At 45.1% G+C, this 102,435-nt stretch overlaps 2 protein-coding genes and 1 long non-coding RNA gene across 11 annotated transcripts in view; 1 reads left to right on the top strand and 2 right to left on the bottom strand.

Moving 5' to 3' along the window:
* LOC120389278 overlaps positions 1-10,528 on the bottom strand; it is a 17,463-nt gene extending 6,935 nt beyond the window's left edge. The window contains exons 1-2 of the long non-coding RNA XR_005590852.1: positions 10,430-10,528; positions 2,455-2,737 (exon numbers count right to left, since the gene is read on the bottom strand). This is a non-coding gene — a long non-coding RNA (uncharacterized LOC120389278). The remainder of the gene's footprint in view (positions 1-2,454; positions 2,738-10,429) is intronic.
* On the top strand, positions 8,784-9,095 carry LOC120389277 (histone H4-like). The gene has a single exon (XM_039511732.1). The coding sequence runs from the start codon at positions 8,784-8,786 to the stop codon at positions 9,093-9,095; it is 312 nt and encodes a 103-aa protein (XP_039367666.1).
* A 6,861-nt stretch (positions 10,529-17,389) lies between the features above and the next one.
* LOC120389169 (lethal(3)malignant brain tumor-like protein 4) lies at positions 17,390-90,323 on the bottom strand. Of its 9 annotated transcripts, XR_005590791.1 has the most exons (24): positions 87,525-87,542; positions 83,973-84,090; positions 75,221-75,389; positions 70,439-70,601; positions 67,861-67,978; positions 66,566-66,737; positions 64,750-64,807; positions 63,526-63,614; positions 60,783-60,887; positions 58,960-59,095; positions 58,392-58,483; positions 57,058-57,209; positions 54,875-54,951; positions 53,380-53,465; positions 46,860-46,970; positions 43,164-43,278; positions 42,967-43,066; positions 41,366-41,530; positions 38,473-38,607; positions 37,991-38,052; positions 31,625-31,791; positions 30,643-30,742; positions 23,656-23,718; positions 18,949-19,014 (listed from the first exon to the last, which is right to left on the bottom strand). XR_005590791.1 is itself a non-coding variant. In XM_039511501.1 (23 exons), exons 3-23 carry the CDS (start codon positions 75,335-75,337, stop codon positions 18,886-18,888), a joined length of 2,412 nt encoding a protein of 803 aa, XP_039367435.1. In that variant the 5' UTR covers positions 75,338-75,389; positions 83,973-84,090; positions 87,525-87,542; the 3' UTR covers positions 17,390-18,885. The 9 variants fall into 9 exon arrangements, 8 of the variants coding, with proteins under 8 accessions (XP_039367435.1, XP_039367436.1, XP_039367437.1 ...); XM_039511501.1 differs by lacking the exon at positions 30,643-30,742 and having other exon boundaries at positions 17,390-19,014; XM_039511502.1 differs by lacking the exons at positions 30,643-30,742; positions 83,973-84,090; positions 87,525-87,542 and adding an exon at positions 90,270-90,323 and having other exon boundaries at positions 17,390-19,014.
* Between the last annotated feature and the right edge of the window lie 12,112 nt (positions 90,324-102,435).

Below are 102,435 nucleotides of genomic sequence, written 5' to 3'. Positions count from 1 at the left end.
CAAATTGCCCCACTTGCCCCCTCCCCGGGCGACCCTACTCATTTGAGCAGGGGTTTCGAAGTCAGGACTCCTGGGTTCTATCCCCCAGCTCTGCAAGGGCTTAATCTTGGGCAAGTCACTTGACTCCTCAGTTGCTGACACGGTGAGACTCGGGGACAGAACACCAGCTTTCTCAGGCCCTCCAGATTGTTTGGTAGAAGGTGCAGTATAAACGCAAAGGCTCATTCACCCACTGCAAACCACGCTGGACGGGATCACAGCGAGCATCCTGCAGCGTCCTCCTGGGGGTAAAGGCAACAGCCACCATGAATAACCTTAGTAATTATCAGTATGGAGAAGACTAAGCCGGGCTCAGTCCAGAAACCAAGGAGTTTTATGGAGCCCGAGCAGGAGGGGGGAAATGGCAAGGAAGAACCTGCCCATTAGAAACTGGTATGTCAAACGCAAAAGGCGATTACATTTAAGAGCCCGGGGGATGAGTTTATAGGATGGTGTCAGGCCAGTTAATGAGCCAGATTTATCCCTGGTACGACTGTAGCCTCGACACAGCTAGACCAGGGACCAGTGTGGTCCACTATGTATAATGCAGTTCCGACAAGCAGGGAGCGGAGGGTGACCTTATTCTAGCCAGTAGGGAGCAGATCTGCTCAACTGCGTGTCACAGACACTAGTAGCTAGTGAACATCCTCCTTAGACCGAGCGGTAGAGACTTGCGGTGAGATCCACAAAGGTATTTGGGCACCTAACTCCCATTGAAATCAATCGGGGTCAGGTACCTAAATACCTTTGTGAATCCCATGCCTGGAGGGTCTGAGTCCTGTCCTCTTTGGCCACTGCTGGGAAGTTCCTGGTGGCCATGATGCACGAGGAGGTCCCAGATCCATGACTGGGTGCCGCAGGGGATTAATAATGGAATAGGAAGGCAAACACCTCTAGGCCATTGGTTTGAATCCAGCCCAGTTCAGCTGAAGTCAGAGGCTGCTTTACTGTCTGATGGTGCGTCTGAAGCGTGTTGGTGGGTCACAGTCCAGTTCCTAGTGAACAGGATCTCACAAGCCACACTTTGCACTGACTTCCTCCTAGGAGACAATCTCAGCAGAGAAGCCAAGGACAGGGGGAACCGCTACCCTCTCACCTCTACAGATGGGGCAGAGGCACACGGTGGGACAGTGAATAGGGAAGCTTGCCCTGCCACCGTTGTGCTGTGACCGGATGGAGAGCTTCATTCACCAGGGCGGCCACTCTGACCCAGAGCACCAAAGTGAGAGGAAGTGAATCTCGCCTGCACCCCGCAGGGAGAGTAGCCGCAGCAGTAACCCTCTGAGAGTTGGTCCACACTGCCAGCATTGCACCAGTCAAGCTGTGCCACCGTTGTGCTTTAATGACAACGCTACAACACGGACACGGAGCGTCTCCAGTCAGTGTGGTTAACCCACCTCCGGGAGAGGCGGGAGACGCTCTCCTGTCGACGTACCACTGTCTACACCCGGGGTTAGGTCAGTATAACTGTGTCACTGGGGGTGTGTGTGTGGATATTTCCAACTCAAATCATTTGGGTGTTGGGGTGGGGGTGGAGGGAGGGGAAAATCTAGGCCCACAAGGAAAACGGGATGCTGCTCCCAGTTAACCAGACTGTCAGAGACTGGAAACAAGAGATGGAATCTAGCCTGAGCTGGGAAGAATATGGACTTGTGGGAAGAGGCTGGCAGAGGAAATGCAACTGACACCTGATCCCAATCAATGGGACACAGTCCAAGGCACCACCTCCTAAGGGACGGGAGGGAATTGTTAGCCAATGAGTTTGGCCTGGTTGAAACCCAAGAGAGGGATTGGAGGGACAGTGATGGGTTATGTTTAGAGAGCAGCTGATGTTATACCCCATGGAAGACAATAGCAGGGAGAGAGGCTAGTCCAGCTGAGGGTCTCAACCAACTTTAGAAGCATTAATTATGCCTCACAATGCACCTGTACAGTGTAGCTGTATCATTTCCCCCTTTAACAGAGAGGGGAAACTGAGGCACAGTGAGGCAGTGACTTGGCAATGGCCCACAGAGTGAATCAGTGGTGGAGCAGGGAATAGCTATGAAAGACCTCGTGGCAATGTTGGTGGTAATTTATTCCTGGGCAGAAGTAGAGGGTGGGTTATTCAGAAAGGCCTATGCAGGCAAGGTGACTAACCCCCATAGAAACCAATGGGAGTTAGGCACCCAGATACCTTGGAAGATCTGGGCCTATGTGGTTGGAGGTGGTAGCACTGGCTCAACACGAGTGAAAACAGAGGGGAGATTCAGAGCTGGAACGGGCAGGTTATAAAACAATATGAACAACAAGGCCTCGGATGATCGCTGAGTATCGGACCAAAGCTGGGCTCCCTCAGCGTATGCTGTAGCGCAGCCATGGCCTCCCCATCCTCGCTTCAATCCTGCAATCCGATCAGAGTGAGTGGATACTTACAGCCACTGGGGGATCTGTGCCATCATCTGCCTGAGGGACGTCGCCACTTAACATGCTACAGCAGCGCAGCTGCACCACTTGTGTCGACACGCCCTCCGCCAACGGGAGAGGTTCCCTCACCGCGATGAGAGGCAGTAGCGAGGTCGATGGGAGGAGTCTTCCACTGATGTACCGCTGTCCACAGCAGGGGTGAGAGTGGTGGAGCTACGTCTCTCGGGAGCATGGAGTTCACATCCCTGAGAGATGTAGATATATCGATGTAAAATCCAAGTGTAGACCAGGCCTGAGTGGGTCAGATGGCAGGATTAGAGCCCATAACAGTAATGAAAAAAATAACAATTATAACAATTATAAAAAGAAGGGTTAAAAAGCAGCAGTCGGCAATAATCCACCCGATTGGCTTGGATGCTTTCATTTAAGGAAACTGATGCTGCTTTCCATGGGCAGTTTTCAATTATATAATGGCTTACGGAAAATACTGTGATATAATTATGTTAGCATTGTAATGTTATGGAAAAAGCTGTAATGCGATTATGTATGCAGGGCATTCTTATAGAAAAGAGTGCAACAAAAATGCACACAGCCCTGCAGCTAGTCGGCCCTCCAGCCCATCTGGCTGGCTGCTGGCAGATGTTCCGATATTTGGGGTTTTTTTTTGTTCTGGCTTTTTGTTTTCCATTTTTTTCATGTTTCGGGGTAAACGTTGTGAGAGGGGAGGAAGGAGAGGCCCTGGCCAAGGAACAGCACTGCAAGTCAGGACGCTGCATGGGTTCCAGTCCCAGCTCCCTGATGGTCCTGGGTGAGCTTTGGCAAGTCACGTCTCGTCTCTGTGCCTCAGTTTCCTCATCTGTAAAATGGGGACAATGATCCTTATCCACCTCGCTGGGGGTAGATAATGAAGCTAAGTTAACTAAGGATTGCACAGTGCACTGAGACCAAGGACAGGCCTATACTACAGGATGGTAAATGAAGGGTCAGACTCTAGCTAGTGCCTGCAAGGTGGGAGGGTCCCAGACGGGGTGTCCAGACAGCAAGTGTGAAAAATCAGGATTGGGTGGGGGGTAGTAGGCACCTATATAAGACAAAGCCCAAAATATTGGGACTGTCTCTATAAAATCAGGACATCTGGTCACCCTAGTCCCAGCGCTTGGCCTGCAGCCCGAGCCCAGATGTCTACACAGCAATGAAACAGTCCCATGAGTCTGAGTCGGGCCAGTGGCAAGTGTCTAGTTGCTGTGTAGACACCCCCAGAGTCCAGGCCCTTAAGGGTTCGTCGCCACTGCAGCTGGGAGCAAGCCACCCAGCCCAGGTAGACAGACTCGCACTAGCTTGAAAAACAGCAGTGTGGACATGGCTTCTCCAGCAGTGACTGGGACTAACCCCTGAGCTAATGCCCACCCGACCCCCTAGGCTTGAGCTCAGCTGGGCCTCTGATGGGCCGTAACGTCCCCGGTGCTATTGTTAGCACCCTGGTGCGAGCCCTGCTAGCACACCTCTGTCCACCTGGGCTGGCAGACCTACCTGCAGGGTGAATTTCGTGGAACGGGGGAGTTCTTGTTTTTCAAAAAGTAGGAGACGCTCTTGTCCAGCAGGACAGGGAAACTCGGTGTGGCCAGGGAAGGACTCTGCATCTGCTGCCTGAGGTGTGCAAGGACCACAGTGAGGGCAGGGCTGCCATGCACATAACCACGAGGCCTGTGTCCTTTGGCCATACCATTGATGCTCCTCCACAATTTCTACTGTGGAGGCCTGGAAGAGCAGTGTCACCAGGACTTTCCTGGGGATTTAGGATGGGGGACTGATGCTGTCTGCCCTGCACTGCAGTCACACAGGAATCGCCAGGCCAGGTCATTCCAGCGGTCCATCTAGGTTAGCCTCCCAAGTGGGAAGTTCCTACTCCACAATGCCTCCAAATGCCCAGTCCTCTTGGCCTCATGCTTTCTGGTGGCAGTGAGTTCCACAGGCTAGCTCTACATTGTGTAAAACAGCATTTCCTTTTCTCCGTTTTAAAGTTTGCAGCCTTTCAATGTCACTGAATAAACAGAAGCCCCCCCAAACTACCTTTCTATCCCATTAGTGAGACAAGGTGGCTGAGGGACTATCTTATATTGGACCAACTACTGTTGGTGAGCGAGAGAAGCTTTCGAGCCACACAGAGCTCTTCCTTAGGTCTGGGAAATGTACTCAGGGTGTCACAGCTAAACACAAGGTGGAACAGATTGTTTAGCATAAGTAGTTAACACATATTTCAAGGGACCATTCAAGGGTGAAGTCGCCTGTTAACATCTCTCCAGTTACAGGGGGGAAAGGAAAGAAAAAGCCGAGGAGAGATTTTTAGGCTATTTCTATGCTGTGCCACTACAGCCATGCCACTAAAAGGAGTGTTGTTTAGCCGCTGTTTGTTGTCAGACGAGAGCTCTCCCGCCAACCAAAACTTCCATCCCCAAAGAGCAGCGTTAGTGTTGTCGGCAGGAGAGCGCTTCTGCCAACAAAGCGTTGTTCACGCTAGCGCCTGTTGTCGACAAAACTCTTGTCTTTTGGAGGTGTGTGTGTGTGTTTTTTAACACCTCTAAATGACAAAAGTTTTGTCTTTCACTTGCCAGCGTAGTGGGTTACAGACTGTTGTAATAAGCCATATCCCAGTCACTCTCACATACTTTTATCATGTTGCCTCTTATCCGTCTGCTCTCTAAACAGTTCCAAATTTTCCATCTCTGCCCACATGGAAATCTCTTGACGCCTCTGATCATTTTCAGATTCATAATCTCCTTTAATAATTTCCCCTAAGCTATTTATGCCTTGTTCCTTGTTGATTTCCATGTCCCTCTGAATATTGCATGTGCTACCCTTCCCTAAGGACCCACGCTTAACAGAAAGCAGATTCTTCGCAAACCTTTCTGGAACTGCTAAATGGTACCTTTCCTCTTCACTGGCATTATTATATCTGTGCAATTGCCACGGATAAGATTTTCGAGCACACTTAAGTGTTATCAACAAAGTTATTATCTGAAAACTGCCAATGATTAAATCTTGGCTGTACGTGCATCTCCGGGGCTTGCGATTAGAAAACAAAAGTGGAGTCTCTTCTTTTGAATGTGGCACATTGTCAGAGACTCGACAGATTTCCAGCGTCACAGCTCTGAGGCGGTCTGATGACATGAGCTGAGATGCATGGGATTCATTTCCATCTCCCCTCGGAACAGGGGGGGTCTATCAGGCAGAGGCATAATTTAGCCAGTGAGGAGCTCTGGAGCAAAAAACTGGCTTCAGCCCCTGGTTTGCTATGGAGAGGCGGGAAGAGATTATTATTGTTAATTTATATAGTGCCACAAACACGTATGGGGCTTCACAGTGAAGCACGGGGACAGATTGTGATCCCAGTTACAGTGTGTAGATCCAGAGCGACTCTGCTGACATCAGTGGAGTCACTCTGGATTTACCAACTGTGTAACTGAGGTCAGAATTTGGCCTGTGATCCCTGCCCCAAAGACTTTACAATGCAAGGGCCAGATTCTCACCCCACTTACACCACCGAAAATCCAGAGTGACTCCACTGACTTCAGTGGAGTAACCTTAGTGCAAATGAGATCAGAATCTGATTCTAGTCAGAGACGGTGACCAGATGAGTTATTATCACAGACCCCAAGGGGTAGCAGAGGTGATCCAAGAAGCCCCTCCCAACCCCATCAGGAGTGGTCCTGATGCCTAAACGGTAGTTCTCACGTGTGAGTGCAAGGAACAATAGACGCTCTGACAAGAAAGAAATCCAGGCAAAAAGGGGTCGCCCCCAATGTATTCTGGGGGTGTCTTTTGTCTCCTTCCTCTGCCTTGGCTAAAGATGGAACAGGGAGGGCCAGGACTCTCAGGGGGCACTGAGCATTCTCGCTCTCAGGTGCTTGGCAGCTGGTTCTTGTTCACGTGCTCAGGGTCTGACTGATCGCTCTATGTGGGGTTGGGCAGGAATTTCCCCCAGCTCAGATTGGCAGGAACCTTGGGGGGGTTCCACTTTTCTCTACAGCAGGGGTCTCAAACACACGGCCTGTGGGCTGCATGCGACCTGCAGAGTTATTTCTTGCAGCCCACCATAGGCGCCAACTCCACTGGCAGCCATGCTTCTCTCGGTGCAGGAGGTAGGGGGACCCAGGCCCACCCTACGCCAATGGGTCCCAGCCCAGGGAATCCAGCTGCAACCCGCTGACTCACACTCCGGCACTGGAACCAGGCTACAGTCTGGTCCCCCTGCTCTGCTTCCTACCAGACTCTGGGTGTACGGTCCCGTGCTCCAAAGATCCTCTGCCTCCCCCGATGGCAAGGGGTTGGTCCACCCAGGGGCTGGGCCAGACTCTTGCAGAGCCATCTGCTCCCTAGATGAGACGTCCGCTCTCTCCCGTGGCTCAGCAGCAACCGAGCTCCAGGGCTCTCCTTTTCTACTTCCTGTCCCACCCGGGTACTTCAGGTGAGGGGGCGGGGCAGATTTGGCCCCACCCACCGGGGGAGTGTAGTGGACCCCTCACACTCCAGTTCGGAGGGAGGCCACTCCGCCTCACTACAGGCACGAAATAGTCTCATCCCCTCTGGGCTGTCATACTTTGGTCTAATTTCAGTTGTTGGGTTTAGTGTGCGGGTGGGCTGTGATACACAGGTCAGACTGGATGATCTGGGGGGCCCTTTCACTTTAAAGTTTATCAGCCTAGGACTGTAAAAGCAGGTCAGAGCCAGGGCTGGATTAAAGCAGTCCAAGCCCCAATCACACCGTGACACAGGGCCCCCCACTTTGTGGTGGCAGGGGGCTCCGTGCCCTTCCTGAAAAGCAGGAGCAGCAGTGTCGGGACAGCATGAGCCCCATCTTTGCACCTTAGGAGCAGGGCTGGCTGCAGGGTCACCGCAGCCGCTGGGGTGGACCTGGGATGAGAGATCTGTGTCCACTGCAGCCTCCTCGCGCTACGCACAGAGCCCTCTGCTGGAGTGGTGTTGGCAGGGCTCCCGAGCACTGGGTGTGGAAGCGATCACCATAATGAGATGCATGGGTCAATCACACTCCTCAAAGCTCTTGTTATGGGTTCTCTGAAGACTCAGGCAGCTATCGCTGCTTTGGTTACCGTTGGGTCACAGTTTCAAGCTTTTCTTTGCAACTATCCAGGGCTAGAAACTGACTTTTGTTAAGAAAAAACGAAATCCTACAGTCTGATACAATCACGACGTCTTCAGGAGCTGGTACCCTAGGCCTGGGATTATGATGTCTGTGCTTTAATCCGCCCTTAGTCGTGCCGTCTTATTTAGAATTTAGTTCAATGTAACTTGAATTTAAATAAACAGGAACAGGCTTCAGGGCTCTAGAAAAGCTTCAGTAGGACCTTGGTTGGAGATGATCACTTTCTGCAATATTGATAGATCACGTCTGCTTTCCGCTCCCTGTCCTGGTTACATAATGTTCTCATGCAAATTTTATAAGAGAAAATATAAAATTGCCTATGCATAAAAAAATGACTCACTGGAAAACTGATCACATTGAACTTAACTATGTTTTGATCCACAGCCAAACTGCTTCATTTATTTGAAGTGTAAATTAGTCCTTTACCTAACGTCCAGTTCACGGGGAGTTCAAGGCCATTTGCTTTTAATGGGTCTCTAATCAGAAAGTTTTGCAAAGTATTGGAGGCAAGGTAGAGAAAGCATTTGGGAGGAACTTGAAATCCTCTTTTGTCAATGTATAGATGCAAGGTTTCTAATCCCCACCCCCCCACCTCGGTTCAACCACCAACTCCTCTGCCTTGCTGGAGGGCACTTCTCAGAGCTGTTTTCCCTGGTGAATTCTCTTTCAAATGTCACAATTTCAGACAAAGAATGTGAGCTGTTTAGAAACTCTCAAACCTCACATCCAGGCAGCGTTTGTCCTTATGATCCAGCCTGAAATCTTTACTGCAACGGGCAGGTCTATATTACAGTAGCACAAGACTCCCTAGGCCCCAGTGTGATGCTTCTTGGAGTATCCAGGATGGGGACTTACCTGGCTAGCCCCTGCCTCTAGACCAGTGGTCTCCAAACTTTTTTGATCGCGCACCCCCTGCTCCCAGCCGAACTGTCGAAGCAAAAAACCCCCAAACAAACAAACAAATTAGGTCACTTGGACTCCTGGCCGAACTGCCGAGGGACGGGGGGGAAAAAAAAAAAGCATTGCTGCTCTGGTGGCGCTTCTCCTGCTGTGCACCCCGAAGGATCCTCTTGCACGCACCCCACTTTGGAGACCACTGCTCTCGACAGAGGGAGTTTTGCTTGTGGTAACTGGATGTCATCTCCCTAACACCACTGCCAATCAAACTCTAGCGAATATGTCTGGTCGTGGTAAGGGAGGCAGGGGTCTCGGGAAAGGAGGTGCTAAGCGCCATAGGAAGGTGTTGAGGGATAACATCCAGGGCATTACGAAACCCACTATTCGTCGTTTGGCTCGTCGTGGGGGAGTGAAGCGTATTTCAGGGCTCATTTCCGAGGCGACTCGCGGGGTGCTGAAAGTGGTTCCGGAGAACGTGATCCGAGATGCTGTTACTTACACCCAGCATGCGAAGCGGAAGACTGTGACGGCTATGGACGTTGTTTATGCGTTGAAGCGCCAGGGTTGTACTCTGTACGGATTTGGAGGCTAAGCTGTGCCAGTAATTCTCTTCGAAAACACCTGTAACCACTGCCACTCAAGCACTCCCCTCCGGACTGTGCCAACCCTTGCTTTGCCTTGCAGGTTAACAAGAGGAGCACCCCAGACCCTGACACTGGCTACTTGGTTTCTCTTTAAAGAGAACAAAACCCAGATCAAAACTTCACAGGAGTTTGAAATCCAAACTCCCATCCAGAAGCAGGGAGTTGAGCCCAAATCCTAGGCTTGGCCCCTAATAGCTGGGAAATCCTTCCTCTCTAATGGGGGAGAGATCAAACACTGAAAAGAGCAGCCATTTTTACAGCGGCTTATGAAAGTGTGGGAATATACTGAAGGTTAGGAAGGTACTGAGAACTTTCATATCAGAGCACAAGTGTAAATTCTGTCCCCAAGTACTTCTGGGACAATAAACAGTTAAACAATGGAGATCACACACCCAGTACTCAGAAAGCAGTGCCTGAACTTAGTCTGAGGACAGGTCACGTGAGAGATACCAATGAGACCCTTTTACATAGGATATAGTCAAATCATAAACAAACTCCGGCATTTCTAAGGTGCTAATCACTGCGATTTCTAAGTGCTGTGGAATTGACTAAGTGTATTTCTCTAGGAAACAGCTGGAGATATTCCAATAATAAATGTAGCTATCTCCAAAGGGGAAAGAAAATCTCATTTACATTAACAGTGCCTGGGTGGAGATCAAATGAATACAGCCGAGAACAGAATGTTTCATGTAAAAAGTTTAAGTCAGGCTTAGACTGGACCCTTACTGTGTCCCCGGTACTAAGTATATAGGAATCAAACTGTCAGAGGATGCTACCCATGAGTATACACGGTTGTAGAAAAATTGCCTATGCTATTTCCCAAGTAACACAATGAAGTCACATTATTACACTCTTCACTCTCACCCCTTCGAGGCATTAAAAAAAGTCCAAAGATAAAAGGAAACGAAGAACTCAAAATGGAGTCAGCCATTAAGTCTAGGAGCTCGTCCTACTCTTCAAACAACTCATCCTTTGGTTGGTTGCCAAGGGTCCAGTCATCCCACCCGTTGAGAGGCTCACCCAACCAGCAAGCTGTCTCAGTCTCTCTGCTGCAATCAGGCCTCTCTCCCAGGAGAAGCAGAGCTCTGCCCTCCCTCCTCAGGTGAGCCTTCTCCACACCTGATATCTGCTGCAGGTGTAGTGGGGCGGGGCTAATGGGGTCCACAGGCCCTCAGTAACCCCTTCCCTGTCACAGTCCTGGGGGGACACCCAAGACTCACTGAACCAGAGAGTCCAAACTCCTCTTTCAAGAATGAGCCCCTCCACATCAGGCTTAATTCACCTTGGCAAAGCAGCGTGAGGAAGCTTGCACCACAGCTGTTTGGGGAGACACAGAAGAATTCACGCTCTAGGGCTGAGCGTGCAGCAATTGCCTCCAGCAGTGAATTCCCTATTAAGAGAAAAAGAGAGGGGCAGATTCTTGGCTGGCGTAAACTGACTTTAATAGAGTGATGCTGGCCCAGAGTCTTAAAACCTAGACCTCCTCCCAGAACTGAAATAAGGACTTTTGTGTAACTGAGTGCAAACAACAACTGGGTTGTCCACGGGCAGTTTTGAGATGAAACAATTCATTTGTTTTCATTATTATTTTTAAAATTATGTGCCTGCTTTCTTTTTGATCTTGCAGCAACAGATGGATTTTTGCAGGACCCTGTCCCTCAGCAATGACTAGAAAAATCAAGATGAAAGAGACCAGGACAATAGTTCCACCAGCCCCAAGAGCTCATTTTGGAAACTTTAAAGAAGAGGAACAGGGTGAGAGGATTGGATTCCACGCCATGCCCTGAATTTGCTAGCTGGAGGAATGCACCTACACATTCCCAACTAAACCAATGTTAGCTAGGCACAGCTCTTCCACTGAGACTGGTCGTAAGCAACTGCAGCCACGTCAGGCCTTTAGGGCAGAATTCTGTCAGATTCCATCTCTCTGCTGCTTCAGCTCTCAAAGGCTCAGTAAAACCATTCCCAAGTAGTGACCACAGGCTGCTGGCGCCTTAGTACAATACTTTGCACAGTCTATAGTGTCTTTCCTAGGAGGATCTCAAAGCACTTTACAAACTAGTCTCCCAGGCCCTTGTGAGGTAGGTAGGGATCCTCCTTTGTACTGATGAGGAAAGTGACACACAGAGAGGTGAAGTGACTTGCTCAAGCTTACTAAGGGAGTTAACGGCAGGGCTCGGAGCAGAAGCTAGGAAGTGTTTCCCTGTTCTAACCACTAGAGAACACTGCCCTCCTAGAAGTTGCAATACATAAGTACCAAATATGTAGATTTCTTGTGATCACTTAAGAAGCTGTAACAGGTTTACAAATCACTTTTTTAAACACCCAGGTGAGCACATAACCAGGAACCATGCAGGAAAAAAAAAAAAAAAAGAGAGAAGGGAAAAGAGAAGATTATGTTTCCACCAAGCATGGCCTGAAACTGTCCAAGAATATCCAGATGTTTAACACCTCAGGCTTTGGCTACACTGGACTTATGTCGGCAAAAAAATTTTCGTTCAGGGGTGTGAACCCCCACACCCCCGAATGACAAAAGTTTTACCAATGTAAAGCGCTGCCGTGAAAAGCGCTTTGTCAGCGTGAGAGCTCTCCTGCCGACAAAGCTGTCGCCGCTCGCTGGGGGTGGAATTTTGTGTGTGGGCGGGAGAGCTCTCTCCTGCCGACAAAGAGCAGCCAGACTGCGCATCTTTTAGCAGCACAGCTGTGTCGCTAAAAGGTGCGTAATGTAGACGTAGCCTAAGTGAGGGTAGAAAAAGGAGGATTCAACCAGCAAACCAGGCAATTCAAAGGCTGGAGCAGAGGACGGATGCAGTAACAGCTTTGCACTACTGCTACCAAGATGTGAGGCTCAGCCAGCATCATGCATCTAGGATACCTGCATATTACTCACCAATTCAGCAGGGTCCATCAAAGTCAGGCGAGGCTCCACAAAATGACACAGTCCAAGAGCGCGTGTTTCCAGTTAAGAGCAGCACCAAGCCGGCTCTTTCTGCACATAACTCCCAGCCGGAATTCTGAGTACATGAGTCATCAACTCGTGTCCCCACTCCTGGCTGTTTCAGCAGATAGAGTGTATTTCATTCGGTCTCTGGATAGGATTCCTGTAAAGAAGGACATTATCTCCAGGCCCCTGGAGATGCAGGCTAGTGGGTAGTAATCTGGGTACTATTTTCTCTCATAACCAGCCGTATCCTTCCTTTCATGCAATCTACTATTTCACAGCAGGGTCAGCTCAGGGCAGCCGAAGAGAAGCATAAATACTGCACTGCTTGGCAGAAGACTGAGGACAGGCAGAACATCTAAATTTTTTTAGTCAGAGACAGAAGGTTTGACGACCACTTAACTAGCTGTGATCTGTAAAGCGGTGAGGAAGTATGGTGCTGGACATGAAGTTCAAAAGAGCAGTAATATTATATACGAAAGGATAACTAGATGATGTCGCCATATCACCCATACTGCTGTTTTATCTTCGGCTTAAAACAAGGGGACTCCTCACACACGGGAGCTGCAATTCAAAACACTGCCAGAGAGGCATACAGAAGCCTTCCTGTAAGTAAGAATCAGGCCTAGATTGATTAGCGATCAACCAGTCCAACACAAGCTTGTTAAAATCAAACACAAAGCTTGTTTCATTTAGCAGGCACAAAATAAGTGATGTGCCTATATCTGTATAAGAAGAGATACTCAGAGTTTGAATAGGACAAAAAATTCCACGTGTGCTTGAATTGAACAGTCTGCATTTGGGTGAATGGGAGTAAAGCTTGTCTACAGCACCGGAGGCAAAGGTATTCTCAAAGATTTTGATGGAATGAGCTATATTAAGGTTACAGCACAACATATTGATACCAAGCTCATTGTGCTGACAAAAATACGTGCAGCATGTAAAATGCCAAGAGCATAGAAATACAAGAGCCCTGAGAAATAAAGCAAAAGCTCAATTTGACTGGGGGGAGGGGGTGTCAAAATGAGATGTTACTGGACAGACACCAGACACTGACTAAATGATCTAGATGCTGTAATGAAAAAAAGCCAAGGGTTAGTGCAGATCAAAATATCTGAATAAAGTTACTGAATGTGAACGCTACGACTCCTTACCCCAATAGGAACAGTTCTGGGAGTTATGTCTAGACTTCAAAATGCCAGTGTTTTTAGTTTTGGGTGCACGACAAGGGTTTCGGCAGGTCCAGCTTCAGTGAGAAAGTCAAAAGTCTGCACCTTCAACTCCCCCCTTTCGGTAGGTATAAGTTTAAATGACTTCCCTTTGGGCTTGTCTCCACACCTGAGCTACATTAAAGCATCATCTACAAGAAGTGACTATCTGGATGGGTGGAACTAATTGTTGATCTGCTAATTTGGGAAGAGAGTGACCACCACCATGCTGCATAATGTTTGCAACATATCAAAAGAAGAGAACTTTAAACTCAACAGGAATGAATGCCAGGCTGGGCTGACTGAAATCAGTTATGTGATACAGATAATAAGTGACCAGAGTCCAGCCAGACCCCAAGGAAGCAGAAACAACTGTACAAATAGAAAGACCCTCAGATGAACAGGCCTTGCACAGATTCATGCTGATGTTAACATGTCCTCTCTAATTTGTTACAAACTAGGTATTTCAATCACAGCTCTTCTTGAGGATAGTACAGAATGGCATTGGGATGAGTGGCAAGAAAAGAAACTTTAGGGGTTGTAGTTGTCACAAGAACAAAAATTCCAAAATGTTCTGAGATTAAGAGCCTAAAATCTCAGCTGATACAAGTTCCCATTTGTATGGGAGCTGACCTGTGTGACAATCGCCTGGAGCACTAATACACAACTGAACTACACTCAGATTAGAAGCAAAAATACTGGAATTTTTTTTGGCTGTAAGCAGTTTCATAGGTATGGTTATGGACACAAACAATTCCTCAAGTCAGCAGATTCTCACCTTTGTCATCCTCACTCAGTTCATATGACTGCAGGCAAGAAATGAAGCCCACTTCCTTACCAACACCCATGTGTGTCAGATCCTTATTACAGTAAACTCAGGAAGAATCAGTCACACTGAAACAAGTATTATATTAATTTTATTCACATTTCCAGAAGAAAGCATCAGTGGTAGCTCAATGTCAAACATGGGGCAACTAGCATAGCAAAGTATTAAATAGCAAACAACTTTCAAACGCTGAAATGAAAACCTCACTGTGAATTCCCCCATTTTGCTCATATTTCCAGTTCAAGTCCTAGAAGTTTGAAAATAAACTAGCTCCTCACATGATGGAGAGAATGTCAAAAAAATTAAAGCTTTCTGTGGGATCATTCCCTTAACAGGGCATAAAAGTAGCAGGCAGGAAATCTTCTACAGCGGAACAGGCTTATCCCCTGGGCTGAATTCTTTTTCTTTGGTTGTATGATTTTGCTGTCAGTGGCGCCGACTGCTTCTGTCCAACTCTAATGCGATTAATTACCCAGAGCAGAAATTTGCTACCATCAGTTTACAAGGATGTTCATTTGTGATGACAGAAATTTGAAAACAAGTCTCCCTGCTAAGAGGGATTAAAAAGAAAAGACCTGAACATTTTGGATTTCTAAAAAGGGGATAGGAATACAACATACTGTACAAATATAACAAAAATCATTTAGAACATCTACTTTCCAGTTGCCTTGCTGATCCATGTCTAATAGGTGTCATGCTTTGTATTGCTGTGTTGGTAAGTAATAGATTTATCCTTTGATTGTTTTTTTAAATGGCTCTTGTCTTTTAAGACTGAAATTCAGCCAGGCAGACAGCTGGTTTTTTTGCTTATGTTACCAGTCCGATCATGAAAACCCTCAAACCAAGTGACAAGAGCCAAATATTTTTGCTTTCTACTTTAAAGGAAATTAAAGAGCAGGTTTCAAACTAACAAACAAATATAATTCAAACATGTGCTTTCAGACCTCTTGATTAAAGACACAAATATTGACTGGCATTTACAAACGATACGTTTGCATTGCAGCTGGAAGTGTGCGTCCCAGCTTGGGCAGACAAACATGCACTAATGCCACTTGAGCTAGCGTGCTAAAAACAGCAGGGTAGCTGCGGGGTAACCTCCCAAGTTTGTACCCCAGGGTTTGGGTGGGTTTGTATTTAGGGGGCCTACCCCAAGTTGCTGTTTGTACTACCCCTGGCTACGCTGCTATTTGAAGTGTGCTAGGTTGAGCAGAGCTGGTGCATGTCCATCTACCTGAGCTGGGCGGCACGCTGAATAAAACTTTGTGTGTTATTTTTTTAGCTTTCCAATGAAATGATTGGAAATGTGATGGCAAAAAGATTTGAAACCGTGACTAGTTATTGTAAAGTTGTTTGTTTTTATTAAAAATAGCTATATATGTGGAAGGAATAGAGCTAATAACAGATGCACATGTTCTTGCTTATTCTGTGAAGAAAGTTACCAGATTAGAAAAATAGGCACAAGAAGCATATTCCTCCTCCTTCTATCCCTAAATGGTTCCCTTCCTTCTTCCTGTCTGGAAGCTACTGCTATTGTTCTGCTTGAATAAATTCCAGACAAGAACACATTCTCTTCTTTGATGCAGCTGGCTGGGAAGCCCCTAAAGATCTCACTTCTCTCTGAATAATTCCCGTGACTGCAATCCTCATGGCTTGTTTCACCAATGTTCTTTCTTTCTTTCCTTTCTTTCTTTTTTGCCAGGAGCCAATCTGCTGTTCCCACTGAGGGTCCCAACTTAGGGAAGGAAGTCAAACAGGAAACTCAGTAGGACCTGCTTATTGGGATCAGAGACATAGTGAAACACTGCACTCCCATAGCACAATTCATCAGACAATGTCAAAGCACTTTACACAGATGGGTAAGTTGTATCCTGGTTACAGAGCCTGGTGAGGCACGGGGATGAAGTGACTCACTGAAGATCACACAAGCAAGTCAGTGGAATAACCAGGACCTGTATCCAGGAGTCATGTCTCCTACTCCTCTGCTCTAATCACTAAGTAATTGTGCCTCAATTAGAATGGGAAGTGTGTCGGTGCATGAGACGTGCTACTTGTGATTCCTATTAGAGGGACCCTTTGCTTAGGGTGAAGTTTACCATCAAATGAAAAGTTTCACCATAAAAAAGGAGCCCACCATAGTCTAAGTCACCCCACAGCATTTCTTTATATAGTACCAGTATGTTTAGACTATGATAATGAAATTGCGCTCTTTGGTGATTATCCCGTTATCACATTGGAAATGTACTTATTTTATAAAGTGCATATCTGACCCAGCACCATAAAGCTGCATTAAATTACTAAACCCTACTGCAGTGGTGTATGCAGCGCACCAGCTGTTATTTAATATTTCAGATTAATCATAGCGACTCCCTCCCACCGCTCACTTTCAGTAACTCTTCGGTGTGGAAGGCTTAAACTCCTTAACTCCTTATACAAAAATAGAAAGCTGAGAGACATATTGCTCCACAAATTAATCCTACACTGAACAGATTCAGCAGCCTGGATTCTGCTCTATTTACAATTTTAAAGGACTTTTTACTGGACGAAGGTTACGGAGACCTCGCTATCAGAAGCTGAAAGGTAAAGCTGGAACGTGGGTGTGGCGATGGTGTAGCTGGAAGACCAACAATTGCTCTTATGTTTGTGTCATACAGTTGTGTACGAAGTGTTTAAAGAGAGGCTGGTAGTTCATAACTTAGCTCTTGCGGTAGGTGTGGGACTAGAACAAAGGCAGCGACACTGGTGATATAGACTCCAAGAACAATAGCTGGAGGTTTTTGGCGGTGTCTGAGGGCGGTTCATATCTTCCCACGGTACAGTCCCCTGGGAAATTCATCCAGCATTGGTCTTGACTGATGGCAAGCATGAGCCACGTAACATCAGCATGGCTACAGCATCCAGAAGTGCTCTCTCTCTCTCTCACATACACCGTGGCTTGAGTGGTGGGATTCTATGAAGACAGATAGTGTCCAAGCTCCTGAGGATCCCTCTGAACACTCCCTTCTCCCACATGCACACAAAATCCCCAAGCGGATTTCCAATATACAACTATCCAGTGAACAGGCTGGCCAGGGATGAAGCCATGATGCTCCCCAGGGCATGGGAGGTCACAGAACAGAGCTCTTGGGGATGGAAGAAGTGATCACTTTCCCCAGGTTTTACTATATTGAAAGGAGTTTTCAGTGTATTAATAATTGTGTGTAATTGTCACATATTGGGCATCTCACAAGGGGCCTTCTGCCTGTAAAAATGACACTGTGACTTTTGGAAGAGCAGGAAATATTGCCAGTACTTTATTGGTACCAAAGTGTGTGGATTGTTATGTATTGCACAAGGACATAGCTACACACTTTGTCTCTCCCGATACAATTGCTACCTGTCTCATTCTGGACAAACTAGTTCCCTTATTTGAACCTCTGCCTTCCCCAAATACGCTCAGAAAGCGTGGGAATGTCTGGTGCCATTGGCAAATTGGGGGTAGGGAATTTTAACTAGAGATGGCTGCCTCGCTCTCTTCCCATTCTCTTGGCAGAAGCTTCATCTCATCCCTGCATGCAAAAGGCACTTTTCCCTTTCCATTCAAATCCTCAGCCTCATCCAAGGAGCCTTCTCTGCCAATTCTGCCTGCAGTGATGCTGGAATGCTCCGAGGAACTCTGACATGACAGTGTCATGACAAGCTTTAGTCATTCAACACAGTGCCTGCTGTTTAAAAACTAAAGCAAATATTGTTAGGGGGTCCTGTTCACAATGGGAGGAGAACTATGCTAGCTACAACTGGGTTTAAACGTGATTGTTTAAACATGGTTCTGCTCTTAAAGTGGTGAGGGTCTTAGTGAGGCCATCAAATTCATGAATGTTCTTTACCATGTCATTTCTCAGTAAGATCTCCATGGTATAGAGATGACAATAGTCCAAAAACTTTCCCTCGTGGGAATGCATGAGCTAGGATAATTTTTCTAAACAGCTTTAGCGTATCCACTCCTTCAGTGGAGATCTCTGCCCAACCACTGCCTGTCTTAAAACAGAACTTCTTCCAATCACAGGCCTATCTTAGAGCTCTCTCCAAAAATAACATAACCTCTCTCTTTGATGGAGTCATTTTGACCCCCCAATGCTGCGGTTCTGTTGGTCTGCAGGCATCTCATTAGCTGAGAGTATTTGGCAGCCAAGAGCAAGAAGATGAACTGTGGGATTTAAAAACCAGTCTAGAAAGGGTCAGTAGTTGATTCCTAGTGGTGAGAAATTCAAGTGCATTGCTTTGAAGTGCAACCCGCCCCCCTTTGTTCTCCTACTGTCCCCCTCAAGTTTTAAACATATAGAATATATTGAACACGCTGGTGATCATTCAGACTCTTTCAGGCACTATCGTCAGACAGAACAGTCATTTTGCTCAGAGGGTTTTGCTTGAGATAGCAGCTCCTCTAATAATATCACCCTGGATTCCCCTTATAACGGGAGGTTTCTTCTAGATCCTAAAAAGAGATCAATATACCAAAACCAAATTCAATTAGAAAATATAATCATCTCCTCTTCCTGGAAGTGATACCACCCCCCATCCCAGGCTGGGGCAGGATTTTTACATCTTCGATATCCTTTCAACAGGTTTCACGTTTAGTCAGTCTGAAACGTGATCAGGCCCCTGCTTACAGAAGTTCCAGTCAGTCTGTTCAGCACTGTGTAAAGCAGGCACTAAGCACTCGGTTGCTGATGCGTTCCCCCTGTTCCTCTTTGTCCCCTCCTGGCCTGCATCAAAGAGGGATCTCCTCAGTCTTCTTCTGCGGATTTGAACATGAGGATGGCATTGTAGATTTTCAGTGCAGGACCCAGCTTAATGCTCAGTATTTTAACTATGTCCGCCTGGTTCAGGAGGAGGAAGGCTTCACCATCTATCTGCTGTATGATGGAGAAACAGTACAAAATGAAGATTACTGCCAGGAAACTTCCATGGTTCCCTCCCCAGCTCCCGGCTTTCAATGAACATAAAACTAACGTATTAGGTGCTGATGAAAGAAAGCAGAGTGACAGGCCTTGAGCCTTGAACTCCTGTATCTATCCACAGATAGACATGCATAAGGTAAGCTTCCCGCACATGCTGCCCTTTTCAACCTGACTCAATCTTCATGCAGAGGGACCATCTCTGGAAGTGAAAGTGCCTATGCTGAGACTACTGATAAGGGTGCAGTTAGTGGCTGTTGTGATGGTCGGTTATGTCCATTAGGAACTATATTGTGGCCTAAGGATTACTTCTATTTTAAAATTCAGATGCAATCAAGGATCCTATAAACTAGTCAGAAAGTAAAATCATACACTCGACTCTAAAAAATCCTGAAAAATCATGGAAAGCAAATCTCTAGTAGGGTGTTATTCAGAAACCACACCAATCATGGGCTGGAGTAATACAACACTCTGCTACTTTATATAGAGCTTCTCAGAGTCCCATTAAAACTGCCCAGGGCAAAACTTAAAGGTGAAGGATCTTTGACCTGCAGATTTGCATGAATGCTTTGGTCACAGATGCTGAAATCTCATAGCTGAGAAACAGTTTCCTGTAATTTAAATGTTTGATTATTTTCAGAACTACAATTCTGCCCATAAATATAGAGTCTCCACGTAAGCAGAAGACAAAATAGATTCATGAAAAATCAGTTTCAAAGGCACAAAATGAGATTTTTTTGTTTAGGAAGGAGAAACGAGAGAGGTATATAAAACAAGGCATGGTACGGTGAAGATAAAAATGTCTGCTCCTGTTTACCCTCCTTCATAATACAAGTGCAAGGGAACATCCAGTTAAACTGAAAGGAAGCACATTTAAAACTGATTACGGTAACCCTCCTCTTGTGTTTTTACGAAATACATATTTAAGCTGCGGAACTCACTGCCACTAGGTATCACTGAGACCTTAGCAATTTTTTTTTAAAAAAAGGGAATAGACATTTACATGGATTAACAAGAACAAGAATATCCTAGAAAGGATAAAGTTATAATTCCTATAGACCCCCAGAGCTTCAGGGCATAAGCCAAATATTAACTGATAGCGGCAAGGAAGGCATTTCCGTTATAGGCAAGTGTGACAAGGTGTGCTGAGTCAGGAGCTAACAACATCCCATCACTCTGATACCCACCGGTATTCTATTATTTGCTATTAACTGGGACCTAATTGGATGACAAGTAGTTGACAGAGGGTGTCAATTAACTGAGTAGAGCTACAGCTGAAGGGCTAATTGAAAGGGAAGCAGCCCTGGCAGGTGGGACTATACACAGAGACAGGAAGGAAGTGCAAGAGAGGAGGGAGTCTGAAGGAAGGCAAGACTGGCTGCAATGAAGCTGGCTATGGAATGCAAATACATGTAAATAAAACACTAAAGGCTGTGGCCTGCTGAAAGAACATAACAAAGCATGGTGGTGAAGGAAGCCTGGAGTGGTTGTGGTCTGTGATTAAGGCCTGAAAGGACTCTCTGGGGGACCACCCTGCAACAGCAAACTACTCCACAGATGTCCATTACAGGGTTCTGCAGCATCTGGCACTGGCCAATGTCAGAAATAGGGTCCTGGACTAGGCATGGCACATTTCTGATCCAGGATGACAATTCTTACATTCCTAGGATTTTTTCTAACTGGAAATCTATTGATTTTAACAATTGGCTGAATAGTGTGGGTCCGTCTAATTACACTGGACAGTCATGTGGGCAAGGCAAAGAACTGGGGGTTTTAAGGTCAGGCTTGACAAAGCCTTGGCTGGGATGATTTAGTTGGGAATTGGTCCTGCTTTGAGCAGGGGGTTGGACTAGATACCTCCTGAGCTCCCTTCCAACCCTGAGATTCTATGATTCTATGAACTGGGAGCCAGATCTTATTTCTATTCCCCCATTCATAAAAACACTGTGCGATCTTATGTGAGTCACTTAACCTCTCTGTGCCTCAGTATCTGCAACTGTAACATGGGAATGGCAGCAATGCTCCCTAACTCCTAGGGGGTCACGCAACTTAATTCAGGAATGTTTGTAAGGTGCTCTGGTACAGGACTGCTGTGATGAGATTCCTAGAAATAAACAGAGAGCTGCTTAAATAAAACCAAATGGATCTAAAAGAAAAAGTGTGCTGCAAAGCAGTCGTGTATTTCAGCATGATAGTTTGGGTCTGATACAATTATTACAGCTTCACATTGATCCTGTTACTTTCTAAGTCATTTTATTTTAAAGAAAGAGACCATTGCTGAATTAGTCCCAGACGCAAATGTAATATCAATGCCTATGGTATACTTTGCCACTTTGTTCCATCCTGCTTGGCTTCTTTCTAAAATTCTTTGCATGATTCATTCTCTTTAGTGCTAAGATAAGTGCTCAATAAGAAAATAAAGCATCAACTTCCTCTCCTCCCCAAAGCCTGCACGGGATGTATTTACTTAAACAGAATGCAGTTACAGGCCTGATTACAGCTAATGGACTATTCTAGTGGAGTTCAGAGGTTCTGTCAGTCACACCTTAATTCTTGCCAGATTCTGGCTAACACTCAGCCCATTATTAAAAAGGTTTTAATTTCGACCTGACAATTTAGTTTGAATACAAGTCTGAAAATACATGAACCCCTTCATGCCAAGGTTAGGGACTGGTGCTTAGCAGGGCTCTGGACTGCTGGAGGCAAGAGGTGAAATAGGAAGTGACTATGCTGGAAATGAAATTAACTCTAACTACACAATATCAAAAGTTTGAATGGTGGATTTATTAGTAGCTTTACCAGTAGAATCTCATTTATCTATATACTTTGTCAGGAATTGGGTTATTTCCCTGTGCTCAGTTACACTGAAAAATCCCTGATTTCTGTGGCTAAATTCCATGTCCCCCACTCTAGTTAAACAGTGTTCCACTGTAATATTACCTTCTGTACAGTACTTTTTGAAAGCCTCAAACTGTTTTACAGAATGAAAATATGTACCGATATACAGAACTATGAGCATGACTTTCATTTGCCTGTCACTGAAATGCAGCCATCTCAGGGGTGCAATCATTTATGCATTTCTGGATTTATTAAAAGTATGCCCATTACAATGAGCACTACGTACTATTATTTATTCGGAACCCAAGAAGATGCTAAATGCCTCGGAGAACATAGAGAAGATACAGTCCCTATTCTCAAGAATGTACAATTGAAATAGACAACACACTGATGGTGCAAAAGGGAAGCACGAATAAGCAAGCTGATCAAAGGAGTGTTAAGTACACCTTGAGTTGCACCTGGAAATGTAATTGAAGCCAGTAGAGTCCAGAGAGCAAAGGTATGATTCATTAGAGGAAATTTGCTAAGTAAGCAGACAGCCAGGTTCTGCAGTAGCTGAAGTTTTCGAGTGGTGTTAAAAGGCCAGGTAGAGTGCAGTGCAGTAATCCAACTTGGGAGTGACAAAGGCAGGGAAAATTGTGGCAAGATTTGCATCCAAGAGGAAAGGCTACAACTTCCTAAACAGCTGCAGCTTCAAAAAAGTCTCATCCGTTGTTGCTGCCTAGGAATCCAGGAAGAGCCAGCGATCCCTAAGAGAACCCCCAGGTTGCCAAGCTCACTAACAAAGGCAGACATAGGCTGCATGTCTATCATGGAGGTCACGGACATCACAGATTCCGTGACTTTCTGTGACCTTCATTATTTCTGCAGTGGCTGGTACAGCTGGCTCAGGGTCTGCTGAGCCGGGCAGCCCCTGGGTTAGCAGCAGCAGCAGTTTGGATGTGGGAGAGGGTAGGGGAAGCACTTACCTCGAGGAGGCTGGGGTAGTGGGAGGGTCTCCCGGAAGCAGCCGGCATATCCCTGCAGCTCCTAAGCAGAGGGGTCAGGGGGCTCTGCCCACAGCTCCCATTGGCTGTGCTTCCTGGCCAATGGGTGCTGCAGAGATGGTGCATGTGGCAGGGGCGGTGCGCAGCGTCCCCCTGGCCTTCCCTCCCCCTAGGAGCTGCAGGGACATGCCGGCTGCTTCCGGGGAGCTGCGTGGAGCCAGGCAGGGAGTCTGCCAGCCCTGTGAAACCTCCCACACCAGCAGCAGCAGGGGGCCTGGGGCCATGCACCGCCCACCTCCCCCTCAGTATCAGGGATCCTGGGACACCCCCCAGCATCCACGGTGCCTCTGGACCACCACCCCCGAGAGCAACCTTGGCCCAAGTCTTGGGTCACAGGCTGTGAATTTTTGTTTATTGCCCATGACCTGTCCATGACTTTTACTAAAAATATCCATAACTAAAATGTAGCCTGAGGCATATCACATCACTTGAAGGAGCAGATGAGATCTCCATTGCATTGTATTGCACTACATTACAGAATAGTCCAAGACAGGACCTGAAAAATAACCTATACAAGTTTAAATTCACCCTCCAGTTTTAAAGTTTTACTCATGCTGGAATTTGGCTAGGATGCTGCAGCTCCCCAGAAATGCCACATTCTCTTTCATAAGCAGAAATCATAGCTTAGCTAGGCACCATGACTCCAAATCACTAGAAATGCAAGAGCACATAGCTGGCAGTGCTACAGGATAACACTTAATCAGGCTATTCTTACCTCTTCCCTGAATACCGAAGCTTGTTCCTTACAGCCAGGTAAACGCTGGACAAAGCTAGCCACCTAAAATAAATAGTGGAAATAATGCAGTTAACACGGAGAGATTAACGGGACACCATCAACTCAAAAAACATATTTCCATCTTAATATGTTCAACCTATTATAGTTACAAATGACATCTGAAATGTCTATAGCTGAAAGTGATGATAGCAAAAGTCTCTTTTTCCGTTTGTCTCCTCTGTGCATCTGACAGCACGGTGCTCATAGTCAATTCCACGGTCTCCCATGGAGAGTCAGCCAGTTTCTCCCTTGCTGAAAAAGCCCTTACAAACACTGACATTATTTTTAAGGATTTACAAATCAATCAACCAACCAGCCAGGAAGTACAATTTAGAGGGCGCTCTGTCAGAAAATGGAACTTCTGGAAATTAAGATAATTTAAATGAGTTGACAGAGGCCCTTTAAGAGAGGCAAGATTTAGACTACTAAATATGTATGGCTTGCCTGAGGAAGGGGAACAATAGTTTACACACATGTGAAAAGTGGAAGCACTAGGGAGAGAAAGGAACTACCATTCAGTTATGGTGAAGCAAGGGAGTATAACTAGGACCAATGGGATTAAATGAGGAAAAGTGAATTTTGCGTTGAGTTGCAGGAAAAACTTTCTAACGGTGAGATGTGCTCGACTGTGGAATAGTCTCCCCAGGGATGTGGTGAAAGCCCCATGAGTTAGGTTATTTAAAACTGGACTATACAGTGCACTATATCGGGGAAGAGAGAAAAGAAGAAATAGACTTTATGTGTGTTGTTTCAGTCTCTAACTTCCATGGTTCATGGAAGATTTGTATATCAAGGCATAATCTGTTCAAACATCTCTTCCTAATTGGATGTTTCCTACAGGGAATGGCTCTGTTTCAGAAGGCATGTTCACTTGAGTTGGTATAGATGTGATATTTCTCCCACCAATACAAATGGACAAGCAGTTAAAAGGGACGCTGTCAAATACTATTTCCTCTCTCTTCTTTTTAACTCCTGATTGTCCAACCCCATCCTCTCCTTAAAAAAAAGGAATATAAAATGCCTTCTCCTACTGATTCTACTGTTTCTGAATTTAGCAAACTTTCATTCTTCTCTCTCACTCTCATGAGACTATAAAAAAACAAAGCAAACAGGGTTCCTTCTGTTTACAGAAAACTCTCATTGATTTCATTGGAACTGTAGGTGCCCAGCACCATTTAGGATCAGGCCCAGGCTTTAACTACTATTGCCAGGCCAGCAGAGAGAGCTCTGTTTCAGAGGATCCACACAAAACATGGTAACTTTATACAAAGAGGAAATTTGGGGTTTCTGAATGGTGAGATGTGAATCCAGCAGCCTAGGCTGTTTGCAGAGGTAATTTCTCCTTGGTTTCCCCTATGGAAAAGTCCTGCAGAATTTAAACAAAAATGAAGACCTTTCTATAGGTTTCTGAATTGTGCTACAAAATTTAATAGAAAAATGTATCCTACATGTTATAGTACACGTAACAGGGTGGTCTGTCTCCTTTAAAGGGCAGTGGGGCCCACAGCCAGCCAACCCTGTTCCATGATATGGGCCCTTTAAGAAAACAGATGTTTAAGGGGCTAGCAGACAAACTGGGAATGGGAGCAAAGGTTAATCAAGTGGCTACACCTGAACATAATAAAAGTCAGCTGTTAGGTGACTGTCAGGGGGCACAGGAGAACTGCAAGAGAGCAGCAACCTGGAACGGGAACCAGATGCTGGATACTGGTGGGGTAGGGAAACCTGCCTGAATCACATGCTGTGAGACCTTTTAGAATACAGTAATAGGAGGTTCAAAGGCTCTCATTGTCTAAGATCCTATGCCTGGTCATGCATTAGCACTCCATCCACATATGGAGGGGGGTCCTCCTCACACAGATCTCTCCACCTCCATGAGGAAGAAGGGCCCAGGTGCTTCATGCCAACATCCTTCCCCAACCCCTGGCCCAGCAGAGGGTGCTCTGCACTGTCCAGGGCTGTATGGCAGCAGGGAGCAGAATCAGGGAAGGCCAAGGGAAGCAATGATGTATGGCCAAGAATGAGACTGGGGGGAAGCTACAGTGCCAGGGACCCAGTGGGGGCTGTCAGTGATCAGAGCTGGTTTGGAGATAGAGGGGTTGTGCATGGATACCTCTGACCTCCTGCAGCTCTCCAGGGATCATCAGATTTGTGGGTGGGCTCTAGGGCTTTTCCTGTGGGATGGTAAACCACAACCTGCCCTTCCCACAGGGAACGCCACAGAGCCCCCCACATGCGGTGTGATCTCTGCGAGGACATGACAGAGATGCCCATGGGAAAAGTCCCCACCTGTGGCTCTTCATGCTGGGGAGGGAAACAGGAGATCTGATCCATAGGTTTTAGAGTAATTTCTTTCAAACATCCTGTGATGCTCTGTACCTCAGGGGAACAACCTGCACCCCCATGTTCATCCTTATAAAATGATTGTGTGGCATCCAATGCAGAGTTTGTCATGTTGGGTGTCTTCGGAAGGCTCATGACGCACTGAGCATTGTTGTTACAGTAATGTTATAGGTTGTAATTTCATACTGAAAATGTGTCCTCGTGGCTTAAAACAAGCCCAGACAAAACTCTCCAGGAACAGAGGGGCAGTTCACACCTCATCAGGGTATGTATGGGACAAACCCAGCCCAGCCTCACAGGAACAAAAGGACACTGGCCTAGACGGCAACAAAGGGCCTCTTGGACTCTCGAGTGAGTCACCCCCCTTCCCTTGGGGCTTGTCTACACTACCAAGTCTTGTTGACAAAACTTATGTCAACACCCAAAAGTCGACAAAACAAAAATCGCCAAAGGGTGCTCACACTTGCTCCCTCTGTCAACAGATCATGTCCACACTGGGGACACCATCATCGACAGGGTGAGCAATGCACTGTGGGTCTGTATCCCACAGTGCACTGTTGTGGGAAGAACGAGCTGATGGCTGCATGAGTTCTCCCACAACCCCCTCAGCTGCTGAGAGCAGCATCACGAGCAGCTATGTGAGCTCTCCGTGTTGAGGAATGGCAAAGCAGCACGGTAGTCTGTCCCCCTCCCCCATGACAGCAGTCTGCCTGCTGCCGAGTTCCTAGTGCCAGGCAGAACAGGAGCATTCCAATGATTTGCTCTTTGTTTGTTCCCCAAAGGGAGCCGCACACAGATACTTCCCGGAGCTTTGAAAGGGGAGAGGCGCGTGCCTGCGGGGCAGCAGAGATCAAAACACTGAGCTCTAATCGGGGGCAGGCATTGTGGGATAGCATTGTGGTGGAAGCCAGTTCTGTGGACGAAACAATCAGCAGAGTTTACACTGGCTCTTTGTCGACAATAAAGGAAGGGGAAAAACCAAAAGTCTCTTGTAGGGGTGGAAGTTTTTTGTCACCAAAACTGGGCATTTTTCGTGACAAAAGTCCCATTGTAGTGTGTACGCTTTTGCTCTTTTGTCGCCAAAAGGCAATTTTGGCAACAAAACTTACCAGTGTAGACAAGCCCTTGGTCAGTTTGGAACTACAATGAGGTAATAATGCCCACCTGACTCTGAACGGAGGGGGAGGGGGGAGGAAACACCAACAGGGAAGAAAGAACATGATAAAAGGGAGAGACGTTTGCCAGACTTTTCCCCTCTCTTCCACCTCCATCTACAGACACCACCACCAAGCGACTGAAGCGCTGATCAAAGGGGAGAGCCTGGCTGAAGGGTAACCAGCCAGCCTGTGGTGAGAAGCATCTAAGTTTATAAGGGCACTGAAAGTGTTAAAATCAGCTTAGAATGTGTTTTGCTTTTATTTCATTTGACCAAATCTGACTTGTCGTGCTTTGACTTATCACTTAAAATCTATCTTTGCAGTTAATAAATTTGTTTATTTATTCTACCTGAAGCGAGTCAGAGATTCCCCTTGGGATAACAAACCTGGTGTTTATCAATTTCTTTGTTAAATTGATGAACTCATATAGGCTTGTAGTGTCCAGCAGGCATAACTGGACACTGCAAGATGGAGGTTCCTAGGGTTGTGTCTGGGATGGGAGATATTGGTTAGCGTCATTCAGTTGCACAATCCAAGCAGTGGCTGTTCAAAAGTGCCCACTCACGTAGCTGGAAGCAGCTTATGTGCCAGAGGCTTTGCGTGAACATCCCGGGAGTGGGGGTTCTCACAGCAGAGCAGGGTAAGGCTGGCTCCCAGAGCCGAGGACTGGAGTGGCCTATCAGATCACTGGTCCAGAGGACACCAGGGGAACATCACACATCCTCAATATCATGAAATTCTATAGGGCTTCTTCCATAAGGGTTGTAATGGGGTCTTAGATTTGAGCTAGGATATTGAAGTCTCCATAATTCTGGCATCTTAAGTACTCCTGTCCTCTGATGGATACTCCCTCTTGCATAGATCTCTATTATTATACCAGGTAACAATCTTGAAGGTAGTGGGATGATGGAGTCTAAGCCAGCATGCAGCCTCCCTGTAATAACATATCAAAGTAGGAGTGACAAGACCATGTGAAAATATGCAAATAGGAGCTAGTATTAACAAGAGCTTTATAATCCACATGCAGCTTGCACAAGGACAATCTCCCACAGCCTTCTGTATTAACATCTCATGCGGGATTAACTAATGAGCAATTCAAGCTCTGTCACATATTAATATATCCCTGGGACTCGACTCTCCCAACCCTACCATCTAACTACACTTTGAAAACATGACAGGAAGCTTTCAATAAATAACAAGCCCTCATTCAAATGACAGCTCTTTTTGACTGGTTAGTATTATTGACGGCAAGCCTTTACTTGGGTGTCTCAGATTACTGCTGGTCATGCACTTCAGCTGCTCTCCGACCTTAGAGATTAAAATAAATTATTTTTCTTTAATGTGGGTTTTGTAAATTAAACAGATCTTTAGTTTCAGACTAAAGGAGAATTTTCAGAGTTCAGAGGCTCCTGGCACCAACCACTGACCAATGACTGCCTGGCAGGAAGGTGTTACAAGTCCAGGTTTCCAGAGACCAGCTCTAGTTGTGCCCACTAAAACCTAGGAAGTCCTGCTGTCTTTACCTTCTTCACAGGCCTATATTATATTGTACATCTGGTTCTCTAAGTGCTTCTTTCATGGACATCTCATTGACTCCATGGGAATTCTGCAAGATTGGATCCTTTTCCTGATACTTAGGACAAAATCTGATATGCCCTGTTGTAACAATTAAGGCCAAGTAGGCCTATTTTAATTGTTAGCCTAACTGGTGAAAAGTAGGTAAATGTTCATGAAGTGTCACAATGATCTGTTATATAAAACTGTTTAGGAAAAGATGCGAGGAGGAGGCAGACAGACGGCATTCATTTAAACAGAAAGCATCCACTGACACCACTCCAAAGACCATGTTAAGAGGAGCAGTGGATCAGAAATCAATTAACCAAAACTGGAGTGTCAGAAATGAGGCCTAATTGGCGGACAAACTAATGAGAGGATGGATTATTCCACCCACTATCTTTTTGAAGCTGTTAAAAAAGACTTTTTAGGGGGGTGCGGTGGGGTGGGGGGAAACAAAAGCAAACTTTTTTTTTTACTATCAGTGCAGTTGCAGCAGAAGGATTGTTGCCAGGACTCTAGACCTTGATACTCCAGTGGGGAGGCCTGTTCATCATTACTGCACCAGCAAGGATCCCGACCGGATACGGTGACATCCTCATCTGTCTTTCCCTCCCTTATGGGCTCCCTTTCTGCCATCTCTCTCCCTCTAAGCTTTTCACCTGATCCTGAAATGAACTGTACTGCACAGCACCCGCGCGGTGAGATGAGCCAGACCATCCAGCTCTGCTCAGCTGGAGAAGGGCCAGTGAAGGAGAGGGACCAGACCAGACCAACCAGACTTTGGCCCTGACTGGCGTGCTGAGCCAGGTCCAGAACAACAGCTGTTATGACCAACCTTCCAGCCCAAAATATCTGTCTGTGACTGACCAGGTGCCCTGTATCCTGAGAACATCAACAAAAGCTGCATTTCCCCCATCTCCACTATCCTCTCTCTTCTCTCCCTTCTGTGCCTGTCTGTTTTGTCTAAATAAGGAAAGCAACTATCATTCCCAATTCAGAATTAAACAGCAGAACTAACTTTATTTCCTCGCCAAGGAGGACTGGTTAACTGAATAAGAGACCAACCAATATTCACTATCTCCAGAAACAGACTTTGATAGGTTTTGATTAAGTTTGTTTTGCATAAATAATCAATTTCTGTTTCCGTGCTCTTTACCTCGTTTTGATTCTTTTCTTTGTGTGTGGTTCAATCAATACATTTCTAACATTTGGCATGAATTTTATAGTGTTTGCCGGGGAAGAAGCAGGCTGAGGTCTCTGAATACCAAACCCCGAACCTAGTTTAACGCTATTTAATGTTGGCGAGTGACTGGGTTATGTTAACACCTTTAACTCTTTGGGTCCATATATTCTATCAAAATGAATACAATCGCCCTTCGAAAGTCTCTGGTGTTGCTGTAACTCACCTCCTCCTCCTTCTCCTCCTCCTCCAAATCCCTGGTGGTCACTGTCATAACATGTAGCAAAGACTGTAGCACAGAAAAGCATAGTTTGGTGTATTCTGATGTTCAGTGCTCAGCATCTATACTGCCCCTGCCTCACCCCTGTCCTCGCAAAGGCTTGTTCCCCACTCTGCTCTTTTATGAAACAGTCTCAACATTTTGTCCAAAAGAAAAATAACATTCCACTTGTTCTATTTACATTAGCAGTATCAGGTGTTACAATTTTTGCCCTCCCTGGTTTTGCTGGATCATCTACTGGAAAGCTGAAGTGGAAGCTTTCTCAGCTCTGAAAAGCAGGACACAGGGATGGTGAATCTTCTACAGAGAGATTTTTCTCTTGAAAGTTAGTTGTGAATTGAATTCAAACAAGTTTTCACAAAACCAAAAGAGAACCCCTCAGTTTTAAACAATCAGACTAAGTAACCCACCCTGTCACAATTGCTCAGGTCACAGTCTCTTGTGATGTCCTAATCCCTCTAGTCTCCAGTCTTCTGACGAATCCACCAGCATAAAGAGACAAGTTGAGATCTGATTTTCATAGTGTAAAAGGCAGGAGGGAAAAAAACACTTGTTTGAAAATCTGTGAAGCCTCTCTATGAATCATAAAGAAGCAAAAAAGGTCACAAACTTTATTTTTTCTTTGCAAGACTTTTTCACTTCACAACCCACATTACCACAGATTTCCTCCTGCATGAGAAGGCCAGCCATCATGCTCCAGGAGTCAAGTCTCTGACACTTCCGAGCTGGTGGTGCAATTCTAACCAATGCCCCAGGCGTCCAAGCAAAGCGAGCTTCTCAGCACACAGCAGCAGACATGCTTTATCAGAGACCACCTAACTGCAGGGGCCACATCTTACTTACGAGCACTGCCTCTCATAAGCTAGGACTGAAAAAATATCTCTCTGACAGCACGACTGCTGCCTCTCAGAAATCACGTCTTACTGTGGCCAGTTTGGCTCTACATGTGAGACAGGCAGGGAGAGGAAGGAAGGAGGACTCCAAGCATGCACAGTACAATTTTACTGTTATCTGCAATGTAAAATGAGTCAGCAGCAGAGTCAGGGGAGGAACAGACCAGAGGAAGCCAGTGTCCACTGTCAACATTTTGTTTCAGGCCTGAGAACGAAAAGGGTCAGGACTAAGCAGTGGGAAACAGATCCATAATCAGGGAAACACCACATGGTTGGACAGTAGAGGGTTAATACAGAATTTTTTCAGGGAGTCAAGGTAAAAACTTTTGACTGAGCCAGTTATTTCCCTGCATGAGCCATCACTGCAAAGTAAACAGATAAACCACTGCCTACATAGGGGAGGAAAAAAGATGTCTTCCAATCAGCACTAGAGAAAAAAGGAGTGACCCGAGATTCCATCAAGCAGAACAAGCAGAAAAGGCAGCCGCACAGCACTCACCTCTTCCACGGTCCATTTGGCCACGCTCCTCGCAGTGAGGCCCGAAACCTCCGGCAGCAGCCTGCAGTGCTGCTCCCAGCAGAGATGGAGGCGGTGGGTCGGGCTGGAGGACAGGGAGGGCATGAAGACAGACTGATGGAGGGCCTGCTGCAGAGTGAATTCTGTGTCTGGAAACAGAAACAAGAGGAGTCAGAGTCAGTAGTCAGTCTTCAATTTGAAGCAATACCAAAAAAACACAAAAACCAGTGAGAGTGTGTGTGTGTGTATGTGTGTGTGTGTGTGTAGCGGGGAGGGGGTGGTAACACTTTGGAAGGGGAGAAAGGTGGGGCAGGAGCGCAGACTGCTATTCCATGGCACACTGCACTGTGAGCATGCCCCCAAAGAAGGGAAGGAAAAAACCAAAAGCAAGGCTGCCAGGCTGGCGACGTGATCGTTAGCTGTTTCTAGGCAAAATGACGTCCTGCTGCTAACACAGACAATGTTTGCAGCGTTTTATTGACAAGGTGGAGGAGTTCTGGTAACAGCATCTTTGGCTGGAAATAAATGGCACCATTCCAGTTCACAGCCCGTAACCAGCTTGCTAACAGTGCGACGCATGCCAGATGATGGCCTGGACCAACTCCCTCCCCGACAAGAGACTCCAAAGCCAGTAATGCTCTAGGTTACCCCCAGACACCAATATTGCTCTCCATTTGTCAAATGAAAGTGAGGCTTAAAAAAAAAAAATCAAATCACTCCCCCGCCTTCCCCCCCCACCAAATGAGCTCACTTGATAAATGCAGAGTCATGGTCCTAAAGGGATTTGTCTGGTTATACAATGGGAACTGATGCAAAGGATGGAACAACATAGAACACGTTCCTCTGGGTTATAATGGTTAATGTTTACTGGCCCCTCTCCTCCTCCCACCAATACAAAAGGGAAGCATTTCTAAACCTTGGAATACTTCATGTAAGATTATGGTCAAGGTTAATGGTGCCACCATGTGGCAACAAAGAATTATGCTTTGCTACTGTACTGGCAAAAAATAAAAGCATATAGCAAAGATACAGCTTCCTCCCTTGTCACCCCTCCAGGGCCGCTGAAAAGTGCTGGGACGGCTCTTGTGATTAAAGTCCTGCAGATTTTATCCAGAGAAGAGGTACCGCTTGCCTCGCATTGCCCTGGCAATGTGCTTCACCCTTATTCTGGTGGGCCACCCATAGAGGTGAGAAGGAACTGCAGACTCCATGGGCCATTTAGGTACAGTATTGGACTTTCTACTGAGACTACCAATTGGTGCTCATGGTGGTGGTGGTTGGTGATGTTCCTGTAGAAAACGGACTGAGGGTATGTCTACACTGCAGTCAGAGGGAAGCGTACCCAAGCTCGCTTTGATCTAGCTAGCTCCAATAACAGCAGCAGTGAAGCTGGGTAGCACCAGCACAGGCTAGCGGCTGGAGGATTATAAGAACAAGTCAGTGGGCAAAGTTTTTGGCCCAAGGGCCACATCAGGGTTTGGAAATTGTATGGCAGGGGTGAGGGCTCCAGCTGGGGGTGCGGGCTCTGGGGTGGGGCTGAGGGGCTCAGAGGGCAGGAGGGGGGATCAGGGCTAGGGCAGGGGATTGGGGCACAGGAGGTGTTCAGGGGTGCAGGCTCTGGGTGGTGCTTACCTCAAGCAGCTCCCGGAAGCAGCGGCATATGCATAAGGGCAGCCAGGGGGCTCCGTATGCTGTCCTGTCCAAATGCACCGCCCCTGCAGCTCCCATTGACTGCGGTTCCTGCCCAATGGGAGCTGCGGGGGCGGCGCTTGGGGCAAGGGCAGCGTGAAAAGCCCCCTGGATGCCCCTACCCATAGGAGCCAGCGGGGGGACATGCTGCTGCTTCTGGGAGCCACATGGAGCCACAGCATGCAGCCGGGCAAGCCCTGGCCCCTGCTCCCCGGCGGGAACTCGAGGGCTGGATTAAAACATCTGAAGGGCCGGATGTGGCCCCCGAGCCGTAGTTTGCTCACCCCAGGGTTAGATAAACTAGGGGACCAACTAGGGTTGGTCTAGGTAATTTAATCTGGCCTCACTGTGGGGGGATGGAGTAGATCAGGGATTCTCAATCTTTTTTCCCCCCTGATCCCTCCACAACATGCTATAAAAATTTCACAGCCCACTTGTGCCACAACAACTGTTTTTCAGCATCTAAAAGCCAGACCTCTTGAGGATCCTTTTAGTCCTACATTTCCACGATTCTATGAAATCCACGGGGGGAGGGGGGGAGGATAAAATCAGTAAAAGATGGAGCACTGGAAGAAAAGCTCCAATGGAAAAAAAAAAAGTTGCAAAGAAGAAAAGGCAAGTTTCCAAGACCTGCAGTATCCTCATCAGGCCATGGGAAAGCAGCACGAGAAGCAGACCTTAGAGCAGAGCATCAACGCACTCTTCATTATTAGATACAGAAATCAAAAGGGGAAACAGACAAAAATAAAGTCAGGTCAGGCAGTGATTAGAATCTCTCTCCATATATGAGAAAATAATGAAAGTAAAAAAACACCCACCACAAGAGAGAATATTCTACAGGAAGCAACCATCCCAAAATATAAAACAGGGGCTGGTTTATATCCTTTTTGGGGTGTGGGGAGAGGAAACTATAAATAGTCACAACTCCTCCTCCCTAAGGGACTGTGGGATAACATCCTAAAAGGGAGACATAGTGAAAGCACTATATTTTGGATTATTTTAAAACTAGACAGGGCAAAGCAGAGGCTATATTTAGGGAGAAATCCTGTACTGGCCACCAGGGGGAGCACCAGTAGGTTTACCCCTTCTGCCCCCACCATCTCAAACTTCCATGACTGTAAGATACATGTCATATGTCAAGCTATATATATTTTAAAAGGCATAAAATTACCTATTGAGAGTTTAAAAAACCCCTCCTCACTCAAATACTCATAAAAGATTTGGAAGTTCCTCAGATTTATTCACGTTACTCAATTTTACTGACATAATTTTCCTGTTTGGTCACTATTTCTTTCAGTGTTGTTCCATCACTGTTATTTCATGTGGCCCGTTTGGTTCCCTTCTTGTCCCTTTTCTCCTTCAGTCCCCTCCATTCCTCTAATTTGGGTGGTTTTGCCCCAGTGTTCACCAGTGTTAATCCTTCATACGATACCTTTTGTTTATCTTTGGAGCAGGGGAGGGGGTAAGGTAAATGTGTGTGTGTCAGCTAAAAAGTCTGCATATGTATGTGAGGTGTTATAAATACCACTGAGGGATGGGGTAAGAACTAGGAACAATCAGGATTAAGATTTCTGTGTTTTAAGTGAACGTTGTGGGGAACATTCCTAAATGTGGTGTAGGGAGATTATTTCACACTTGAAGAGGAAGTGGCGGAAGCCCCTTTGCTGGATGAGAAGCTGTTAATCTATGAATACTGATACACAATAATGGGATGAACATTGTAAGTGACTTGGTCAATGAGATATAACTGACATGTGATCAGACTGTCCTGGGTGAATGTAGAGATCTAACTAAGGCTTTGTCTACATTACTGCTTTTGTTGGTAAAACTCGCAGGTCAGCGGTGTGAAAAAACACCCCCCCCAACTGACATAATTTTCCCTGGCAAAAGTGCTGGTGAGGCCAGCACTGTGTCGATGAGAGAGGCTCTCCTGCCGATATATTGGGGGTGGTTTAATTATGACAGCAGGGAGAGCTCTCTCCTGCCTCTGTAAAGTCAGTAGTGCAGTCACAGCCTTAATAGGAGGCTATAGAAAGAGCAAACAGGAAAGCCACAACACAGATCTTGATAAGCAGCCTCAAGCACACACTTGGAAGACAATAGGGTGCACTATTAGCTTCAAGGACCTTGTAATCTGTCTCTAACACACAGCAAGCCTTGTTTTGGCCAAAGCTAGGAGGGTGGAGATCAAAAGAACACTAAACAGTTAAAAAAAAAAAACTTTTCAGGAGGAGAAGAGGGAGAGGTTACTTGTCAGCAGCCAAGACAGGGAGACAAGCTCACACAGGGCTGGGGTGGGGGGGAGTGCTCTGTGGAAGAGCCACAAGGGGAGCTGGTCCTCCCTGGGTCTCCATGCCATGAGGAAGATGGTTAGATAAGGTGTCAGTTAGACAGGCCTGCAGTCTGAAAGGCTTTTGTTCTAAATAAACAGTACTTTGCTTTAAGGAGGCTGGGGGAATCACTGTATTAAACCAGCAAAAAGAACAGGAGGACTTGTGGCACCTTAGAGACTAACAAATTGATTTGAGCATAAGCTTTCGTGGGCTAAAACCCACTTCATCGGATGCATGGAGTGGAAAATACAGTAGGAAGATATATACACACACAGAGAACATGAAACAATGGGTGTTACCATACACACTCTAACGAGAGTGATCTAAATCGGACAGTCTCTGTGTAAAAGAATATATGGACACAAATCAGACGTCAAGAATTATAACATTCAAAAACCAGCTGGAGAACACTTCAGTCTCCTTCGTCACTCGATTACAGACCTAAAAGTCGCAGTATTACAACAACAAAAAAATCAAAAACAGACTCCAATGAGAGACTGCTGCATTGGAATTAATTTGCAAACTGGACACCATTAAATTAGGCTTGAATAAAGACTGGGAGTGGATGGGTCATTACATAAAGTAAAACTATTTCCCCATGTTTATTTTTTCCCCCTACTGCTCCTCACACCTTCTTGTCAACTGCTGGAAATGGGCCATTTTGATTACCACTACAAAAAGATTTTTTTCTCTCCTGCTGGTAATAGCTCACCTTAACAGATCACTCTCGTTAGAGTGTGTATGGTAACACCCATTGTTTCATGTTCTCTGTGTGTGTATATATCTTCCTACTGTATTTTCCACTGCATGCATCCGATGAAGTGGGTTTTAGCCCATGAAAGCTTATGCTCAAATAAATTTGTTAGTCTCTAAGGTGTAGGGTGACCAGATGTCCTGTTTTTATAGGGACAGTCCCGGTTTTGGGGACTTTTTCTTATATAGACACCTATTACCCCCCACTCCCTGTCCTGTTTTTTCCACAGTTGCTGTCTGGTCACTCTACTAAGGTGCCACAAGGACTCCTGTTCTTTTTGCTGATACAGACTAACACGCCTGCTACTCTGAAACCTGTATGAACCAGTGTTCTGTTCCCTCAGGGAGCAATAACAACAGGGTCTGAGCTTAAGTCAGACATAATGAGATAATCATGGTTAATATACATGGCATTGTAACCCAGAGCCTGGTCTGAGAGCGACAGAACTGTGAGTCCACCTGGAGCCAAGTGATGGTTGAAGGCCCAAGAAAAGGTGCACTAGACAAGACCAGGAGGGGTTGAAGGTGCAGTTTGCCTAGTGACAGTGACAGCTCCATTGTTTTAATGTCAGACAGAACAAAGCCCTGAATAAGACACTATCAGGCACTGGTAGGTCAATGCATGACAGTAAATAACTTAATAGTGCTATCCATCTCTGTTGTCTGTGGTTCTGTCTAAGCTGAGCTTAACTGGAACAGATGGATGTCCCCTAGAAGGCCAGAGCCCCTTCTGGCTGGCAGGGGCATATACGACTGACCATAGTGACGAGCACCAGGTAAAAATAAGAAAAAGTAAGGCATCTGCCCCAGCTTGTGCCTGTTTAGCTATTTTTTACTGGGACCTTACTACAATGTTAAATCCTGCTAAAAGCTAGGTCTGCGTGGCTATCTGAACTGGCTTTTTATAGTAAATCTGTAAGTTAAACACGCAGTTTGCGGAAGTACAACCAGTAAGAACCTTTTCTTTAAAAACTGACCCACAACTTGCCAGAGGAAAAACTCCATATTCCCTCCCTTGCTCTGTTGTGGCCTCTCTCTTATTTTCTGAAAACTAGAAAATTTTTAAAAGCCTAAAAAGAAAAAAAAATTAGGAGTGATTCAAAACTGCTACCATGTGATGCCTATCTGATGGGATCCATGGGAAAGCAGACAGTGACTCTTAGTCCAGCTTCTAGTGGACACGTGTTTACCATAAAGCCATCTCAGCAGAGAGGTCAAGGAGTGAATGGGGAATGAAACCTCCCTCATCCTTAGAAACTAGTTTCTCCATAAAAGGGGTGAGGGTCCATCGTGGGACAGTGTCAGAGGTCCAGCTAACTTGCCTTCCTGCTTCCTGGGCAGTAGCTGTGAAGAAGGGTGTAACTCTAGGGCACTGAATCTGATACCTCTAAGAGTCCATAACATTTGCTTTAATACATTTGTGTGGGGAGGGGAGGGATTTGGACTGTAGTACACACTTGAGATAATTGCCTACAGCAGTCACCAGAGTGAAGTACTAAAGATTCAAAAACTGTGAAGAACCAAATGGTTTGATGGTTTCTTTACCTAAAACACACACACAAAATTAACCAACCTTTCCCTTCGTATTCCTGTTTCACTAGCTGGAGCTTTCTATAGGCATGCGAGCACCCAACCCTGAAAGCATAAATCAGTTATGTAAAGGTAACAAAACAAGCAATAGAGACAAATTGTTTTTCTGCAATGAGTGTTAATGGGAGTTTTACAAGAACCAAGAACTTTCCTCCTTAGAACTGGCAATCACACCCCCTACTCTCCCTCCACCCATCACCAGACATCTCTTGGGTAAGTGCCATGCTGCTAAATTCACAGGAGGAGACACAGATTTGGGTCCATGGCAGACAAAGGAAAGAAATCCTCCCCCAAATGTGGGGAAATTTAAACGGGACCTGACCATCTTGCTATACAAACTGCAAACCTCTGGACAAACTGGCTGCTCCACAGAGCAACTGCTTCCCTTTCCCATTTCAGGTATAGCTGCTGTTGTGGGAAACTTACCCACTAGTGCACTGCAACATGCTGCCAAGTCTCACTTACTTTTTTGGTTTCGCGATGGTATCTGCAGATGATTCCTCTTCAATCCAATGCTTCTCTTGACTGTTTTCAGACTGCTCTGACAGACTGTGGACGCTGCTTCGACCCGATCTTTCGCTATCTTGCATGGAAGATTTTCTAGAGAGACAATAATTGAAGCTAATTAACTCATACATTCCACTCCTCCAGGAATGCTGGATGTTGTTTGACTTGTACGTGAAAACAACTTCTAAGCACCACTTCATGGTTTAAACTTTACACTCCCACCCCGCACAGCACTTTTCTTCTTAGCGCTGATGCAGGGAGATGATGTGAGAGAAATCATCCCTCGCTAGCCCAGGCTCTGATCTCAGCAGCAGGAAGGGACCATGGAAGCATTAATTCTGGTGCATCAAGAGCTTTAAACCTTGATATCTTTGGATAATATTTAAATAAGTTTTCACAGCTAAGTTTGGTGCATAAACTGAGCTGCAGCAGATGTGCAAGGCAAGGGAGAAGCAGTGGGGCACTGTAAGATTTGTGCTAGGAAACCCAAACCTCCCACTAGCAGGAAATGAATTGTTTAAAACAACAGTATATTACATTTCTATCCTGCCTGTTTTCCCACAAGGGTCCCACAGCTCCGTACAATCTTTCTATGTACAGCACCACTGAAACGCCGCCACCTTGGGAATGAGGCTGGCAACAGGGGACACAGAACGGTGCTGGGAGGGGAAGAGACATTTGGCCAAATACATTGCACTGGAGGCAAACCCTCTTCCTACTAAATATGTCCAGGGATTTTTAACCTCCACGCAAAGCAAACAGAATGTTAACATTTAATCAAAAAGACAACAGCCCCCCGCCTCCCCACACACACAACAAATAGCACAACTGAAACAAACTGCGGAGATCTGCAGTTCTGGCTCTACAGGAATCTAGGGGCATGTCTACACTACAAAGTTAAGTTGATGTAAGGCAGCTTAAGTTGACCTAACTATGTAAGTGTACACACTACAGCAGGGGTCGGCAACCTTTCAGAAGTGGTGTGCCAAGTCTTCATTTATTCACGGTAATTTAAGGTTTTGCGTGCCAGTCATACATTTTACATTTACAGGGGCCGGCGGCTGGGACCCCAGGCTGGCAGTGGGCTGAGCGGCTCAGCCCACTGCTGGTCTGGGATTCTGTCTGCTGGCCCCTGCCAGGTGGGGTCCCGGCTGCCGGCCCTGCTCAGCCCGTGGCCGGCCCGGGGTTCCGCCCATCCAGGCCAGCAGCGGGCTGAGTGGGGCCGACGGCCGGGACCCCAAGCTGGCAGCAGCGTGCCGCAGTATATTAGCTCACGTGCTGCCTTTGGCACACATGCCGTAGGTTGCCAACCCCTGCACTAGAGCGTTCCTCCTGCCACTGTAACTTGCCCCTTATGCCGATCCAGTAAATCCACCTTGATGAGAGGCGTAAAGCTTAGGTTGACATAGTTTGGGTGATGCAGTGTCTGTATAGTCACTGTGGTACTTGCATCACCTGTTGGCTGTCAGGGGGGCTGACAGTCGGAGCCGTGAATGTCGAGAATGTTCACTGTTGGTAGGGTCCCTGTTCTGAAACTGAGTGGAGTGGAGTGGAGTGGGCTCTCAGCCCCCCACTCTATCTCTTTTAAGTCAGTGCAAGTGCTCCTGGTGAGGATGCACACTACTGACAGAAGGAGGGCTGCGTGGACAGGAAAAACAGCAGTAATTACTGCAGGTCCACTACTAACATAGGTCGACTTAATTCTGTAGCGTAGACATGGCCTAGGCAATTAATCCCTTAGTTCCCAGCTCTTACCAGTAATACGTTTCAGTTGCCTCTTGCAGCCACGGGGCTGATACACCGATTTTCCTAAATGATACTCAACTCCCACAGCAACTGCATTCATAAAGCACTGTCATAAAGGCTCCCAAAGCACTTCATGATGATAAGAAATCATTTCTCCTGCACCTGAAATGCAGCCACCTCCAGGGTGGAATGCTGCAGTGGTTTAACAGCACATAGCAGCCCTGCTTGAGAGTTTCAGGACAAGAAGTAAAGAAAAAGCCTCTATCCAGTTGAAAGGGCAAGGGAAATATTTATGGCAATAGAATAGAATGTAATTTCCTTGCTGGAATTTGACCAGGGCAACAGGATAAAGGAGGGAAGAAACCTATTTAGAGCGTGTATAGAGTGTACAAGTGCAGTGTCCCATATTGGGATTGTGCAAGGCAAGGGTGAATGGTACTGTGGCAAGACTCCTGCTTCACCTTGCAGAGCTCAGCATTCCCCCCTCTGGTGGTGGAGGCCTGGAGTAAACCAGTCCGGCTCCAGAGAGCTTTTACTCTTCAGTATTTACAAGGTGGGCTTGACACCTCAGGGTAGGCCCCAGGAGTGCTTTTCAGCCAAACAAAAAGAAACAAATTCATAACACAAAAGAGGAATTTCTCTCCCTGCCTCCTCTTGGGGGTGCTGCCTTGTTATGTTAGCCTCTGGGTGCCAGCCCTTCCCCAAACAGTCCATTAGGGGGGTTGCTTCCCCTGCAGGGAGGAGAGGAGCCTTCCATCCAGGAGAAGCCTTTTCTCATTGCTGCAGCTTGTCTCCCATCTCTCCTCAACCTCTCACCAGAAAAGAGGTTTTTTAAAGGTCCATCAGCAGCCCTCAGGTGTCCCTAGTTGACCTGAGGTAACCTCATTTCAGCTCATGGGGAAAAGGGCCTTTACCATTCTAGGGCTGATACATCTGACTTCCACACCGCTGCCTGGTGGCTCCTGCTCTTTGTCACAGATATAAAGAGGAGAGATGAATCCAGTGCTTTAACTGCTATCCTGTTAACTCCCGGCTTTCAGTCTTGTGAGATAATGCAGACACTGGGTAGCAGCAGAGCTCTGGTCAACAATAAAGCCAGCCTCACCTGGACTGTGGAGAGTCCTCCTGTGGGTCTATGAATGGAGCAGGAGTCTCTGGTCTCTTGGGCTTCAGGACACTGTTGCTGGGTGAAGGCCTCTCCCCACTGAGGCGATCCTGTAATGAGCTTTCTCTGTTGAGGTTAACTTCGGAATACGGGCAGCCAACTAACCTGTGTTGAAAACAAAGACATTCTACTACAGCCTCATCTAGCCCTCCCATGCCCACCCTGCCCAAATCAGGGATGCATGCACCAACGAGCCCAGGAGAGTGCAGCCGTTTGGGGGAATAGAGCAAGGGAAAGCAGGTGGGCAGAAGACCCCTGAGGAGCAGCAGCCTGTTTAGTAGCTGCATGCCAGACATGTGCAATTGGCAGTATGGGCGTGCTAGGGGGCATGGATAAGGGAAGGCAGACCAGAGGAGGACCTGCCAAGGAGGTTCTGCTCTGAGTTGCACAGGTGACTTCAACGGGCTGACACCAATGTAAATGAGAGCAGAATCTGGCCCAGAGCAGAGGTCAGTGATGGACAACTAGACAAAAGGAGAGTTTTGAGGAAGGATTTGAAAGAGGAGAGTCAGGCTGCCTGGTGCACAGGGTTAAGAGAGGGTGTTTCAGGCACAGAGCAGCACAAACCCAGGCACCAGATCTCTTGTGGGAGGAGGAGACAAAGGGAGCATCAAGGTGAGCTGATCTGACAAGCAAAGTGAAACTGCAAAGTACAAAAGAGTGAGTCTCCTAACAAGAAAAGTGAAAGTCCAGGGTAAGCCCTCCATTGGCAGTCCCTCTCCACTATGGTGTATGCCCACTCTACTGCTCTGTCGGGAACAGCTTTACAAATAATAATAAATTAAGGCTCAAAACTTCTCTGGGATCTAGGTATTATTAGCCCAATTTTAGAGATAGAGAAACTAAGCTACAGAGTGCCAGTGACAGAGCCAAGATTAGAAACCAAGATCACATGATTCAGAGTGCCGGGCTCTAGCTACTAGACAGCACCGACTGCTTAACAATAGCTAGTCTCCATTAGCCTCCTGGCTTGTGCAGAAATTCACGCAATGTTTTGCACCTCTATTGCCCATTCTATCTGAGAATTTTAGAGCACTTTATACCACATAAAAGCTAGGTATTATTATTATAGACAATAGGTATCTAATCCTTGCAACCCTTACGTGAGGTAGGCAAGTATGATCCCATTTTATAGAGGAAGAAAATTAAGACAACAGAGAGTTTGATTCCTCCAAGCTCCCCCAGGAAATCAGTTGCAGAGCAAAACACTAACAACTACACCATGCTCCTTCTCCCTTAAATCTTGTGTGCTGCTTTCAGGTATGTTATTTTATAAAAAGGAACAACATTAATGGCAGTGGGTGGTAGAAATCATCGTCCCACTGAAATACAATCTAGTTTCCAAAACCAATAGTGCAAGCTGAACTGATAGTCAAGCAGTCCATTTAGACACAAGAGGGAGCTGCAACCAAAGATATGACAGTATCTACAGAATAACAAGGGGATATAGTTGTACTGTTCCCATGGACAATAAGAGTCAGGCAGCTAAAACACCTGTGTCAAGCTTTGAAAATTATCCCTTATAGCCCAGGTGCACGTACGTATAATGTGTTCCATATCGGGGTCCCCTGACATGACCAATACCCTGGCAGCCGGGGGTAGGACACCCCTGCCCTGCTACTCCCATCATATCAGCAGCACCTAGTAATGAAAATAGTTAAACAATATATTTTTTGCACTTGAAGATTAGGCAAGAGAAGAAAAATGTAACGCAATGGCATGAGATCATCCCCCTCACCTAGCGGGAGCTGCAGGGTGTGTCCGGTTTTTGCACACCAGCCCACAGGGTGAATGTCAGGGCTGTCTGCGTCGACCCAGAAATCATAGCTGTGGTCCCAACCATCAAAATGTATCTAAAAGGGAAGCCAAACAAGTACAGACCACACCAGCAGTGAGGGCGAGCGTTAAGGTTACGACTCAGCTTTCATTTTAGCCCTTCCCCCAGCTGTTTTAACTTGCTCAATTTTTCATAAAAATTTCCTTTGGGGTGGCAACTTTCCATGCTGTATGTCACACAATCCTGTCTCTGACCTGATCAATGTAACTACTGTTTTCCTGAGCCATGCATCTGTAGTTACAAAGAACAAAGATTCTGGTAACACAGTCAAACCTTAGGGCCCTCAACAAAGCACAGGACACGTGGCTATTTAGTCACATCTTATCTTCGGGCTTAATATTTGCAAGCTCAATTGCTTATTTAATTGGTTTGCATTCTAGGAATCCAAAAATGTTGTTATGGAAAATGAGTTAGTACAGCTTTTGCACGGACTAACTAGAACTTTCTGTTTGCAGCGTTGGTGTAGCCATGTTGGTCTCAGGATATTAGAGAGACAAGATGGTTTAGGTAATATCTTTTACTGGGCCAGCTCTTCTCCAGATCTGGGAAAGGTACCCAGAGAGCTTGCCTACACTTACAGCATTGCAGTGGTACAGCTGTACCAGTGGAGCTGCGCTGCAGTAGGGCTCAGTGAAGATGCTACCTGTGCTGACGAGAGGCAGTAGCTATGTCAATAGGAAAAGTCCTCCCATCAACATAGTGTTGTCTATACTGCGGATTAGTCGGTATAGCTACATTGCTCAGGGGTGTGGAAAATCTACACCCTTGAGTGATGTAGTTATACCGACATAAATTGATAGTGTAGACTAAGCCAGAGCGGCACAGCTAAATACATATTATAAGAGACCATTCAAGGTGAAGTGGCCCATTAAAACCTCTTCAGTCATAGGACCAAAAAAAAAGAGCGAGCAAGAGAGAGAGAGAGAGGGTTAGTGGGTTACAGATTGTTGGGATCTAGGATGCTAGTTTTCTGTGATACTCCCTGCCCTCCCCCCAATATTCTCCAATAAGAAACCATAAAAATCCATGTTTTTCCATGATTAAAATGAAATGCTGAACTGTAGTTTCCCTAGACACAATGTATGTAGGCTGGACACGATATATTTACAATTTTTAAGCTGACAGCCCAAGCCCCACCACCCAGGACTGACAGCCGGAGCCCCGCCCATTCTCTGATTATCTGAATTTTTAATTATGCAATCTGGCTCCAGTCCCAGTTTGACCAGATAACAGGGGTTCCTGTATATGTTTTTATTTTTTCACAAAATGTAAAAACTAAAGATTCTCTGTAAAAACACAAATTCAACATTTTTCTGTGGCAAACGGATTTCTAGCATCCCTGGTAACAAGCCACAAATCTAGTGTCTTTATAAGATTGTGATTTTTAGTTTCTAGCAACATTTCAAATTTAAGTTCCCAGGCTTGTCTTCTGAAGGTGTTGTGCAAGTTTCCTTTGGGGACTGATCATCATAGCAGTGGAGCGATATCAGCAGGTTTTGCATCTATTGTTATGGCAGGGTCTGGTGCCACTCTAGCTGGTGTGTGCTGGTCTGTGGGGAGCTTCCTTCTGACGAACTTGGCGAGGTTGGGGAGTTGTTTGAAGGCCAGAAGAGGGGATTCAGGAAAGATTTCTTTCAGCAAGTTGTCCCCATCAAGTATGGGTTGTAATCTACTTCTCATAGAATGCGCCACCCAAATATCCCACAAAAACCTGCTTCAAGACCAAAAAAAATAAACTCAAACCCAAAAAACCCCTCTGAATGCACCTTCCTAGTTGTTACTTGGGAACCCGTACACTGTATCACCAAACAATTACAACCCAGACTTGATGAGGACAACACTGAAAGAAATCTTTCCTGAACCCCCTTTTCTGACCTTCAAACAACTGCCTGCCAAGCTCATCAGAAGCCGGCTTCCCACAGATCAGCACGCACCAAGTCAAAGCAGCACCAGACACTGCCACAACAACAAATGCAAAACCTGCAGCCATAGCTCCACTTCCACAATGATTAACAACCCCACACAAGACACCTTTCGAGATCCATGGGTCCTACACACGCCTATCACAACATGTGGGGTACCCCATCCAGTGCACTAAGTGCCCCAATAACGACTATTTGGATGAAACCAGACAATGAACTCAATGCTCTCAAATGAACTCACATAGGAAAAGGATAAAAGACAGAAACACCACATCACCTGTGGGTGAACACTTTTCACAAAGCGATCATTCTGTATCTGACCTATCAGTCCTCTGCACAACAATTTCAAAGGATGAGCCTGGGAACTTAAATTCATAACTTTGCTAGGTACTAAAAAACAAGGATTGAAGAGAGACACTAGATTAATGGCTTACTACAATGATCCCACCAACAAACCCACTAGCAACCCCCATCCAGCTGCTTCCTGCCCCTTACATTCCCTCTATGACTGCAGGGGTGTTAACAGGCCACTTCACCTTGAGTTGTCCCTTGAAATGTGTGTTAATCAGGAGTGGCCCTAGACATTTCGCCGCCCCAAGCACGGCGGCATGCTGCGGGGGGCGCTCTGCCGGTCGCCAGGAAGGCGGCAGGCAGCTCCGGTGGACCTCCCACAGGGTTTGGTGGACCTGGCACGCCTGCAGGAGGTCCACCGGAGCCACCTGCCGCCCTCCCGGCGACCGGCAGAGCGCCCCACACGGCATGCCGCCCCAAGCACGCGCTTAGCGTGCTGGGGTCTGGAGCCACCCCTGGTGTTAATATAGTCTAAACAATCTGTTTCACCTTGTATTTAACTGTGACACTCTGGGTACCTTTCCCAGACCTGGAGAAGAGCTCTGAGTAAGCGCGAAAGCTTCTCTCTCTCACCAACAGCAGCTGGTCCGATAAAAGATGTTTCCATCTAATGGTTGTTTGATGGTTTAGACGATATGAGTTGATGTTCTTGGTCGTTTCCAATGAATTGAATGGGCCATGGATAGAACTCCACTCTCATCCGAACGGTGGTCCCTCAATGTCAGTACAGAGGCATATTGCTGAGGGAGCTCACATGGCTACTGTCCCCGTTTTGTGGGTTGACATTTGGTCTCTGTGACTGGCAAACCAGCACCTTTCACCAGCCGTATATTTACATGAAATCAAAAGGCAAATAAAAATGCATTTATGTGCCAATTACATGATAGTGAGTGGAGCCGCTCACCACATAAACCTGGGCTCATCTTGACTATGGGTTTCCCTTTTCAGTTCACTGTTAAGGGGAGCTCAGAAGTTGCCGATGAACTTCTCATTAGTAGTATATCAGTGTTGCATTCCTTCACATAGATAATGCAGAAATTGCTCGAGGGAAGGCAAAACTATTTCAGCAAATGTCATTCCGAAATAAGTTAAATTAAACTAGTATCTGACAATAGTGAGCAGTAACATGACGACTCACATGGGACAAACAAGTGAAACATCATTTTTAGATTGGACAGCTTTGCTTTCCAGATCTGTTATTTGTAAGATGTTCCTGCTTGTTGTCATTTCCATAACAAGGAGGAGCCAATCTACACACATTCTGTACCTCAAATCATCTGTATTCCTGGGCAGAAGGGCACTGTGCTTTCCTTGAAAGGCATACCTTGATACGATGGTCCTCCTTCTCAGCTATTGTTGCCACTCTTATTAACATGGGATTTCTCCTGTCCACGGCCTCTAGCTTCGTGTTAACCTGGAATCCGTGGGCTGGACGCTGTAAGAGAAGATTTCAAGTGGAACTGTGAAAAGTCCATAATTTCAAGTCGTATAGTACTAGTTATCTTTTCTGGATAAATAGGTAAGTTCTTCCACATATCACAAACATTCCTTTGTAACTTTGAGACCCATTCCTGCAAGCCACTGACTGCTTTTGAGACCAAAATCAGGATTTCCTGATGGGTTATGGTGGCAATTTGCCAGCTGCCAAAGGCCACAAATGGGACAATCTGAGCAACAGAGAGGAGCTTTTCGTACTCCATACTGGTGGCAGATTTTATTTCCCTCTTAAAGCTTAAAAAAAAATAATTTAGACTTCTCAGGATAACCTTGACACCATAGATTTAAAGACGCAGGGCTATTAACCACCCTATCTCTGCATGCAGAACTCCTACTGGGATCCAGGGTATGATCCATTCACCTCCTCAGGTATTTTAGGACATTGGACAGCTCACTACTATGTAACTGAGTTAAATGCAGCCTAGGATGGTAGTGACTGAAAGACACCATCATCTGACAGCTCTCTTCCATAATTTAGGTGATGTGATTCGGCAGATCTCCTTTCAGTCACTTGTGAACATGTGTTCACATCACATAAACCCCTGTCAAAATTGGCAACAAACGGTCCTACTGCTGGTAGTCTCAGCACAGGCCATTAATTTAATGGGCATGGAGACCCTGCTACCATTGCATCCTAGATATAGTCCCTCCATCTCAGGGCTGACGTACACTGCATGCAGCATAGGGGAAGATGGCCCTGCTGTTACCAGTGCTGTTCCTTTTCTGCAGATAAACAGAGAAAACAAGTATCCCAGGCTGTCAATCTGGCACCTTTTACCAGCAAGAAAATCACTTAACGTTTTGAAGAGTTCTTGGTAATGTAGCCTCCTTGGCTTCAGGATGCAGCAATCTCTAGTTAACCCTTTGGATACTACACAAAGTCACATCCTCTCTCCATGGCAACTGGATGCAGGGCAGATTGCTGCTCTGACTCTGGGCTCAGAACAATTTCCAAAGCTGAAAAATACTACCTGTAAGAAACATTTACAAGTGCTACTCAATTCAAACCATTTGCAGCAGAGCCAGGACACGACACCCTGGAAGAACACCCTATTCCTTTTCAAACTATTTAACAAGTAAACAAAAGTCAGAAAAATCCCTGGGCATAATAGAATCCTCTGAGGGAGGGCAGACTGACTGACATGGAGGGTCCTCGAATGAAAATTCATAGGTAAGACAGAATTTTCCCTTTCTCTGTCCTCTCTATGTCAGACAGCCTTCACAGTAGGATGTAGAAAACAGTAAATCATTCCTATGGTGGGAACTGAAAAGGAACTTAAGGGCTACAGGGGCATCCTGTCCTGTAACATCCTTCTACCAAACACTGCACCAGCAGGAGTGAGGATGTTGACTCTACAGTATCTGAGAAAGTGTTTGAGAATGACGGGCCTCCTCAGAACACGTGTGTGATCTCTTCACCCACAAAGACCGCTGCTCTTTTCACACACTGCATAGTAACAAGAGGAGTTGTACCTGAGGCTTTGAATATCTTTGCTATATTTATTCCTATATTTATTCTGTTCACATCGAACCTGCATTTCTACATCCTTAGGATGTTTGGATTCAACCAGAAGGGCAACATACCACTTTCTATTGTGCGAGGCAGACTTTCGTAACTTTGGAGATGTGGAGCTGGTTAGTTCACTGATAGACCATGTTTGACAGAGTGTGTAACTGCACTTTCATTGACAGCAAGCTCCAAAAACCCCTTAGACCAGGAGGTAGCGAACAGGCAAGATACTTTCAGTGAGAAAAGGAAGAGACCTACTAGCTATGAAGCTGAGAGGCGGCTTTATTATGACTTGTAGCCTACAGATCAAGATCATGGCAGGGAACTGCCCATTGCAGGAGGACTGGTAAGAGTAGTGGTCCTCCGATGTGTGTTATGCGACTGCGATGAGATTATCATAGGTTTCTTACAGTGCAATATGCCTGCAGTCATTGACTTGTCTTTCCAAAAAGTGCTGGTCTTGAGCCCCCCGGTAAGGTCATCTGGTAAAACCAAGAGTGTTCTTTGTTTCAGCTGACCTTGCTCTAATGTGTCCGTTGTAACCCCAACATCTAAACCTCAAGTGACACAGACATAATTAATTAATTTCCTCCAAGACAAGAGGGTGTTTATCACTTTCTTAGAATGAGTGACTATAGGTACATCATCTCACCTTCCCAGTTGATGGGCTAGGTAGCACTGGATTTTGATTCAGGATAAGTCCCTGTTGAAGAGAGAGTGTGTGTGTTTACATATATAGTTTGAGAGGAAGTTCCAGTTATGTCTAACTCAGGTTTGAGAACCAAGACCTGAAGGTGGTTATAATCACAATCTTCTTTACCATCTTTACTTTCAGTGGCTGAAGGGGGAAGGCATAAGGGAGGGTTTTTCAACACGTCTGAGATAAGAGGATGACGGCCTCTACTTTTGAGTCTCTCTTCCTCATATAGCACCTCTTTTGGTTTTCCTACTGAACTTGGATGCAAATAGGTTCCTCAACAGGCTGCCGACCTGGCCTGTGACGCACTGCAAGGCGAGCTGATCAAGACTGCATTCCCTCAGTTCTGAAAGTGTCTTGCTGAGCTGACTGACCCTGACTTTCCTTCTTGGCACTGAACCCTGAGGAAAAGAGAGCTTCTGCCCAGCACAAGAACAAGGTTACTTCTCAAAGCAGAGCTGAAGGTTTTCTGCATTCTGAGCAGTTACGTATTCACTGGATTTCTGAAGAATCATCTGCTGTAAATGGAGGAGTGTCTGACGGCCCAAAGCATGAGACAGGTTATACTCCATGACTCCTCCTTGGACCACTCCCCTCTCCCTCAAGTTGTATAGGAGTCCAGATGTGTTCCCACTACATGGGATCTAGTATCTATACTGAGGATCAGCTTCTCCAGACCCAACAGGAGGTAGCTGTTAAATATAAAGAAGTAATCGTTTTCTAGGTAAATTCAATTAATTTGAAGAAATTTGGACCATGTATCTAGATATAGTTGGATTAAAAAATGTTGAGACGGCTCGAAGAAATCAGTCCTCCATTCTTCCTAACTCCTCATCTTTTTCCTTCCCCCACCCCTTCTTCCTATTCACCTATGTTTTCTCCTGTTTTATTACTGTTACCCTTCTCCTAACATGTTGTGTCTGTGTAGTATTGCCTGGTTTTGTATTGTCTGGTCTTGCAGCCTTGACAAGTTGTAACTCTGCATAATTCTACTGGAGATCCCATAGAGCATGTGGTATTTGAAACATATACAAGCTGCAGGTCATTTACCTTTTTGTACTTTTCATTGTCTGGTTCTTTATGGAAATCAATACAGAATTAATCACACACACAAAAATGAATTCATCAAGAGATGCTAGTACTGGATCTGGACCAAGATCTTTATATACTCATTTGCTGCAATTGCTGGCTGGAAGCAAAGCAAGAATTGTGCCAGGTCTCCACACATGAGCCCAGGAGCTGAGTCAGAGATTTTAATCTCAGCAGATGTGTGCTAATGTTGGATAAATCAGACACTATCTTTTTTCCATCTCTCTTCTGAAATAAAGAATGGCTTTGACAATAACTTATATGCTAGAGTTTTATGAGGGCTGTAATTGGCCCTTCCACTTGTTTGCTCAAAGTCATGCTTCTGAAGGCTTTTGGCAATGGCTGCTAGACCCTGCATAACATAACGAGAAGGTCACTGGACAAGGGTAGACACATATTCCTTTCACTTGAAGAGAGGGATGACATTGGCATTTGTGCCTTCCTGTGTAGAAGTTACAACTCTACACTGAGATGCTTCTATTGCAGCAGGAAGCTAAAGTATCTCTGGGTGACTCGCCCTGATTGTAACTCCAGGAGGATTATTTTCATATTTCTAAACCTTTGGGAAGACAATGACGGATTTCAGTATTTCTACCTGGAATACTGATCTCCTTATGGACTTGTTGAGAGAACTGAGATATAAAAGAGGCTGGAAGCCATTGTTTCTCTTTGAATCACAAAGAATCTTGCCCTCTTTCCAAAATATCTGTCTCTCCTTGGAACTGGTTCTATCGTTCCAACATGGAGGAGATGGACTATTGCACCGTTAGTCTTCTGATGCTGTGAAGGGTCTTTAGTGTTTTATTTTAATTAACTTTGGGGAAAGCATGAACTTGACCCTGGGATAACTAGAGACTTCTATTGAGCATCCTTCCCTGATTGCCTCAAGTATCCATTTTCTGAGGGCCCATCTTGAAGTACGCCTCGTAAAAGGGGGGAGTGGTTCAGACTTGAGAAACCCAAAACCAAGAGAAGCTTTTGGGACTGGACGGTTTGGAATCCCAAACGTGGTCTTCCAACAGCAATGGCCTCTTCCTCATGTATAATCTCTATGCTAGGACCTGAAGGAGCAGTACTTCAAAGGGAACACTTGTTGGGATAAGATAGTTTGAAGTTTCTCTCACTGGAAAGAGGGAGGGATTCATTCTCTTGTCTAAAACCGCAGTGGCTACTTTGTCTCCACACTCCCCAAATAGTTTACCAATAAAATATTTCAAGTGAAGCCACAGTTACTTCTGGGACACATCTCTGGAAATTCTGAATGTACTACAAATGTAGCCAGCTGAAGCACCAATGCTGAAAAAGCCACTAGGGAAATCTAGTTTTAAGTAGATTTTATGTAGTGTTTTTTCCAGGGCTTTTTTGCCCACTCACGACTCCCCAGTTGCGCACAGACCTCCATGATAAAAAAACTTCAGCCAATACCCTCAGCGCTGAGGCTGCTGTATCCAAGTTTAGCCTGAGTGATGATCTTATTCTCTTGTCCGTGTGTTTGGCAGGAATACTCCCTCAGCTGGTATGATTATGCCCATTAATAAGGAGGCTGCAGCAGGCTTAACTTTAGGCAGAGTAATGAAGACCCTTTTAATCATTAGGTACAAGTAAGTCTTGAAAGTGAATTCCTACTCCACCTTCATCAGACCCTCATAAACCAGGTGAGGAAGAATTACACAGCTCCTGGTCAACTCTGCCAGTTTTTCTAAGGATTTTTTTTTCCTGTTTCATTTTCTAACAACACAAGCACCTGTGAAGTTAGTCCTCTATTCAGTCTTAATTCTAAAAAGCTAGCTGAAAGTCTGGGGTCTCTCGCTAGCTTTACAAATTTCTCCTCTTAGGAGGCTCTAGTGGGAAGATTCTCTTGCTGGAGGTGCTAAGACTTTGTGCTGTCCCATTAGGAGCTGATTGTGAACAATGTCCGTCAGGTCCTGGGCCAAATCCCTTTGACAAGGTGAGGGAGGGGCAGAGGCGGGGGGAGAGTGCATTACCAAGGAGACTGAAAGGCCAGTCTGTAGGCATGTATCCTGAAGGAAAATTACTAGTAGTCACTCCCTCTTGTAGGCCTCCTGGAGACTGGAAGGGGAGAGGAGATAGCTCCATCTCCCATGGAAGGGGATCGCTTCATCTGCTGCTGGCTCCAGGCTGAGTGAGCACTGACCACACAGCATGAGCAGTGAGCTGGAATCAGTGGAGACTGGCTCTGGTATCAGAAAGGTTGCAGCCGCTGACACCTTTCATGGCAGCTGAGCTCCTGTAGGCAGAACAGCTTGTAGGGAGGATGGACCTTGTCAACCATCTGAGCATGGACCTTGCTTACAGGCTGGCTGGGAGCAGGGCTTTGCTCCTCTGGGTTGTTGCTGTGGGACTTCACATTCCCCTGATATTCAGGGGACTCCAGCGAACGTTTCCTCCTTGGCAAGCCATGGGAATAGGGGTCGCATGCCTAAGAGGTGTAAGGGGAGGGGGCTTTGGAAAAAACAAAAACAAAGCTACCTTCTGATTCCATGCAAATGTTTCTAGCCTGCTCTCAGTCAATGAAGGGAGCTTTCATGTGGCCTGCCTGACAGTCTCAGCATGGACCTCTCACTCGCTGGCTGAGAGCTTCCCCTTGGTCCCAGGAGCCGCCTGATGAGTGTCCCAGGAGATTGCTGTCTGTATCTGCTATTTCTATGGGTTAGGGGAGGTGCGGCTCTTCATACCCTTCTCACAAAGCCAAAAGATTTTTTTTTTTTTTTAGTTTAGCAGTTTTGAGGAGAAAACTTCAAAGCCAATGAAGAAATAGAGACATTCAGTTAAAAATCTTTTACAAATTGTTCAAAAGCTCCTCGCCAAAGGGAGCCCAGGAGTCTGCCATGTCTGGGGCTTGGAGATAGGATTCTGGAGAGTCCTCCTGAGGGGCCATGCTAAACCCAGACTCAGCAAAGATCCGGCGTGCCTCAGTGGCGTGGAGATGGGGAATGCCCCACTGTGAAGCCTGCCTGACATGGATGGGACTGAGAATGGTACACTCTATAGTAATATTCTGACCCAGTGAGACAAAAGAACTTCACCAACCAGTTTAAATGCTCTTGCTGGGGCTGCCTGGGAACTGGTTTCTTCCAAATATTTCTCCCATGAAAAGCTTTTGGAATCCTTGTATTCTGGAAAAGATGAAGGACTATCTTAAGCGTTAAATTATAAAAAAACCCCAATCAACTACAAAACCACCACCACCACCACCACCACAGGAGCACGGCTATGTAACACGTGGCTATTCTGTGAACTGAGCTCTCACAAAAGATGGCAGATTGACATCCTTGCAGAATTAAGCCACCTGTTTATTCACACAGAAAATTTACAGTACAGGCAGTAGCAGTGCAAACTTCCAGCACACAGACAAAGCAGCAAAGAGTCTTTTGGCACCTTATAGACTAACAGACGTTTTGGAGCATGAGCTTTCGTGGGTGAATACCCACTTCGTCGGATGCATGACAATGAGCCTCAACCCACATTTGAAGAAACGAGAGTAGTTCATTTCTTTATTGCGCCACCAATTCTTGGTCTCTTAAGTAAGTTGCCAAATAAAGCCAGTCATGGGTTTTTGTGATATGAACTGAGATCACCAAATTCATTTCCTATATTGCAGGCTTCTGAACAGCTGTCAGATAGTAGAGACTTTCCACCACTTCCTACCGATCCATGGGCTGGATGCAAATTAGCAGCCTGGAGGGGAAAGGCTCCATCTCTCCCATTAACTTCCTGAGATTATGGTAAACTAATTTCCTGTATTTCAGCCACAGTGGGATCTGCTCTCCTTGGCAGCACACTGCAAACTACATTTTAAAAAAGCGTTCTACATCTTTTTTTTCTATCCCTGCTATTTATCACCATCTTAGTAGCCTGAATTTGAGAGTCTCGGTGTTGTTCCCATTAGACAGCCGTGCACATCACAAAACTACACAACTGGCAAATTGAGGAGTCAAGAATTGAACAGAGACTAGCTTTCCATTGTGAAGGAAGCTCATACTCCCACCGATGCTGCTAAACCTATTAAGCAAATAAAAGACTTCATGCTACAAGGCTGTCAATCCAGCACTAAGTGGACATGATTTTTTTTAAGCAAGAAAACAAAATCAAAACAAGAAAACCTGCTAAAGCCTGAAAACAACACAATTTCCCTGCAGATTTTATCCTTTCCATTTGCTAATATCTCAATTTCAATGCAGAAGAAACATACAGGACTCCAATCTTTCCAGGAATCTTTGAGAGCATGAGACTGATCCTCTTTTTTCCAGCTCGTCTTCAAGGAAATACTGCATCTACCTCCAAAGGCCTCCCCCCAAAAAATTCAATTCATTTCCAAATGACCAAGCCCTCTCTCAGTGGCTTGAAAGAGCAATAGAAATCAAATATAGTTGTACTTCAGTGTGCATTAATAATAACCCTGTTCAGCCAATAAAAGAAAGGGTACTGAATAGAACTCGTAACTTGCAAATTTATAATTATGCAGAAGACAGAGCTTGCAGGTCTTCTGACTGAAGCAAGAAACACAATCCTGCTTTTAACATACCAGGTGGTGTTGTCAGTGGGGTTCCAGTTTCTTGGCAGTAACCAACAGGACGAATATATGGGCTGCTAGCATCACACCTGGATCAAAAGGAAAGAATTGGCTCTAGTCAACTTTAATGTGAGAAGAAACACAGCAGATCAAATCCCATCTGATGTTTCTTTGCTGGGGCAGCAGATGCTTTTAGCATGTGTGATCATGATGTACAGCACAAGCGCTTCCTGGTTGGAATTCACAAAAGCTACATTTTCAAGAACCGACATTCAAGTTGCCCCAGCAAGACAGGTGAATACTAAAGAGCCAAAGTATGTGTTTGTGTAGCTAACGCAGACTTTCTAAAGGCTGTTCTTTGAAAAACGAGCCCACTGAATTAGTCTGGGCACAGATTTTCAAAACACACAAAACAAGCAAACAAAAAAAATGTTAAAACACATACCATAAAAAGCCTATGCAAGAAATAAAAGCTATGGCGCGGGAGGGGGATGATTTGAAGACTTGAGCTTAAAACTGTGTGCATATTTCATTAACTGAACCTGAAGCCAAGTGGAACTTGCCTGGCTTCTGATTTGGTTACAAATCCAAAACTTGGTCCAAGTACCTGAAATCCTGAGAGAACATGGCCCAAATTCTGAGAAAGCCCCTTCTTTCCCATGGGTTCTGGAGAAGGGACTGATGGTTTCATGCCAAACCAGGCAAAACAATGCAGCTTCAGCCAAATTTTGCTTTGAAGGTTTTTTTGTTTGTATCTAAGTTTGCCTTCCTGAAGTAAGAAACAACTGGGAAAAGAGTGTAACACTAAAGAAACCACCACCACACACAGAGCTGATGGGTGCAAATCGAAATGCTTTGTATTGCTTTCACAGATCAACAGCTAAGTTTTTTAGAAATTAAACTAAAGATTGGACACACTTCTATAGTGTAGATTGGGATTATATGAAATGCAGAGGAAAGGTGTTTCCTTTACAAATATTCAATATGGTCTCTTGGTTAGCTGGGACCAGGACTCAGGAGACACTCACATGGAATGCGGCATGAACATAAGAACATCAGAACATAAGAATGGCCATACTGGGTCAGATCAAAGGTCCATCTGCCCAGTAACCTGACTTCCAACAGTGGCCAATGCCAGGTGCCCCAGAGGGAATGAACAGAACAGGGAATCATCAAGTGATCCATCCCCTGTCGCCCATTCCCAGCTTCTGGCAAACAGAGGCTAGGGACACCTTCCCTGCCCATCCTGGCTAATAGTCATTGATGGACTTATCCTCCATGAACTTATCTAGTTCTTTTTTGAACCCTGTTATAGTCTTGGCCTTCACAACATCCTCTGACAAAGAGTTCCACAGGTTAACTGTGCATTGTGTACATTCCCTTTGTTTGTTTTAAACCTGCTGCCTATTAATTTCATTTGGTGACCCCCTGGTTCTTCTGTTATGAGAAGGAGTAAATGACACTTCCTTATTTACTTTCTCCACACCAGTCATGATTTTATAGACCTCAATCATATCCCCCCTTAGTCTCTTTTCCAAGCCAAAAAGTCCCAGTCTTTTTAATCTCTCCTCATACGGAAGCCGTTCCATACTCCTAATAATTTTTGTTGCTCTTTTCTGAACCTTTTCCAATTCCAATATCTTTATTTAAGATGGTGTGACCACATCTGCATGCAGTACTCCATGGTATATCCACATCTTGATTTATATAGAGGCAATATGATATTTTCTGTCTTAAATTATTAAAATTAAATATTCACCATCTACAAAAAAAGCACCCTGAGATTCTCAGATGAAAAGTGCAATAAAAGAACAGGACATAATTTTCAAAAAATGAGTAAGATCCTGATCAATTCAATGGATTTAAAAGGGAAAGACTTCCGTGGACTTCAATATATTCACAGAAGGCAGTGAGACATGGGTCTCCACCCAAGAATGGTGACAGCTGGAAGCCAGAAACCTTTAAGAGGATGGCCCTTGAAGGACCATGAAGAGAGAAATACAGGTGCAGTTACCTCAAAACTGTGACAAGGCCACTTATTTAGAAGCCTGAAAATGGATTCAGGAGCCCCAAAGCACTCACACTTTAAAATCTTAGCAGTTAAGTATTAGAGATCATGTACTTTATGGCAAAATGTTACAAGGGGAAAAATATCACAGTATTTGAGGATAAAGTTTGGAAATAGTTTTCTTTACCAATAGTCATAGCTCTTGTCCCAGTTGTCGAAATGAATTAGCAGCCGGTTATCCAACGTATCAGCGATGGTTGCCACGCACATCAAAGATGGATTCTTTTTGTCCACTGCCTCTAGTTTCATTCCCACCCGAAAACCAGATGGTGTGACAGGCTAAGGAACAGCACAGAGGGAAAAGGCATGTCGAGCTCTATGCCAGGTCATTTAAATTACTATTCCAAGCCTATTTGGTTCAGGTTATTTAAACAAAATACTGTAGTAGTAGAAAACAATATCATACTGTAACTACTTGCTTGTCAGAACATCTGTCAAGAGGGTTAAAGCCCAGATTTCCATGTGTTCTGGCAACAATGCCTATGATTTCTAACAATAGGTTGGTGCAATCTGAATAATACTTATGTTCAATTACACCAGAGCCAGGCAGTTCAGAGACAGAGGTACAGAGGGCCCTTCTGATGATGAGTACGGATACTAGCATTGCAAGCCCTACCATATTAATGGAGGAGGATAAGTCAGATGTGGCTTGTGAGAATCTCCAGGGTATACAGGTGGGTCAGTCCAAAAAGCAGAGCCAGAATTACATGCTAAGGCCCCGATCCCTCTAAAGCAAATCCTCCATCCTTTTGCAATATCAGGGTAAGAATACTTTGATTAGGCTGAATGGGAAATGGCGCTGAGCAAAGAAACCAGGAGACCATTTGACTAACTCAGGATGGGGAAAAAAAAAACCCAATGGCGGTGAAGACAGAAAAACAACAGAGATCTCGATAAGCTTGAAAGCTTGTCTCTTTCGCCAACAGAAGTTGGTCCAATAAAAGATATTACCTCACTCACCTTGTCTTTCTAATATCCTGGGCTCAACACAGCTATAACGACACTACAAACAGAGATATGTACAGGGATGAACACCTTTGTGTATGGTGCTGAATAAACAGGACTTGTGAGATTCTTAAGAGTACAGGGAAGTATCACAAACATCTAGAAGCTGAGGCCCCGAGCGAAAACGGAGTATTACAATGTATTTAATTAATGCTAATGTAAATCAGCAGAAAAGAGATCAAGGAAGAGGGCAAATATACAGTCTCTGTCTGGGAAGTTAGTGAATGTTGGGGGGGCTTGGGGTGGAGAAGTAAGAAAATTACTCTGGTTTCTCATCCTACAAATAAATTGCTGTGGGAAACTGCTCCCATATGACTCCACCAAGTTCTTTAGTGTTACAGCTTCTGTCCTGAGCATATAAAAAGGACACGTTTATATTCTGGCCAAAGTTTTAGGCAGTGCTTACTTAATATCAGTCGTATTTTAAAAGACATTATACCCGATGCCACCACTTACTGTGCTGAGGGTCTTGAAAAGGTTTTTTGGGGCTGCTTGAGCTTTGCAATTCTTCAAATACAAAACCCAATTAAATTCCCCTTCCTTGTAACCTAGAAAAAGAGATCAGAGATTGTTTTACATTGTTCCTGCTATATTCAGATTGGTTTTTCAAAAATGGAAATAACCTAGAGAAGGATTTGAACTTTGCATGATACCTGCCCTTGTACAATCTTCAGGGGTTAGGCATTTCCGTTAACACATTACTCCCTCTTTTACTGCACTGTCTAATCATTAATCTGAAACTTCAAATGTTTCTAAGAAATGGAATGCAAGAAAGAAAGCGTAAGTTGTGAACAAAGATATTCATTGATTTGCATGCTCACTTAATAAAGAGTTACTAATTACTTTGACTAACAATGCCAAACCCTGGGAATATCAGTAAGAAATTGGTTTGCTCTTCTGGCAATTATCTTCACACTTCAAATAATTCAAAGTGGGTTTGACATGAAACAAAGCATGGACACTAAGGGCAGCCAGTTCACAGCAAAATGCATTGCTTCTTGTACAGGTTTATTTCTCCACGTACCTTTCGGAGAGAGCAGCTTGTGACTTGTCTTTTCACACCAGCCAACAGGGTGGATATCTGGAGAGTCAGCATTAACCCAGAAGTCATAGTACTCAGAATAACCATCAAAATGTAACCGCATCCTGTATCCCTGCACCTACAAGCACAAGAGATTGTATTCTCTTAAAGGGACACTGACAAGTGACAAAAATACTAGTTTTAAAAGCCATTAACTCTCTTCCCTTTGGGTTTGTAAAACTGAAAGGAAATGTAAAAAACTAATTTTCTTTAGAAAATTCAGTTTTACTTTACTTTACTTTACATGCTCTTTGCTTATTTTTCCCTTTACACTCAGGGCTGGTCTACACTACCATTTAAGTCCATCTAACTTACGTCACTCAGAGGTGTGAAAAAGCCCTGCCCCCCTGAAGCGGCGCACGTTTCGCACTGTCCACACCAGCGCTATGTCAGTGTGAGACACTCTCCCGCCGACATAGCTTCCGCTTCTTGTCAAGGCGGAGTAATGATGCTGACGGCAGAGCGCTCTCCCATGGGCATAGCGTGTCTTCACCAGACATGTTACAACGGCACAGCTGCCGCGCCGATGTAGTGCTGTAGCGTAGACTTGCCCTCCGTTTGGACAATGTAAAATAAGACTTGTCAGTTTCATTTTCTTGTTCTCCTACTGTAGCCCAACACTGCAATGTTTTGGGTGGCACATGCTGCAGGGAACTGCAGAGGGTCCGGTCCAACCCAACCCAACCCAGTTTTTCAATGCTTTAAAAAGACACTGTGAAAATATTTCTATTCATATAGGTTTTACGAAGCCTTAAGTCTCGGTTTGAAATCCACTGGGATTGACTGGGGCACTGTGGAGGGGGAAGCCCTCTTGGACCACAGTCTGGGTCTCTGGCTCTCACAGAGTTCTCCCCCTGCTTGTGGTATACAAGAGTTTCTTCAAACAAAGGAAAAGGGAGGGGTCTTTCCCTCTCCCTCCCCCTCCCTGGGGACCGGGAGAATTAAAGTTTAAAAAAAAAAAAAAAGTATTCAACCTCTTAGGCAGTTTCTCCAACACCTTTCTGTGGGTCTGCTTTTTAGCATTCTTGATCAAGGCTAGGGGACATCTTTATGCCCTCACCTTTCAGTAACCCTACTCAGCACCTGGTCTATACAGTTTCAGGAGTGGCAGGGTCCCCGACTATCTTCCTCTTCACTGATCTATTCCTGTAGTCAGTTGTCTCTGAGGCATAGCAGTCATTCCCCTAATTGCCACCCCTTGCTGTAACAGATTTTCCCCTTTTCAGCCTCCTCCCCTGCCAGGCAGAGCAAACCTTGTAGGTGTGTCTGTGTTGGCTTATTTTATCCATTGTTATTGTGTCCATTGTAAATGGTTCCCTGGTTGTTCCCCCTGATTTGAGCTAGTACAGACATTCTGTTTCCAGCTTGCTGATCCATTTACTTCCCTAATCCTGTTTCCCACAAAACGAGGCCTCACCCATGTCCAATTACTCTTGTCAAACCAGGCCTGCAGTCTGGTTAGTGCTGGGTGAGTCCAGAGAAGCTCATTAGCTTCCCCTCTCTTAAGATGAGGGTGTGCCCCTTACAGGTACGCACTGGAGTCAGAATTATTTATGTAACAGCTGAAGGATATGGTCCCAAATTTAGATCATCAACTACATTCCTCTGGTTTTCAGCTCAAACTTCTCCCAACCCTTACATTACTTGGCTTGCTTTATTTTTTTTTAAACAATCTCAAAGATTATTTCTTTAACGAGTCCTCCTTAGACTTCTGATGTTGTTTTCTAATGAAAAGGAAATCAAATCCAGGAAAAACAAACAATTACCTCAGCAATGGTGAGGACACAAAATAAAGATGGGTGTCCAGGATCCAGTCCCTCTAACTTCATTCCAACTTTAAATCCATTCCTAGTTTGTGGGAAGGATTGATACTGTGGGGAAATTAACGTTGGAAGAAAAAAAAATTTATTTCACTTTTAGAGAGAGAACTTATTTCAGAATAGAATCATAGAAGATTAGGGTTGGAAGGGACCTCAGAAGGTCATCTAGTCCAACCCCCTGCTCAAAGCAGGACCAATCCCCAGACAGATTTTTGCCCCAGATCCCTAAATGGCTCCCTCAAGGATTGAACTCACAACCCTGGGTTTAGCAGGCCAATGCTCAAACCGAATAGTCACCAGAAACACTAAAGACTTCTGGTTTTCAGTTTAGCAAAAACTATCATCACTAGAAATCACTTCAGTGTTATCCTTGCATAATTTTGAATTGTTTCCCATGACCGGATGCAGGTGCCCGCAACTGTTTCCTGTTCTGTATCCCTTTTAAAATGAGAAGTGATGTCCAACGGTCAAGCACAGTTATATGGATCAAAAATAGCATCATCATGTGTCCCTAATATATCTGCAGATGACATTCTAAACACTCACTGTCAAAGTATCTGATTTTTTTAAGAACTAACTTGGAAGTCTGTTTTAATTAACTACAGGTACAAGCAAATCTTTTTAAATGTTCCAAGGCAAGTTAAATTTGTACATAAAGGACCCTTTATAGGGCCCAATCCAGAAGGCCTGCCACAGGAAAAACCTTTGGGGACTTTTGCCTGTTTCAGGATTGGCCCCGTACTACAGTCATTACCCCAACAGAGCACATTCATTCAGGACTAGCTGCTCTGGAATAACTCCATGTGTGGATGTTCCTATTCTGGAATAAGAGTGCCTTGTTCTGGTTTAGCTTAATCCACTTTAAAAAAAAAGTGTCCACACATGCAGTTATTTGGGAATAGTTTTTGCACTCTAAATTCACATCCAACCTCAATCCAAATTAACTTTCAACTATAGATAAGCCTAAAGAATAAGTTCTCTATAACTGGAACTGCAAACAGCTTACTGCAATACAGTAAACCTTAAAAGATTTTCCTTTCGCTTTATGGTGGTCTCAGGCCTACAAGTTGCTGAGTACCCTCTACTGCCAACAAAGTCGGTGGGATTTGTGGGAGCTCAGCACCCTACGGGGTCGGGGCCTATAGATAAAGTTTCATCATATCCAAGTTCTCTGTACTCTGATTTAGACACAGCAACTGGATGCTACTTCTCCCCTCACTTGTAATGATTGCCTCTTAATAAGATAATCTATAACAGTCCAAGATTCAAGGATCCCATTAATTTTAACAGTGTTTTAATTAGTAAGGCTAAAATCAGCATCACACAACCACCAGTCATGAGCAGGACATATAAAAAGATACTAAACTGCCCCTCTCCAACGTGACTGAGTGATCTGCTAATAGCTGATTTACTCATAACTAATTGAAGCAGACTAGAACATTATTTGCAGCCAAGATCTAGTGCAAGGACTATATAAAGGGAGTGTAAATGTCACCTAGTCCCACTGTTGCCTTAAAAGAAAAATAAGAGATTTAAAACAAATCAAATATTAGCCAATCATCTCGGAAATCTAGAGGATTAACTCTTCCTGCCCTGAATTAACTTCAGTCATAATATTTTGCCCCTTTAGACTATTTTTCAGAGAATCTCAAATTGTTTAACAAGCATTAACTAATTGAGCCTCACAGGTTTTCCATGGGGGAACGTACATTATTATATTTGTTTTTAGTGTGGGAAACAGTTTTCCTGTCCCACAAAGTTTTTTGAAATTTCAAAAATTTTCCCTGTCCTGAACTGGGACAAAGTCAAAATTCTCAAAACTTTTCACAAACCAAAAATCCAAAAGTATTTTTTGTTCAGGTCAAGCAAAACATTTCATTCTGATTTTGACTGCTTTTTATTTATTTATTTACTCAAATTGAATTAACTAACTTTTAAAATATGTCTGTCTGAACCAAAAATCTGCAAGTTTGTATTTGTTAAGTGTCAAAATGGAATGCTTCAACAACTTCAAAACTGTTTATCCCGCCACATTTTTTTGAACTGTAAATTTGTTGAAATCAAAGCTTTCCCGCAAAAAGTTTGTGATGATTAACTGGCATTTTTCAATGAAAAAATGTTGAGTCAAAAAACTGCTGACCAGCTTTATTCATTTTACAGGTAGGGAAACTGAGGCAGTAAGGTTGCATGACTTGTTCAATCTGCAGCTGTGGGGTTCTATTCTTGACTCGCTGCGTGTCCTTGGGAAAACCACTTAACACCTCTCTGTATCCCATTTCCCCATTTGTAAAGTGAAAGTGGGGATAACAGTGCTTGCTCCCTTTTGCAAAGGACTGTGAGATCTACAAATGAAGAGTGCTTTAGGGGCAAAATATTATTATTGCAATGCAGCAAAGTCAGCAGTACAGCTGGAAATAGAACGCAGGAGTTTTGACAAGCCCCCTCCCTCGAACCATCACAACACACAGCCTCCGTAGAAGATGCATAGCGTGGGGTTTTTTTGTTTTTTTTTTACACCACTTATGGTGCTAGAAGTCAACATTTTTATGCTACCTGCTTATAGCAACCCGAGCACTACTTGCAACTAGTGGTGTCAGGGAAGTCCCCAGTTCTGGCACCAAGGGGTTAATAATTTGGTGATGCTGCATTAGAACTATCAAAGCAGAAAAAGCATCCAAGGGCTGCCAACCTCTTTGAACAGTTTTAGGGGAGCAGCTGGCATCCGTTCCTCTTCCAAGTAAGAAACCCAGTTCCACACCATCTTCTTTCCAGGAACAACTGAATAATCAAAAACAGAAAGAGAGAACATTTATCTCATGGAGGACAGAATGCTGAATGGAGAGCTGCCATCTCCTCCCTTTCCTTCCCACTCACTGAACGGCCACTACCACCATCTGGAGCAGATCCAAATGCCAGCCCAGCCTTCCTTGAATGCTTAAAGAGCAGGTAACAAGAGCCTCAGAGGAGCTCAAAGCTCAGTCTGGGGGCCAAACATCTGGTGACTGCTATCCCCATCACTTTTAATTGCTGGTGAACTACACTAAGCAGCTACCCATCTTGAAGAAAATACAAACCCCAGGCAATAGTTTGACTGTATCTATTTTTCATTAGAAAAAATTATGTTAAATTATATGCCAATTAGTTGTGGCACACAGGCTGCTGGCAAGTTGCCACTGGAGTGTTGGTGCTGCAAAGCTGGGACAGCACTAGAACGGGAACTTCAAAAGGAGGAAAAGAATTTCTCCACCCAATATCTCGAAGCACGAATAAGGGTGGGGTTAAAACTAAAAACAGCACAGGAAAGGCACATAGCAGCTGAAAACAAACTCAAAATCAATCAAATGAAAAACCAAACAAACTTTTGTTTAGCAAATATATTAGTACATGGATAATGAATACAATCACAAAGCAGGTGTCTGGATTCAGGCTAGTAGAACCACACTAACAAAGAAGAAAAAGTTACATTTTAAATGGATATTAAAAATTACCCCAAATTATCTATGACTATCTCCCTTCAAGTATATAATAAATCTCAAACCCATCACCTTCAAAATCTGTAAACAATTCCCTATTTATTTACATTACAACTTCTATTCAGAATTTGCTGCGTACAGGTGTGAGCCAAAGCTCATTGAAATCAATGGGAAAAGACTCCTACTGACTTCACTGGGCTTTGGATCAGGCCCACGCTTTTGAGGTTCTTATCCTGTGCCAAACACAATGTAATATTCCACCTGATGCACTGCAGAAGGTTGATGTACAAAAAGCGGAATAGGTGCCTAACAAAGGTAACTATTACTCTGAAAGGGGAATGGGCTCCACTGACCTTGTTTTTTCTGTTTACAATGATCCATTTTGTAACAGCTGGTAAAGTTTGCAACCAATGAGAAAAGAGACCATGAGCTCAGCTCACCTTGTTTTAGAGGTTTAGTATTTCTGCGACTTTTCATATTATTTGATTTATTCTTCTCCTAGACACAGATTTAAAAAAAAAAAAAAAAAAAAAGTTTAGCCACATTGTTGTCTCTCCCCGAGTGCTCATTTCACAATGTAGGTATGATAAAGATGTAACATGTTACTAACAGAAATATTCTTCTTAAATCAAACCTGTGAGTGCATTACAGTAATAGCAGGATCTTACATATACAGCTACTTTTACCCTAAAGAATCACAAGGTGCTTTACAAATTGTTTCCACCAAAGATCATTTAAATAAGTCACGTGGTATAGTAAAGACTGAACTCTCTATTGTAGTGGATTGGATTCATTGTCTGCACTGAAGGATTTGTAGCAATAAGCAACCTTATTACTATGCTACACATTAGATTCACACAAATTTGTGTCCATCTGTGCTAGTGCGTGGATACACAGAAAGGATATTCACCAGCCACTGAAGGAAATAGAAGTTCCAAGTAACTGCTGTCACAAAGACACCTCTAGAAACTGCATTTTGTCTTTAAACATCACAGATTATGTCCGATAACTTGTAAACTACAAAAAAGAAATACTAACATCACGTTAGTTCACCCAGGGTTGTCACTTCTTGAAGCAAAAAGCAAGAAAGGCAAAAATTGAAAATCAGAGCCAAAATATGTCCCATGCCCTTTAAAAGTTTTTTTTATAAATTGGGGAGGGGAAGAGAAAAGGAGAGATGGAAGAAGGAAAGTAGTTTTGGCGTTTTGCATACAATCCCTCAAATAACAGCTGAACTATGGGATAAATTAAACTGTACGCACCATTAGAAACTTCAGCTGGTTCACCAGTAACTGCTCCAGCTGAGCTCAGTGTTACAAAACAAGCAAAACACATGAATACAAATAAAAATACTCTGACATGGCAGCCTGCATATCAAGTAGCAGAGTATGGACCTTTCAAACAGAGGAGTTCTAGTTTTATGAACACTAATCTTGTGAACGGCTTCTTTCCCTTGATCAACAAGGCACGCATGAGTATATACTTGAACAGCAAGCAGAGGTCACAAGCACTCAGAGGATGGGTGTATCAACCTTTCCTTGCTCTGGTGAAAGTGCCTTCGTAACGGACAAGTCATGTCTCAGAAACTGTTTTGCAGTGTTTTGAAGGACAAGAAGAAAACCATGCAGTGCAACTCCTAAGTTTGAAAAGACTGAGGGAATTGGTGGCAAAGAGATGCAATTTTCTCAAACAAAAAATATCAGCGATTTATTTCACCTGTGACTTCAGGCACATTACAGTTTTTCCAACACTGCTGGGATATTTTTGTTTTCCCACTATTAGTCTCTAGATATTTTAATGTACAGAAAGGTCTGCAGATAGCACATCTAATGCATGTGTAACATTGAACTGAAGTTCCACTGTCTGTTTCAAATGTTGATAGTACAGTTTTCTGTAATGTGGCTTTAGATTGTACTCTTAGGTACAGGGACCTTGCCGTGCATTTATTTTTACTACTGTAAAGGACTCTGTACCCCTCTGGCACTAGATATGTAAATTATAGGTGTGGACAAATTATAGTCTAAAAACTCAATTGTGACCTCTTGTCGTTTTTTCACCAGCATAACTCCACTGATTTCAATGGAGATATTCCCAATTTTCACCAGTGTAATGAGGTCAGGCTCAAGTCTGAAAGATTCACGGAGCCCACCGGTGTACACAGAATACACCCTTTGATTTGATTGTCTTTGTATATTGACAAGTAACCTCGTTTGTTACAATTCCATTCAAACAAAAGTGCATGTCAATCTCGTTTACCTCATCATCATCTACATTTTCGTCCTCATCCTCAGAATCCAGAAGAAGTTTCCTCTTCCTTCGGAGTCGCTTGAGGGGTCTGTCAGCCTCATTAACCTGGCAGCCAATGCTGACATTAAGGTTTTTGCTGCTTATTCTGTTTCTGCAATCAGCTGGGATATCTTTAGAGTCACTGCAAACAGCCACAATTTAAAATAAAAAACCTCTTCTATAATCAGTGAATGGATTGTATGTGGGGCTTGGCTGGCAAATAAGAAGCGAATTTAATATTTGTGGGAAGAGACAGATTTTCTATCTATCTTAGATATTTATATAGGCATGGCAAGATTAGATTTTTATCAGTACATGTGTGTAAATATTGATTTCACTGTACACATACAAATCAACTAAAAGATTTTTCATCAATAATAATATAAATTTGCAGCTAGGCAAAGAAAGAAAAATGATGCCTGAAACCTTATTAGAGTTTGCTTGAAGGATATTTACTATATTTATTTTGATATAGGATGTTGACTGTGTTTTAACAGTTACAAAGCTTTAGCTTTTTAAATCTCAGCATCTACTGTCATAAAAATATTATGTGACACCGCTCTATAATTTTGCGGAACTGTGAAAATTTAAATAGATAAAAAAACTAATAAAATGCTTAAAAATAAACATTGATATTACCTGTTGAAATTATAAAAATAAAATTCTGACAATTCTACTTATATGTCCCTGTTACCCCAGTATCTGATCGCCTCACAATCTTTAATGTATTTACCCTCACAACGTCTCTGTAAGGTAGGAAAGTGCTGTTATCTCGGTCTTACAGCTGGAGCACTGAGGCACAGAAGGACTAAATGATTTGCTCTAGGTCACACAGGAATTCTGTAGCATAGCAGGGAGATGACCTGGGTCTCCCAAGTCCCAGCCTAATGCCCTAACCAACGGACCATCCTTCTTCATGGGAAATGTCAGATTGACAGGCTGGGAGGCTTAAATCCTGCATTTATCTCCTGAGCAGGTACAGCACACAGAGTGGCAATGCAGCCAGACTTGAGCAGTTGGCACTAATTGACCTCTTTGCTGGCAATCTTGGCAGAGAGGCCAAAGACTGAGGTCCTGGAGAGCGAACTCTCTTCTCTTCTTTATAGACGGCACCTTCAGAACAGGACTAGGGTGATCAGTAGGCTTTGCACTGCTGCTGCCAGTGCTGTGCCGATACCTGCTCTGTTGATTTATTGCTGTCACTGCAACACCTTCCACAGATACAAAATTCTCATTTAATGGAAAAATGCTGTGAGGTTTCTTACTTGTCTTTATGCTGCTGAGAGCAGGTTCGAGTACAAAACTTCCCATTCTCCAAGCAGTCCATCTGCCCACAGTTTTCACAGGCTGAGATGTCAGAACTAGGCACGTTGTCTTTGGGCCCTGCAGAAGAGGACAATGATTAAAGAAAAAGCTGTAAAGTTTTTAAATTTATCACTTCTCAGTCTCATCCAAGGAGCTCTCCCAACACCCTTTATAAACTTTCATTAACTAAGCCTCCCACCCCCTTTAAGGGAGGTAATTATTATCTCTGACAAGTGCAACTTTTGTTTGAAATTGGGTCAAAAGTGACTAAATTTTTGGGGGGTGCTTGTAACATGCAAATGTGTTTTAAAAGTCAGTACTTGCATATATTTTTCATATTTCTTGAAAACCTCTATTAAGAGGCCCTGGAAAAGCCTCATTATAGGCATCCTATTAAAAGTGTCTGAAAATCTCTCTATATAAATGGCTGCATGCTTCAAGGAAAACACATGAGTTGAATACAACAAAACTGACTTAAATGATCCCAGTATAACAATTTTACAGCCTGCCCTGATTTAGGTTCTTCCTAATGTAAATTAAATCCTGATCTAATATCACATTATAAAACACAAAGTCCATATTTCCAAAACTTAGCATCAAAGTAATGCATGTTTTGTTCATCTATAACCAAGTAATTCTGTGCACAAATTATGCACTTGGGCACACGTGTGAGCTGGGTGCAATCTACTATACCTAACATAAGCGTAGCTGCATATTTTGGGCTCATAATTGACTGTTTTGACACAGTTTGCTAAAACGTGGCCTCAGATGCTAAAAAAACTAATTGTTGAGTAATCTGTATTATTTCAATTCTTCCCTGGCCCTCACTCACCAAGGCTTGTAATATCCTGCTGGAAGACTGAAAAATATGGTTTATATTTGATGCCTCAGATGGGCCAATACAGACGTTGGATGGATTTCGTTGGAGTTCAGCAGAGACTGAACTCATTTGTACTACATCCTAAGCCCTTTCCATCTGCCCTTGAGGACTTGCTGATTCAAGACATGGGGAAGGCAGGTAAGGGAGAACACTTATATAAAAGGCTATGCCTGCAGAGCTCTGCTCTGTAGAAAGACCCACTGTCGGGGGGATGTTCTTGGGTTAAAGCGGAGCAAGGCTGTCTTAGTGCTGAGTCATCATCCAAGACCAGATTCTTAGCCTGATGGAAAAACACCTTCTAGTCTCTCTGTGACAGGGAGGAGATGCACCCCCAATAAAGCGGGGATGGGTATATCTGAATGTATGGTCTTCCATCTCTCCTGAGCTTACTAGGCATTTTGCTACCAGAAGTGCTGGTAGAAGAACATGTCAGAGTTTCCCTGCAGTGCTGCAGACAGTATGTCTTGAAAACCACGCTGCTCCTACATGCTCCAAGGCAGTGACATGCCCTGAACTGCTCCAAGGTGCTAGTGCAAAAGCTGCTCCCTAGCACCAAGGGAGGCTGATACACCAGGGGCTCCATAGCACCAAGCTGGGACACATTTTACACACGATCCTGTGACGCAGGGCCTGCCACAGGACTTCGTGCCAGGAGCCCTAATCCCCAGCCTTCAGCCTCCCAAGGCATGACCAGGAAGCGACTCAATGTGGTGACCAAGTCTCAAACTGCCTCTAAACAATAAGAACCAAAGGAATATCCGCTACTGGACTGAGCAAGTTCAATGCACGAGGCGGCCCATACCCCGGTTGGGGTGACGGGCATGAATGATGATGATGACCTGGGGCTGAGGACAAGACACAAGCCTAGACCCAAAAGAGCTACGGCAGCTGCATTGGTTGGAACTGCTGGGCAGCAGCTCCTGGGGGAGGAGCAGGTCTGAAAGGAACTGCCTGAAACGTTCCTGGTGCCTGAGGTACCTTTTGCTCACTAGGGCAGTTCCCTTGAGTTGGATTATTGTAGCCTCAGGGATCCAAAATTCTTAGAGCTAAGGGTTGTTTCCACATGATTCATGCCAGAGGCACAAGTTTCCAGAGTGAGTATCCTGCACAGATAATGGGCGAGATCCTGGCCCTGCTTTCCAAGACAGAATTAGCACAAGCAAACACAAAGCCAGCTCAGCTGGCTACCTGAGGATTCCAACTGCATAGGGAATCCCTGGCTGGCACAGTGTTATGATATCCACTCCTGCTCCAACCCAACATCAGGTGTGTGTCCAAGGCAAAGGAATCACCAGGCACTCCAGTGATCCCCGTCTGCAAGAACGAACTCTTGGTGGCTCTAGCAACTGAGCCATGCTTTGAGTGGGTGCTTGACAAAGATCTAGCCCAGTGTCTTACCCGCCTTTATAAAGTGCTTTGAGATCTTCAGATGAAGGATGCTAGATAAGCACTAAATGGTATTATGATTATATGGGAACTAAATTGATTCACAATAGGTATATATATTCAAAAACATACAGTGATTCACTACAATAACCACCACCACACAGCTCATGCAAGCAAGCACTGTATTGCTACAGGAAGCGCTTCTTAAAACATGAGGTTCCAGCGTCCTATCAAGCTGTGTATTTGGTCCCTCGGCAGTGCACAAAGCTCACCTGTTGAATCAGCGCCAGAGGCAGCAGTGGTGTTGGTAGCAGCCGGAGTGGAAGCACCAAGGTTAAGGCCAGCTATGCTGGCATTTATTGCTGGAGCCAAGAGAGTTTTTATGGCTTCTGCTTCAGTAATGATTTCTAATGCTCCAAACTCACTTAAACGGAACTGCAGGTAACAAAAGAAAGAAAGCGGCTAAAGAAAACAAGCAAACTAAACAGCAGCAGACAGGCTTCAAAGGAGGAATGATAGTGCATGAGATTCAATATGTAAGCAGAGCTAGGACAAAAAGCGCCATTGGCAAGAGAAACTGCTTTCCATACAACACCGTGTCACAAAAAAATCCTATTTTACCAGGAAATGCCTGTTCAGTGGTGGTCTCATAAAAAAAGCTATTGATCTGCTTCAGTGTTAATACAGAAAAGCTACGTTTATTCTTGTATGCTTCAGATTTTTTCCCTTTATGTAATTCAAACCTACAGCATTTCTAGGAAACAAATGGAGCGACTTGTCTGCCCTCTGAAAGAGATCAGCAACTTAGCCAAAATCCCTGTTGTGAGTTTTCAGGATTAGCCTATGATGAATAAATAGACAACAGTAGCAACCCACCTAAAAATCTTTTAGCAAGTAGGGACTGTTAAGAAAGAGGTCACTTACCAGTAACTGAAGTTCTTGGGGAGTACCACACACACCTGTAGGATGAGCTGCCTCTTCCCCACATACAACCAACCCCCCGCCTTTCCCCTTCCACTCCCCTACCATGTCTTTGAGCTTTGGGAACCTTCCATAAATGCAGCATCAGCAGGGATTGCACATATGGTTCTTCACAGCACTAAGTATTTGGAGTTAGAGTTATAAGGGGCCATGCAGTTCTCAATCCCATCAGTTCCTTCTACTAAACTCAAGAGTCCTATGGCAAATGAACTTCACAGGAAGATGGAAGGAATGTGGGAATATACGGAAGCAACATTATTGAAGAACTACAGTTACTGGGTGGTAACTTCTTTCTTCAGGATAGCCTCTGCAAAATCCTACTTGTAGAAGTCTAACAAATAGGAAAGTTCAGAGAGTCTAGCTCACAGGGCCGCCTCCTCAGGACAGACTGGAGACTGTCTTTTCAAGCTCAAGGTATAAAGATCTGGCAGGCAGAACAACAGTTCAGGGATCAGCTCCCCCTGAGGAACAGATAACAGCAGGTATGGGCTTATAACTCTCGGAAGCTGGAAGAAAACAACGCATACTACGGTACTTAAACACAATCTCTCCGGGCCTTTAAACTCTGGATTGGATACAAACCCAGACCAAAATTGAGTCATTCTGGAAATCCAAACTGTATCACTGGTTAAAATCTGTCTAAACTATCTACACGATCAATAACTATAACAAGCTATCAGGAGATTTGGGTAAAAAAAGAACAAACAAGAAAATCCTTCCAGACACAGAGCAAAGGTGTCTATACTCACAGCTAGCCATGGAAAAGGAAAGAGCTGAGGCAGCTGGGAACCGCATGGATTCTTACAACCTGGGCTTCAAATATCTGGGTTGCTAGTGGGGTGCTTGCTTGGTCCGAGCAGACACTGCTCTTCTAGCAGGTTCCTGCACAGTGCCAGTAAGCACAGTCTACAAGTGGGTATATGCAAAGGTCACCACAAGGAAGAAGGACTTTCTTATCATCTTGGAATTAATTGTACAACAAAAACTAACTGCTAGCCCCTCGATCTCAGTATCCTCTGCAGTATAGAGATGGCTACCCAACAACAAGAGAAATAAACTACCAGAAGTCACTCACGCTAGCAGACTCTGTGGTAGAGTTTTCATTCACACTAGCACAGGGATCGGCAACCTTTGGCCCGCGGCCCGCCATGGTAAGCCCCCTGGCAGGCTGGGCCAGTTTGTTTACCTGTCACGTCCACAGGTTCGGCCGATCGCGGCTCCCTCGTCCCGTGCTGCTTCCCGCAGCCCACATTGGCCTGGAGCGGGGAACTGTGGCCAGTGGGAGCCACGATCGGCCAAACCTGCGGATGTGGCAGGTAAACAAGCAGGCCCGGCCCGCCAGGGTGCTTACTCTGGCGGGTCGCGTGCCAAAGGTTGCCGATCCCTGCACTAGCATATAGGTTGCATAAAACTCCTTAAAAATCATAACCAATCTCCACCGCACCAAACCAGGTTCACAAAAGCACTAGCCCTGACCTCTCAGGCCCACTGACAGAAGCATCGTCCTCCTCCTCTCCTTCACCCTCACTGTTCACAACATCGCTAACTCAATTCCACCCATAGCTTATAAAAGCTCTCCCCAAAACCCTCTCCCCACTCATCTGAGCTGCGGCCTGTATTCCTCACAGCTTCAAAGATGCTGCACCAGAAGAAACATATTTCTGCCCCTGAATCCCAAAGTAACCAAGAGTATTATTTTTATTTAATTGAGAGCAAAGATAATCCACCCCAAACAAATGGTAATTATATACATAGGATTCTGATGGGCTTTTCTATAGGAGTCTTTACATCAGTTTAATGAGAGCACTACCTCCTTCTTGAAATGGTGGAAGCACAGTAGTGGAATGGATGGAAGATATGACAGGTTGAGGGTTCCTCAGAAACGCATATAATAGTAACAGACCGGTACTGTGAACAAAAGGTCAGAATGGGGAGCCGCACCAGAGCTCTGATGTCCCATTAAGCAGCAGAGTTAACTACTGAAGGAAGCAAGGCTATTAAAGCAGTCTTGTATTAAGGGACTAGATTCTTGAGGATAATGAGACATATAGAGCCTTTTAGATATAAAATCATCAACTTGAATCCAGCCCAAGCCAGTAGCGACAGAAGGTTGTTACCAGCTGATGGCTCACCTGAGAGCACATGCGTTGGTGGGGCTCAGTTCACTTTCCAGCGGACAAGCACTCGTATCAGAAAAACCACCACCACAACTGGTGGGTTTGATAGAAGTCTCTGAAGACTGAATGAGCCATGGAGTTGAACTCTACTCTCGCTCCTACAGGTTCCCTCTGATCAAGGACAAGGCACATTAGCATATGGAGTGGCTGATTCTGCTACTGCCTGCACTGTCCCTGCTCTCTAGTTAAACAGAGGATTTCAATCTGCAGAGCTGCCAGTACAGCATATTCACTAACTCTAAAGTCACATGAATTTTTTTTAAAACATTCTCCTTAATAAGAGACAAAAGAAGCAGAAATTACAAAAAATGTAACTGTGCTGTTTTCCCCTCCATATGCAAGAATTCTGACATACATGAGGGAGAAAAAAAGAGGCAAAAAATAAAAGGGAACTGGACAGTGAAAACAAAACAAAACCCTGTTATTGGATCATACTACTGAGACGCACACCTGCGAGGCTAGTTAATAATGAACAACCTGGACATTTGTACCGCGCTCAGTCACTGTGGTACCTGAGGCCTCATCTTTGTATTTGATAATCTTGTATTTATATTGTTCTGAATAAATCCCATCATGCTTTGTAGACACTACATACACTGTTATTCCAGAATCAAAATGCAGCCATCTCTGGGGAGGAATAGAACTGCTATTTAAGAGAACACAGCAATGTTTCTCAAGAGGTTTTCTTTTAGGAAGTGAAGAATAATGTCTCCAAATGAAAATACAGGGGAATACAGGAGACAAGTTAGCCATTAGAAAGTAATTATCCAAACTGCAATTTGAACAAAACCCCAGGACTCCTAGGAATTCCATGAACTTGATTCTGTATTACTCAGGTTTTATGTCAGTATAATTCTCATTGATTTCAGGTCCCATATGTTGATCAAAACACTTCAGACACACAGGGTCATGCATGCACTTATTCTTTTCACTTCTGTGGAGATACAGCATGGAAGAATTTGCTTCAGAGACTGAAGTAAGCTTTGAATGGACCGAGTTGCCGATTTTTCAAAGAAAAGGGGAGGGGGAAAAGTGAAAGAAAAAGACCAATGTTTTCCAGCGAGGCCACTGATTTTGAAATGGATACCTAATTCGAGACGTGTTGAGCCTGATTTTCAGAGGCTCTGAGTACCCACCGCTCCAATTCACTTCAGTTGGAGCTGTAAATGTTCAGCACCTTTAAAAAAAAAAATAGGCTCAAGGTATCACGTTAGACATCCAAAAAATCAATGAAAGTGTGGCCTGAATATTTAATTTTAAAAGTACAACTGAAATAAGTCTGTCAGGTAACTTGGAAAACACAATCAACTGATGGGGTCATTTTCTGTCTACCATATTTGTGAGCAACCTCCTCTAAAATCTCAGCTGCGATTTACGTAAGTTACACGATAGCCACTACCAATAAGAAAGGTGGAGATAGACAATAGCTGAGAAAATAATCACAGACACACTAAAGCAACCAATGGGCACAGTTCTACAAATATTCACTTGTGAGAATAGCCTTTGTTCATTATGGGCTGAATTTAACAGGATTTCTTGCCTGAATAAGATATACCCACACAACTGAGAAATGGCAAGTTTGGGCCTTAAATGTCTGAGCAGCAATGAATGAAGGCTCTTAAATACCTCCTTGCAGCTATATTTACACACTCTAAATTAACTGAACAAGAGTCAAGGGGGGGGGGGGGGAGGGAAATCAACAAGCTACCAGAAATCTCACTAGGAATTCACTACTTGTTTGGTGACTCCAACTCTGTTTTGTCACAGTAGCAGCTGACAGGGGATAATCATTTTAAAGCAAGTCTTTTTTTTTAAACCAAAGAAAAGAACATGTGCTAACTTCAGTGCGTTACTAAAGGCACGGTCATTTCTTTACCCTGTTCCTTGGTTTCTTACTTGTATGTTGCTACCTGGCAAGGTAGCAATGCCGTCTTTCCAGTCTAAGGCACCCATTACATCGAAGTCTGCAGTCGGGGTGATGGTGGGTTTTCTCTCCGAGACACTCTGTTCCATCTTTCAGCTTAGCCTTTGGGTTTGTTTGTTTTTTAATTTTTAAGAAAGAAAACTAGGGGTTGAAAACAAAACAAAAGAGAGGCACAGAATCAACAGGCCTGTCACTTACATTTCATGAAGGATTTTAAGAGTGACGCTGCTTATGCTTCATATAGTTAATGGCTTTCAAAAGATGGAAAAAGATGTCAACTTGCAATTTGCCCAAGGCACTTATTTAAAAAAAAAAAAAAGTGGGGCGGGAGTGAAACAAATGTGCAGTTTCAGGACAAAATTACAAAACAGAAAGCTGTGACACTCAACTGGGTTTGCATAAATATTGTCCATTTTACAGGTTATGGGCAAAGCCACGGTCTCTCTCAAGTCCATGGGAGCTTTGCCATTGATTTTAAATGGGACTAGGATTTGGGCCTGTCAACACCAACACACACATGCGCAGATACCCCAACATTGCTGGGGTGCGTTAAACAACTTTAAAGAGCAATATTATCTTAGCAGCACTGGCAGATTGTACTATTATTGGTTCTCATCTCCTACAGTGTTTACACTCTAAGGCCTGAGCTACACTAGTGGTGGTGGGGGGGTTCGAACTAAGATATGCAGCTGAAGTCGAAGTATCTTAGTTCGACTTACCTGGCAGTCCTCATGGCGGTGAGTCGACTGCCACGGCTCCCCCATCGACTCCGCTTACTCCTCCTGCCAAGGTGGAGTATGGGCGTCGATAAGCAGATCGATTTATCGCGTCCAGACGAGATGCGATAAACTGATCCCCAATACATCGAACACTACCCGCCGATCCAGCGGGTAGTATAGACGTACCCTAAGACTGCTTTGCAGCCATATAAAAGTTAAGTATAAGTATCCAGCAGGAGAATCAACTAAAAGCTATATTGCTATGTGGACTAAGTGTAGCTGATGGCAGCAACAATAATACAAATATAGCATTTTACATGGAATAATCAATTATCAATAAATTGTACTTCATTGCCTGGTATATATAATTTGAATAATATGAATACTGAAAAAACCTGGCTGCTTAAAAAAAGGAAATTCACTTCTCATTCTTGAACTGGAAGTTTTATTATGTTTCCTTTCTGACCACATAACCTACGTTACCTTAGTAAAAATAGGCCATACCAGTGACAAATTCAATTTAATCCTTGTCCTGCAGAAACAGGCTTCAACTGCCGTGGGGAAATCATACCACCATTTGATGTCAAAGTCTCTTACACATCAGATCATCAGCATGTTCCAAGGCAGAACTTCATTTTACTGGAGGTCAAAAGCTCACCTCGGAGGTAGGACAAGTCCCACTGTCCAAGCAATCATGTATCTCCAATTCAAGCAGCTTAGAGAGTGTTGTATGTTTAACTTGATTAACTCATTTGTGGGATGGACATTTGCAAACAGTACTTCTAGGCACCTCTGAACAAAACTAAGTCTACTGCCGTCAACTAGTAGGCATCACAATCTGATTATTTCCCTTGGGGCAGGTTTATTTTCTCTACGTTTTTTAATTTAAAAATCAAACAAGGACAATTGCTTTTGCACCCCAAGAGACTGGCAGAGATACAAGCACCATATACTGTGATCATGATGAGTCAGGCTGATGAAACTGGGAATCTGTTAGCTACATTTATGGCCCAATTCTTGAAGGTGCTCAAGATCTTCAGCTCCCACTGACTTCAATAGGAGATACAGAATCTTACCATCAGGCTCTTAGTACTACTAGCTAATGGATGAGCAAACAAAGATTCCACTCAGGGCGGCTCCAGGCACCAGCGCAGCAAGTGCGTGCCTGAGGCGGCAAGCCGGGGGTGTGCTGTTCGCTGTGAGACTGGCAGTCAGGCAGCCTTCGGCGGCGTTTCTGCAGGAGGTCCGCCGGTCCCGCGGCTTCGGCGGCAATTCAGCGGCGGGTACGCCAAAGGCACGGGATCGGGAGATCACCCGCAGAACCACCACTGAAGGCCGCCTGACTCCCGTGCTTGGGGTGGCAAAAAACATAGAGCCGTCCCTGATTCCACTAAGTTAATACAGAGATCACATGATAGCATTACACTCTTTTACCAAGACACATTGGTACAGTTACTCAGGTCATCCTTCATCTAAGGCCTGGTCCACACTAGGACTTTAATTCGAATTTAGCAGCGTTAATTCGAATTAACTGTGAACCCGTCCACACCATGAAGCTATTTAATTCGACATAGAGGGCTCTTTAGTTCGACTTCTGTACTCCTCCCCGACGAGGGGAGTAGCGCTAAATTCGACATGGCCATGTCGAATTAGGCTAGGTGTGGACGGAAATCGACCTTAGTAGCTCCGGGAGCTATCCCACACTGCACCACTCTGTTGACGCTCTGGACAGCAGTCTGAGCTTGGATGTTCTGATCAGGCACACAGGAAAAGCCCCGGGAAAATTTGAATTCCTTTTCCTGTCTGGCCAGTTTGAATCTCATTTCCTGGTTGGACATCGGGGCGAACTCAGCAGCACCGGCAACGATGCAGAGCTCTCCAGCAGAGGAGTCCATGCAATCTCTGAATAGAAAGAGGGCCCCAGCGTGGACTGACCGGGAAGTCTTGGATCTGATCGGTGTGTGGGGCGAGGAGTCTGTGCTTTCGGAGCTGCGCTCCAAAAAACGGAATGCAAAGACCTACGAGAAGGTCTCCAAAGCCATGAGAGACAGAGGATACAGCCGGGATGCAACTGTCCAGTTAATTATTAAAAATACTTTGCTGTTAATTACTGTTTCCGTCATGTTTTTTCACAGAAGACTGTGTTTGAAGGGGGGTGGGGTGGGAAAGGGGGTTGGTAATTGCATAGGACGGTCACCTTTACCAGGGTACAGACACGGGGGCAGGATCAGCAGCAGGTCACACACACAGTGCAGTCAGTAGGCACCCTGGTCGGTATGGGAGGTGGTTTCCAGGTTCTGTGTGGGTGGGGGGGACGTGACTTTGTAGCGGGGGAGGGCGGTTACAGATCTTATGCAGCGGTCCTTGTCCTGGACCGCAGAGTCACGCAGCAGAGGAATCTGTATCCGTCCTCCTCCGCCACAAGGTCACATAGCCCCCGCATACAGAATCCCAAAAAGGAGGGATGGCAGGCTCCGTTGAAACAACCAGTCCGGCACTGCGGACCGCTCTAGGAGCAGGAGCCTGTCATTCCTCGAGTTTAGAGGCGGTCTTTACATCACCGCACACCCTACCCAGCACAGTCTGCGTCCCAGTTTCAACCCTTTAACGCAAAGTCATTAATAAAGAAACCTTTGTTAAGTAACAATGGAACATGTATTTTATTTTTACACATGTGTTGGAAGTGGGGGAAACGGGGTGAACAGGGTATGTAACTGCAGAGGATAGTCAACAGTAACTGGGTAAAGAAACAGGGGCAGGTTCAGCTTCTCTGTAAAGAAACTGAACAGTCACAGGTCACGCTGCTCGCTGGTACTTGAAGAGTTCCTTGTCGCTGTCCAAGGCGCCTGTATAGGGCTTCATGAGCCAGGGCATTAGCGGGTAGGCTGGGTCCCCGAGGATCACTATAGGCATCTGCACATCCCCAACAGTTATTTTGTGGTCCGGGAAGAAACTACCTTCCTGCAGGTGTCTAAACAGACCACAGTTCCTGAAAACACGCGCGTCATGAACCTTGCCTGGCCACCCGACGTTGATGTTGGTAAAACGTCCCCTATGCTCCACCAGTGCTTGCAGCACCATTGAAAAGTAGTCCGATTTCTCAGCAGCTGACTGTGGAAGAGGTGGACGATAAGGTGCGAGGAGGTGAAAACGGCCATAACTGCAGCGGGCTCCATGATCACAGTGCTGTGGCGTCCGCGCTGTCACTGACCAGAAAAGTGCACGAACAGATTGCCCGCAGGCGCTTTCGGGGAGGGAGGTAGGGCGTGATTGACGGTTCAATGATGACAGTTACCCAAAACCACCCTCGACACATTTTTCCCCCCAGCAGGCATTGGGGGCTCTACCCAGCATTCCAATGGGCAGCGGGGACTGCGGGAACTGTGGGATAGCTTCCCACAGTGCACCGCTTCCAAAGTCGACGCTGGCCCCGTTAGTGTGGACTCACAAAGTCGAATTAGTGTCCTTAGTGTGGATACACAAATTCGACTTCGTAAGGTCGATTCCACAAATTCGAATTAAGTTGAATCGAACTACTCTTGTAGTGTAGACATACCCTAAGTCGTTTTCATCCAGTTCCAACCCAATACATTAATATTTTGATACAGACTTGTAAAGCTGTAAAAGCCTATTTGTAGTCTACAGTTTGGTGCCATGTCCTGCAAAGATACAATGTACCACAGGATTTGTCATTCCTCCAATTCACCTTCTATTTTAAAAGATCTTTAACTTCAGCAAAATACCCTCAAGCCCACACCAGGTCAGAGTTTACATTTGATGCATTCTTACTGATGGCACCAGAGTAGTATTATTGCAGTACTGGAAAGAATGGTTCCTAATAAATAGGTGGAGCAAGAGATGGAGGACTGAATCCCTGGGTTCTCACTGTGTCACCTTCACCCTTTCGTGCTTGAGCTTGTCCCCTTGTAAAACAAGGGTTAATAATACAGACCTACTTCACCAGAGGATTAATGAACATTTGTACAGATCTTTGGGCACAAGAAGCACTAGGCAAATGCTCAGCACTGTTTCCCACCACACTCGCAAGGGGCCCAGTGCTGCAAGGTGCGGAGCGCTCTCAATTCCCACTGCACTCAATGGGACATGGGGGAATTAGCAGAAAGCACTTGGCACTGAGCAGGATTGGTTCCCGAGTCAGTAAGAACATTTGCAGAGGTCTCACTGGAGCCGGAGACTTTGAGGCCACTCAGATAGAACAGCTTGGAAAACGTTAGTTTAAACCAGTGGTTCTCAACATTTCCAGACTACTGTACCCCTTTCAGGAGTCTGATTTGCCTTGCATACCCCAAGTTTCAGCTCACTTAAAAACTCTCTGGCAGCCCAGCTCGGAAGGCAGTGCCACCACCAGCAGTAGCACAGAAGTAAAGGTGGCAAGCCACTCTTTGTGGCTTGGGAGTACTATTTTTAAAATCCCACTCCCGCCCCACCTGCAATATCTGCTCCCATGTTGTTTGTTGAATTTTTATCCCTCTGCCACTGTTATGGCAGTGGGACCCACAAAATCCCAGACCCGCTGCAGGGCTCTAGAGTCTGTTGTACTAGGCCCACAGGATGAGTTGACATACCCCCGAGAAGACCTCTGTGTACCTCCAGGGATACACATATCCCGGTTGAGAACCTCTGGTTTAAACTATCTGAGTTATTTAAAACCAGACCAAGAAAAGCATTAGAAAACACAATGTATGGAATAAGCTCGTATTGGCCAGAGCAGGACTAGCTAAAATAGGTCTTTTTCACCTCTATCTTTCATAAATTTAATTAAAAAAACTAGAAACATATTATAAGAAATAAATTACTTTTCTTATAATGCTCATTTTATAATCCACTACCAGTAAAATCTACATTACAATAAAACCAATAAAGAGAAACAAAATGTTCAATTAAAAGAGACGGCAGAAACCAGCTTGAAACATTAGAAAAAGCTTTAGTCATGCAAGAACTTTTCCCTTTTGCCCCAGTATCTGATTGTTTTTCTTTTAACTTTCAAAAAGACCCAGAAAACATTACTGTGCCAGAAGACTGGATGTCCTGTAACTGTAATTTAAAATATGGCAAATTAGAATGGAAATTTCAGCTCTAAACAGCAAATTCTGATTCATAAATGATGCAAGCATCCTGGGAGAGATAATAATTTACAATTAATTCATCATAGATCAGGTTTGGACATAGTTCATAGCGCACTTTGCTTTTCAAAGGCAGGAGATAGGTGCACAGAAAGTGGGAGCCAGGAATGCCACAGTTTTAATCTTGTCTCTGGCACCAAATCACCTTGTGGCTTGGGGCAAATCACACTTAGGACAGACAGCTTGAATCTTCAGAGGTGCTGAGCACCCACAACTTCCATCGTCTTCAGTAATGGCAGTTGTGGGTGCTTATCACCCATGAAAATCAGTCACCTTTTATTTAGGTGTCTGAATTTGGGGTTAGGTGACTAACTTTACACACCCATATTTGAAAATGTGGCCATTAACATCTGTCTCACCCTATTTGTAAAGTGCAGATAAATAATGCAGACATCTCCAGCAAAAGTGTTAGGGTTAGTTATATTTGTAAATAGCTTTCAAAATATAAAACAATACAAAAGATCTAAATATTATTAGACTTTCAGGGAAAGGACCTGTTTTCAAGAAGAGTTCTACTTCACATGCAATCAGCCTGAATCCCTACTACGCAGGGAGTTCAATGTAGCTACAGCAATGTAAAACTGGAGCAACGCAGAGCTGAATTAAGATCAAAGACTTTTAAAAATCAAGTAACTACAATTTCAAGCTTTCAACCCTTCTGACTATGCCTTTACACAAGGAGAAGCAGAATCCCAACTGAAAAATACTTGGGAGTCAAGAAAACCACCTGATTTTCTGCTGTTCTGAGAATGACTGGAATTATACATTTCCTTTTTGCCCAGAAACAGAACTGGGAACCTATCAGAGCTGGACATTTCATTCAGTAGAATAAATCTACTAAGAAACAAACAAAAGTTCTGTAAGCATCTTTGCCTTGCATGAGTGATTGTTTCAAAGCTCCATATTACCTCACTTATTTAGGTGTATTTAACAAATATCTAGCGCATAATGTCTGTAAATGACTATTTCTCTGCTGATTATAACCAGAAATGAAGAGACTCGGGCCTTTTCCTAGGATACAACTAATCTAACCTCAAAAAACTGCCCTGAAAATGTATCAACCAGACACACAATTGTTTGCCTGCTCTTTACTACGATGATGACGACTGACAATACTTTACTCGTCCATCAAAAACAATTACTCACTCTAGGCAAGGAATATTTTGCAAGGCTTAACAAGAAAGCCAGCTTACCACTGGCATCCCGTCAGTCTAGCCAGAAACACAATGGATGATCAAAACCAGCAGTGGAACTAGAGTTGCACCATAATTTCAATATAAATTACAAGCAGCCACAGCAGGCACTTAGTACATCAATAAGATACAGTTGCTCATACTGTCCTCTGTCTCAACCTAGAAAACACATCATGGAACATACTCAAACAAAATGCTAACCGCCTTCATTCATTATGCTTTCTATTTGCTTCTCCCGTTCTTAGTACGTACATGTGATCGCAGTAGGTGAGAGAAAAGAGTTAAGTTATGACTACAAAAGCAACCCAAATTCGATTAGACTGAAAGACTAGAGAAGGATGGTGTAGAGAAGGGAGGATGCCCTTTTGGTTCAGACACTGAGCTGAGACTCAGGAGAGCCAAGGTCTTTTCCCAGTGCTGCCACAGACTCTCGATGGGCAAGCCACTTTACTTCTTGGTGCTTCAGTTGTTCATGTGTAAAATGCTTATTGCCCAAAGATGTTGTGAGGATGAATTTATTACATCTGTGTGGTATTCTATCATGATGTTGGGAGATAGATAAAAATGGCACTAGAGTCTATCCAACCCTTATTAATGTACAAGATCAGGCAGCAATACTATATGGGTACACTTCTAAACCCAATCCTTACTCTTGCAGTAAATCCAGACTAGCACCATAGTCTACAGAACGTCTTTCTCTTACAAGCCACTGGTCAAATATTCACATATGCCATCTGACAGAAGCGAAGATCCAATATAACACAATTACTAGACCAGCATTTATGTAGTTTAAGAATTTCTGTCCCTCTCTCATACTCTCACACCCCATCCTCCAACCACCAGCCACTGTACATTACAGCAAAGTTTCAGTAGGAAACATAGTGAAAAGAAATCATACGTCAAGTCAGGTGCAGCAAATGCAATTCCAAGGGTCAGTGCTTCAATTCACACATTTCCCCCCCGATTCACAGGTTTTCCATTCAGTTTTTCCATTCAGTTCTTCAAGTCTCCTCCAGTTAAGTTTCCTTCAGCGTGCGATCATACTTGCTTTGCTACCCTTCTCTTCACATTGTATAACATCTTGAAGTTAACTAGAAAGCAGTCTTTTCCCTGTCTTTTTTCATTACAGAAACTCAATGAGGCATTCAATGCTATGCTGGAAAAAAATATTTCAGTCTATTCCCAGAAGAGGAGAATGGAAGCAGAAGGAGGTACAAAACATACTTGTGTGTCCACAAAGTTAACAGTTTGTGTTCAATTATTCTAAGTGACCAATAGCACCACCCAATACATTAACTTGTTTTTGTGGCTTGCATTAAACTGTTAACCTGCTGGGGCTTTTTCCTCCCCTCTAATCCCCTATTTTGAAGATTTGGGTGATTTTTTTAATGCTCGCTGACAGTCCTCCTCTAGATAGCCAATGAACAAGTACAGTACAAGCAGTGGCAATACAACCTTGCCCCACCAATGTGCATGAAGAGGGGAAAGTGGGGAATTCAGGTTACTTGGCTCATCCAGTCCCAGCCTCTCTACTGTCAGCGACCAAAGGGGCCACTTGTACACAAAAAAAGTACACACATTTTACGAGTTTAAGCCAACGCAGCACGGACCTGACAAGACACACATATGGAAACAGGTTTTTCAGAATTTCCTGTAAAAACACTTTACCTGAAACATCCATCATCTGGATGCTTTAATCTGTATTGTTCCCAAATGAATGAATTTACCACAGGAAGGTACAGCCATTTCTCTACCAGTTTTGATTTGAATGATTTTCATTCGAGACCTAATGACCCAAAGATAAACAATAAAATTTTGGATTCTGAATTACATCAATCTGGTGACATCATTGAAAGAGTCACAATTCTGAAAAAAACATCATAATGGTTCTTCCAAGGGGAAACTAAAATGTAAAGTAATGTGCTGAAGTTTACCTGAGACACAAACCAGGAATGTCGCTATGAAATACATCCATTACATGTTCAGAAAATTAAAGTGAATAATGAAAATAATTAGTTGACCCTTCCTACCAAAGGAAAATGTCATTCTCCATAATATTTTGTTGTCCTTAAAAATTTCTCTTGAAGTTTAAGACAATAGCTGGATATGGGTTCCCAAATAGAAAGGTTAAAGGAATTGTAAAGCTGCATTTAGTTCTCCTTAAATAACCTTTTGGTAATGTGAGCAAAAAGAGGTCAGAATGCACCTATCTGATTGATCACCTACAAGGTGAGGTTAAGGAGAATCATAGAATCATAGAATCACAGGGTTGGAAGGGACCTCAGGAGGTCATCTAGTCCAACCCCCTGCTCAAAGCAGGACCAAACCCAACTAAATCATCCCAGCGAGGGCTTTGTCAAGCCTGACCTTAAAAACCTCTAAGGAAGGAGATTCCACCACCTCCCTAGGTAACCCCTTCCAGTTCTTCACCACCCTACTAGTGAAAAAGTTTTTCCTAATATCCAACCTAAACCTCCCCCTCTGCAACTTGAGACCATTCATTACTCCCTGTTCTGTCATCTTCTACCACTGAGAACAGTCTAGATCCAACCTCTTTGGAACCCCCTTTCAGGTAGTTGAAAGCAGCTATCAAATCCCCCCTCATTCTTCTCTTCTGCAGGCTAAACAATCCCAGTCCCCTCAGCCTCTCCTCATAAGTCATGTGCTCCAGCCCCCTAATCATTTTTGTTGCCCTCCGCTGGACTCTCTCCAATTTTTCCACATCCTTCTTGTAGTGTGGGGCCCAAAACTGGACACAGTACTCCAAATGAGGCCTCACCAGTGCTGAGTAGAGGGGAATGATCATATCCCTCGATCTGCTGGAAATGCCCCTACTTATTCAACCCAAAATGCCATTAGCCTTCTTGGCAACAAGGGCACACTGTTGACTCATATTCAGCTTTTCGTCCACCGTAACCCCTAGGTCCTTTTCTGCAGAACTGCTGCCCAGCCATTCGGTCCCTAGTCTGTAGCAGTGCATGGGATTCTTCCGTCCTAAATGCAGGACTCTGCACTTGTCCTTGTTGAACCTCATCATATTTCTTTTGGCCCAATCCTCTAATTTGTCTAGGTCCCTCTGTATCCTATCCCTACCCTCCAGCGTATCAACCACTCCTCCCAGTTTAGTGTCATCTGCAAACTTGCTAAGGGTGCAGTCCACACCATCCTCCAGATCGTTAATGAAGATATTGAATAAAACCGGCCCCAGCACCGACCCTTGGGGCACTCCACTTGATACCGGCTGCCAATACAGCTTCTCACTGTTCAGTTTTGGAAGAACTGTTTTTTAATGTATACTAGGCGGACATTAATAATTGCTCTTTTCAGGGCTAGAATAATTCACCTTCAGGTCAAATATGTACAAGAACCTTAAAAATATAAAAAAGTGTTTACAGAATTGGCCAAAATAAGCATAAACCAATACAAACATTTTAATATACACACATATGCAGACTGGTGATTAAAACTCACCTGACCTTGAAGTCACTAGCAAAACTAGTCTGAGCACCCATATTCTATCTACCAGTAGCTCAACAAAAATTGCAAAATGCTATTAAAAAAACCTGGTACTAAACTGGTTGATGATAGAATATAGTAAAACTGTCTAGGATTTTGCTCAACAATACTAAAATCTGAAGTAAAATCTGGTGGTGGTATAACAAAATTCCAAGCCCCAGGAAACTAGCCCTACATAGCAAAAACAATACAACATCAAAATGTCTTCTCTATATTAAATATACTAGCAAGCTGCAAAAGCTCAAGTGTTACTATACCAGGAAAAAGTTACAACAAAAATGACATCCTCCTACAGACTGATTCTGCTCCTTGGCTGATCACTTCAATTTACTGATTAAAATAAGGAAAAAGCCAGGAAAGCACTTTTTCAGAGAATATGAACATTCTTATACATTACACAGCACAGTGTTTGCCATCCACCTTCATCCATTAGAAGTTTTAAAAAAAGACATAATATTAGTTTTGCAATTTGGGAACTGCACATTTAGTTGATAATATACTATTATGCAAGGCCCCAATCCAGCAAAGCGTTTAAGCACATGAACAACTTTAAGAATATGAACAGTCCTATTGACTTCTCACAGACATCTAACATGCTTAAAAGTTTTGCTAGATCAGGACCTTGTATAACAATAGAATATTATTGATTAAATGTGTAAATACATCCCCTATACCCAGTCTCCAACCCTGCAAAACTAATATTAGGTCTTTAAGTTTGTAAGAGTGATCACTATTTAGATCTGAATGATTATATTATATAATACAACTTACTTTTCTACCTAAAGGGATAGAGCCCAACGTAATACACCAAGTACTAATGTTTTCTGGACCTCATATCAAGCACAATTTATAAAACAAAAATCAAACACCCATTGTACCTGGGGACTTGGACACAACCACAAGGGTTTTAAGAGCTATGAACCAGTCTTCAAATAGTATTGCTCTGTGATATCCCAAACAGCCCAAGGACTTAGATTTGGATAACATTCCATCCCTGAACCTGCCATCTTTACTCAATGGGAGTTTTGACCAAGTAAGGTCAGTGGCATCAGGCCCTCTCCAGGCATTGTAGAAGCTGTTCTTAATGACAGGCTCCCTCATAGCCTAAGGCAACATATTGAAAAGATGGAAGTCTGCATCTCGTTTAAATGTAATGGCGTGATACAATGAAATGAATGTGCTGGCAAATTCAGAGAGGGCCTCATGCTGTTTGAAAGATAAGGAAATGCAGTTTGATGGGATTTGGTCTGTGTTTCTGGTTTGATAGGATTAGTTTTTTAATCTGTGAAGCGGTACCAGTCCTCCTTTATTATTCCCAGATTTAAAAAAAAGTTATATTATGCTGGAGTTAAGGCTAGAAGTACATATCAGAAGCCCCCACATCTTTCCTTCCACAGCCCCACTGTCCCCCCAGCTCTTACCAACACCAGAAAGCGCACCATGGGAAGCAAGGATGAGGAAAAGGAGCAAAAGCAACTGTATAAGGAGGACATGGAGATGTGAATGGAAATGTGAGGAGGCAAGTTCAGAGAACAGGGATATAGGGGTGGCTGTCATATAATCTTTTAAAGTGAGATACTGTCTAAGTTTAGAAAGACACAATAAATCCCACTGAAAAGAGGGATACCCAACTTGCACAACTGCCGTTCAACTGTTCTGAACAAACTTTACTACAGGAATCTAGCTTAGGCATGTGGTACACACCTTTTAAAAGCGGTGACAGTTAGGGTCAACTGCTTGTGTAAGGTTGAGCAAGGGACGTGCAGCAAGTGGCAGGTCCTCCTCCTCCCAAAACTATGTCTGCATGCACATACACACACCAGGGACAAACAGCTTGACTGAGAGATAGAATCTGTTTATCTGTTTACATGGGCTCTGCTTTACTGCTCAGGATTTGGCCCTAAATTCATTAGTCATTCCCCAAAAATCAACACCTCGTCAAGCCTCAGGATGTTCAGATGAAAAGCTTTGTTGTGTGACAGAAGGGAGACAACAGGGGAACCTATACCACAACAAAAAACAACAGCAAGCATTAGAAATCTGGACTCTGGATACAAAATGTCTATTGCAATAATATGCCTATAGGTTAGAGTCCCTACCATCTCCTCAAGAAGCAAGTAAACCAAAAAATGTGTTATCGTTTACATATTAGTATAGACCATTAAATACCATGCTTGAGGCAATAAAGATATAGCCTGAAGTCATGAGAAGTTTGGTCGAGACAGTAACAGACTGCAAAGCACACCTCTGTTACATTCATCACATTAAAATTCATCATTGCCATTTACTTGTGATGGCAATAAAAATAATATAAGAAAGCAAAATAAATTAATTCTGACCAAAACAAATGGGAATCAATTTACACAGTCTGTCAAAGATATATACTGGAGTTCTATTAAGCAACTCTAAACATAGAATAGAGCTCAGTTCTGACATCCATACTTATGCTGAATTATATCTTATTCCACAATTATTCAATTTTAATGGGTATCCCTGCAGAGAAAGGTACGGTCAATGTTATGTCCAAATCGGACCCACAGTGTTATAGTGGGCACAAGTGGCCATTAAAGAGACTATTCACAGTAGCAAACACCAGACACAGTAGTAAGTTTTTGCAGTATCAGGCACAAGTTTTGTCCCCCTTTATACTTCTGTCTTACTACATATTAAGACACTCAGGAAGCTGGTTGTAGAGGAAAGACCTTGTGCAATTCAGCACAAAAGCTCAGAGCTCTTTATCCCTTAATCCTAACTACATATCAACATTTAATTTTTTTTTTTTGCTAGTCCAGTCAGTGGTTGAATAAATTACATTAAACATTTGCAGATTAAAAATGTAATCCCATTCCTCCCAGTACCAAACATCACTACGATTGTCCTATATTAATATTTATCCCTATACTAGGATGATCCTCATCAAGAGCTATAATCAATATTTCTGAAGTATTAAATATATCCCTCCACTCATCTGCCACTAGCATCCATTCCTTTAATAAAATCACGATATTGCTGGTTCAAAAAAAACCCTTTTCCTCTGAAGATTCTGCTTCTAGAAAAGCCTTATAACATTTCTCCCACACATCAAATCTCCATCTCAAGTGAAAACTTTTTTTTGTTTTACCTAAATCTCTAAAATCTCTGTCTGTTATTACTTAACTTTGTAAAGTTTTTTGAGATTGTTTTATATACTGGGTTCTGTACAAACTAAGTTATCTTAAAAAATACATAATGTTTGTGGCAACAGTAGCAATGACAACTATAGCCTCATAATAAATAATAATAATAATGAGCTGTGCTAGCAAGAATGTAGTCAATAGAATAACCAAGTTCCACTTTTCTCTGTAAGTATTCCTGTCCAGGGATTTCAAGAGTATAAAAAGAGACAGATTGTATAGTAAATGCTTCACTATATTTCAAAATATGCTTTCAACCATCCAATTGGCAGTGTTAAAATAACATCAAAGTGAATTTTTAATCTCACACACAGGACTTCCAGCTCAGAGAGATTAGAAGACTTTCCCCCAGAGTATAGGGGGTACTCCCATCAGAAGATCCCTGACACTATGGTATATCAGTCCCTCTCTCTCCATCAATCAGCGATAGGATATTCACAAGGAAAAATTGTGTGGGTCAGCCCCTCTCAGTCAGAAATGGCATCTTCTCACTAGAGCCCCCGGTATCGGATGAATAGGGTCCTCTGTCAGTCAGACATCAAGTGAAGGTAGGGACAGAGTGAATGGAGAGGGAAGGGAACTGAGGCAAAGCACTGGAGCATGCTGGGGAGGCACAGGCAGGTACTGAATAGAGGGGGCTTTGCTGTGTGGACGCTAAGGGAGCAGCCTCCTGCTCCTGCCTCCCATCCACCCTGTAATGTGGCAGGATCAGGAAACACACAAGTTACACAGGAGAGGAGGGAGGGCCCTCCTGCCCCCACCCAGCAAGAGGATATTCTCTATGCACCCCCCCCCCCAGGCTGTTATTCCCTTGTACCCCTCTCCAAAGAGCTGATGGCAAACTTTGCAGTCACTTCCAATCGAGCCTAAGACCCCCAGCCAGGGGGGTGGAGAACTATCTGAACTGGGGATCCCCTAAACCCCTTCACACCCACCTGGGGAGAGGTACATGGGGCAGCCCCCCCCCTTCTACAGTCCTCTATGGGGAGGGTCCGCCCCATGCCCCAGCCAGGCAAGGGAATAGGGCAGCCCCCCACCCAGCCTCACTGGGACCCCCCCCAACACACACCCTACCCGGGGGGGGGAAGAGACCAGGACATTTCCGAGTCACTGGGCGGGGGGGGGGATATAGGGCAACCCCGTGTCGCCTCCGTTCCCCAACTTGGGGGGCCATGGCGCAGCCCCTCCCCCAGGGCCGGGGGCGGGGGGGGCAGGACCCCTCCCGGCCAGGGGGGAATGGGGCTGGGACCCCGCCCGCGCGCGGCGCCCCACTCACCGCCCCCCTCCTTGGCGGCTTTTTAACTCTCCTCGGGACAGTTTGTTATTGGAGTGGCCCGGGAGCGGCCAACGCGCATGCGCGGCTGGGGCGGGGAGAGCTGCGAGGGGGGGGGGACCCAGGAGCAGGATGGGGAGGTGGTTCAGAGGGGGCAGGTGGTGGGGCAGAGGGCGGGAGGGGGAACCGAGAGGGTGGGATCAGGGGTGTTTCAGAGGGGACCCAGGAGCAGGATGGAGGGTGGTTCAGAGGGGTGGGGGGTCAGAGTGAGGGGGCAAGGGGGCAGAGGGCAGGAGGGGACCGAGAGGGTGGGATCGGGGAGTGGTTCAGAGGGGGCAGGTGGGGGTCAGAATGAGAGGGCAAGGGGGCAGAGGGCGGGAGGGGACTGAGAGGGCGGGATCAGGGGTGGTTCAGAGGGGGCAGGTGGGGGTCAGAATGAGAGGGCAAGGGGGCAGGAGTGGGGACAGAGAGGGTGGGATCAGGGGTGTTTCAGAGAGGGCAGGTGGGGCGTCAGAATGAGAGGGCAAGGGGGCAGAGGGCGGGAGTGGGGACAGAGAGGGCGGGATCAGGGGTGGTTCAGAGGGGGCAGGTGGGGGGTCAGAGTGAGAGGGCAAGGGGGGCAGAGGGTGGGAGTGGGGACAGAGAGGGCGGGATTGGGGGGTGTTTCAGAGTGGGCAGGATATGTGGACAGGATGGAGAGAGAAAAGGGAAGGATGTGAGAGATGGAGGGGGACAGACTGGGATCGAGATATTGGGCTGTAGCAAGGGGGGCACAGAGCGGAGGGAAGGGGTGCACCAAAGGGGAGAGCAAGAGGGGGAAGGAAATGAGAACTGAAGAATGGGAAAAATGGGGGGCAGGACGGGGGGGCCACTAGGGAGCAGTGTAAGAGGTCTTTGGGGGCAGGAAGAAGAGACGGACATTGGGGGTGATAAAAGAGGGAAGTGCACAGGGGCTGAGTGCTGAGGCTGGTCCATGGTCGGCACTAGCCTAGAACTTGGGAGATCAGAGTTCAAGTCTCTGCTGTGCCATAGTCTTCCTGTGTGACCTTGGGGAAGTCATTCAGCCTCTCTTGTGCCTCAGTTCCCCATCTGTACAATGGGCATAATGATGCATCCCTAACTCATAAGGGTGTTGTGAGGATAAATATATTAAAGATTGTGAGGTGCTCAGATGTTTATCAGGAACCCATTACACTAGTATCTTAGATAGATAAAGAAACAGAGTGTGTCTGGGAATATGAAGGGGAGGGAAAGGTAGGGAACACTTCGGAGAGTGGAGAAAGATGCACAAGGACATTTTCTGTAAAGAGGGTGGCTTCTCTTGGCCACCTGAACTGACAAAGGGAAACATCAAACCAATTCTCAAGGCAGTGATTTATTAGCAAGGGGCAAAGCCAGGGATTCACCCTCCAATCCCCTAGTCTGTACACTTCATACATGGTTTTGACAGGATTGTTTATGCCCTGATCCTGCAAGTTACTCCATCTGGGAGGACAGAATTGCTGAGAATGTTAGGACATGTTAATTTGCCAAGTGTAAGTTTGGGGAATGCTGTTTTTTATAGATACTTCCAGCCCCAATGGATTTTGTGACAAAGATTGTTAAACCTTGACAATTTTAAATGTAAAATATTTTACCTTTCTGCATTTTGTTAGAATCGTCTTCTTACCTGAAAATGTTTTAACTTTCATTTGTATTTGAATTTTGAAACAATAAAAAGAATGATTATTTTCATGACACTATTTTCAATTTTCTGCATCGGTAAGACAGAGAAAAGCACAAGAAGGCCTCACGCTGTGACAATTTGAATGGAATGGGATTTCAGTAAAATAAGTGAGATTTGAAATGGCTCATTTGAAACACATTCTTCATCACTAGCATGAGATACCAACATCATCTCTCACCTCATCTCCTGCCATGATTTCATTCCAAGAGCCTGATTCTTTAAGCACATGCAAGACCCAGCTCTTGAAAGGCACCTATCTGCCTCTTTAGGGGCCTGCTTAAGTCCATCATTTAGGCACCACTGACATCTTCAAAGCCACTGATCAGCTGCTGACCAACACTATAGCTGTCCAAGTGCCGGTCAGTATTTGCACAGCCAGCTAAGTGCTGACGCCATCCCACAGCTTGAGCCCTAGTCCAAGCTGAAGCCCCAGAGGCCCCAAAGTCAAGGTGGGGGATGCAGCTGCGGCTCCAGGCACCAGCGCTCCAAGCGCGTGCCTGGGGCAGCAAGCCACGAGGGGCGCTCTGCCGGTCCCTGTGAGGGCGGCAGACAGGCAGCCTTTGGCGGCTTGCCTGCAGGAGGCCCGCCGGTCCTGCGGATTCGGCGGCAATTTGGCGACGGGTATGCCGAAGCCGCGGGACTGGTGGACCTCCCGCAGGCAAGCCGCCATAGGCAGCCTGCCTGCCGTGCTTGGGGTGGCAAAAAAGCTAGAGCCGCCCCTGGGGGATGCATATCTCACCAGTGGGGCTTGATCCCCTTAGCATGTCAGAGCACACCTAACACCTGTTCCCTGCCAGCTCCCACATCAGGACGGTCAGAGGCAGGCCACCAACAGGTGACGGCCGGGCAACAAAGCACTAGCACAAAAGACACATGGGGGTGCAGGGAAATGCAGGGCAAGCATGGGCAAGTTGTCTAGAAAGAGTGAGACAGTTCTGGCTGCTGGGGCCTGGGCTACCTGAGCAGCTGGCCTGTCTTAGGTGCCTCACTCCAGGAAAGGGTTTGCAGCTGCGGCTCCTGCACAGCAGGAATCCTCCCTCTGGTCTAGGTATGCAGTGTTGTAGCCATGCCGGTTCCAGGAGATTAGAGAGACAAGGTGTGGGAGGGAATATCTTTTATTGGACCAACTTCTGTTGGTGAGAGACGCGCTCTCGAGCCCCACAGAGCTCTGGGTAAGCTCGAAAGCTCGTCGCTCTCACCAACAGAAGTTCGTCTGATAAAAGATAATACCTCACCCACCTTGTACCTCTGGTCAGGTCAACTGCTTTGGCATCTAAGCCCCTCTCCTCTGCATTTCACCCCTGGCTCTCTTAGGCAGCTCCCTGCTTAGCTGGCCAGTTTCTGAAAATCCCTCTCTTAAGCACTTAACTGTTGCATGCACACTCTAGAGCCACCTAACTCAGGGCTGAAAATTCCACTAGGAGGCGGGTCGCCCATGGGTCAGGCGCTGCTTCACTCGGTCAAGCAATCCCTTCAAAATCTGGGCCTAGGTGTTTGCAGCATCAGGACCTAATTTTGACCCCAGTCCTGCAATCTGATCCACACGGGTAGATCCATGGAAACCAGTGCGGCTCTCCACAGGTGCAGGGGTTCTCACGTATGGCTCAGATTGCAGGATCAGCTCCTAGGTGGGGGAAAGTGAGTAAACACAGTTTTCTGAGTGGGATGTGGCAGGTACAGTATAAACCAAATGCACGACCTTCTGATTCATGAAATTAGGGTGCTCTGAATTTTAGATTACTTTAAATTAAAGAGCTAGGCTTGAAATTTAACTCAGACTGGTTTCGCAGTGGTCCAGTGCCTCGGATTTCCAGGAGTAATGCTAGTTAAAGGCAATCAGAAGTAGGCCCACTTTAAGACTGAGCTCTTTCGAGCCTTGGACTCTCCTTTATTGTACTTTTGTACAGCACCTAGTACAATAGGGCCCTGATCCAGTGCTGCCGTAAACCAGTAATGGGACCCACACTTTACTGGGGATTCTGGGCATTATTGTAATGCAAATAAATAATAATAATCAGGTAATTTAGAGCCCCAAAATAGGCTTTTGTTAAGGAAAAAATGACTAAAAACTATTCAAATAGATCATGTATTTTCATTCATTCAAATACAAAAGTTTTTCTTTTAATTTCAGTAAGAAGTGGCTTGTTTTTATTTAGAACTAAATGTTCAGGTTAAAAACGAAGGGGCAAGATTTTCATAAATGACTTCCAGTTTTGGGTGCCCACCTGGAGACACATTAAAGGGGCTTATTGTCAGAGAATGGGCATTTCGCTCTGTGAAAATCACACCAAGGGAGCGTTCAGCGGCTCTTCCTATTACAGGAGGACTTACAATCATTAATAGAAAGGAAACTGCAAAAGCATTTGCTTGTCATGTAACTACCTTTTTCCAAGTTTGCCCCATTCTTCTCTTTGTAAATGGCACACTGAAAAGGAAGAAGACACACAGGGATGAACAGGACACCTTGTAGCCACTTATTCTGTGGAATTTTGTTGAGATTGCAGCTCTGGACGGAATTCCAATAGCAAAAAGCGACTGCAAAAGTCACAGCGTGAGATTCCGTATTTACCTCCTCTCGGGGCCTAATCCTGGGAAGTGCTGAGTGCCCTCAATTTCCATTGCCTGAACTGGGAGCTGAGTGTGCTCAGCATCTCGAAGGAGACACTTGGCTGGGTCAAACCCTACCTGATTCTGGCTCAAGCTTGCAGAGCTAGCAAGGTGTTGGGCCTGCTGCTTGTTGACACTAGGACCCTTGACACTGCTCTAGCAATGCCATTTCAGAAATTACATTTACACTCCTTCCAGGTCCCTTTACACTGCCAAAGTAAAATGAGAATCAGGCCTGATGTTTCTACTTGCAAACCCATGCTTGGGGGCTGCAAGCCCAGCAGTGCTCTCTCTCCTTCATCACCACCAATGTGTATGCTGTTAGGACACTTTCAGTGCTTACTTGCTGTATCATCGTTAGTGTAACTTATTATTTAGAATAAAACTTGTAAAGAGTTTATGGGGGACTGAACGGCTCGTGGGATCTGCAATGGGATTTTGTCTCTAGTTGGTTCAAATCCAGCCCAAATCATTTGTGACTGGAAATGATTACCATCTGATAGTGGCTCTGTGAAATACAGTATGTGAAATTAGGTTTTGGGGGCTCAAGTGTAGTTCCCAGGAGACTGATGTCTTCATCGTCATCCCAACATATTTGTCATTAACCGGCAGACACAACGAAGGGGCCAAGGACTGAATGGGTCATGGAGTCTGAATTACCTATTGCCCCTAACGGACGTCCCTCCAGGCATGAGATGCACTGGCAAGGTAAGGTGGGAAGAACTCTGTAACGCCATGGCTCCAGCTGTCCTGTTCCGTGATAGACGGAGGACATCAATCTCTGGGGCTGTCACGCTGGCCTCTTTTACCAGCACTAGCTTCACACACACTTATTAACAAGTTTCAGGTCCCTTTTTGCCTGTGTGCCACCAGTCTGTCCTGAGTCATTTAATTACGGAAACTGCCCCCTGCGGTGACTCTAATTCATGCTCTCTCTGGCTGCAACTGGCTTTTAACTTTCACTTCCTGTGAACACAGCTGCCCCAGTCCTAAACTCAAGCTATTTTTAAACATGCAACTGGGCGGAAGGGTCCATTTTAAAGCTGGCTGTTACTATTATTTATACAGCTCCTGCTCGGTTATGAGTAAATAGTCATGAAGAAACTGACTTTTAGTTGATTCTTTCGCTCTTGTGATGTAATTTTTTTTCTTCTGTTTCTCCAATGTTACTTGGAGAAGAGATCAACCCTCTAATTTACATAAACCTCATGGTGCTCAGCTATACTTGTACCAGTGGCGGTTCCAGTCTGAGGAATAGATTAATAGAGTCACATTTTCTAAGGCCAGAAGGGACCACTGTGATCTTGTCTGACTGCCTGTGTAACTCAGAACTTCCCTGAAATAAGTTCTGTCTGAACTAGAGCAGATCTTAGAAAAACACCCACTCTTGATTTAAAAATCACTGTGATGGAGAATCCAGCACCACTGTGGTATACTTTGAATGCCAACATTGTTGTGGCACAGAGGCCACAGTTCAAGTGTGCTATCTTAATGCAACGTTAGGGAAAATCACCTTTCTGAAGCCACATGGCCAAACAGTCCGGGAGATTTTATGCTCAATCAACCATCTGCTAACAATTGCAAAATCATATTATATTGTAATGAATTGGCTAGCGCATCCCTGCAGGAATCTGAACCTGCCATAAGGTGGCCAATAGAGATTCTCTGTCAAGTGACAAAGGTCTGAGGTGCAAAAGTTGAGATCTGGCCCTGCCACCCATGTGAACTGCTACAGTGACAACAATGAAGCCACACAGACATGCTGCGAGAGATGATTATGGTGCTTCACTAGAATTACATGGGAAGGTGTGTCCCATAAAGACCCTTATTTGAAATTCTTGCTGTAATGCCAAGCAAGTGTCATGTGTCTGCTGCTGTGAAGGCTAAGGCTGAATTCAAAATCACTCCCTTACTTTTGCAGAGACGTGTTACTACAATTAATGAAAGAGTTTGCACTTTTGTAGCACTTTCCACCCGAGTATTTGAAAGCACCTTGCATGCATTAGCTAATTAAATCATACACAACTCCTGTGGTGTGTATGAGGGGTACATCGGGATGACTTTACTCACCACTGACATGAGGTCCCTTCTGGGATGGGATGCAGCAGATGGTTAACGCTGCAGGAGATTAGGTACGTGATATTATATTTGAAAGCACAAAGGGGTGTTTAGTTTGGCAAAATGTTATTATCCTGAGCTGGAATTAGGCCAGGGCCTTGGGGCTGAAACCTACACTTTTAGTGAGATGGCCAAAAGTGGTCAGGACTTTGGGTTTCGGTTTCAGTCTAAATACGTCCAGCAGCATACCACCCCTAACACTGCCTTCGGTATTGGTTTCATCCTGACAGATCGGAATGTTACCTACTGAACCACAAAGCAAGCTCCCAGAAGGACCTCGGTGGGCTCTCATTCAAGTATAGACTCAACCTGAACATAAAATCTGGGGGGATCACAGGCTGCAGGCAGGGGCGGCTCTAGCTTTTTTGCTGCCCCAAGCACGGCAGGCAGGCTGCCTACAGCGGCTTGCCTGCGGGAGGTCCACTGGTGCCACGCCTTCGGCATACCCGTCGCCAAATTGCCGCTGAATCCACGGGACTGGCGGACCTCCCGCAGGCAAGCCGCCGAAGGCTGCCCGACTGCCGCCCTCACAGGGACTGGCAGGGCTCCCCCCACGGCTTGCCGCCCCAGGCACACGCTTGGAGCGCTGGTGCCTGGAGCTGCCGCTGGCTGCAGAGGGCACTAGCAAACAGCATGGCTTTGAACACCTTTGTACAGAGGCACACTTTATTTTAGCTGTGTGACTCCTTTCCACCCCCACAAGGAACACAATCTCACTGAGGGTGCAGCAGAAAACATGGTCTTACGTGAATGATGGGGAGATATGAATTTGCCTGAGAATCTATATGACCCAACTGATGGTTTGTCTAGAACACCTGTCAACATAGTACCAGAGCCCTGAACTACAAAGTACCACGAGAAAAGAGTATTAGTTCTCTTCAAACTCCCAATATCCAGGCAGAAGTGAGGGCTGACGTGTATTGGTTTTGGCCCAGATCCTCCAAGGTGTCCAGATTCCTAACTTCCTTTGAAATCAGTTAGAAGTGAGGAGCCTTTAGTGATTCTGGGGCACTGTTACTGCTGAGCCTAAAATTACCTGGATCTGTACCAAGAATCACAGAAGTTACAAGTGGGAAAGACCTATTCGCTACTTCAGCCTGTCTCCCAGCCAGCGCAGTACTGTGCCCTACAGTTCTTTTACTAGAATCTTGTCCAGATTCCACCATTTCCCCAGAAGGCTGTTTTGTAGCCTGATTGATCCTTCACCGCCAGGATGTTTTTCTTGATCTTCAGCCTAACTTTTCCGTGTGTTAATTTCATCCCTTTCATGTGTCAGGCAAGATGTTCCACTTCTTTCTGCTTTAGTATCCCCACCTTAAATATGGGGATAATATTCCTGAGCAATCAGGAGGGCTGTGAGACTAACTTCATTAATTATAGTAAAGCCTTTTGTGGTTATCAGATAAAACAAACGAGGGGGAAGTATTAGTGATCCTATGGTTATTACATTACCAGTGATTAAGGGGATGCTTATAACTTAGTCAGCCTAAGGGAGCTACAGCTGTTTAACACTTCTGGAAATCAGGCCGTGTTTATTTAGTTGCCTAAATATGTGTTGAAGTGCCTGACTTTAGGCACCCACGTTTTGAAATGTAAGCTCTCCTGCTCCAGGCCTGTGTGCGATTCTAAACTCAAAGGTAGCTAGTGCTTGTTAACAGAGCCCTGAAACAGGGCTACCTTCCCACACACCAGCTACCTGTGAGTTCACACTAGCAGCATCTACACAAGGCAGTTACAGAGCAACACTCCAGTGTGCGCTGCAGCTCACGCCCCTGTAGTCCACACTCAGAGCTGTGCAGGGAAGCCCTAAGGGAGGGAGGGTGTGTGTGTATGTGTGAGAGAGATCCAGCCCTTGTTCCCCTTGATTCCCAGATCCCACCATCCTCCTGCTGAGCCTGTGCAAATCTTCAGGTAGATTTCCTGTCCTTAGTTCAGGTGTTCCACACACACAGCCCCCCTTCCAGGGGCTGGGCTGCCGATTCAGGCCGGCTGCCTTCCTCATTCAGCTCCTTCAAGCGGGCCCCTTCCCTGAGAAGCAGCCCGCTTTCAAGCTGCCTGCTCACCCTCTCCCCATTTGGTTCTCCAGAGGCTCCTCTTACCACTAGGCTATCACTGATCTAGCCACTTGACCTGCCTGCCACGTGAGTGCCAGATCTTTCTCCATCCACATAGGGTTGCTGGGCATTTGGTTTTTGGCCGGGCTGCTAAAAGGCTGGTCAGCAATGCAGCAGGGCTAAGGCAGGCTCCCTGCCTGCCCTGGCTCCGCATGGCTTCTGGAAGTGGCTGGCATGTCCCTGAGGCCCCTAGGCGCAGGGGTGATCAGAGAAGCTCTGTGAGCTGCTTTTGACCGGAGCACACCACGCAGAGCCGCCCGGCCACCCCTGCAACTGGGACCCGGACATGCCGGCTGCTTCCGCGAGCCGTGCAGAGCCAGGGCCGGCAGGGAGCCTGCCTTAGCTCCGCTGCGCTGCCCAACTGGGAGGCGCCTGAGGTAAGCGACACTCAGTTGGAGCCTGCACCCTGAACCCCTCCCTCACCCCAACCCCCTGCCCCAGATCAAAACCCCCTTCCGGAGCCAGCACCCCCTCCTGCACCCCAACCACCTGCCCCAGCCCTGAATCCCCTCCTGCACCCCAACCCCCTGCCCCAACCCTGAGCCTGCTCCTGCATGGCACCCCAACCCCCTGCCCCAGCCCAGTGAAAGTTAGTGAAGGTGGGGGAGAATGAGTGACGGAGGGGGAGGTGGAGTGAGTGGGGGGTGGGGCCTCGGAGAAGGGGTGGGGCAGGGGTGGGGCCTTGGGGAAGGGGTAGGGGTGGGGGCAGGTGAAGGGTGTTCAGTTTTGTGTGATTAGAAAGTTCACAACCCTACCTGAGGAGGACTGAGTGAGGCTGGATCCACTACCTCTTAAAGGGGACAGACAACTTCTGACAATCCCCTTGATTGCACCTTGGAGAGTCACCATTGATTTCCATGGGATTTCTCAGGGAGCAACTCAGAGCAGAACTGGGCCCTCTATGTTACCCTTTGTTCTGCAGCAAAGCAGCAACTGTGCAGAAGGAAGTGTTATTTATTCCTTCGCATAACACAAGAACCAGGGGTCACCCAATGACATTAACAGGCAGCAGGTCTACACCACACCAAAGGACGTATTTCTCTACACAACACACAGCCAACCTGCGGAACTCGTTGCCAGGAAATGTTGTGAAGGCCAAGACTATAACTGGATTCAAAAAGGAACTAGACAAGTTCCTGGAGGACAGGTCCATCAATAGCTATTAGCCAGGATGCGCAGGGATGTAATCCCCTGCTCTGAGTGTCCCTAGTCTCTGTTCGGGCGTGGACAACAGGGGATGGATCACTTAATAAATTGCCCTGTTTGGTTAATTCCCTCTGAAGAATCTGGCACTGGACTCTGTTGGAAGACAGGATACTGGGCTAGATGGACCATTGGTCTGACCCAGTCTGGCCGCTCTTATGTGCCATTGTGATTTTGCTTCAGTGTTTACACAACCAACTACTTACAATAAAAGCTTTGTATCGAATATTAATAACTGACTTGTCTCGCTGCCTTATTCTCAGGCTCTCAAGGCACTTTACAGATATGAATCAATTAAGCTTCACAGACGACAGGTCAGCCTCATTACCTCCATTTTACAGATGGGGAAACTGAGGCACGGAGCTGTTAGGTGATTGGCTCCAGGCCATACGGTTAAACGTGGCCAACTTGGGAAAAGAACCCAGGAATCCTGGCTCCCAATCCACTATTCTCACCATTACACAACACTGCCTAAACTTGCAAAGTTTAACTCCCCCCCCCGCCGAACCGGTTGTTCGTGTTTCCGCAAGTCTTTACCTTTCTTGCCACCCTCTCAAAGAACTGCAGAGAATTCACTGAGTTCTGGTCCCTCTAATCAGCCATGGGTTGTACTGCAAAAAAGCTGCTGACATGAAAAAAACCATGTTCATTTTTTTCTTCCCTTCCAGATGAGCTTTTAATACTTTCCTTTTTCCTTGGACAAAACATAAAGCAAAAGTAGAATTAGGAAAGAGAAAAACTCAAACAGACGTGGAAAATTCAAACACCGTCCTGCTTAGATTCCACCTCTTGAAGCTGGCAAATTTAGATAAGAGTTTAGCATAATGCACCCAAAATGATTGGCAAGGTGGGTTCCTCTCACCTCAATCACAGCAGTGTCTCGTCTTCACACAGAAATCTGCTCCACGTGAACCACGGCATTGCCATGAATTAGAGACGAAAACAACCTGGGGCCTTTTTAGTTTTGAGACTCCAGTCGTTTATCTGCCAATTCAGTCCTAACTGGTTCCCATTTCTACTGGGCAGACTAGACTCTCACGCTGAGTCCTTTTAACAGGGCTGAAGAGACAGGAAAGCCAGCGATGGAGAACTGGGTTTACTGGCCAAGGTTTCAGTGTCAGAAGAGTGAGCACGGGGCCGAATCCAAAGCCCCTGAACTCATTGGAAAGCCTCCCATTAACTTCAGTGAGCGTTGGCTCAAGCCCTTGGTTAGGATGGATTTATCTCGCCTACAGAGCCTTTGCTGTCCCTGATGCAGTGTCCCTGGCAGGGTTAATAGCCTGGGGTCAGTGGGCCCCATGCTAATTTTTCCCCTACTGTTACTCACACCTTCTTGTCAACTGTTGGAAATGGGCCATCCTGATCATCACTACAAACATTTTTTTTCTCCTACTGGTAATAGCCCACCTTAATTGATTGCTCTCATTATAGTTGGTATGGCAACACTCATTTTTTCATGTTCTCTGTGTATATAGATCTTCCTCCTGTATTTTCCACTACATGCATCCGATGAAGTGGGTTTTAGCCCATGAAAGCTTATGCTCAAATAAATTTGTTAGTCTCTAAGGTGCCACAAGTACTCCTCGTTCTTTATGGATACCACAGTACATTTCTTAGGGGCAATTTTTATGCTGACTCCTCTCTCTGCAGTGACCTGCTCCTTCCATGCACGACTGTGTCACAGGTAAGACTTTGGGACAAAGTCTTGGGCTTGGAGTGAAATCCTGGCCCCACAGAAATCAATGGGAGCTTTGCCATTGACTTCCAGGGAGCCAGGATTTCTCCCTTGGTTTTCTCTATTAAAGAGTAATTGATTTTTCAGTTCAGGGGCAGTTCTGAAAAACTGGGCGGGGGAGAGGGGGGGAATGTGATTCAGGTTGAACCATACTGAAATCTTCTGGAATTCTTGTGAATTGAAAATAGCTGCTTTGCACTTGTTCCAGGGCGAAGATTAAAACCTGGGTTTCCCACAACCCAGGGGAATGCCCTAACCACTGAGCTAAATGTTATCGGGGTGGTGACAAAGGGTAATAAATTCACAACTAGCTGCAGGTCGAGGGAAACTGTATTTGTGTGGAATAAATCAGTCCTCTGAACAATTTCGACCAGCTCTGCTCCTGAAGACATAAAATCAGATTCCACTCTCAGTGACACCAGTGTAAACCTGGAGAAACCCCATCATCATCAGTGGGGCTACTCTAGAATCATAGAATCTCAGGGTTGGAAGGGACCTCAGGAGGTATCTAGTCCAACCCCCTGCTCAAAGCAGGACCAATCCCCAACTAAATCATCCCAGCTAGGGCTTTGTCAAGCCTGACCTTAAAAACCTCTAAGGAAGGAGATTCCACCACCTCCCTAGGTAACCCATTCCAGTGCTTCACCATCCTCCTAGTGAAAAAGT

The sequence above is a fragment of the Mauremys reevesii genome, linkage group 23 (assembly GCF_016161935.1).
Source record: "Mauremys reevesii isolate NIE-2019 linkage group 23, ASM1616193v1, whole genome shotgun sequence".
Lineage (NCBI taxonomy): Eukaryota > Metazoa > Chordata > Testudines > Geoemydidae > Mauremys > Mauremys reevesii.
Note: the sequence above shows the minus strand (reverse complement) of the source record. Positions and strands in the feature narration are given on the sequence as shown.

Coding starts and splice junctions, on each gene's coding strand:
- LOC120389277 (XM_039511732.1), top strand. CDS start 8,784: ATGTCTGGTCGTGGTAAGGGAGGCAGGGGTCTCGGGAAAGGAGGTGCT.
- LOC120389169 (XM_039511502.1), bottom strand. CDS start 75,337: ATGGAACAGAGTGTCTCGGAGAGAAAACCCACCATCACCCCGACTGCA. Junction 64,808..66,565: donor AAAATGTAGATGATGATGAG/GTAAACGAGATT, acceptor ATCTGTGTCTAG/GAGAAGAATAAATCAAATAA. Junction 59,096..60,782: donor GTGTCCTCACCATTGCTGAG/GTAATTGTTTGT, acceptor TTGTGCTTGTAG/GTGCAGGGATACAGGATGCG.